The 144,179-nt window shown below is 38.5% G+C and overlaps 5 protein-coding genes across 8 annotated transcripts; 2 read left to right on the top strand and 3 right to left on the bottom strand.

Annotated features, from left to right (window-relative positions):
* Positions 1-14,865: 14,865 nt before the first annotated feature.
* Positions 14,866-30,812, bottom strand: zgc:136971 (S9 family peptidase). 2 transcript variants are annotated; one of them, XM_062998449.1, is made up of 21 exons: positions 30,656-30,812; positions 29,875-30,001; positions 29,261-29,336; positions 28,357-28,432; positions 28,121-28,245; positions 27,852-27,986; positions 26,416-26,507; positions 26,299-26,336; positions 26,052-26,173; positions 25,154-25,214; positions 24,844-24,938; positions 23,782-23,842; positions 19,960-20,048; positions 19,625-19,754; positions 19,454-19,537; positions 19,289-19,369; positions 19,109-19,197; positions 17,265-17,458; positions 16,267-16,369; positions 15,324-15,430; positions 14,866-15,207 (listed from the first exon to the last, which is right to left on the bottom strand). In XM_062998449.1, the coding sequence occupies exons 1-21, from the start codon at positions 30,810-30,812 to the stop codon at positions 15,099-15,101; spliced, it is 2,151 nt and encodes a 716-aa protein (XP_062854519.1). In that variant the 3' UTR covers positions 14,866-15,098. The 2 variants fall into 2 exon arrangements, with proteins under 2 accessions (XP_062854519.1, XP_062854518.1); XM_062998448.1 differs by lacking the exons at positions 29,875-30,001; positions 30,656-30,812 and having other exon boundaries at positions 28,121-28,240.
* Positions 30,813-39,275: 8,463 nt separating this feature from the next.
* On the bottom strand, positions 39,276-47,740 carry pym1 (PYM homolog 1, exon junction complex associated factor). The gene is made up of 3 exons (XM_062999061.1): positions 47,544-47,740; positions 42,946-43,039; positions 39,276-42,250 (listed from the first exon to the last, which is right to left on the bottom strand). The coding sequence occupies exons 1-3, from the start codon at positions 47,572-47,574 to the stop codon at positions 41,791-41,793; spliced, it is 585 nt and encodes a 194-aa protein (XP_062855131.1). The 5' UTR covers positions 47,575-47,740; the 3' UTR covers positions 39,276-41,790.
* A 6,053-nt stretch (positions 47,741-53,793) lies between these two features.
* spats2 (spermatogenesis associated serine rich 2) lies at positions 53,794-86,728 on the top strand. Of its 3 annotated transcripts, none has more exons than XM_062998445.1 (13): positions 53,794-53,869; positions 59,815-59,882; positions 66,020-66,099; positions 69,450-69,558; positions 71,232-71,281; positions 73,462-73,702; positions 74,685-74,876; positions 77,643-77,778; positions 79,388-79,446; positions 82,064-82,173; positions 83,155-83,257; positions 83,443-83,597; positions 85,807-86,728. In XM_062998445.1, the coding sequence occupies exons 2-13, from the start codon at positions 59,858-59,860 to the stop codon at positions 86,080-86,082; spliced, it is 1,536 nt and encodes a 511-aa protein (XP_062854515.1). In that variant the 5' UTR covers positions 53,794-53,869; positions 59,815-59,857; the 3' UTR covers positions 86,083-86,728. The 3 variants fall into 3 exon arrangements, with proteins under 3 accessions (XP_062854515.1, XP_062854517.1, XP_062854516.1); XM_062998447.1 differs by lacking the exon at positions 53,794-53,869 and adding an exon at positions 54,402-54,817; XM_062998446.1 differs by lacking the exon at positions 53,794-53,869 and having other exon boundaries at positions 59,291-59,882.
* Positions 86,729-95,697: 8,969 nt separating this feature from the next.
* On the top strand, positions 95,698-106,278 carry LOC134318235 (matrix metalloproteinase-19-like). Its single transcript, XM_062999059.1, has 9 exons — positions 95,698-95,787; positions 97,002-97,093; positions 97,381-97,511; positions 98,574-98,786; positions 100,228-100,473; positions 100,747-100,824; positions 103,374-103,538; positions 104,346-104,470; positions 105,741-106,278. Exons 1-9 carry the CDS (start codon positions 95,704-95,706, stop codon positions 105,975-105,977), a joined length of 1,371 nt encoding a protein of 456 aa, XP_062855129.1. The 5' UTR covers positions 95,698-95,703; the 3' UTR covers positions 105,978-106,278.
* Positions 106,279-106,434: 156 nt separating this feature from the next.
* Positions 106,435-125,547, bottom strand: LOC134318236 (transmembrane protein 198-like). The gene is made up of 5 exons (XM_062999060.1): positions 125,415-125,547; positions 118,878-119,208; positions 113,492-114,070; positions 110,751-110,884; positions 106,435-108,013 (listed from the first exon to the last, which is right to left on the bottom strand). Exons 2-5 carry the CDS (start codon positions 118,996-118,998, stop codon positions 107,861-107,863), a joined length of 987 nt encoding a protein of 328 aa, XP_062855130.1. The 5' UTR covers positions 118,999-119,208; positions 125,415-125,547; the 3' UTR covers positions 106,435-107,860.
* Between the last annotated feature and the right edge of the window lie 18,632 nt (positions 125,548-144,179).

Raw genomic sequence — 144,179 nt, 5'->3', positions numbered from 1 at the left:
ATACCTGCTCTGTGGTGGTCCTGTGGGGGTCCTGACTATTGAAGAACAGGGTGAATGCAGGCTAAAATGGTATGTAGAGAAATAGATGGACTACAGTCAGTAATTGTAGCACTACAAAGTGCTTCTATATGGTAAGTGGAGCTGATAAAATGGACAGTAAGTGTAGAAACAAGGAGGTGGTTTTAATGTTATGGCTGATAAGTGTAGCTGTTTTTATCCAGAACTTTGTATTCTCCTAAGTATGCATTGCCTCATATAGGACAAAAGGTAACAGATTAAAAACATTAGTATTTACCTCATTAGTTAGAACTTGGTTAAAAGGAACTTGATGCATGTTTTTCTTGATTCCTGAAGGATGGGTCAAGTCAAGCCATGCTTAGGTCTCCAAGGGTATAGAGCACAGAGTAGGATTTAAGCAGCGATATGTCAAAGTTGGTCAGTTTTTTGGTCTTGTAGGCAGGCATCAGATGTGGGAAGCTAAAGACAGCCAGTAAAGGCTACATAGCAGTGGGGGTGATGTGGGAGTACTCAAGTAGATTAAAAACCAAGCCTGCAACAGTGTCCTGAGCTGTCTGGGTAGACCTGTCAGGACAGGGTTGAGGTAATCCAGTGTCAAGATGATGAGAGTGAAAAAAGCACCTGAGTAGCTTCCATAGAGAGAAATGACTAAATCCTAAATCCTCATGATGTTGTAGATAAGCAAAACCTGGAACATATAAACAGCACCAGCTGTTTAAACTTGATTTCATTAGAACCTTTTAGCAGTTTTAGATAAAGTAATGCAAGACTTCTCTAGGGTGATTCAGTAACTTTTTAAGTTTTAGAAGACATAATCAAGTTGACCAAAAAACATTAAAAGTCAGTTATTTGTACTTTTATCAGTTAAGGTTAAACAGAATTAACAAATCACAGATTTTTGCTGTTATTGCATTGAAAAAAAAGTCCCAAACTACTCTGATGAGGCATAACATTATGACCACTTTTCTAATATTGTGTTGGTCCACCCTTTGCTGCCCCAGACACAACAAACTGTGATGCACTGTGTATTCTGACACCTTTCTATTAGAACCAGCATTAACTTCTTCAGCAATTTAAGTAGCTCATCTGTTGGATGGGACCACACCGGCCAGCCATTGCTCCCCACGTGCATAAATGAGCTTTGGCCGCCCATGACCCTGTCGCCGGTTTACCACTGTTCATTCCTTGGACCACTTTTGATAGATACTGACCACTGCAGACCAGAAACCCCCCACAAGAGCTGCAGTTTTGGAGATGCTCTGACCCAGTCGTCTAGCCATCACAAATTGGCAATTTCACACAAAATCGCTTGCTGCCTAATATATCCCACCCACTAGCAGGGGCCGTGATGAAGAGATAATCAGTGTCATTCACTTCACCTGGCAGTGGTCATAATGTTATGCCTGGTCGGTGTATACTCGTGCTGAGCCAGTGCATTTAAGGCAGAAGAGGATAAACCAGATTTGCGAAGGGCAATATGAAGTGGTGGATTCCTTAAGCTTCCCTATGTGGAAGATCACAATAAAAACGAAATTAGAACCAAAATGAAAGAAGAGCTAAAGATGTGCTAAATGTGACCTGGTTAGCAGTCACACAATTGGCTGGATTAGATGGTATCTCATACTTTTGTGCTTTTTACTGTCAATGGGTGATGAGCTACCCTGCCAGTAATCGACACTGATTGGTAGGCATGCAAAACATACTGTAAACACACTATTAATGTATGAAAATTAGTCTACATGAGCAACAGGTCAAATTTCCTTTTTAAGTTTATACAAACATAGCTTTTGGACATCCTGTTTCAAAACCGTGGGCAGTTACCTTTCCCTTTTGTAGCTATAACAGCCTCTATTTTTCTAAGATGGCTTTCCATACTATTTTAAAAAGGGTCTGTGAGCATTCGTTCTCATGTCTGTACCCAAACCTGTCTCACAACAGGCATTCCATTTTATTTTCAGTGTGTTTTATGGGGTTGAGGCCTTGGCTCTGTGCAGGCCACTGAAGTTCCTCCACACCAAACTTGTCAAACCTTGTCATCACAGATCTTGCTTTGGTGCACATAGACACAGTCAAGCTGGAACCAAAAGGAACCTGATTTTATACACCTGTTAGCAATGGGGTTAGGGTTAAACCACTGTTTAAGAAGAAAATCAGAGAAAGAAGGTGAAATAAACCCACTGCATAATACAGACATGATGGGGTGCCTTGCTTATAAAATGCCCCTTAACTTCGTATCAAGCATTACACAGCCTTTTCTAATGTTAAAACAATACTCTTGTCAAAATGTTTATTGATATTTAAATCTGGCATTTTGAATTACTTTATCCTGGTGCATTACCTTTTTTTGCAGTAGTAATAGTCATATTTTAATTCTGGTACTTGGTATGTTTGTTTGTTTATTAGGATTTTAACGTCATGTTTTACACTTTGGTTACACTTGAGTTACTCGTTGCACAAGGTTCATCAGTTCACAAGTTTAATGTCAAACACAGTCATGGACAATTTTCTATCTCCAATTCACCTCACTTGCACGTCTTTGGACTGTGGGAGTACCCTTCTGGTACTTGGTAACACTGTCAGAATAAAAAGGGTGTTAAATGCACCACAGGGTGAATCCGGTCTTGTAAATTACAAAAACATAAAACATACTTGCTGGCTGGTATATTTGTTTGTTTGTTTATTAGGATTTTAACGTCATGTTTCACACTTTGGTTACATTCATGACATGACAGTAATAACTGCTTATAGAAGATTCATCAGTTCACAGTTTAATGTCAAACACAGTCATGGACAATTTTGAATCTCCAATTCACCTCACTTGCACGTCTTTGGACTGTGGGAGGAAACCGGAGCTCCTGGAGGAAACTCACGCAGACACAGGAAGAACATGCAAACTCCACACAGAAAGGACCCGGACCGCTCTACCTGGGGATCGAACCCAGGACCTTTTTGCTGTGAGGCGACAGTGCTACCCACTTAGTCACCATGCCACCCTGCTGGCTGGTATAAGATACAAAGCAATAACCTGATGATTTTCATCAAATGGCTGTCCATACCCTTATGGATCCTCCACTGTAGGCATTTACATTTATGGCACCTAACAGATGATTTTTAACTTAAAATAATTACGATTATTTTAACTGATTACCAACTTTCAGCAGTTATAACACCCCATTAAAATATGAACAAATCACTTGTTGAGTTTCATATCAACATGTCACAAATGCTAAACTGATTAAAAACAGCTTAACAATTAACAGAACATAATTGAGAACAGTAGGATGAACACATACACTGTGAGCGTAACTATGAGGGATCTTCAAAAAGTTTCTGCACTTTTATATTTCCATTGGAAACGAAGGGCGGGAGGAGTAGTAATTGAGATTTAGCGCCATCTGATTTCCACCTTTTTGGACAGCTCAAAGAAGCTTTAAGGGGAAGAAGATTTTCATGTGATGGTGATGTGACAGCAGAGGTGCATCAGTGGCTACGCGCTCAACCAGAAATTTTTTTTGCTGATTCTAAAAAGTTGGTAGGTCATCACATGACCTTTATTATTGACAGCATTATTCAAACATTGACTTCTTTGTTTCCTCTTTTATTTATACATTTTCTTCCTTTTTTCTCTCAATTTATCATATAGTCAATTTGTCTTCCGCTGCTGGGGATCCCGATTGCATTCGAGGAGGGTACATTTGCCTGCTCACACCCCCTCTGACACGTGCGCAGTCCTTGCGGACACCTTCCTTTAAGGCCCATGCTTCGGTGGATTCGCACATGAGGCTCATCTACCTTCTGCACAGGTGCCTCGGTCTGCTAACCAGGGTCCTTGCACAGCGTTTGAAGACCCCACCCAATTAGTCCGGTCGTTTTCCCACCCAGCAGATACAGTGAGCATTTTTTGTCTGCTTCAGGCACTGCCAATTGTGCCTGCTGGATGGCACCCAGCCGACTGGTAGAACAGTGAGTTCTTTGTTGGTTATCCGTTAATGTGTTCATCATTAACATTACTAGTTGATTGACTACATATGGGGTAAAAAAGTGTGCAGTTTAATCTAGACTAAACAATTCCTTCAGTCCCTGTCTACTCTACCATTGCTATGTCAGTCATGTTGCATTTTTACTAAAGCTGCTTGTCTTCCACACATCATCCACACATCATCCATCACTTACTGCAATAGTCTTTTTTTTTATTATATTCTAGGCCTTCTCTCTTCCTTTATCTCTTCTACATCTCATTCATCATGTTCCTTCAAAATGACCTGTCTCTTTTAGTCTGCCTTACTCTGTATGATTTTCAGAAGGGAGATCTGTGGAATACAGCATTTCAGAGACAGGCTTTTTCGTCCAAGACAACACATTTAACACGTCTCTCAGTGCTTCCTAATGAAGCATTTAATAGTTCCTAAGTCCAAGTGCTGACACCATGTTACTCACAACACCAGCATCTCAGGACCACAGTAGTAAAAATAAATATTTTAGTAGAGATTTCACTCCCAAAAAAAGACCTGGAATGCTGATTCATCTGACCACAATACACGTTTCCACTGTGTAATGGTCCATCCTAGATGCCCCCGAGCCCGGAGAAGTCGACGTTGCTTCTGGACATGGTTAACATAAGGCTTCTTTTTGCACAGTAAAGTTGTAAGTGCCATGTGTGCATGTAACTCTGTATTGTAGTGCTTGACAGGTTTGCCAAAGTAACCCCTTGCCCATGTGGTTATATCAGTTATTGTTGAGTGGCGGTTCATGATGCAGTGCCGTCTGAGGGATTGATGATCACTGGCATTCAGCTTCAGCTTGCACCCTTGGCCTTTACGCACTGAAATCCCTCCTGATTCCTTGAATCGTTTAATGACATTATGCACTGTAGAGGGAGAAATATGCAAATTGCTTCCAATCTTTCTTTGAGGGACATTGTTTTTAAACATTTTAATAATTTTCTCACACATTTGTTGACAAACTGGAGATCCTCTGGTCATCTTTGCTCATCAAAGACTCAGCCTTTCCTGGATGCTGCTTTTGTACCAAACCATGATTAAAATCACCTGTTGACATCACCTGTTTGGAATCACATCATTATTTAATTTTTTCACCTCATTACTAGCCCTAAATTGCCCCTGTTCCTTTTTTTGGAATGTGTTGCAGGCCTGAAATGCAGGAATGGAGGTATATTAACAAATGAAATGAAGCTGAGCAGACAAAACATGAAATATATTGGGTTCAAACTGTCTGCAATCAAATAAAAGTCAAAGTAAATGTAAGGAACACTGCATTTTTATTTTATTTGCATTTTCCATACTGTCCCAATTTTTTCTGAGTTTGGGTTGTAAATAAGAGAAAAGAAACATTTTAAAGACACAACCTGCACACGCTCAACATTACAGTTCTTTCAACGGCAATATTAGAGTGTCTGTGTAGCACCGTTCATCCCATGTTAAAGCATGTTCAAACATTCCAGTACAATCACTCCCATTCTTACTACAATAATAATCAGTTTAGCTACTGCTAAGCCATTAGAAGAACCATTTAGCAGCTTTAACGTCTTTCCACTCCTCTTTATTACTCGGCTGTCAGTCGTAGAGAGTGATGGAGTCAGCTGAGTGCAACGCTGTGTAGTGTCTGGAATTTTTTTAATATAGCCTGAGTGTTACAACACCAAACTGGCATCGGTGCTTCTACTCCTACTTAGAGCATGGTTCAAACACAAGGTCAGTCATTTTTCTTACAGGAAAACTGAACTTTTGACTCAGTGAATGAAACAGGCTGTTTTTGGTTACTGTGTCAATTGGGTACTGGACTGTTCGAACAATGGTTAATTTTCAAATCACCAGGGACACATGTAAGTAACAATGGTTTAAAGCAAATGCTTAATGCATGAATTACTCTAATCAATTAGTAAGGGGCCAGTATTATATGGAGCTGCATGCTCTAATCATCTGTAATACAGTTGTCTAGAAGAGAGCTTTGTTGGCACCTACAAACCAAATACATTTATAATGTGTTTAACACACTGGCAAACTGTAATAGGCCTTTCAGTGAGAAAGCACTAATGGCTTAAGTAAAAGAAGAAGCCAGCAATTACACATGTTGAAAGGGGCAGGTGCTTATCTGTGTCTCTCCCTGGCCAGATTGTGGGTGGATCCACAATAAATTAAGGAAACTCTTTACATTTGTGAATTTCCATCAAAAAAAAGAACAGTAATCCAAAAAGATAGCTACAGTTACAGGACACACACCTTAACTCACACAGACCTTAACTTGTGTACTTTTTCTACATGAATGTAATAGGTGGAAGTAATTGTAAATACTCTTGAGAAAACCTTTTCAAACTTGCCTAAATATACACCGATCACGCATAACATTACCACCTTCCTAATCTTGTGTTGGTCCCCTTTTTGCTGCCAAAACAGCCCTGACCTGTCGAGGCATGGAGTCTGACACCTTTCTATCAGAACCAGCATTAACTTCTTTGAGCTACAGTAGCTCGTCTGTTGGATCGGACCACATGGGCCAGTAGTGTTAAAAAAAAAAAAGCTAAGCAAAAAAATAACAGTGCATATAAATTGACAGGTTTGGACACTCATATGACCCACGGTTCTGAAATGGGATATCCTGTTTGACACAAACACAATGAGTACAATAAATATTTGCTTAGATTTAGCTTACTATAATAAGTAAAGCCTGCTGAAACTATTTTTAAAGTAAACTCTTTGGTTTCTTGAGAGATTCAGGAGGACAAAATTTATAGCCATAAAGAAAAAATACATGAACTTAATAATTTATAAATAAATAATAATGAAATATTTAATAAAAATAAATAAATATAATAATTATTCCAAACCATTAAAAATAAATAATAATAAAAAACTCTTAAGATCCTATTTTAGGTAGGTGAATGCTTAAACTTCATAACTTTTTACATTAGAAACGTGTTGGTATTGTAACCCTGCACATCTTATTGAAGCTAAATTGAGATGTCAGCCAAACATCCAGCACTGTTTCATCCCACAATTGACAAACAAGAGCTATTGTACAAAAACATCTAAAAATAGATCTGTGTACCACAACAATATGCTGTATTTACTCTCTAGATTTGACATGACCCTTTAAATTGAAACCCTTAATAAAGTATGTAATGACCATTTATGGTCATAAACGAACGGCTACTGAAACTGAAACAACTACGTAGATGGTAGATGTTGTTGTAACCTTTAAAATGGTACCTAAAGTATCAATAAGTAATCTCATTCTTTAAATTTTCTCTTAATTAAAAAGGTAATATTTTTTTTTAATTGGTGCTTTAATGAATTTTAACTTGTTAACCAGAACACAGGATCAAACCCTGTACTTTGGAGCTATGAGGTATGAAGTCAGTGTATGGTTTCACTGTGTATATGGAACAATGGGTCATACTAATACACATCCTGTTTCATACTGTAGCCTAAATAATTTTGAAATGACTTCAGTCATTATTCAACATTTATTGTTTCTAAAGATGCAAAAGGATACTACGTACACACACCCCAGAATACATTCTCATACACATCATTTCATCACCTAATTTTACCAGAGTTCTAAACCTAAATAATATGCCAATGTCTTCTAAGATTGCATTTCTCAGAACTGGACTATGAAAAGTGCTTTGTAAAATAATGAAAGAAAATATATAAGATGTATAAAATGTTAAAAATGTTAAGTCCTCAATTTAAAAATTTTGGAATGTGGGGTGGTGAGGCCTCCTAGTTAAAGTGTGATGACAGACCAGCAGTGTTTCCACTGGTCTGACACTGAGCAGTGACCTTACCATCCAAAGACTCTCAATTGACTCATCCATTACTATCACACCTTCTATTCACCCATATGTGAAGACAGGGGACAGAGTGGTAAGACAAATTAACTGTTTTCAACACCTACTTCCTTTACTAATAGCCCAAAACATGAGGCTGCATTACTCTTACTGCCTGCTGGATCCAAACATCCATTAGTCCATACCTGAACACTAAACATAGATCTTTGTGTAGCAACAATATTCTGTATAATGTACGTATTTGATTTCCAGATTTGTTCCTACCTTATAACTTAATTTAAAGAGACATGTTTGCTTAAACGCCCTTAACTGATCCAACTTCAAACTTTGACATTAAATAGCTGTTTGTCATTTTTACAAATAGCTAAATGGCTATTAAGGTTAATATTAAATTTAAAAAATGTGCAATCATACTGAGCAGTGACTCTACCACTTCAAAGACTCTCAATTGACTCATCCATTACTATCACACCTTCTATTCACCCACATGTAAGGACAGGTGGCAGAGTGGTAAGACAAATTAACTGTTTTCAACAGCTACTTCCTTTACTAATAGCCCAAAACATGAGGCTGCATTACTCTTACTGCCTGCTGGATCCAAGACCCCTAACTGATCCAACATTAAGCTTTCATATTGAATAGCTGTTTGTGACATTTATAAATAGCTATTAAGTGTAGCAATAAACTGAAAAATTACCATCCAATTTATTTATTTATTAGAATTTTAACATCATGTTTTACACACTTACATTCATAACAGGACATCAGTTTGAGTCTTCAATGTCAAAACACAGCCATGGACAATTTTGTATCTCCAGTTAACCTGACTGCATGTCTTTGGACTGTGGAAAGAAACCAGAGCTCTGAGAGGAAACCCACACAGACACGAAGAGAACATGCAAACTCCACACAGAAAGTACATGGACTGCTCCACCTGGGAATCCAACCCTGGACCTTCTTGCTGTGAGGCAACAGTGCTACCCACTGAACCACCGTGACGTCCCACTTACCATCCATAGACTCTCAAATGACTCATCCATTACTATCACACCTTCTATTCACCCACATATGAGGACAGGGGACAGAGTGGTAAGACAAATTAACTGTTTTCAACAGATACTTCCTTTACTAATAGCCCAAAACACAAAGCTGCATTACTCTTACTGCCTGTTGGATCCAAACATCCATTAGTTCGTACCTGATCTTCACTGAACTACACCCTTCAGCCTGAGGACGTCTATTAGTGAAGGGTTCAACATTCGGACAATCTAATTGCTTTCCCTTAATTTCCACACAGCGTGACTCTCAGTATGTGGTACGGCTCTCTGTAAGATTCCACCTCTGGCAGGTGAAAAGAAGCAACCAGTAAGTGCAGACGTGTTGAAAGGAGGCATGTGATAGTTTATGGCTATGCTCGGTCAAAACAAAAGTGATGGGTGTGCCGGAGAAAAACAATAAAGAGCTAGAACAGAAAAATTTGTAGCACTTTTCACATACATGTTTAGGTGATCAATTACAATGAAATGATTTTAATGCAGGTTGCTTTGTTGATCTACAATTCAAAATGACATCTTGTGTTACCTTTTGTATAATAGCAATACAGTCAGGCTTTATAGCATAGACAAAACAACTTGGCTTCAGTAAGACAACATTCCTCCATTTACATCACACAGACTTTACCTGTTCTGCTACCTCTGCCCATCATTCCTCACCTCTCGTGTCTCATATTTTTGATTCCTTGCATAGTTTTTCCTTTCACCACCTATTTTGCTTCATCCAGTTTCCATTCCTTTAACATTTTCATGTTTCCACATCATACATAAGAGGTAAGAACTTTGGAGTAGAGCCAGAAGCCATACTGCAGATGAGCCAGATTAATAAGTTCCTGTGTAAATATGCTTGATTAAAAGTGACAACGAGACATTTTGGCTCCCTACACCAGACTTGGAGACCTACTGTCCTGCTCAAAAACACCTAAATAAAGTAGGATATGGCTTGATAATTAGCTAAAATGCTAAAATACAACTTTGTTAGTTGTTGGAAAGCCTTAATAATGAATAAACAAAAAAGACTGCATACAACCTGGTACCAACGTTTTACAGCAGCTTTTCGACTGTATCACACTAAAGATCTGGACTGCAGGCAGACCAGTCAAGCACACACACCCTGTGTCTTCAAAGCCACAATGTTGTAGTGCGTGTAGAATATGGCCTGGCATTGTTTTGATGAAATAATTATGGTGTTCCCAAGAAAAGTGCACCACCACGTCTCAGACATCAACAGTACCTTTACAATTATCCAAGTCATCGCTGCTGTAGGCACTGATACCCTATAACATGAGAGATGCTGGTGACATTCATGACAGACCATCCATAACAGTATAGCCGGTGTTTTATGTCTTTAGGCCACATTTCTTAAAACGGTGGTGGACTGAGCTAAATACCATGCTTTTTCATAGTTTAAACCCATGTGACTATATTTAATCACAGTAGCACGGTGGTTTCTCTTGCAGTGTCGCCTTAGGGCTTGAAGGTCAGGCACACTCAACAGTACCTTCCGGCCCTGCCCTACAGAGACTGAGATTTTTTGGATTCCCTGAATCCCCAAGAACTTGCATTGAAAAACAGCTAGTACATCCTACCCTGCTTGCATACATAGATCATCCCATCCAACATGCAGTGAGGTTCAAGCAAACTTCAACCATACACGAATTTAGATTTCAAGCCAGGAATGAAATAAACATAAAAGTACACTGAACACAAACCCACAGTGGTGCAGCAGAAGTAGCAGTAACAGTGAAATTCTCATGAGCTTTGCTGCATTTCCTGCTTTCCTTACTGATATATTTCTCACCAAGGCCCATATGTACTAAGAAATTCTGCAAAGGACAGAAACATCTACTCCACTAGTTATTTATTAATGACACAAACGCTGCCAGAATGAATTCCATTAGAATATACTGTATATGTTACATGGTGAAAACATGTATTTTTTTGCAATATTGCATTAATAAATGTTCTTTATTAATGACTGACAAAGTGGTAAGCTACAGCTTATTTTTGCTTGCAAAGACTGACCCTTTGCTGGATTCACCTTTCATACCCAGTCATGATATCCTCACCTGTTACCAATTCACCTGCTTGGAATGGAATGTCTTAAAACAGTATACCTTGAATATTGTTTCAACTTTTCACTCTTATTTTGCCCCATCCCAACGTTTTTATTGTGTTGCAGGGATCAGACTACAATTAAGTTGGTCAGTGAAAACATTGGACGTTTTTTTGCTCCTTGGTAAGTTGAATAAAGGTTCAAATAAAATTAACAAATCAGATTCTTCTTTATATTGTATTTTACAAAATGGCCCAACTTTACTGGAAATAGGGCTTGTGATACACTATCAGCTATGATATTTTACATTTATTTTCCCTTTTGATTTGGGGAGGCACCCAAGCAGCCATAACAGACAAAACATAACTGACTGGTAATGTAAATGGTAGAAACCAAAGTGAGATTCGGCATACCTTGACAGTCACATAGTAGCCAAACCAGCCTGAAAATACAATTTGTGCTATTTAACCCAAATGCATGACATTAAAACCACCTCCTTGTTTCTACACTCACTGTCCATTTTATCAGCTCCAATTACCATTTAGAAGCACTTTGTAGTTCTACAATTACTGACTGTAGTACATCTGTTTCTCTGCATGCTTTGTTAGCCCCCTTTCATGCTGTTCTTCAATGGTCAGGACTCTCCCAGGACCACTACGGAGCAGATAATATTTGGGTCGTGGATCATTCTCAGCACTGCAGTGACACTGACATGGTGGTGGTATGATTGGATAAGACACAGCAGTGCTGATGGAGTTTTTAAACACCTTAATGTCACTGCTGGACTGAGAATAGTTTATCAACCAAAAACAACCAACCAACAGCGCCCCGTGGGCAGCGTCCTGTGACCACTGATGAAGGTCTAGAAGATGACCAACTCAAACAGCAGCAATAGATGAGCGATCGTCTCTGACTTTACATCTAATAGAGAGGAAATTGAGTGGACACAGTATTTAAAAACTCCAGCAGTGCTGCTGTGTCTGATCCACTCTTACCAGCATAAAACACACTAACACACCACCACCATGTCAGTGTCACTGCAGTGCTGAGAATGATCCACCACCTAAATAATACCTGCTCTGTGGTGGTCCTGTGGGGGTCCTGACTATTGCAGAACAGGGTGAAAGCAGGCTAAAAAGGTATGTAGAGAAACAGATGGACTACAGTCAGTAATTGTAGAACTACAAAGTACTTCTATATGGTAAGTGGAGCTGATAAAATGGACAGTGAGTGTAGAAACAAGGAGGTGGTTTTAATGTTATGGCTGATCAGTATAGGTTTACATGATTTTAAATACATTATGCTTTCAGTTTTGAAGTTACAGCTCTTTCCATAATTAAACAGAGAAAGATATGGTTTGAAACACCTTGGCTCAAAGATGACTTCCAAACAGACTTCTTTGTACGCCATCGTCCATCAGATTCAGGTCATAATAACGGCATCATAAAAATTCTACACAGTCCAACTCACTTCACTAAACAGAGGCAAATGTTATGACCCTTCCCACTAATTAGCATAACCTTTTAATCTCAAAATGATACAATTTTGCTAAAACCTTTTACTGTTTATAATTTGATAAACTTATAAACAAAGAGTCACTATAAAATGTAGCTTAATCTCTCTCCAGAGGGGATTCCACTCTACATTAATCTAAAAGATTAATGCCTCTAATCATTTTACAAATATTTCTGCCTGTAACTAAAGCAACACATTTCAGCACACTAGAGTAACTAAAGTTTCTAGAAGACAGCATTTTGTGCATGAACCCAGGCAGGGCATTAAATAAAAGTATGTCTTTTCTTCTCAATCCTTTTACAGTGTAGCATCACAAATAAATTAACAGTAAAGCTCCTTTTAAAATAAATAATAAGTAAACTTACATGGAAGATTACCGCGTCAAGACCTAGAACAATTGCTGGCTAAATACTGTGATGGTTCATGAGTGAACAAACACTAATACCGTACCAGGTAGAAGAAATCAGTTTTTTAAAACATGTATTTGCTCTGCATCTGTACTGTAATGTTACTACGGGTTGCCTTTTAATGTGCACACACTGCCAAATGAGGCCAAAAATGTATATGACAGGTGGGCTGATATGGGCTCTAATGCAGAAACCCTGTATCCACTCTTTTGATCCAAATGGTGCTTCTTAAATGGCGTCAGTGATACAATAAGGGTAGACTCATGTTAGACCCATGTCCATGAATAAAAGAAACAAAGATGCTTTAACGTAATTATTCCAGATATGGGACACTCAGGTTATTAATGGGTAAAATATTTTAGCAATTCCAAACAACAAAGTTACTCTGGTAGTAATTAACACAATTCAATATGTGAAACTAATCCTAAACAGAATGCTGTACTGCAAATTCGAATGATTACAAATGAAAGCACTGTTTGTAGCCCAGTATGTCTGGAATCATTTGCAGGTTAGTCAATAGTTAATCACCTTGACTGTGTAAAGCAAAGTAAATAAATAACTGATATCAAACTAAAGCCATTCCAATGTAGGTATCACCAGATCCATAGTATGTGGAATTATTTCACCACATACCATGTAGCAATGTAAAATGTGCAAAAATGGCATGCAGCTGTATCATTAATAATCAGAAGGTCATTGTTTCAAGGCCCAAAATTGCCAGGTAGTCACTGTAACTTACTTGCTCTCATCTAGCAGTTGGATTCCCAAAAAAAGAAGAGATGTGTTGAGATGTTTTGTGTGTGTCTGTGAAGCAGTCTGGTGGTTTAAATTATTAACAGTGTCCTTTATAAGGTTGTACACAGATTTACATTCTGCATTAAGCATCATCTGTTGATCTGTCCTGCCTTCAGACCTATAGACAGAAGGTGCAAATATATTGCCCTCATAATATAAATACAGCAGAATATTAAACAGCTACATTTTTGTCAAGTTCAGAAACGACTTGGAGGCTAAACCTTATAAATGCTTTTACAAAACTACAGCTAGTTTGTAATTTAAAGTACAGTAGGAACTAAATACATGAACTAACAATCAAACAATAATAAACTATTGAAAGGCAACTACTTTTTTTGTAACATCTTATCCCACAAACGCTGTAAAGCTTTTTCTTGCCATAAAGGACATATTCATTCTGCCACCTAGTGGCTGTAATAAAAATTGTTTTTTAACCTGCTTTCACCCTGTTTTTCAATGGTCAGGACCCCCACAGGACCACCTCAGAGCTGGTATTATTTGGGTGGTGGATCATTCTCAGCACTGCAGTGACACTGACATGGTGGTGGTGTGTTAGTGTGTGTTGTGCTGGTATGAGCGGATCAAACACAGGGTCAAAATACAGACACTGCAACTTGGCATGGCCTCCAATTTCCTCATTAGTAACTACAATTAGCTATGGTGACTATGGTGACATGCATTTTTGCAAAGGATGTTTGTGTTTTATTGTTTTCTTTGGGTTATTTTGCTCTTAGCTGCTGGCTTCATTGTCACCTTCTTTATCCTTAGTCTAAGACAGCATCGTGACATCTTTTTCTGTCCACTGACAAATATTCCACAAATGCCCCATTCATCTAGATTTCATTTCATTTTCATGTTTTACCACCTTTTTATCCTGGTCAGAGTCGTGGTGGGTCCGGTTTATCCTGAATCACTGGGCACAATGCAATAACACACCCCAGAGATGAAAGCAATCCATTGCAGGACCCCAGCACCTGTCCGCCACTCCCTGTCTTTATCACCACCACAAACACCCCTCTGACATAGCCAATAATTTCTGTGTAGACATCCAGGCAACCAATAGCATCGCTGAGATTGCAACTGGTTGCCACCTTGAGCACTTGCCACACTTACATTACATCTCTAACTAAATACTTTTTCTCTATGAACTTTGGAACACATTTGTTCATGCTTGCAAATACATACTCATTTATGTAAACATGTGGTGTGAATTATTGTTTCCCTTTAATGTATTTTAGAATATATGCAAGTACCTATAAAATACATTCATGGTTAAGACAGACTTCCATTACTTGTTACCTAAATTACCCTGTAGCTTCAGTAAAGAATAAAGTAAAACAGGAATACACAGGAAACCAAATATGTTTTTGCTAATCAACTACATATGAGGAAATGTCATTGACAGGATCAGTGTTGTCCTTTAATTACATTTATGACAGCTTAGTTTAGTACATTTCTAAGTGCTGTTTGAACCACAGTGCTACATTCAGAAAACAGTCTGACTGTGTTTCCACTTTAGAAAGAGAATGCCCATCACCATCAAACCACAAAAGCCTGGGAGACAAAAAGATAGAGAGCCAAAGTGAGAGAAAGACAAGAATTCAGTAAAAGTGAGTATGAATTATGAATGTGTCTAAACTGTGTGTGTGTGTGTGTGTGTGTGTGTGTACCTGACAGGTGAGTTTCTGCTCTTAAGAGCTTTGTAAAGCTCCAGACCTTGGTAAGGTGGAACTCTTTTATCCTTCCCACCTAACATGAGCAACACTGGAGTGCGGATCTAAAATACCAAAACAAACGTATTGCACATGGACACAGCAAAAATCATTGATTTCAGCTTAGACAATAAGGTTATTCCAGATAAAATGGTCAGTTTATAAGAAAATAAGATGATTAACTATAGCTGATGAACTTTAGTACTAATAAAACGAATTCACCCCTGTTACAAAGTGCATGGAAGAGTAATTTTCTATGCCAAGATTGGCAAAAACCCAAAAGTTCTGCCATTGGTTTTATAAGTATCCACAGTCAAGCAGCTGGGCGCCCTCTAGAGGGCATAATTGGCAGTGCCTGCAGCAGAATTGGCTACAGTGTCTGCTAGGGCGGGATGACCAGAAAATGTGGGTGGGGTCTTCTAATGCTGTGCAAGGACCCCGATTAGCAGATAGAGGCACCTGTGCAGAATGCATGGGTGAAAAAGAAAGGATCCGTTAAGGACTGTGCACAGGTCGGAGGAAATATACCTTCCTCGAATGCAATCAGGGATCCCTAGCAGTGGAAGACAAATTGACTACGCTAAAATCGGGAGTATGTTTTAAAAAATGTTGCAGAAATGTTGCAGAAATCATTGAAATGTCAACCATGATATACAAAGAGTGCAAATAATGAGACCACTAGTAAAATGCTTCTACTTTTGCACTCCAATTACTGAGTGTGAACTTGCTGCCGCTAACTTAACACAATTCTCTAATCTGATCAAAGACAGCCGGGTCACCACACACCCCCTCCAGCATGTGTCCAGTTTGTGGTCACTCCTGATCACCTGCTAGTGTTGAGTTCCCACACATATTTTATTATGTATATACTATACTGTATATATGTACTATAATTTTGTACCTGTGCTGCATGCACTATAGGTGATTTCTCCAGCATGGTGGTCAGGGCTTGTGGAGTAGGTAACTGGTCAAACCAGTAATCCAGACCAACAGAGGAATATCTCCTGTAGATGAGAGTACAACACACATCAACTCTATTACTACAGCTACTGCCATTTGACCATCATCAATTAATAATAGTACACACATTTTCAGAGCAACGATATATGGTCAAAAGTATGTGATCACCTGAACGTGAGCGTTTCAAAACTACAGGTATCAAAATTAAGTCGCCACCCTCCAGTAGCTATATTGTTTGTTTGTTTATTAGGATTTTAACGTCATGTTTTACACTTTGGTTACATTCATGACAGGAAACGCTAGTTACTCAGTACACAAGATTCATCAGTTCACAAGGTTATATCAAACACAGTCTTGGACAATTTAGTGTCGCCAATTTACCTCACCTGCACGTCTTTGGACTGTGGGAGGAAACCGGAGCACCTCCGGGTAAACCCACGCAGACACGGGGAGAACATGCAAACTCCACACAGAAAGGACCCGGACCGCCCTACCTGGGGATCGAACTCAGGACCTTCTTGCTGTGAGGCGACAGTGCTACCCACTTAGCCTTCGTGGTGTTAGCCAATTGTTGGTGTGTGATGTTGGACTAGAAGGCCTAGCTCACAACCAAAGTTCCAATTCATAATGTTCAGTAGGGTTAAGGGCTGGGCTCTGAGCAGGCAGTGGAGTTTCTCTACACTAAACTTGTCAAATCATGTCATTACAGAGCTTGCTTTGTGCACAGGGACAGACTTCTGTTTAAACAGGTAATAGCCTTCCCCAAATAGTTGCTTCAATGTCATTTTATATATAAACTATTTATTTTATATAATTGGTTTATACATCTCGCTAAAGTAAATGAAGTAAATAAATAAGAGGTGTCAACATACTTTTGGCCATATTGTGTGTCATCAAACTTTAGATTTTACTGTGCAAGATTTACTTGTAAAAGGTTACCAGTCGATGATGTCACTGGTCCCAAGCAAAGTGGCTGCGTTGATGACAGGGTTTCGTGCTGCACATGCTTTGTAGAACTCTGGATACTGACCAATCAGGTGACAAGTGAGAAATCCTCCATGGGACCCACCCATCACAGCTATTCTATCAGGATCAAGGGACTTGTCATCCTGCAGGACATGCAGCACAGCCCTCTAAACAGAGACATTAGTAGAAAAGGAAGTGGTGAAAATAAACCCGTGACAAAATGTTTTTTTTTTTTCATCTCAGCCTTTTCTAAACATATTTGGTCATTTCCTAACAGATCTTTGTGCAGTAGCTTGGAAAATATGTTACAAATATTTTGAACATAATGTACAGCCAAACAATGGGAAAAAAATGCTCATTTTCAAACCTTTGACATGACTGTGGAAGGAAAACCTCATGCAACATGCTGTGGATTACAAAGAAAAAGGCGAAATGGACTTTTCCAACACAAAGCCCAACAAAAAAGTGTATCAATTTCTTTTACTACAAACTCAATTTCTGGAAACTTGTTTTGTAAAATGCAAAAAACAATCTGTGATTTGTTTATCATTAAAGAAATTACTTAGAAATGTTTTTGCTTATAGGTGTACTGTATATTGGGATCATCAAGTGCATGTGTTTAACTGGTCTGCCTGCAGTCCAGATCTGTCTCCCACTGAAAATGTATGACACATCATGAGGAGGCATTTGCATCAAATTGCAGTTGCAAGCATCAAAGTTGCAAGTATTAAATTCTAAATTTGTTATATTTACAAAAAAAAATCTACAGTAGAAAGATTTTAAATGTCTTTTTTTGGAAATAGGGTAAATGTACTTCATTTAACTTTTCTGTTTTATGACACTGCTTCTGCAGGTGCTTCTTTCTTGTGCACCAGACTTTAAGACCATGCTTTATTTATTTATTAGGATTTTAACGTCATGTTTTACACACTTTGGATACATTTGTGACAGAAATGGTAGTTAACACAAGATTCATCAGTTCACAAGTTTTATTGTCAAACACAGTCATGGACAATTTTGTATCTCCAATTGACCTCACTTGCATGTATTTGGACTGTGGGAGGAAACTGGAGCTCCCGGAGGAAACCCATGCAGACACGGGGAGAACATGCAAACTCCACACAGAAAGGACCCAGACTGCTCCAAATCGAATCCAGGACCATCTTGCTGTGAGACGACAGTGCTACCCACCGAGCCACTGTGCCACTCCTTAAATTAAAGATGGATTTATATACCATATATGTACCATATACATTTATAGGCAAAAAATTGCCAAACTTAAAGCTTTAATAATAAGAGATAAAATAAGATAAGACTTACAGCAGTACAAGAGACTTGTAGCGAACAGAAAAGAAAAAAAAAAACAGAATTACAGACTTTTTGCCAGACAAACTACACACAGTGTGTATTTATTTACACTAAAGGGTTTCCTTTTTTAAAACAAGTAATGTACCTTGTTTGTTATATATTATTATAAATATAATATATGCATATAGAACATATGTATAATATATTGCATTTTGTTAATACATATGTTATTGCACCTTTGTATTGCAATTATATAGGTGGTATGTTGGCTGGACCTTCTTGCTGTGAGGCGACAGTGCTACCCACTGAGCCACAGTGCCGCCCTTAAGACCATGCTTTAAACCTGTTTTTTTTGTGATTATTAATTACATCTGACCATCTTAACAAAGTTTCTCTAATCATAAGGTGACAGTTTGTATTTTCCATTTGATCTTGCCAAAAAGACCACTGACTTATGTATGTAGTTACCAAGTAAATAAAAAAAATTGTGAGTGCATTCATGTACAAACCTGAACATCTTTCACATCCTGACTGCCAATGTTTTCAAGGAGAGAATCAATACTGTCTTGACCGAATCCAGTGGAACCTCTATAGTTTACTACAAACACATGAAATAATTCCTTGATACATTTATTTTTGGATTTTACAGTACCAGTTGATGATAAAGACAAAACATACATTTTCCTTACCCAAAAGCACAACAAAACCCAGTTTGGTCAAAGCTGTGGCAGTAACATTCCATTCAGCAGCAAAATGAGAATGAGGCCCACCTTCAAACACCCAAAACAAAACTATCATTCATAGCACATCACTTTCTGGTTGCTTATAGAGTTTTGTAATATGCGTGAACCCACCATGTATGAAAACAACCAGAGGAAACTTCACACCCCTCAAAGAACTAGCAGGTTTTAACAGCACTGCCCCAAAATTCACAGCAGCTAATTTAGAAAAAGAAAGAGGAAGTTGAGTGCAGTGTTATTTTCTATTGGGAAGGTCATAATTCTATATGTTCAAATGTTACTTACAGAACTGGTGGTTTTCTTCTTCAGGCAGAGGTGTGATTATCATGGACTGCCAGTCAAAACTCTCACATGTATCAGCTCCACCCAGGTGAACCCACTGTGTATGCTTTCCATCAGGAACAAAGGCTACTTTCTATAAAAAGAGTGCATTTTAAATGTTAAATCTAATGTTACATGAGGTGTTGAGAGAGCAGCAGGGGGAGTAAGAGTACAGAAAAAGAACAATGAATAAATAAAAGGCTAATCTCTTTCGTTGTATGAGATTTATCAGTGCAGTGCGCACCTTCATCTACAGTCAAAACTGCATTCACTTATGTTTTGAAGGTGTGTGTGTATACCAGGCTAGGTGGATGATTTGGAGAAGAGCAGGACATCACCATCAGGTCCTTCTGTACTGTTAACAGCTTAACACTTCCAAACAGTTGCCCTAAGAACACAAACATCATCAAAAAAAGCATGCTAGCATCATCTCCAGTGCTTTACTAAGTAAGCTGGATTAGTTTCATCATTCTCCATTCATCTGTTACTTTAAGCTTAGTTTAGACATGGTGCCATCACAAATCCATAATTTTAGACCTTCTTCTGAGCGCCAAACAAGATTAGTTAGTGGATTTATGTGGACTGTATATGAAGTTTGTCCTAAGCATGGAAACACCATTTCTTTATGATCAACTCCCTGAAATAAAAGCAATTATTTCATGATACAAGTTGGTTTTTTCAAACCAAATCAAAATAGAAGTTGGCAGAGCTTATCCCACATCTTTTATTTAGGCTTACAGTGGGGGAAATAAGTATTTGATCCCCTGCTGATTTTGTAAGTTTACCCCCTTACAAAGACTTGAACAGTCTATAATTTTTATGGAAGGTTTATTTTAACAGAGAGAGACAGAATATCAACAAAAAATCCAGAAAAAAAACATTAAATAGAAGTTATAAATTCATTTGTATTTAATTAAGGGAAATAAGTATTTGATCCCCTACCAACCAGCAAGAATTCTGACCCCACAGACCGGTTATGTGCACAAAAGGCACACAAATTAGTCCTGTCCCTGTATAAAAGACTCCTGTAACAGAATCAGTTTCTTCCGTTCAAATTTCTCGACCACCATGGGCAAGACCAAAGAGCTATCAAAGGACGTCAGGGACAAGATTGTAGACCTGCACAAGGCTGGAATGGGCTACAAGACCATCAGCAAGACGCTTGGTGAGAAAGAGACCACTGTTGGCACGATAATTCGAAAATGGAAGAAATACAAGATCACAGTCAATCGCCCTCGCTCTGGAGCTCCATGCAAGATCTCACCTGGTGGGGTAAGAATGATTCTGAGAAAGGTGAGGTCAGTCCAGAATTACACGGGAGGAGCTTGTCAATGATCTCAAGGGAGCTGGGAGCACAGTCACCAAGAAAACCATTAGTAACACACTTCGCCGTAATGGATTGAGATCCTGCAGTGCCCGCAAAGTCCCTTTGCTCAAGAAGGCTCATGTACAGGCCCATCTGAAGTTTGCCAATGAACACCTGAATGATTCAGAGAAAGCTTGGGAGAATGTGATATGGTCAGATGAGACCAAAATTGAGCTCTTTGGCATCAACTCCACTCGCCGTGTTTGGAGGCAGAGAAATGCCCGGTGGGGATGGTGTTCTTGGGATCATATCCAGCATTTCTCTGCTCCCAGCTCCCTTGAGATCATTGACAAGCTCCTCCTGTGTAATTCTGGACTGACCTCACCTTTCTCAGAATCATTCTTACCCCACCAGGTGAGATCTTGCATGGAGCTCCAGAGTGAGGGTGATTGACTGTGATCTTGTATTTCTTCCATTTTCGAATTATCGCACCAACAGTGGTCTCTTTCTCACCAAGCTTCTTGCTGATGGTCTTGTAGCCCATTCCAGCCTTGTGCAGGTCTACAATCTTGTCCCTGACATCCTTTGATAGCTCTTTGGTCTTGCCCATGGTGGTCGAGAGGAGTCTTTTATACAGGGACAGGACTAATTTGTGTGCCTTTTGTGCACATAACCGGTCTCTGGGGGTCAGAATTCTTGCTGGTTGGTAGGGGATCAAATACTTATTTCCCTTAATTAAATACAAATAATTTATAACTTTTACTTAATGTTTTTTTTCTGGATTTTTTTGTTGATATTTTGTCTCTCTCTGTTAAAATAAACCTTCCATAAAAATTATAGACTGTTCAAGTCTTTGTAAGGCGGTAAACTTACAAAATCAGCAGGGGATCAAATACTTATTTTCCTCACTGTATATATATTATTTATTTGTCCCCAGATCCCCACAAACACACCAATTTTTTTTGGGAAAGTGTTGGTGTGTATGTGTGTGTGTGTGTGAGTGTGTGTGTGTGTGTGTGTGAGAGAGAGAGGGGGTGGGCAGTAAACAAATCAACTCCATATTGGGGTCGAGCCAATATTTTTTTTTTTTAACATTTACAAATGTACACTATATAGCCAAAAGTATATGGGCATTCCTTCTAATTGGTGAGTTCAAGTGGTTTAGCCACTTTCATTGCCAACAGCTGTATAAGATCAGTTCTCTTAAATAAAATATCATTTAGGGCAGCAGTCTGGGGAAGGCTCCTTTCTATTCCAGCATGAATGTGCCTCTGTGCACAAAGTGAGGTCTATTAAGACATGGTTTGACAAGTTTGGTGTTGAGAAACTCTATTTGGGATATATTGGAATGTTGAAATAAATATATTGGAATGACTTCTCCCAACAGACGTCTTTTGATGATTCTTAGATCTGAGAGTTCAGACAAATTTCCTCTCACCAAAGTAATTTTTTACAGTAATCTCAAACTTGGCAAAAAGACCACCGTCATATCTTTTATACAGATGATCTTGGACATGATGTTGCTTGGAATTCGCACCAATGGACATTTGTGACTTGTATAGAAAATGCACAGTATAATCAGTTATGTGAAATTCATAGAGAGGTTTAAACTATTGAATTGGCGATTTATCTACTGAGTGCAGTCAAATTAGCACTACATACACATTCCCATCCACCATCCACAATTATTGGCACCCCTGGTTAAGATTAGTAAAAGGGGTTACAAGAAATTCATCTTTTGGTCAAATAGATTAGCCTCTTACTGAAAAATGTAGAAAAATCAAACCTTTAATTAAGGCAAATGTATTATAGGGAAAAACTCTAGTCACGAAATAATTATATTTATCAAAACCACCTGAGCCACAGTTATGGACTCCACTTACATTTAATACTCTGTACAACCAACTTTGGCCAATAAAAGTCTTCTTCTATAACAACTTTTAAGGTTGGAGAATACAGAGCAGGAAATTTGAGATCATTCCTCTCAACAGAATCTCTCCCGATCGTCCAGTGTTCTAGGTCCTCTCTTGTGCACTTTCCTCTTTAACTTACCCCAGATGCTTTCTATGGGGTTTAGATCAGGAGACTGTAATGGTCATGAAACTTGAGTTTGGAGTTGTGTTAATCTGGACATGTGTTTTAAATCATATCCCTGCTGAAAGGTCCAATTGCGACCTAATTTTATTTTCATGGCTGACAGAATTTGATTTAGACTGCCCTGTATTTCATGGAGTCCATGATGCCATCAGAGCCTTTGGAGGAAAAAACAGCCCCACAACATTACAGACCCTCAACCATACTTTACAGTGGACATTGGGTTATTTTCAGTGAAGCCATTCTTTTTATTTCATCTAAGTATACAACAGAACACGGTTCCAGTCTCAGATTCCAGTAGTGTTTAGCAAACTCCAGGGGCTTACCTTTGTGGTGAAATTACAGGAAAAGCTTTGGCAACAGAAATATTTTGGACCAAGTACGATTTTAATGGGATGGCACTGTGTCACATGACAACACAACTCGGCAGAGTCATGCCTTCACTACAATGCAGTCAATATCAAGTTCTTTGAGATGTGCAATACATAATCAAATACTGGCTATTTAAATATCATCACCAATACACTAAATATCTAAATGCACATGGACAGCCCTTCTAATTTTTAAGATCAAGTATTCTACCCACACCTATTGTTTAAAGGTGTCAGCAAATCAATTTTATAAAATAACCATCATACTTCAAACTTGTGAGAAAGGTGTGTATACATACACTGAACCTTTAAAGAATGCAGTGACACACAAACATACACACACACCCTACCTGCACTGTCATCACACACAGCTGTTACTCTTCCTGTTCTTCTCTCCACAGAGAATACCATCTAGAAAATCAGAAAGCAAGAGTTTTATTTCATATCACACTTACATATACATATAATAAGTCTATGGTATATGGCCAAAAGTACATGGACACCCCTCTTTATTACTGTGTAAATGTTTGACCTCATAAATGCTCTTCTATATTAAATGGGCACATATTCTCACATACACTTTCTAAATTCTTGTGAACATCCTTGTTAAAGGTGTGTGTGTGGGTGTGTGTGTGTTTGGGTGATGCAGTATGGCTATTACTAGAGCATATTACTAGAGCTTACATGCAAATTCTGTAAGAATGATTGTTTCCCTAATAAAACAAAGTCATCCAGGTGTTGAAGCAGCAAAGCAGCTCCATTACAATTTCCTGATGGTTTAATGTTCTTACTTTAAAATGCTGGGTTTGCTTTTTACCAATCATATAATAACCAATAATTTTGTCTATAATTAAGTCCAATTTTGATTAGACTATTTACAAAAACAAAAAAAAGATTTTTGGAATCATTTAAGTGCAGTAATGTTAGCTGTTGGTTAATAAAGTAATCCACCCTGGATAGGACACCTATATATCGTAGGCCCTCAGCCACCGCCCCCCTCCTTAGTCTGTGTGTAGACGGAACACCAGCAGTAGTATGCTAGTGTAATATACTACTGTGCAGACCGAGCACCCATTAATGCAATTATATTTTACAAAATATGCTTTGTGTAATATTATGATTGGTTTGATGAGATGATATTATTTTGAATTCCAAATTATACTATGGCAGAACAATACTACGACTAAAGACTCCCAAACAACAATAGAACTACAAAATAAAGGGTGGCCAAAATAATAGAACACAGGACAGACAGACGGGTGCATTTGTGGAGTAACACACTCTCGACTAGAAAACAAAAGTGATGTGACTCAAGTGGACCACAGAGGAAAGCATTAAAAAATAACATAAGAACAAGGAATAAGAACTAGCTATTAGGTCCACTGGAAAACCTAAGTTAACACAGGAGTTACCTTGTTGTTTTCACAGGCACTGCTGAAGAAGATTTGTTCACTGTTTGTTGACCAGCAATGTTGAGCAAGCGATTCATACACGCCCGCAAACTGTCCTACAACCACACAAATGTTTAACATACAGGATTAATACTGATAATAAAAGATAAAACAGATTAACAGAAAAAAAAGAACAAAAGAACAATGTGCAACTACAAATGAACTTAAACTTTAAACGTACATGTAAGATAAAAATAGCAAAGTAAGTGTTTGTCATCTATTTAAAGAAAAAAATCTACCTTGACTTTAGCTGTACAGCAAGTGAATTTACCTTTTGCAGCTCTTCTCACTATATCCACCAATACTGAGGAAGTCTTGTTCTGCATGTCATACTAACAAAGATAAAAAAAAAAAGATATGCTTATTTCTTAAATTTCACAACCAACAAATGAGTAGAGGGTAAGGGTAGTAAGAATAAAGAGCTAATAATAAAGAGTAAAGAACAACTAGGCCACTGATTTGTCAGTCATCAGCATTGAGTCATTTATCAATAAGTACATATATTATATCAAACTAGATACACATACTGCAGCTTGGAATGTACTCTATGAAGCTACTTTCTACTGCACTACAAAGATGCATTGTATTTGGTGATTTATTTATTTATTTATTAGGATTTTAACGTCATGTTTTACACACCCTGGTCACAATCATGACAGGACGTAGTTAATAATAATAATAATAATACATCATATTTATATAGCGCTTTTCAACAACCCAAAGACACTTACAGAGAACACTTACAAGGAACAAATAAACGACAAACAAACAGGAAAACAATTAGACAAGTCAAAGTGACAACATATAAAAGAGACTTACAGAGTACAATTGGTAAAACAGGGAACAAGTAAACAATGATAAACAGGAAGACAATAATACAAAAGGCAAAATGTTAGTTACCTGTAACACAAAATTCAGTTACAAGTTTAATGTCAAACACAGACATGGACAATTTTGTATCTCCAATTCACATTACTTGCGTGTCCCTGGACTGTGGGAGGAAACCGGAGGTCCCGGAGGAAACCCACGCAGACACAGGGAGAACATGCAAACTCCACACAAAAAGGACCCAGACCGCCCCACTTTGGGATCGAACCCAGGACCTTCTTGCTGTGAGGCAACAGTGCTACCCACTAAGTTCCAGTGTGTATGTGAGTGTGTGTATTTACCAAAATTATTTGGAGGCATTGCTGGTGTGGCCCAAACACTTGTCCCTGCAGATAGACAAGCCAACGGCGGTCTGGACTCAGTCGTGGACTCAATACTGATCCTGAATCACTCGACATAAGCTCTACATTTAGAGAACACATTGAGGGCTCAACTGCAATTATGCCTTGTTGTAAACTTTAACACATGAAGAGTATTCATCTGTATCCTACTGCATAAAATAGATCCATATATTAAAGTTTATCTTACCACAGTTCTTTTTCAAGTCTGTGTAGAAAAGCGTTGATCTAAAACATAAAGGTTCTCAATAACAGTCATTTACAAAATCAAAAAAACTGAGTTTATCATTATGACCATACCGCTCACCTCCGATTGGAACAGAACTTGAGGCCTAGTCGGAACGGCTCATGCCACCAGCCCACGAAGATTACATTTCTGCTGTCCTCCGCCCACAGGGCCTAAGAGACAAATATTATATGTAAGATATAAAGTTAAATTAATGAACAATCAAGATCATAGGACTTTAAACTACAGTGCAGGGGATTAACTGTACTGTTTTATGGTTTTCCTGCTACCTTATTTTATCAAAATCCCCAGCTAATTAACAGCAAGAAACTCTCACTTTGTCAGGATGCCTCACAATCCAATCAAAAGTGTACTAGACCAAGCCCATCTGCTAGCCAATATCCTTGTCTGTCATTTAACATCTTAAATACCAAACATTTCTAATATAAACAGCCTGAAGGTTTTTGTGCTTTGCTTTACACAGCTGGTGTGAACAACTTCATAAGCAATCACAAAATAGATTGAGAATAAAACACTCAACATGAGTAAATGCAATCACTGCCACACCAATTACATGTTGCTTAAAAACGTAATGAATTTAATCTTAAACGTAAACACATTTGCAGATCAGTAGTCCATCATGTAGACCTGTCGTGAAGAAAAACAAATATAGGTCATTTTAAATCTTTCACCATCTACCATACATGATATTGTAAAAAGATTCAGGGAATCTGGAGAAATTTTAGTCCATGAAGGGCAAAGCTAGAGAGCACTATTAAATGTGCACGACCTTCAAACCCTCAGACAACATTACATAGGAATCGGTCATGTCACTGTGACAAATATAGCCAGAAGTACTTTAGAAAACTGTTGTTACTTAAAACAGTCCACCACAACTAGAAATGCAACCTGAAACACAGTCATACAACAAATCTATGCAGAAACTCCATGTTCTAAGAATCCTCAGTTCTAAAACTATTAAAAAGTGTAATTAATGGGGAAAGGTGATGTAACAAAGTGGTAAACATGTCTGTCCCACCTTTTTGAGCATTTTGCAGTCAAGTTCTAAGTTTGTTTGTACTTATAAATTACAATGAAGTTTGGTTGATTAAAGCACTGGAAATCTTTCCGTTGTACTTTTGTCAGTGAAATATTTATTTATTTATTAGGGTTTTAACGTCATGTTTTACACACTTTGGTTACATTCATGACAGGAAAGGTAGTTACTGGTTACACAACATTCATCCGTTCATAAGTTTCAATGTCAAACACAGTCATGGACAATTTTATATCTCCAATGCACCTCACTTGCATGTCTTTGGACTGTGGGAGGAAACCGGAGTTCCTGGAGAAAACCTATGCAGACATGGGGAGAACATACAAACTCCACACAGAAAGGACCCAGACCGCCCCACCTTGGAATCAAACCCAGGACCTTCTTGCTGTGAGGCGACAGTGCTACCCACAGAGCCATTGTGTCACCCCTTGTCTGAAAATGGGGTTTATATTTGGCTTACCTGTCCAGGTGATATGTGAGGTGGGACTACAGTGGACACAGTCACCTCTCCTTTAGTTAGATCAGCCACACACAGAACCGGAACACTTTTACCGACCAGACCCTCACCCCAGTCTTCCCTGTACACATTCTTATCCTGCAACACACACAAAAGGAGCTGAATACTTTTTCAACTGCTCCCGTATTTAGGGGTCACCACAGCAGATTAGTGTGATCTTTTATTTTTTTCTGGGCTTGGGGAGCGAACTGACAGTGACTAGGCTGTTTTACCTCCTCTGACACGTTGTCATTGGCTGATGAACATGACTGTTGCATAGATAAATCCGGTTTCTTCTTTTCTGCTATGTATAGTAACCTTTCTTCACATGGTGACCAGGCTAGACAAGCAAACTGTGCTACACACAACAAAGAAAAATTAAAACACCACCTTGTACGACCACCATGTTAATAACCTGAGTTAAACAGAATTAAGCTAAGATTTGGAAAGTAATAAAAAGTGTTCTTGCCATCGTCATAGACTTTTCCATGTTTGTTAAGGGCAGTGAGGTTTAAGCTTTTCTCCAGTCCATTGTTGCCCCACACCTATGCAATGAAAATTCATTATAAATGCAAAATATGACTTACTAGAAATGAATCACACAGCTACAATAAAGCCAAGTAACACAAATAAATCAAACTTTTATCTTGTTTTAGGTACGATCCATGAGCAACCTGTCCCACTATTGGGTCCCTGAGCAAGGCTCTTAACCTTTAATAAGAAAGTCTAAAATTAACTGAGTTTCCAATGTTTACATTTGTGTACAACATATGTAATACTAAGGTGCAACACAATGGCTTCTGCACTTTAAACAGTGCACTGAGGAGCCAGTGTGAAGTGATTACGTATGATACCGATAACCTGTAAAAACTGAAACTCTAAACTACTGTGCAACAGTAAGTCATGGTTAATATGAATACATCTTATCAAGTCTCAGCTCTGCCTGCCGGCTGGGCTGAGCGTCTACGTGAACAATGATTGGCCTGTTGTTCCTATAGGGGTGGGATATTAAGCCAGATAGGGACTCATAACTAGTCTCTCATAACTGCCCATGTGTCAGAGGGGGCGTGGTTTAGCTTCGTTGTCCTCAATCAGAGCCGGGGTCGGCATTAGTGGAGAGGAAGCATGACGTGATCGGGCAATTGGATGCTCTAGAGGTTGGGGAAAAAAATGGGAGAAAATGCATAAAAAAAGATATATTTTAAAAATATATATCTAAATGTGAAAAAATTATTAATTTGGCTTTTCAACCAGTTAAAAAGATTGGCTCTTTTTGTTGAATGCTGGGACTCTTTGTAACACAGCTACAATGTTTAACATTAGGCACTACCACTTAATATCCCAACAACTGACCACACATTGGCTATAATTACCTCAAGGTACTGATGAGAGCTGGTTTCCTGGATTACTGCTTTGCGAGCTCCAGAGGGAGAGTAACTAGAAAGCAGCCTAAAGTTGGAGAAATAAAGTAGTTAACCATAACAGTTAAAAGTTTGGACACCCCTGATCAAATTCCATGTAATTTTATTTTCTAGGTAAAATGGGATCATAGATATTGTTTTAGAATTTCTGCACCCTGTAATGCACAAGTGCTTGTAATTTTCTGAAAGTAAAGTAAAAACTGTAAAACAGGGTCACTTGAGTGGAACAGCAGTCTGATGAGTTACCCCAATTATTTGTCTGGGTGCTTTACAGAGGAAATACCAGATGAAGATTCACCTTCTGTCTGGTCTAGGTGGAGAAATACTGTACTGAGTGTGGTGTGCTAAAAATGTGGAATTTAAACAGTGATGTCCAAACACTGTATATAAAGTTATAACTAGGTGTGTATGTTAATGGTCACTCAAAGCTTATTAATTTCATAATATCAGAAAGTGTTTACATTATACACTTCATGCTTGGTGTGAGTGTAAGTCCATTAACTGTGAGTTGAGTGTGTAAGTCCTTTACTTTATGTCTGATGTGTATGCAGGTGCAGATGTCTTACTCTCCATGTGTGTTTATGCAGGGTCCCAGAGACACTATGTTTTCCACAGTCGTTTTATTGAGTTGCAGATTCCAGCGCTGACAGTAATGCAATCGAACCCCTCTCTCTACAGCACACTGACTCCACTCTACAAAACAGTAGAAACATTAGAAAACACTCTCAATGAAGACTCTACTCTAAACAATAAAATTACACTGTGTACTTGCAAATACATTAGTGTGTGGAGTCTCTTCATTCTTTTCACTAACCACTTAATTCTGGTCAGTCACATGGGTCTGGTGCCACTTTAAAACACTGGGCACAAGGCAGGAATACACCCTGAACAGGGCATATATTTATCACAGGGCTAGACACACTCACCGATTTACTAACTTAGTCATGGTTTTGTCAGTTATGCCAAGTCACCCAGGCCCTGAAGTAGCAAAGTACACACCATCGTTTGACTGCTGACCAAGAAGCACAGAAAGGGTCGACTGGAATACACCAGAAGAAATCTGGATAGGCATTCAAAGTTGGAACACAGCTCTACTGAATGACTAATTAAAACTGGAACTGTTATACTGGTGGGTAAGTGATGACTGGACTGTGTCACTGGCATCATTGATTAACAAAAATGTCAAGGTTTTAGGAAGTCATTAAGGTGTTTTTCACAAATGTTTAAGAAGTGTTTATGTTCCTTTTGGTTTGCAGGGGTTTTAACCTGCAGCTGAACTTGCAAGAGTGGTATCATAAGGCTGACTTTCTTTGAGGCTTCATTTAATCATGACATAACTAAACTTACCAGTGCTTACGATGAGGTTCTGGGTGCTTGACTCAACATCTAAGTCAGCCCTAACGCCTTTTGCAGAAACATTTTCAGTGACGGAGGCAAACACAGGAACAGGATAGTTGTTACAGTGTCTGAAAACATCTTTAATTACACCATTCTCCATCATCATTGTCTGGAAAAAAACACAACATCAGTGTTATCTATTTTAAATCTGGACACAGGAAATATCTAACTATACACTGATCAACCATAACATTAAAATCACCTCCTTGTTTCTACACTCACTGTCCATTTTATCAGCTCCACTTACCATATAGAAGCACTTTGTAGTTCTACAATTCCTGACTGTAGTCCATCTGTTTCTCTGCATACTTTTTTTAGCCTGCTTTCACCCTGTTCTTCAATAATCAGAACCCCCACAGGACCACCACAGAGCAGGTATTATTTAGGTGGTGGATCATTCTCAGTACTGCAGTGACACTGACATGGTAGTGGCATGTTAGTGTGTGTTGTGCTGGTATGAGTGGATCAGACACAGCAGCGCTGCTGGAGTTTTTAAATACCATGTCCACTCAATTTCCTCTCTATTAGACACTCCTATCTAGTTGGTCCACCTTGTAGATTTAATGTCAGAGACGATCGCCCATCTGGATACTTTTGGTTGGTGGACTATTCTCAGTCCAGCAGTGACAGTGATGTTTTTAAAAACTCCAGCAGCACTGCTGTGTCTTATCCACTCATACCAGCACAACACACACTAACACACCACCACTATGTCAGTGTCACTGCAGTGCTGAGAATGATCCACCACCCAAATAATACCTGCTCTGTAGTGGTCCTGTGGTGGTCCTTACCATTGAAGAACAGCATGAAAGGGGGCTAACAAAGCATGCAGAGAAACAGATGGACTACAGTCAGTAATTGTAGTGGGGCGGCACGGTGGCTTAGTGGGTAGCACTGTCGCCTCACAGCAAGAAGGTCCTGGGTTCGAACCCCAGGTGGGGCGGACCGGGTCCTTTCTGTGTGGAGTTTGCATGTTCTCCCCGTGTCTGCATGGGGTGCTCCAGTTTCCTCCCACAGTCCAAAGACATGCAAGTGAGGTGAATTGAAGATACTAAATTGTCAAACACTGTGCTTGATATACATTTACATTTTCGGCATTTAGCAGACGCTTTTATCCAAAGCGACTTACAGTTGTGACAGTATACAGTCTAAGCAATTGAGGGTTAAGGGCCTTGCTCAAGGGCCCAACAGTGGCAACCTGGTAGTGGTGAGGCTTGAACCGGCAACCTTCTGAATACTGGACCAGTACCTTAACCACTAGGCTACACTGCCGACTGATATAAAAACTTGTGAACTGATAAACCTTGTGTAATGAGTAACTACCGTTCCTGTCATGAACGTAACCAAAGTGTAAAACATGACGTTAAAATCCTAATAAACAAACAAACAAACAGTAATTGTAGAACTACAAAGTGCTTCTATATGGTAAGTGGAGCTGATAAAATTGACAGTGAGTGTATAAACAAGGAGCTGGTTTTAATGTTATGGCTGATCAGTGTAACTAACTATATGTTTACAAAAATACACACATATACACATTGCATTACAAATAGAGGAAAACACATTGAAGATATTATTGATTAATATTCTAATGAAAGAAAATGTTGTTGACAAATTTATTGAAAATATGCATTTTGCCTTTGTCTCCAGACTTTAGGGACACCCTGTAGAACCGTGGCAGTTGTCAAACTTTTAAATAATTAGTTTAAGTAGATTTACTAGTAGTGAAGTGTTACAGACAACTTCTTTCTTAGTATGTCGTGTAGAATTTAGGCATGTTTTACCCACTGCAAGCATAGCAATTTAGGACAAGAGTTGAGAGTGTTTGTGGACTCTTGTAAACATGCCAATAACATAAACAGAAGAAATGTAAACTAAACAGATTTACAACAGAAGAGTTACCAGCACTAATGTGAGAGTTTTTACTGATTGATGCAATGGCACCCTGTGCAGTGTTTCTGTGTAATATCTGAACCCACTACAACCCTTATTAGAATGAGGCAATTATTGATGAAAAATAAAAGATTAAAAGATAAAATAATCGATACAGGGTTGTGTGTGGACTGTATACAAAATAAACAGTACAAGGTGAGAATGTGTGGATTACTGTTAAACGCAACAGTGTTCCATACAGCAAGTCGGTCAGTGCATTGTGACTTTTACCTCAACAGCTCGAAACTTAGCGTTTGAGTTTGTGGCTTGCTATATTAAATATATAAAATTAATATATTAAAACAATACTTTCCTCACTAAAACTAACAAGTGGCACTAAAACTCTGCAAGTAAATTTAAAAAACGGTCAGTAATAAATGCCAGTCATGGTAAACGTAAACAGTACTCACATAGCATTTAAAATGCGCTGTTTATTTTCCTCAGAATGCCTTAATATTACTAAATCTGACTCCACATTTTGTGCACCCCCTTATTTCGTGTTTAAATTGAGGCGGTTAAAGTAAAAATAAGATGAATTACTACCATCTACTGGACTGGAGTTGGTATAGAAGCTAAACCTGACCAAAACAAATCATTTATTCTATTTAACTTACCTTGTTAGCCTGAGCGCCAGGCAATAAGCCAACACCCCAGCTAACAAAATTACGTTCTGAGAACGTTCCCCAAACGTTCCATTTTGGTTGTGGGAACGTTGCATTGGAATGTTCCCTCAACGTTATTTTGTCCAGTTTTCTTGACGTTCTCAGAACGTTTTTTAAAAGTTATCAAAACGTTCATAGAACGTTACCTAAACCTCATTTGCAACCATAATTTAACGTTCTGGGAACGTTATGTTGGAATGTTCTAAGAACGTTCCTTAAACGTTATTTTCTCATTTTTTTGTCAGTTTTCTTAATATTCTCAAGACATTTAATACAAGTTAAAGAACAAACTCAAAAACATTTTTAAATGTTTTAAATGTTACTTTAACATACTTTTAACATTACTACAGATAATGTTAATCCGAGACAATGTTAATCCCTCTGTCTCTGTGATATATTGGATGAAGGAGATTGCAGGCAGAGACTCTGCACATTTATTCTCAACATACACATACACACACATTCATGCTTCCAACCCGTTACATGTGCATTTGCTTAGCAATTCTACCATCATTATTTTATATAGTCATTAAGTATTTACTGCCACCATTATTACCTAACTTACAGTTATATATCACCAAATACAATTCTAATATACTAGTCTTGAACCCCCCCAACCCACTCAGACATTACCATTAATTAAAAAAAATATCTGAATCACTCTGATAAAATTTGCTATGATGGTCTAATTCAAACAATTCATGTGATAATACTGACATAAACTGAGGCAAAATCAATGCCAACATATTTATTTTAAAAATTTTTTTATCATCAATCAAATTCAATTGAATGAATGAAAAATGAAAAAAGAGTTGTAGTATGTAATGTGGGTTACACTTGATAAAATACAACTTGTTTTGGAGCAATTTGATGCATATTTTAAAAGCTATTGAAGTTATTGATATGCTGAATACTTTAAATGCTATTGAAGTTGTGAATAAAAATCTGTTTTTATTATGTAATAAAGGGTAAAAGTGTCAGTATAAGAGTTGTAGTATGTAATGTGGGTTATACTTGATGAAATACAACTTGTTTTGGAGCAATTTGATGCATATTTTAAAAGCTATTGAAGTTATTAATATGCTGAATACTTTAAATGTTACTGAAGTTATGAATAAAAATCTGTTTTTATTATGTAATAAAGGGTAAAAGTGTCAGTATAAGAGTTGTAGTATGTAATGTGGGTTACACTTGATAAAATACAACTTTTTTTGGAGCAATTTGATTAATATTTTAAAAGCTATTAAAGTTATTAATATGCTGAATACTTTAAATGCTTTTAAAGTTATGAATAAAAATCTTTTTTTTATTATGTAATAAAGGGTAAAAGTGTCAGTATAAGAGTTGTAGTATGTAATGTGGGTTACACTTGATAAAACACAACTTATTTTGGAGCCATTTGATAAATATTTTAAAAGCTATTTAAGTTATTAATATGCTGAATACTTTAAATGCTATTCAAGTTATGATTAAAAATATGTTTTTGCATTGATGAAGGACTAGAGGACGACTAACACAAACTGTGCAGCAACAGATCAGCTATTGGTTGCTTTCTCAATCTGTGCTCTTCTCTGTACTTGCATTCTTATGGACTTGAGAAACGTCATCATTCGCAGCCAAAGTACTGTTCCATTTAAATGTTCACATCTAGCAGAGTACAGTTCATATAATCAGATGTTGTTCTTGCTCACCCATATTATTAAGAATGTATCACCACTCTCACTTGTGCCATATTGCTTAAACATTCTAATGTGAGGCAGTATAAACTTACCTGTTATGGCTCTGATTGTGAGTCAGCAGCTGGTTTGACTGGTCAGATTAATTCTTTCACTTGGAAAGAGCACTTTTCTTACAGTTTCTTGGTACAACTCTCTTGGCTGCAATATGGTATTGAACTCTATGAATGTTTTTTTTAATAGTAGCAGCAACTGCTCATAACATTAGGAGAACTTTTACATTTACATTTTTGGCATTTAGCAGACGCTTTTTATCCAAAGCGACTTACAATTATGACTGAACACAATTTTTTTTTGAGCAATTGAGGGTTAAGGGCCTTGCTCAGGGGCCCAATAGTGGCAACTTGGTGGTGGTGAGGCTTGAACCGGCAACCTTTTGATTACTAGTCCAGTACCTTAACCACTGAGCTATCACTGCCCACTAACGTTTTACATAACGTTAGTGAAAGTTGTGGTAACGTTCCCTGTTAGCTGGGACACATCACCATTTCACAATTAAGAACAACTTATGTCCCTTTTCCACTGCACAGTGTCCTATTGTATGGTACATTTTAAATTCGTTATCCTTCATTACTGTATCTATGAGTACCCATGCTAAATTAAGTTACCCTTATCGACCAGGGACCGAGCATACCCAAGCGGACTATGCATAGAGACAGTGCAGACCATTAAAACAGTCATCACTGGAGCACATTAGGTCTGGCACAGATAGTTCTGGATTTGGATGTGTACCGTATTGTACTGTAGGGAACCGTGCAATGGAAATGAGGCATTAATACAACCAATGAAAAGAAACTCGGGTCATTAAGACTTTGCACCAGAACCTTGACAGATTTATGCCAGATGCCCTTCCAAACACAACCCTCTAATTTTTATCCAGACTTGGGAATAGCACTGTGTACCTCACAATGGCAGTTTATCCATCTTCCCTCTCAAACGTGCAGATGCCTGCCCAGACGATAGCACCTCTGAGATTGGAAAGCATGGAAAGCATTTTTACACTTGATTGAGTCACAATGTAGAACCTAATGAAAACAAATGAAATTGATATAATGCACACTATTTAAAATTACTAGGGAAAAACACCTTTTTCATCTGAACAGATGACCAGACTTCCATCTCCATTTGTCTTGCAACATAAAGATGGTAGGGTCAGATTTTGCCATAAACAGCAGAAAATTATGGACCCAACCTGTTTTGTGCCAACGGTTGGCTGTTGGTGGTGTTATGATGAAAGGAATGTTTTCTTGGTACACACTGGGCCCCCTAAATACTAACTGAGGATTGTTTTTTGGCCCAGCCTATAAGAGTTTGCTGATTGTGTATTCCTTTTTGCAGTTATTACGTTTCTCACTCCCTATCAAAACACCCAAGGGTTGGAGAAAGTAACAGACTTCTTGGGGCTGCTGTCACAACCCTTGTCCAGACTGAAAAGGTTAACAAAAAAGAAAAAACTGCTCAGTATCATTATTAAGTTAATTCTTATGAGGCAGCATGAACTCCATAGTACTTTTTACAGGCCTTTTTCACTCCTAATATCATATGTCAATCCTTGGCCAGATGGACTTAGCATCTCTGCATATACAAAGATGCTATGTCATGGTGTAGAAATAGTGTGTGATGATAAATACTAGCAATTAAAAGTATACTTTGGGAAACCCAATGTTGCAGAAGTGTGAAACTGACAGCTGCAACTAAACACAAAAGGTTTGACAAAAATAAGTTCTGAAATCAAAGTGCCTTATTAAATGCAAATATAACATTAAAAAGTGTAATATATGATGATACTTTTTTGAATTAGCTAATTAATTTAAGTTATTTAGCTACTGTGGTGTATTATTGTTGAAGCTTTGCATGTAATATACTTAATGTCATAAGTGTACTCATTTTTCTACCTTTTAAAATTCTGCAAACATAATAAAATAAACTCTTAATCGCAACCTAACTGCATTCTTGGTAAGACAGTAGGCAGGGTTCAATTTTTATGATCATTCACTGTCTTTAAAGAGTTCTCCCCATGTGGGTTTTCTCTGGGTACTTTGGTTTTCTTGTACCTTCCAAAAATGCAGAAAGTAAAATGATTTGCCCCTAGTTGCATATGACTAGGTAAATATATAAGTGACATATACAGTCATGGCCAAAAGTGTTGGCACCCCTGAATTTTTTCCAGAAAATGAAGTATTCCTCCTAGAAAATTATTGCAATTACACATGTTTTGTTATACACATGTTTATTTCCTTTGTGTGTATTGGAACAACACAAAAAAGCAGAGAAGAAAAGGCAAATTTGACATAATTTCACACAAAACTCCAAAAATGGGCCGGACAAAATTATTGGCACCCTTTCAAAATTGTGGGTAAATAACTTTGTTTCAAGCATGTGATGCTCGTTTAAACTCACCTGTGGCAAGTAACAGGTGTGGGCAATATAAAAATCACACCTAAAACCAGATAAAAATTAGAGAAGTTGACTCAGTCTTTGCATTGTGTGTCTGTGTGTGCCACACTAAGAATGGAGAACAGAAAGAGGAGAAGAGAACTGTCTGAGGACTTGAGAACCAAAATTGTGGAAAAATATCAACAATCTCAAGGTTACAAGTCCATCTCCAGAGATCTTGATGTTCCTTTGTCCACGGTGCGCAACATAATCAAGAAGTTTACAACCCATGGCACTGTAGCTAATCTCCCTGGACGTGGACGGAAGAGAAAAATTGATGAAAGGTTGCAACGCAGGATAGTCCGGATGGTGGATAAGCAGCCCCAATCAAGTTCCAAAGAAATTCAAGCTGTCCTGCAGGCTCAGGGTGCATCAGTGTCAGCGCGAACTATCCGTCGACATTTGAATGAAATGAAACGCTATGGCAGGAGACCCAGGAGGACCCCACTGCTGACACAGAGACATAAAAAAGCTAGACTGCAGTTTGCTAAATGTATATGAGTAAGCCAAAATCCTTCTTGGAAAACGTCTTGTGGACAGATGAGACCAAGATAGAGCTTTTTGGTAAAGCACATCATTTTACTGTTTACCGAAAACGGAATGAGGCCTACAAAGAAAAGAACACAGTACCTACAGTCAAATATGGTGGAGGTTCAAAGATGTTTTGGGGTTGTTTTGCTGCCTCTGGCCCTGGGTGCCTTGACTGTGTGCAAGGCATCATGAAATCTGAAGATTACCAAAGGATTTTGGGTCGCAATGTAGGGCGCAGTGTCAGAAAGCTGGGTTTGCATCCTAGGTCATGGGTCTTCCAGCAGGACAATGACCCCAAACATACTTCAAAAAGCACACAGAAATGGATGGAAACAAAGCGCTGGAGAGTTCTGAAGTTGCCAGCAATGAGTCCGGATCTAAATGCCATTGAACACCTGTGGAGAGATCTTAAAATTGCTGTTGGGAGAAGGCACCCTTCAAATATGAGAGACCTGGAGCAGTTTGCAAAAGAAGAGTGGTCCAGAATTCCAGTTGAGAGGTGTAAGAAGCTTGTTGATGGTTATAGGAAGCGATTGATTTCAGTTATTTTTTCCAAAGCGTGTGCAACCAAATATTAAGTTGAGGGTGCCAATAATTTTGTCCGGCCCATTTTTGGAGGTTTGTGTGAAATTATGTCAAATTTGCCTTTTCTTCTCTGCTTTTTTGTGTTGTTCCAATACACACAAAGGAAATAAACATGTGTATAACAAAACATGTGTAATTGCAATAATTTTCTGGGAGAAATACTTCATTTTCTGGAAAAATTTCAGGGGTGCCAACACTTTCGGCCATGACTGTAGGTGCTCTGACAAGGGTGGTTTCTACTAGCATTCAGTGTTTTCAGGTGGTGTTGGACCCACCACAATCCTTATCAGGATAATAGAACAGAATGCCTTTATTTGTCATATTTACATATACAGATGTACAGTACAACAAATGTTCGCATATCCCAGATTGTTTGGAAGCTAGGGTCAGACCGCAGGGTCAGCCATTGTACGCCACCCCTGGAGCAGAGAGGGTTAAGGGCCTTGTTTAAGCACCCAACAGTGGTTTCATGGAAGAGCTGGAATTCGACCTCTCAACCTTTCAGTTGATAGCCGAAAGCCCCGCCCACTAGGCTACCACTGTCCCCAAAATAAAGTGGTTACTAAAACAGTTTTAAAATCTTAGTACATCAGGGTACCAATGTAATACATTTCTATTATTTAATTCTTCATTCTTCAATTTTTCTTTATTCATTCAGGTTCATGGTGAAATCAGTGAGACCTGGAAACACTAAGTGTGAAATGGAAACACACCCTACACAGGGTGCCTAAAGAAAACTGCACAGACACTGTAACACATGTCAAACTCCCCACAGACAGTGACCAGATGTTAGGATTAAACCCACATCCTTAGAAACCATGTTGCTGTGCTGCATTAAACTCCACCAGCTCTGTCACCATGCCCTAGCTTTTATTCAGTATAATAGAAATCTTTAAGAAAAGGGGATGTATTTTATTACTTTAATGTAATACAACTACTAAAAAACACACACACATAAAAAAGACTTTTTAAAAAACCCAAAAAAAATGATGTGGCTAACAAATATTTTCATTCAGTCCAGTGACTGATCCATGCTGGTTTTACATTTTTAAACAATGTTTCATACAATATGAATATTATGGAAGTCACATGTTAAAAAAAGAGACTGCAAACAGAACAGAACAGTCTCTAGTAACTTCTGTCACTCAGTCTGCATTGTAAGGTAGTGTCACGTTGTATAACTAATAATCCCAGTCTGAAGTGTCCATCAACGGCAGGAGACAAAGGTTTATTTCCAAAAACAAAAAATCCTTCTTTATACTCTCTCAAGGAAACTTCCCAAAGATGTCCCCTAATATGGAAGTCCATGTTGATGGAGTGCACAAGTTGTAATTTAACTGCATACTCTTTCTATTAGGATTGCAAGAGATGCAGATAGGCTACAAAGGAACTCCTTTCTCTTACGTGAATGACATCCTATGTCAAATATAACATTTTGCTATTTCATATGATCATAAAAATGTGATCAGCCAGCAATGCAATTGACTGATTAACAACATCCATTTTAATCCTCAAATTAAGAAAATGTATTTATTAACATTCTTAGCAATCCAGAGGAAACCCGTCTTAATCGAATGGTAAAATAAGGTAAGCAGATTAGGCCCATGTAAACCCATAGTGTGGCACTCCTGCTTGTTGATCTTCTATGCATGAAACTAAATCCAGATTCGAAAAGGCTGATTTTTTTTTTTTTCAGATCTTCATGATCAAACTCCTAATGCCTAGTTCACACTACACCATTTTAGCCGATTTTCGCTCGCTGACAGGTCGCCACTAGATGTGGCAGCTCGGAGGCAAATCAGACTTCGCTCAGGGCTCGGAAATTGGCTCTCGATCTCTGTGTGTGAACTGTTTAACGACTCGATCCGAGCAGCTTGCTGATCGCTCACAGACTCAAGAAAAATATCTGGCATGCTAAATATCTGGACCTGTCAGCAACTCAAAATCATGTTTGTTCGTTTATTAGGATTTTAACGTCATGTTTTACACTTTGGTTACATTCATGACAGGAACTGTAGTTACTCATTACACAAGATTCATCAGTTCACAAGGTTATATCAAACACAGTCTTGGACAATTTAGTGTCTCCAATTCACCTCACTTGCATGTCTTTGGACTGTGGGAAGAAAACCCACGCAGACACGGGGAGAACATGCAAACTCCACACAGAAAGGACGCGGACCGCCCCACCTGGGGATCGAACTCAGCAAGATCGAATTCTTGCTGTGAGGCAACAGTGCTACCCTCTTAGCCACCGTGTCACCCACTCAAAATCATGTACTGTGAAAGGTGTTGTGATCAGGTTGTAATTGTTATGAACACAAGTACTGTAGTATCGTTAAACCTCTTGTTACTTCCCGCATTTGTTTTTGTGACAAATTGTAGTTTGGGAGACCAGATAGACTCATCTGAGATTACTCCTGGAGATAGATGGTGTAGTGTGAGACCCCCTATCGCTGATCAGATGCATAGTGTGAAAACCACAACGACTTAAAAGACTCCTGATTACAAGAGATCAAGTCGTGTAATGTGAACTTGGCATAAATCTGAATTAATCTTGTGGGAGTGCACAACTGAAATCAGACTAAATCAGAATGGGCTGGTTTTTGGTCTGACTACATTATGCCAGAGCTTTGGGAAAATGCATTACTTTTCTAGATGAAAAAAAGCTAGAGGATGAGTGAAGCAAATTATTGTGTGTGCACAAGGCAAAAAAAGAATGGACAAATATTTCCCAGACTTCCAATTCACTGGTATATTATAGACTTTCTAGTTAATGCCACCAGATTGATCCTTGAGAGCTGAATCAGAAACTGTTCTCGTCTTGCATGTTACAGACAAAAAATCTGGCATCAAACTGTCTTTTTAAATACTGAACACAGAAAAAGTGACTGTTTATAAAGTAAAAATATTTTGCACACTGTAAACAATGTAAAGCAGTTGATTCTTTTTTGTGATTGAGTACTCGAACCACAAAACGACTCAGAATGGCCATTACTAATAAGAGCATGGTTATATTAAAAATATCCTTGTTTATTATTGTATCACAAATGAAGAAAGTGAGTGGTGGCTTCACAGAACCAGAATTACACCGACTGGAATAAATGAATGTCTATGCTAAATCCATAAGTACAGATTTTAGTGCCATACCCACCAAAAACTTTACCCTACCCCTCCATGTACTGTACTATACTGTCTTGCTTTATGAAGCCTCAAGCTGCCTCAGCTCCTCTCGTATGGCCTGGGCCCGTTCCAATTTGTCCAACTGATCCTTAGTGGGGTTATGCAGCTCTCCCGAGTCCACTTTCTGCTGTAGGTCTTCCACCTGGCGCAGCTTCTTTCGCAGGTTCTTGATCTTCTTAGCTTTCTCTGATGTAGCTGTGGTTAGGTCTGCAGACTCCTCAGCTGCTACTGAAACCTTCTCCAATTCTTTTGTAACTTCCTCCACCTCCCCGCTGGCCTCCTGCTGGCCCTGCTGCTGCTTGCGTTTCTCTTTGCGCTTCATGTTGCGTTTGGCCGATTTGGACAGACCTGCTACCTCGCTCTCTTTTCCCTGCGCTGCCGCCTCCTGCTGCTGCTTGCCTGATGCTGCATACTCTGGATTCATGCCGGGAGGGAGATCCGGCTTACTCTTAAAAAACTTCACGTATTTATTCTCATAGCTGAAACAGACAGGAGGAGGGAAAAATAATGATAATATATCTAAAAGACAAAAGCAAATGTGTTCAGACCGGTTAGGTCAAAATGCAACATACAGTGCTGTAAAGAAGTAACTGCCCCCTTACTGATTGCTTTCGTTATTGCATATGTCACAATAAATTGCTGTATAAAAATTGCATACAATAATTAAAAATAAACAATTATCCAACATGCATAACACATTTGTGAAAAAGCAACTGGCTCCTGAACTAAATAACTAGTAACATGTAATAACTATACGTTTTGATCATTTAATATTCGTCTTTTACATTAATTTTAGCCAACTCATCTTTAATCAACTGCTTTAGTAAGACACACTACTAGATCATCAGGCAAGAACTGCAGGCATGAATTTTAGGTCTCACCTCACTTGCATGTCTTTGGACTGTTGGAGGAAACCAAAGCTCCCGGAGAAAACCCCATAGACAAACTTAACATAGAAAGGACTCGGCCGCCCCACCTGGGGATAGAGCCCAGGACCTTCTTGGAAACCCACGCAGACACAGGTAGAACATGCAAACTCCACACAGAAAAGACCCGGACCGCCCCACCTGGTGATCGAACCCAGGAACTTCTTGCTGTGAGGCAACAGTGCTACCCACTGAGCCACTATGCCGCCCCAGATGAATAAATAAATGCGGTGTTTATTTCAACTTACACGGGCACCTCTTCCTGTGGTACATATCCATCCTTTACTCGCCGAGGTTTCCTCCATGTCCCATCTGGTCGCTGTGTAGCAGCAATGTATTTTCCTGTAAAAACACAGCACACAAGTCTGTGAAAATGACTATGGAATACAGTTGGACCGCAGTAACAATTACTAATACTGTATTTATTGTTATTTATATGTATTTTAAGTACTTTGACTTTTTTAGCACATGTTCTGCGTACGGGTATTTTGACCAGGGAGGTAAAAAATAACTTGCATAAATTATTATAATATTTGATAAAGTTATATAAAGGATAAAGTGGGGAAAAATGACTGATTAGACATCGTCAGCTGATCAAGAGGAGCAAGCTCTGTCTTGAACTGTCCTCCCGAATCTGTAGAGGAGGTGGGAGAAAGGAGGATGACAGCCAAGCTTTCATCCATCCTGGACAACACCGCACATCCACTACACGAGTCTGTAGGGGTCCTAACAAGGTCCTTCAGTACCAGACTCCTACACCCCCTGTGTAAGAAGGAGCGCTACCTCAGGTCATTCATTCCTGCAGCCATCAGGGCTTACAATAATAATATGTAATATATATATTATACATATCTACACTTACATATCTACAGTACAATACAAAAAGTGTGATATGTAATATGTAATAATATTATTCATATTATAATGTATACACTGATCAGCCATAACATTAAAACCTCCTCCTTGTTTCTACACTCACTGTCCATTTTATCAGCTCCACTTACCATATAGAAGCACTTTGTATTTCTACAATTACTGACTGTAGTCCATCTTTTTCTCTACATACCTCTTTAGGCTGCTTTTACCCTGTTCTTCAATGGTCAGGACCCCCACAGAGCAGGTATTATTTAGGTGGTGGATCATTCTCAGCACTGCAGTAACACTGACATGGTGGTGGTGTGTTGTGCTGGTATGAGTGGATCAGACACAGCAGCGCTGCTGGAGTTTTTAAATACCGTGTCCACTCACTGTCCACTCTATTAGACACTCCTACCACCTAGTTGGTCCACCTTGTAGATGTAAAGTCAGAGACGAGCGCTCATCTATTGCTGCCGTCCGAGTTGCTCATCTTATAGACCTTCATCAGTGGTCACAGGACGCTGCCCACGGGGCAGTGTTGGCTGGATATTTTTTTGGTTGGTGGACTATTCTCAATCCAGCAGGGACAGTGAGGTGTTTAAAAACTCCATCAGCGCTGCTGTGTCTGATCCACTCATACCAGCACAACATGGACAGTGAGTGTAAAAACAAGAAGGTGGTTTGAATGTTATGGCTGATCGGTGTATATTATATTTCAGGATAATTTATGTACACCACTTTTCTAAAGGGAATATTGGGTTTCTTGGGTATGATGCCCATTCTTACCTGGTACAACCTTGCATTCAATAATTACGTGTACTATTACGCAAACGAATTATGTTAACATTATAGTACACGTAATTAATGAATACAAAGTTGTTAAAATTAATATAGTTAAAATAAAATAAGAAGCAGTCTCAGACATCCCAAGTCTCCCGGAAGTTCCGGGAGTCTCCCGCATATACAGTGTATCACAAAAGTGAGTACACCCCTCACATTTCTGCAGATATTTAAGTATATCTTTTCATGGGACAACACTGACAAAATGACACTTTGACACAATGAAAAGTAGTCTGTGTGCAGCTTATATAACAGTGTAAATTTATTCTTCCCTCAAAATAACTCAATATACAGCCATTAATGTCTAAACCACTGGCAACAAAAGTGAGTACACCCCTTAGTGAAAGTTCCTGAAGTGTCAATATTTTGTGTGGCCACCATTATTTCCCAGAACTGCCTTAACTCTCCTGGGCATGGAGTTTACCAGAGCTTCACAGGTTGCCACTGGAATGCTTTTCCACTCCTCCATGACGACATCACGGAGCTGGCGGATATTCGAGACTTTGCGCTCCTCCACCTTCCGCTTGAGGATGCCCCAAAGATGTTCTATTGGGTTTAGGTCTGGAGACATGCTTGGCCAGTCCATCACCTTTACCCTCAGCCTCTTCAATAAAGCAGTGGTCGTCTTAGAGGTGTGTTTGGGGTCATTATCATGCTGGAACACTGCCCTGCGACCCAGTTTCCGGAGGGAGGGGATCATGCTCTGCTCAGTATTTCACAGTACATATTGGAGTTCATGTGTCCTTCAATGAAATGTAACTCCCCAACACCTGCTGCACTCATGCAGCCCCAGACCATGGCATTCCCACCACCATGCTTGACTGTAGGCATGACACACTTATCTTTGTACTCCTCACCTGATTGCCGCCACACATGCTTGAGACCATCTGAACCAAACAAATTAATCTTGGTCTCATCAGACCATAGGACATGGTTCCAGTAATCCATGTCCTTTGTTGACATGTCTTCAGCAAACTGTTTGCGGGCTTTCTTGTGTAGAGACTTCAGAAGAGGCTTCCTTCTGGGGTGACAGCCATGCAGACCAATTTAATGTAGTGTGCGGCGTATGGTCTGAGCACTGACAGGCTGACCCCCCACCTTTTCAATCTCTGCAGCAATGCTGACAGCACTCCTGCGCCTATCTTTCAAAGACAGCAGTTGGATGTGACGCTGAGCACGTGCACTCAGCTTCTTTGGACGACCAACGCGAGGTCGTTTCTGAGTGGACCCTGCTCTTTTAAAACGCTGGATGATCTTGGCCACTGTGCTGCAGCTCAGTTTCAGGGTGTTGGCAATCTTCTTGTAGCCTTGGCCATCTTCATGTAGCGCAACAATTCGTCTTTTAAGATCCTCAGAGAGTTCTTTGCCATGAGGTGCCATGTTGGAACTTTCAGTGACCAGTATGAGAGAGTGTGAGCGCTGTACTACTAAATTGAACACACCTGCTCCCTATGCACACCTGAGACCTAGTAACACTAACAAATCACATGACATTTTGGAGGGAAAATGACAAGCAGTGCTCAATTTGGACATTTAGGGGTGTAGTCTCTTAGGGGTGTACTCACTTTTGTTGCCGGTGGTTTAGACATTAATGGCTGTATATTGAGTTATTTTGAGGGAAGAATAAATTTACACTGTTATATAAGCTGCACACAGACTACTTTTCATTGTGTCAAAGTGTCATTTTGTCAGTGTTGTCCCATGAAAAGATATACTTAAATATCTGCAGAAATGTGAGGGGTGTACTCACTTTTGTGATACACTGTACATAGCGGCTCGCTGATGCCCGCAAGTCAGATAAAATCTCCCGGAATCTAGAACGAGCGGCCAAGAGCGCACACACACGAGCACGCAGGCGACACAGACTTTTTTCCCGATCGCGTATTAAATCCGTTATCTCATATACAATCTAGCGCACTGTGTAGGGAACATAAATCAGTTGTCTAATATACTGTCTAGTGCACTATGTAGGGAACATAAATCTATGATCAAATATACAATCTAGTGCACTATGTAGGGAACATAATTATGTAATACACTATCTAGTGCACTATGTAAGGAACACAAATCATCATCTAGTTATACTTTCTAGTGCACTATGTAGTGAACATGAATGCGTTATCTAATACACTATCTAGTGCACTATGTAGGGAACATAAATCCGTCATCTGATATACAATCTAGTGCACTGTGTAAGGAACATAAACCAATTGTCTAATTCACTATCTAGTGCACTATGTAGGGAACATAAATTCATATCTAAAATACTATCTAGTGCACTATGTAGGGAACATAAATCCGTTATCTGATATACAATTTAGTGCACTATGTAGGGAACCTAAATCCGTTAACTAATACGCTACCTAAAGCATTATGTAAGAAACATAAGTCTATTATCTAGTACACTGTCTAGTGCACTAAGTAAGGAACATAAATTATTTTCTAATATACAAACTAGTGCACTATGTAGGGAACATAAATCTATTATCTTTCACACTATCTAGTGCACTATGTAGTACACATTAATGTGTTTGTGACGCGAACAGTTAGCTTAGTAGCTCAGTTAGCAGCTCCTTTTTTTTTTTTTTTTTTGGGCTTGGGGGTCGGGGTCGAGGTCCGGGGGTACCTCCCTGAAATGAGTTTTTGCAACTTGGGATGTCTGGTACTATTATGAAAACGAATTATGTTTACATCATAGTACACGTAATTAATGAATACAAAGTTGTTAAAATTATTATAATTAAATTAAAATAAAATAAGAAACCGTCTCATAGCCTTAGGATGCTCTCAATTCCACACTGTTGTTAGCTTATTAGCTTAACCGAATAGCGACCAATACTAACACAGTTAACCTCCAGCTCAAATGTATTTATGTATATTAACACAAAAATATGTATAATATAATAAATATAAAGTGGTATGTTTCGAGGCACATAATACGCGCAGTTGTAATGTTATGCGATAATATAACAAGGGTGCGGGAGACAATAAACATGCTATACTACTGCAGCCATTCCTCAACGCTGTGCAGCACCTCTACTAGCATACACTCGCAAGACATCCTCATTCTGCATGAATGTCATGCATTTAAATAACGTCTCATTCCACTGATCCGATAAATTAAATACAATAAAATCATTCAACTCACCAGAGTCATCTGTTACATAGGGAGTCGCCATCTTTACACATGTAACACTTCCGATCACATGGCGGAAAAGACTATATTATAAAAGGCTGGGTGCGTGGACTGCTATGGCAGGCTAACTGGGCTTAGAGAGACTTCAATCATTCATTCATTAGTTCGTTTTCATTAAACGCGTGATCCTGGTCAGGGTCGCGGAGAGCCTTGCGCCACCCGACATCAGCAACAACAAAATAAGCGCAAGGTGGTACAAAGTACACTTTGTGCAGAACAGGATTGCATATCCGGCCAGCACACTCACTCACTCACTCATCACACATTAAGGCATTATAGAGCAATTCTACTGACTTAGTGAGTTGTTGACACACAGCAAGAAGGTCCTGGGTTTGATTTCCAGGTCAAGTGGTCCAGGTCCTTTCTGTGTGGAGTTTGAATGTTCTCCTAGTGTCTGTGTGGGTTTCTTCTGGGAGGTCCGGTTTCCTCCCACAGGCCAAAGACATGCAGTCAGGGTAACTGGAGATACTAAAGTCCCTCTAGATATGAGTGTGTGTGTGTGTAAATGTGATTGACTGTGAGTGACAATGAATGAACGTATACACCGATCAGCCATAACATTAAAACTACCTCCTTGTTTCTACACTTACTGTCCATTTTATCAGCTCCACTTACCATATAGAAGCACCTTGTAGTTCTACAATTACTGACTGTAGCCCATCTGTTTCTCTGCTTGCTTTGTTAGCCCCCTTTCATGCTGTTCTTCAATGGTCAGGACCAAGGACGGATTAAGGATAGTCTGGGCCCCTGGGCAAACACCTCTAATGGTATGCCCTGCTCTTCTCTAGGGCACCCTGGTAGGGGCTCTCATAACCCTCTAAAAATATGCCCCCTCTTTCCTAGGACCCCTAAAAGCCAGAAGTCGAAGTCAGAGCAGTGCCACAACGCCTCATCCATTTTCATAAGGGGCCCAAAAGCATGGCTAGGGCCCTAAAAAGCATGGCTAGGGCCCAAAAGCATGGCTAGGGGCCCCAAAAGCATGGCTAGGGCCCCCAAGAGGCCCTGGGGTCAAAGTCCCTAATAGTCAGAGGATCCTTAAAATGGAGGGCCCTCGGAAATAAAAATATATCGTATCATAAATGTTGATAGGCATCGCAAAATGTTTTGGGCCAGGGCCCCCCCGGGGCCCCCTGACCTCAAGGGCCCCTGGGCGCTGGCCCCACTGGCCCGGTCAGTAATCCAGCCATGGTCAGGACCCCCACAGGACCACCACAGACCAGGTATTATTTAGGTGGTAAATCATTCTCAGCACTGCAGTGACACTGACATGGTGGTGGTGTGTTAATGTGTGTTGTGCTGGTATGAGTGGATCAGACACAGCAGCGCTGATGGAGTTTTTAAACACCTCACTGTCACTGCTGGACTGAGAATAGTCCACCAACCAAAAATATAACCAGTAAACAGCTCATACCAGCACAACACACACTAACACACCACCACCATGTCAGTGTCACAGCAGTGCTGAGAATGATCCACCACCTAAATAATACCTGCTCTGTGGTGGTCCTGACCATTGAAGAACAGGGTGAAACCAAGCTAAAAAGGTATGTAGAGAAACAGATGGACTACAGTTAGTAATTGCAGAACTACAAAGTGCTTTTATATGGTAAGTGGAGCTGATTAAATGAACAGTAAGTGAAGAAACAAGGAGGTGGTTTTAATGTTATGGCTGATCGGTGTAAATGTTAAAGGTGTGGGAAAAGAGTACTTTAGAGAACAGACAGTGACTGGAAGTGAGGTTCGAGCCCGAACCTCAAAGACCTTTTGAGGTCCTATAGGGTGTTCTGAATTTATTGTTCAGTGAATTTATTTATGTATTCTGTGTTAATATAGTGCAACAAAACTGACATATTTATATAGCGAGGTAGTTTGGATCAGTACATTCACTACTGGTATATTTTAAGAAAACAGGGGAGAACTTTTGGAACTAGTCTAATGAAGACTAACTGGAGAAGAGGAACCAACCCAGGACCCCACAACCCATGTCATTGTGTAGAACCCATTCTTATCAGCTGTGCCATCCTGCCAACCAATCTTAAGTGCAGATTAAGTGCAGGTAATAATAAATTTTTTAACAGTTGAATAGCTTATTGTTCATATACCTATAAACATTGACTATTTTAGCATGATTAGGGTCAAGCTGGGTCCAGAGCCTGCCTTGGAACCCTAGTCGCAAGACTTGGACAGAGTGCCAATCAACACAGCAAGCAACACAAACTAAAACATTCATTTTTACTTAGTTTTACCTAGGGGTATTTAAGACTAATTCACTTCTGACTTACTTCTGAACCCAAAGTAAACCCAGAAGGACACATGGGCTGATATGCCAATTGAGGTTAGGTTTAAACCAAGGAGCAGGAGGGCTGCACAATGGCTTGGTGTGTAGCACCGTTGCCTTACAGGTAAAGCAAGTCTGGATTATTCTGTGTGGAGTTTGCATGTCTTCCCTATGTCTGTGTGGGTTTTCTCCAGGAGCCTCAGTTTTCTCCCACGATCCAAAGACATGCAAGTGAGGTGATTTGGAGATACAAAATTGCCAGTAATGATGTTTAACATTGAACTTGAACTATGAATCGTGTGCAACTTGTCCTGTCATCCAGCTTTTAATGTCATGTTTTACACACTTTGGTTATATTCATGACAGAAACGGTAGTTACTGGTTACACAAGATTCACCAGTTTACAGGTTTAATGTCAAACACAGTCACGGACAATTTTGTATCTCCAATTCACCTCACTTGCATGTCTTTGGACTGTGGGAGGAAACCGGAGCTCCCGGGGAAAACCTACGCAGACACAGGGACAACATGCAAACTCCACATAGAAAGAACCCAGACTGCCCTACCTGGGAATTGAGCCCAGGACCTTCTTGCTGTGAGGCAATAGGGCTACCCACTGAGCCACCTGCCACCCAGTAGAAAATTTATGTTATGCTTCCAACTTTATGGCAACAGTTTGGTTAAGGCCCTTAAAAATGTAGTGCATGAATGACATTTGACCCCAGACAACTTTATTTTCTTAGCATTAAATGATTGGGTTTTCCATCTGACCTTGGAAAAGAAACCACTGTTCCATGCACTTTGTACATATCAACAATTATTTGTAGATAATCTTGGGACCTGAAGTTGTTTGAAACTGCTTTAAGTGACATTCCTGATTAAAAATGGTCAGCTTTCTAGACCTTTATATTGTAATGCTTAGTCTAATGGGTGCAGTGAAATGTTTAATACACTGGCTGCGTCCGGAATCGCATACTTAGAGAGTATGTACTAGATTGGAGGAAGTATGCACTACTCTGCAGGTAAAAAAGTACATACTTCCAGTACAGAAGTATGCAGTATGCACACAACACTGCTACGCACTACATCCGCCATCTTTCCAACGTCAAGTGATGACGTGGGACGTGATGACGTAATATCACCATGGTTACAGACTCATTACAAACCCCACTCGCCAAACTTTTGGATATTTATCGTGTTTTTGTTATTAATTCGTCTTTAAAATGTTTTATTTTATTTATCTTGCTCTCCCTTTTAGTTATGCTGTAATAATTAGGGCTGCCGGAGTCTAAAACTCTCTGTAAAACTGTTTGTCAACTAGCATTGTACATTATTAACTACATTCTCTGTTGTTTTACCCCGAGGGCATTCTGATGGAAACCTGTTTACCTGCCGAGGTTAAGGATTAAAGTCGAGACTGCCGGGACAACGATGCTGCTCCTGTCAGATGTGACGGGTCTGGAGTAATTGCAACGACAAGAAATCACTACAGACTTTATTGAAGACTAGTTTATTTATCTATTTATTACCAGTTATGACTTTTAGATCATTTAATTCTGTGTTTGTATGATTTGTGTAAATCGTGTATTTATTTAAAGTATCCTCCAGGCCACCCAAGAAGGATGGGCCCTGCTGAGTCTGGTTCCTCTCAAGGTTTCTTCCTGTAATTTTCAGGGAGTTTTTCCTTGCCACAGTCGCCCTCGGCTTGCTCAACAGGGGTTTTTGTATCTGTTGGTCCTGGATTTTGTAAAGTTGCTTTGAGACAATGTATATTGTAAAAAGCGCTATATAAATAAAGTTGACTTGACTTTAAAGTTGACCGCTATCTTTCTTGTTTCTTATTACGCTTCGAACGCCTACGCAGCTCCAGTTGCATTATGGGATACATTAACGGACCGCAAGTGTGCATCGCTTGCATACTCAAACATGGCTGCCCAATAAGTAGGTCATCCGGGTACTTCTCGCGTACCTCTTTGTATATAATATGTATTCGGACATACTAACCGCTCTCGCATACTCATTTCGCGTACTATTGAGTATGGAAGTATGCGATTCCGGACGCAGCCACTGTTTATATGCACATAGTTAGGAATTGTAGTCCATTATAATCAATTAAGAGAAGTTAAGAGTTATATGGCAATATAAAACTTTACACCACCAAATTCAGATTCCAAGTTGTTGTATAAAGGCTATGACACAGCATGTTTTCAGAAAGCCCACTGTAAATTCGTGCAGGTTTTAGTAAATAACGGAATTTCGGCCATGCATCGTGAGGGTAATGCTTTGGTCCACGAATTTCGGAAGTGACGCGTCACACTTTTGACTTGATTTAGCAGGCATTCGGTTCTTTACAGTGAGTCATATCAGTTGGTTCAGCTCACCACAATAAGAATCAACTCTTTCGGCTCCCAAACGGCTCTTCATTTAGTAGGACGGCCTGAGTTAGTGATATATAACTGTTATGATTATTATATAATTACTGTAATTGTTACTGTTTGACTGTCTATATCTTAAAACATCTTTATCTTTTTCAAAATACTATTATGTTGAATTCGGTTTGTTTTAATAAACAATTATTATATATTGTATATTAAATAAACTAAAATAAATATTTTATACATATATGTTACATTAAAATACAAATTAATCTATTTAATTTGATTTTGCTATCTTAAAACAAGAACTGCTGTTCAAAAACTACTTCTCATCATCTCAGGATTTACATGTGTGCTTAATAAACTTTTTTTTTTGCATCACACAGTCTGATTAAAATATTAATAGTAGCCATATGATGTGGCTATTTATTTATTAATTCATTCATTTATCGTATGTTTTACCACTGTTTTATCCTGGGTCAGGGTGGGTCTGATTCAATGGGCGAAAGGCTGGAAACAACCCCCAACAGATCACCAGTTTATCACAAGGCAGACACACACACATACATCTAGAGCAATTTTAGTAGCTCTAGTTGTCTTGACTACATGTCTAGATTTGTTGGAGAAAACTGGAGCTTTCGTAGTGAACCAACATGGACACAGGAGAAACATGCAAACTTCACACAGAAAGAACCCTGACCACCCGCCCAGGGAATCGAACCCAGGCCTTTCTTGCAGTAAGGCGACAGCATTACCAACCTTGCTATCATGCTGCTCGATGTGAATATTCAATTTGTCATTTTTACTAACCGCTACAATACAGTATGCGTCCAAAACAGTACTATCTGTACTGTACCTAATGTGTCTTTTCCTGTTTCCAACTGCACAATGAAAGTAAAAGGATCGCTGGGAAGGCTGTGATGACATTCTCCAGCAAAAGCTGAGAGAAAATTTGCCACACTTACTGTAAACAACAGCAGAAGCAATAACAGGACAATTTATGGCATGTCCCTCTGTGGTTGTTGTATTTTTTGTGGCCTGTTTTAATGTTTTTTGCAACAATGTTTTATTGCAGTTGGTTATTGTAGTTCTATTGCAGTTGGTTATATGACATTTGTAATGTCTGATTTCAGAGGAATTTTGTGAGGATTGCATTTGTCCAGTCGGCACTGTTTGTTGTGCCACCCATACTGCCCGCTTCGATATGTTTGGTCCCTGGTCAAGACAGGTAACCAAATTTAGCATGGGTACCTAGGTACAGTACAGGTCAATTGGCATTGAGAACAACCACTAAATGTTGTTTACAGATTTAAAACTACAATGTACAGTTTATTGAAAAGCAGCAGGAATATGCCCTGGACAAGGTGGCTAGACAACTCGAAACATCAGACACTTTACTTAGTAGACAATCCACCCTTTTTCTGTATGAACCAGTTATTTACACGCCAAGTCTACGTAGTGATTCATATCGAAAAAACGACTCTACCGAATCGGCTCGCAAGACTGCTTTAAAAGAGCCGACTCGTTCGTACCGACACATCACTAGTGAGTGAGGAAAAGCTTAAGTAATCCAGTAACGCACAGACGCTTTAAATTAACCTCCAGCTTCTTACTGATACTTCCAGGTAGGCTGCTTTACGATTCTAATTTTCAACAATATATGGTAAAATCAGACTTAAATGCGAATTGACTGAAATATCGCTTGCTAGTTTTAATTTGTAGAGAAAAATAGAATGATACATGCATGTAGCCGAGTTAACACTGTAACACTGTATGGGGAAAATACACAAAGCGAAAAATTAAGCATTTTCACTAGGTACGTTGTAAAAATACATTTAAAAAAAATATCCGGCCATTGTTTACATATCCATATAAAAATAACAAATAAATAAATAATGTTTGCTGAGCCTTTCGACTAGCCAGCTGCAAAAGCGTTGCTAAGATACTAAGCTTACCTGGGGTGCGTCCCAAATTGCGTGTTACTTTACTTCAAAGTATACAAAAATAGTAAGGATACCATTGATACTGTTACTAATATACGTGCTATTTAGTAATGTAGGATGCGGTTTGGGACAAAGCCCTTGTAAGAATTTGCTTGTTAGATATTGCTCTAAACTGGTGACTGGTAACAATAAAAAACCTAAACATACCACTGGCAGCCTATTTGGCACATAAATTATATAAGTTTGAATATAGCAATGTAACATACGACGGCTAAAGAAACGGTTTATGAAACACCAGACGGTCCGCTATTAGTCCTATTCTATTACTACGCATTGGTTAGCTTATTGGCTAACTAGCTAGCAGGTTTGCTAAAATGGCGAACCAGCCTATATTGCACAGCACTGCCGAGTAGTTAGCAGTTTAATAAAAAAACGACAGTTAAAAATAATACATTTACATTGAAGCGAGTAAGGTTATACTTTAGTAAAGGAAGCTGAGCAAAATATTGCAACCAACTAGCCGCCAAGCCATTTAGCCAGCTTCTACAACATAGCTTGCTTATGTATTGTGCCCTGACTGGCAAAGTGGACTTGCTTGATTTATCATTTTTCAGGGAAGACCACAAGCTGGTATGTATTTAAGTTTCATATTATTTGCACGTTTGCAATTCACACGAAAATATCATGTCTTTCGATAATATGTAAATTAGCCAGCGACTGGGGGGCAGAGGTCTCTCAGATGCTGAGTTGGCATAGTGAAGAAGCTCGAAATGCAGAAGTTCACCTTAAAGGTTTTAACCATTTGCTGACTAATTTATGGATTGAAATACATTAAAAGTATAGTTTGTTATCATATGTCTGTTAAGCAGGATTCATCTAAAATTACCTATTTATTTATTTATTTATTTTTAGGAATGGGGGGGGGGGGGGTTACATAAGCATTTTGGGGAACGAACAGATGCGCACACACACCATTTACTATTACTGTAACTTGGCAGTGGGGAAAGTTAATCATTAGTGAGTTAAAGTGTTGGACTGTGGTTTTCAGGCTGATACCTTTGGATATGATGTTAGAAAAAGGAGAGTTTGATCACTGATCTGAGTTACCTTTTTGTTTGAACACGTATTTGTTAAACACTTTAACGAAATTAACGAAATAATTTTTTTTTAATATGGCATTTGCTGGTTAAAGCACCTATGCATGGCAGCTTTATTAGAGAGGCCTTATAATGATGATGTTGATTCTGGGTCCTGGCTTTGATCCCCAGGTGGGGCAGTCCGGGTCCTTTCTGTGTGGACTTTGCATGTTCTCCCTGTGTCTGCATGGGTTTACTCCGGGTGCTCCGGTTTCCTCCCACAGTCCAAAGACATGCAAGTGAGGTGAATTGGAGACACTAAATTGTCCATGACTGTGTTCGATATAACCTTGTGAACTGATAAATCTTGTGTAATGAGTAACTACAGTTCCTGACATGAATGTAACCAAAGTGTAAAACATGACGTTAAAATCCTAATAAACAAACAAACAAGAGGATTTTTGTGTGATCAACTATCCACTCACATAACATACATGTTTGTGGTAGTTTTTGAGATAGCACTTTTCCCAGAATCCCTTGTGCTACTTGGTTTATCCTTTACCAGCCTTCATAGCCTTCTTAGCCTTCACACAATGGCAGAGCTGGTGCTGTAAGAAACAGCATATACAGCTTATGACCTTATCATTTACAATGATCTCTTTTCCTTTACCAAGAAAGTCTAATTCTACAGTGCTTGGTTTTTGTATTATTACCAGCAATTAGAATAATTCCCATGCTATACTGACCTGGGTCTTGATCATATAACTGAGATCTGATCAATACTACATTTAATACTGTCACAGTTAGTCCAAAGAAGATGTTTACTTTGCATCAAGTTGCACAGCTGATCTTTCATATAATACTCACTAGGTCATTATGTATTTTACAAATGCATTAATCACAAAAATGATGTGATTGGTCATTACTATGCTAAATGGCTTATTATTATGTTAGTTCTTACGCAAGTTTGCTGGTGTGCTTACTTCAAATGCACTTTTTAAAATTTCTGTATAACCCCCAGGTCTTTGTTTTACACTTTTTAATTTGACCTGTTTTGTAATTGTCACTTTAAGAGGCAACAGGTTACCTCGACCTAGTTAGGCCTTTTTGTAATCATTGTTTTTTCTTTATTATTTATTCAGAGTTCAATATTTATTTTTATTAAGACATTTTAGTTTTAAAATTGGCTATTAGTTAAAAACATTTGTTGGACATTTCTTAAATGTCTTTTTTCCTCATTTAATGTATTTAGTATTCAACTAATCAGTTAACTAAGGAAATAATGAAGCAATGATTATTACTAAAGTGATATTTAAGGCCTTTTTGGTTTACTTTACTATTATTATAGGTATTTGTATTTATCTGTAACTTGCCTGTTTTATAAAACTGTAGCACACATGAACATTGTTTCTCATCAGGCGCTCACATGTGCCACGTCACTTAGGACTTTATGTGCTTTTCATAAGCCTTCTAATAATGCAGTCCATAAATCTGCCACCCTTGCTTCAGGTTACAATTATCTAGTTTCAAAGTACCGGTAAATGATTTTTTCAATGCTAGTTGTTGCTTTTTCGCTGCACATTGCATTTTCCCCACTATATCCTATCCAGCTGAAGGCCCTTTATTAATTTAAATAGTTCTATTTTGTCAAGGTTGGTCTGTGCACCTTTTATTTGGTATGAACAATTTTGATTACGTGCAGAGGTTTTGATAAGGCGTGCTCCTCCTTTTTGTTAAACAGCCGGTTCATTTTCCTGTTAGTTTAAATTTAGGCTCCGTGTCTGACGTCACTTGTTCATCTCCGTGACGTGTGATAAGGTGTGGCGCTGTGTGCATGCGGGTGGCATGCTGGACCAGCACACTTGCATGCATTCGTGCAGAGCTGGACGACTGGGTGTTTGCTTAGTTTCATTTTCCTGAACTGGATAAAAGAAATGGAAAGTTAAGTCTGGCAATAAAAGCAGCTGTTTCCTTGTCTTTGGTTGGTGTTGACATGGGGAAGCACTGTAGTAAACACACTTAAAGGAGTTCCTGGCTTTTAAGACTGAGCACTAAAGCCAAGAAAGTCACTGACAGATTTTGCATAAGGTATGTTTTGTGTGTGTATCTTTTTATGTGTATATATCTCTTTAAATATTTGTATACGATTTCTTTTAAGTTTTAATTTAATAGATAAACGTAGGAAGAAAAGAGTTTACATTTTTTCACTATTCAAATTCATTGTATTTTGTAATTATAAACACTAGAATGTGATGCCTGCAACAGAGGCAGAATAGGAGTAAAAGTTTATAGAGTAAAAGTTACAGCGTTCCACAATAAGAATTGGTAACAGGTGAGGGAATCCTACTGGGTATGCAAGACAGATCCCCCAAAAGCTTAGTATTGACAAGCGGTGATGGTCATGGCTCATCAATTTGTCAAAAAGAACATTTCACAATACAAGCTTGCCAATAATGGAGCTTTTGCACCTTGTGAACAGTGGTAGGAGACCATCTGTCATGGTATGGGGATGCACCAGTACCTGTGATATGGGTGCCTTGCATGTGTGTACATGTACAGGTCCCATTAACATGAAGGGGTATTTTGGGATGTTAGAGAGACACCTGCTGCCATGAAGGTGATGTCCTTTCCCAGGAAGTCCGTGATTATTTCAGCATGACGATGTCTTACATGCCCCAAAAGTATAGCTTTGTAGATACAGAATGTGTGTGCCTAACTGGCCTGCCTGCAGTCCAGATTTGTCTTCTGTTAAAAATGCACAGTGTAGTATGAAGAGGAGAATCAGACAGCAGCGACCACGGACTGCTGAGCAGCTGAAGTCTGGTATCAAGCAGGCATGAAAAAACATTCCACAAAGATCACAAACAGCCTAAAGAGAAAAAAAATTTAAAGAGCAATTAAATGTTCTTTTAAAAACTCCATAAATTTAAGAAAGTGGCATTCAGGTCACAGAACCTAGAATTCACAGACTACATGTCTGTAGAGGCCCTGTTTAAAATATCAACATTTTTCCCCACTACCTTCCAAGTGCACACTTGTTGATCTTATTTATATGTGGAGTAGTGAAGTGCATTCATGTGTGTTGCTTTTTCCATATTTCTGGAAAAGTCAGCGCTTCACAGGACATGCTGTACTAAATGATACAAAAATAGTAACAACGCTGTTTATGTACCATTTTGGACAGCACGATGGGTAGCACCGTCACAGCAAGAAGGTCTTAGGTTTGATCCCCAGATGGGGCGGTCTGGGTCCTTTCTGTGTGGAGTTTGCATGTTTTCTCTATGTCTGTGTGGGTTTACTCCGGGAACTCCAATGTCCTCCAACAGTCCAATGGCATGCAAGTGAGGTGAATTGGAGATACAAAGTTGTCCATAACTGTGTTTGACTATAAACTTGTGAACTGATGAACCGTGTAACATGTAACTACCTGTTCTGTCATGAATGTAACCAAAGTGTGTAAAAACATGATGTTAAAATCCTAATAAATAAATAAATGTATCATTTTATGCATTTAGTACAGGAATGATGTGGTCACAGCCCTAGATGCTTGTAAGCTACTGACTTTCCTGTAAAATGAGTGAGAAATATAACATATTTAAGTTAGTAAAATGTGCTATATGTATTAAAACTACAACTTTTATTATATACAATAATAAAACTCTTGGTTTGTACTGTAACCAGTTATTCTTTTTTTGGTCTTTGTGCTGGGAAAAATCTAATTTTAGATGCTGGCAATTTTGTGTTGGAGCTCATGGTTAATTTTGTTTTTTCTCTTTTCTTCACTGACCTGAATAATGTACTCCATCTCTGATTAGTTGATGCATAATTATGCTGAGGTGTGTTTTATTAAAAGTTTTAATTTTCAGTCGGCACAATATTCTCATATCATTTAGTGGCATTTAGTGTTATTCTGATGGCTGCCAAGAATGTCAGTGCGAATGCAGACTTCCAATTGTAACGCATGCATTAATACAAACTGGGCAAAGTTTCTGAAACCCATTTGTAGCTTTTCCTTTAAACCAGCCCATATAGCTATAATATTTTTACATCTGTTCTCCACATTGATCTGCTCAGGTCATTCTGATCTGCAGTTAAAGCACTGAGGAGCTTAACCATGGCTTTCGTGTTCACTTGAAATATAATCCTTTTGGCACTGTAAAACAGAAGGAACTGGACGTTTATTCCTTTCCCAGAGTATTTTGGAAGTAAGGGATGAGGAGCAAGGCAGAGTGAGAGAGTTTTTAGGAAATAGCCATGTCCAACTGTGGATGTGGAAGTTTGGCCTTAATGTCCTAAAATGACCTTATGTTGACAGAGGCCTCATTTTTACACTCATTTGCTGAAGGGGGAAAGTGAAGGAGAGGGAAAGGGGAAATTTTGGGAAAGTTGAAAAGGGAGGTTTGGAAGAGCAGACTGGTTTTAAAAAAAAAAAAAAAAAAAAAAAGATAAGGAAGCGAGGATACTTTCCTGTAAATCGAAACAGTAAAACCAGAGTTTCATAATCTCTAAAGTTGTTCAGTAAACTGACCTTGTTTTTTGTTTTGTTTACAGAATAACTGGCTGAAGTGCACTTGAGCTCTTGTTGAAGTGGATTATGTCCAAGAAGAACAGTCACAAGGGTAAGCTGAGTCATTCTGTACTTGTACCTTATCCACATTTCCCTGATCCCTAACCTTTGCTGCAGCTAGTTTTCTGTATGTGTGTGTTTACCTTTCCTTTTACTGTGTTACGTATGAGGGTACTCTGTCTGACACAGGCTGTTATTAATGTTGCACGGTTGGCCTGGGATGTAATGTGTACATCTAATAGAATTGATGCTGATAATGAACAAGGGCATTTACATTCCTTTTGCACAAACAGCTTTGATAAGTTGGCTTCTTAATGCATTGCCCTGCATTTCTTGATAAGTGATTCTTGCCATCTTAACAAAAATGATAAGGTTTACTTCCTTTAAGCTGTGATCTAGTCCATGCCAGTGATTCTATTATAGTTCTTACATCCTTACAATGATTTTGTTCCCCATTGGCTTGCCCTATCATAATGTATTTACTGTTAAATTCCTGGTGAAATATATAGCCAATTGCACTGTTTGTGCATACACAGCTGCCTAGGAAGGGATGCCTATCTTGATAAGTGTGATGAGTGTGCAACCACCAGTTCCTTTTTTTACCCCGAACAGTAGCAAACACCTGCAGAAAGCTTTACCATACACAGAGGGTAGTGTTTTGCTGGCCAGTCTGGCTGCGGGTTTTTATATCTATTAGCTCAATCTGTACCTGATCCCATTTGTTTAATTATTCCTTGTTTTCAGATGAAAACCTGCATCCTTATCGCCACTTAGAGTATGAATTTTGTGGTGCTTGGTTAGCCCATCACAGAGATCCAGGTGCTATTGTCTAGCCAACTGCACAGACATGGTTAGCACAAAGTGGGTAGCACTCAGAAGGTCCTGGGTTCGATCCCCAGGTGGGGCGGTCCGGGTCCTTCCTGTGTGGAGTTTGCATGTTCTTCCCAAGTCTGTTTGGGTTTACTCCGGGTGCTCCGGTTTCCTCCCACAGTCCAAAGACATGCAAGTGAGATGAATTGGAGACACCAAATTGTCCATGACTCTGCTTGATATAACTTTGTGTACTGATGAACCTTGTGTGATGAGTAACTACCGTTCCTGTCATGAATGTAACCAAAGTGTAAAACATGACATTAAAATCCTAATAAACAAACAAACACAGACATGTTTGGCTATGTCGGGGGAATTGGGGATGGGTTAACCAAAGCCCTGGTATGGATTGGTGCTCTGTCCAGTGTATTCTTGCCTTCTGACCAGTGTTTTCTGGTCAAACCAGACCTGCCGTGACCCTGACAGAAATTAAGTGGTTTTTGTTCACTGTTGTGGCCTGATAAGAGTTGAGAACCACTGTTCCATTGAGAAACTGATTGTTTTTCCTCCTATTCCCCGGTTCAGCTCTTTAAAAGCTTTAGATGACAAATTCTTTGTGGATAAGAATACACACACCCTGCTAAACGTCACGTTGCTGTTCATGACCTTTAGCAGCTTGCTTTTATTATGGCTTATGCATGCTTTTTAACTGATTGGTTTTCTTAAAGCTAGTGCTGGTAGTGCTTAAAGGCGGGATACTAAACTTGAAAATACCACTGCTGATAAAACTGAGAGCAGCACATATGCACAGCACCCCGAGTGCCCAGATTTCTTCCACATCTAAAGCATTTTTGAGTTTATGTGCACTGTGAAAGAAATAATCAATTCATAGTTTTGTGTCAATACTGTAAAGTGTTAGTTCGGCCTGGTCGACTGACAGAATAATGCGGAGAGGGAAATTCAACAGTTACAAGGACATGAACTGTCTGTGGCTTGTTAAATTGCGAGTTACCAGACAACGCATTTGCTGTGTCCGTGTGCATCGTGACCTACCTGTGTGTGCAATGATTAAAGCCCCCAGCTTTCCAATGTTTGGTTTGGTTTGCTCTTTTGACCTTCGACAGAGTATATATACAGAAACTTTTTAGTGGAGAAGTGAATCACAGCTTATTTACCAGAGATTATAGCATCTGCAATTCACCAACTGGCTTAACCATTGCTAGTTTTGTTTAGCAAATAGCATTTAAATGCCTTTGCAAATGCTTTCATGTGTCGGAATGTGTGGCCACCAAGCTCATGTTATTACTCCCTTCGTGATGGGATGCATTATCTTCCTGTGTGTGACAGGGAAAGTGGTGGTTAGAAGACTGCACACTCTAACCTCATGTACCTGAATAAGTTTCATTTTCCTAAAAGCTGTGGTTTATTTGTAAATGCTCTTTGACCGACTGAATGCTGACGTGGGTTGCTATGACAGCCTAGTTACTTATGACAGTAACTAGGTGTGCTGGTGCATTCTTATCACTAGCTGTTATATAGTCAGTGTTATGTCAGTGTTGTAAAAAAGGTTTTCCATGAGTCTGTACAACAATGGCTTAGATTTGTTTAGTAGTCTGTCTGTACATGTATAAACAGATGGGGCCTCAACACACTTCAATAGATTAACACTACATACATATACAATACATATGTGTTTTATGTATATACATAAAAAGTTAAAGACCTACACACGCAGGTTTCCCCTGCTTTTTAAAGGTTTACGTTTCACCACTTTGCTTTTACAAAAGTCATTATTACCTGTTTTTTTATAATGACGAAGGTGAGACAGCTTTAAGACCAATGAAATGCGTGTTTAATGTTAAATACAGAACACAGCAGGGATGCGTGTCTTTTCTCTATTAAAAAAAGGTTTAAATTAAGCTTCTAGGCTAGGCTAGATATACACTGTAAAACTAAAAAGTGTTTAGGCTAAATATTTTAAATGCACATCTAATCAAAATATGGTAAAGAAAATAGAATAAAGTCTAAGAGTTTAAACCTGCGTTATCATGCGTGCTAGAAGAACCAACATGTTCACCTGATGGGGTTTGAGAGGATCTGAGTGGGGTAGCGATGTTCCCCTCAGCACTAAAACACTCTCTGATGGTGTGCTCGTTACACTAATACACACGTGTACTGTACTTACATGCAACTTTACACAGCAGAGGAAATCTAGCCCGGTTATCGCGCCACTATTAACCATCTATTTAGTAGGTGTAATTATCATAACAATATATACTACATTTTAAGTTATTATTCGTTTCAATACATTTTTATTCAATGAAAAAATACATTTAAATCATTCCAGCAAGCGAGCAAGAGAATATTTGCAGGCTGCAATGCCATATTAACCATCAATAAGTGTTTTAGTACGCCAAGGCTGTTTGAATATAGTCTAAATTACAAGTATTTTATTGAGTGTGAACTCGATTTGATCATTAATAAACTTGCCTATAATTAATGTTGCGATTATTTACATTTTAAAACACAAAGCCTGACACTCAGCAGCAAACAGTTGTTGGGAAAATGTCGCTCTTAGCTCATTTTCATTATGAATTTATTTAACATTTATTACGCCCGAATGTAAGAGTATAAAACAAGATGGACCCTGCACCAATAAAAAACATAAATAAAAAAAAAATAAAAAAGAGAAGGAAGAAAGAAAAAACGTGAATATCGCGGTGATGCAGTTGCTTGGCATGCCCTGCGGTTGGCTGGTCTATACCGCGATATTTCAAAATTGCGGTTAGCGCGACAGCCCTAGTGGGTAGTACTGTCGCCTCACAGCAAGAAGGTCCTGGGTTCAATCCTCAGGTGGAACAGTCTATGTCCTTTCTGTGTGGAGTTTGCATGTTCTCCCCGTGTATGTGTGGGTTTCCTTCAGTCAGGTTAATTGGAGGTACAAAATTGTCCATGACTGTGTTTGTCATTAAACTTGTGAAATGATGAATCTTGTGTAATGAGTAACTACGTGTTCTGTCATGAATGTTACCAAAGTGTGTAAAAAGTTATGTTAAATAATTGAGCTACAACTACCAAACAGATAAACTTTGTGGGTACACAATTACTGTCTGTAGTCCATCAGTTGCTCTTGCCACCCCCCACTGACCAGATGTTATTTAAATAATGGACCGTTCTCTGCACAGCAATGACACTAGATCTCCAACTAAGAGTGCTTACAGGATCTGTTTTTTTTTTTATAAAGATGTCCAAGTTTAAACAGTATTTACAATTCCCAACAACACTGCTGCACCTGATGCACACATAACAGGACACATCTAACCATCTCATTAACTTGTTAATGTCCTTTAAGTGCTGTGAATAGTCCATCTCCCAAACATCACACTGGAAGTCACAGGATACACAACGGTGATGGTGTCGGAGCAACAGATGGCCTACAGTCGAGGCCAAAAGGTTTGAGACTGACACAATTTGGTTTTCACAAAGTTTACTGCTTTAGTTTTTATTGTGGCAATTTGCATTGACAATAGATTGTTATGAAAAAAATAAACTCGATTACAAAAACCCTATTTCCCCTGTATTTCAACCCCGCCACAAAATGACCTGCTAACATCATGGTCTTCTCATTAGTTCAGGAGAAAGCGTTACTAAGGACAAGTCAGTTGATATCACTCTGTCATGCTGACTGAATTAGAAGAGCAGACTGGTTGGTTACCTCCAAAGAAACACGTGTAGTCATTATTGCTTAGCATCAAAAGGGCTTCACAGGCAAGGACATCGCTGCTTGTACGATTGCATCTAAATTAACCATTTATCGGATCAAGAACTTCAAGGGGTTCAATTGCTGTGAAAAAGGCTTTAAAGTGCCCAAGAACAGTCCAGCAAATGCCAGGACTGTCTTCTAAATTCAGCTAAGGGATTGGGTCACCACCAGTGCAGAGCTTGCTCAGAAATGGCAGCAGGCAGGTGTGGCAAAGGCTTTTGTAGGATGGCCTGGTGTCAAGAAGGGCAGCAAAGAAGCTACTTCTCTCCAAAAAAAAAAGCACACACACACACAAAAAAACACTAATGTGCTTCAGGAACCCCTTTTAGACTGTTTGGGACATCTGGCAAAATGATTGTCTGGTGAAGGAAAGGTGAGCACTGCCATGAGTCCTAGTAAAGCATCCTGAGACCCTTCATGTGTGGGGTTGTTACTCATCTAAGCGAGTGGGCTCACTCGCAATTTTGCCTAGGAACATTGACATTAATAAAGAGTATCAAAACATCCTCCAAGAGTAACTACTCCCAACGATCCAGAAGTAATTTGGTGATGAACAATGCTTTTTCCTGCATGATGGAGCACCATGTCACAAGGCAAATGTGCCAAGTGGCTCAGTAAACAAAACATTGAAATTTTTGGTTCCTGGCTAGGAAACTTACCAGATCTCAATCTCATCGAGAACCTGTGATCAATCTTTAAAAAGCGGGTGGACAAACAAATGCACAGAAATTGTGATCAATTCCAAGTGCTGCTTAGGCAAGAATTGGTTGCCAACCGTCAGGATTTGGCCCAGAAGCTGATATCCAGCATGCCTGGCGAATAGCAGAAGTCTTGAAAACAAAGGGTCAACACAGTAAATATTAAGTCTTCGCATAAACTTGATGTATTTGTCAATAAAGGTTAAAAAAAATAACGTATAAAAGGCTTATAATTGTACTTTAGCATACCGTAAAGACATCTTACAAGAAGATATAAAAACACTGAAGCAGCAAAAAGTTCTTCAGTATGACTGTTTAAGGTTTATCTACTTCTGTATGAGGATTTTGATACGGCTCTAACTGAGTGTGTAAGGAATGGAGAAATTGAGACGGAACCAAAGTTTGGGAAGGAGGGGATAGAAGGGACAGAAGGAGGTTAGGGCTGGGATGGGACTGGGTGTTGTAGATTCTGCATTATGTTTCTCAGGATGATTGTGTGTAACTGTAGGTTATGCATTGCTGTTCATACTGGGAAGGAAACTAATGCTTTATGGAAGTGTTTGTTCAAATGTATATAAAAAATAAAGTATAATTATGTAACTTTTTCTATTGATCTCGTTTGCAGATTGCAATTTGTACTTTTACAGTATGGTTGTGTTTTGCAATAGCAGAATAGTACAGTTTATCTAAAATTTTTGTTAAGTTGAGTCATTTTGTGAAGTAACTCTAACATTCAAGTCTTTTCTCAGTTCTTAACTTCCCTCCCTTTTTCTCTGTCTGGGCTCCTCTCTTGACCTACATATTTTGAGGAAAGCCCACCTCTTTCTGCCAAGTCGTGCAGGATCTTCAAGCTGCAAACTCTACAGCTCAAACAGAACTCTCGATCTTTATTTTCCTCTTTGTTTTGTCTTTTAACAGGTACATCCGGAGTGGAGTTTGATACACACTCCAAAATGGTTATCTCCCAAGGAGGAACGTTCGAGAAAATGAAAGAAAAGGTAATTCAATTTTATGTTCCTATCTTCTTTTGGAATGCAAGGCCCAGACGCTTCGTCTCTGTAATTGAGCAGCTGTGGTGTACCGGTCGGTCCCTGCTGAATTTTTTTTTTTTTCCCTTGTGCAGCATATTTTTCAAGCTGATGATTTTATTTTATTGTCTAGGCCAGAGGTTCTTTCGCTTTTATACTACAGGTCTTTTTTTTTTTTTTTTTTTTTTACACAATAATGCATTCCTTTGAAAATAACAATACTATACATTCCGTTAATGAACAGCCTGCCTGACTGGTATTTGGACATCATTGTGGCGCACAGCTGCTGAAAAGGTTGAAAACCGTTGGTGTAGGCACGCCCCTCTTTGCATAAAAGTCCATTTAAATTATTCAGGTTTACCACGACAATAATGCATACAACACTGTCATCTGATTCTAATTTTGCCCATTTTTGTGGTGTTGCCTAAGATTTTGTGTAGTTGTGAAGAGAAGTCTAATCTTGCTTTTGTTATCCGTACAGCTTAGCACGGCTAGAACTGCTTACTTTTTTAAATCCAGGCGAGATGACAAACCCTGCAAACGATCAGCTTAAGACTGTTATTTGTGTGTCATTGGTGCTGCAAATCGCGAGTCCAGGGGACCCGAACTCAACCTTTTCTTTGCCATCTATTTAGCACACTAGGAATTGTTCAGAATAAATTGTGAAGCCTATAAACTTATTAAATTCAACAGATAAATTGAATGCAGTGAATATCCTCTCAACCAGCACCATCCCACATAACCTTTACCTAAGACTAACATTGCTGTGACAACACCAAGAGCAAGACCAAAAGCAAATTAAGAGATTATATTGACTAAGATGTGTTTAAGCATCAATGGGCAGCAACTGTGAGTTTGGTGTTGTATGGCTGCGTTACTATTTATGATGTCTTTAAACATTTACTTTTCCCCACCCTTTTAATCTTGTTAATCATCAGAGTGTATTAAGTAGACACCTCAGTGAAGCACACATCAGCCTCAACGTTAAACAAAAGGACAAATATTGATTTAGCATGCAAGTTTGATCAAGTGGTACTTAAGGTCACTGATAGAGATCCATGTAATGTAATGCAGGACATGTTTTAAGGTGAGTGTAGTGTTGGATTATCAAAGGTGCAACAAAAAAATGTAATTCTCTGTAATGTAGCATGTAGTACTGAGCATGTATTCCCCACCCCCACACACACGCACACTTTCTTCATACCAGGTACTTAAGAGTTCAAATCCCTTTACTGCTCGACTGCTATTCTTTAACAAGGCACTTAGCCCTTAATTGCTTATGGCACTTGTCAAGACAAATGAATTAATTCCTATTTACATACTTTGAACTGTAAAATAGATTTTTTTTTTAACCAGGTGCATGTCAAGTCAATAGCCATAGGTGCTAACATGATGTAAAATCAAACAAAACCCATGACCATATGGAATTAATTTAGCTAGAAATGTTATAAAACTTGGTTAAATTATATTATTCCTATTTTTATTAGAGATGCATTGGTCATTAGGGACAGTGGTGGCCTAGTGGGTAGAGCTTTGGGCTATCAACCGGAACTATGCAGCCACTGTTGGGTCCTTGAGCAAGGCCCTTAACCCTGTCTGCTCCAGGGGCACCGTACGATGGCTGACCCTGCGCTCTGACCCCAACTTCCAAACAAGCTGGGATATGCGAAGAGAGAATTTCATTGTACTGTACAACTGTATATGTATATATGACAAATAAAGTATATCTTCTTATTATTAGTTAATGTCATTAGTCAATGGTAAACTAACAATGCCCCTAACACTTTGGTGAGCCATGTTGTTTGGACATTTGCTGGCTGGGGAGGTTCATAACATGTAACAGTCAATTGAATCAGAATTTGTTTTGTTGAGAAATGACTACACAAATCTGGATGACAACTACAACAACTTCTGGGTTTATGGATTTAATGGTTTAAGTGAATCACATTTGTCCCTGTTTATTGTATTGCATAACACATTTTGTCATTTTTGACTAAAAAGGATATAAATGCTTAAGTTTTTTTGTTTCACTTGAAAGTGCAGAGTGCTCTTCTGAGAGTGGGTGCATCTCTTGGCAGAATTGCGGTAAACACATTTAAAAAACTGTGGTGCATGCACACAGAGGGTGTTGTCAGATTTTTTAACTGACAGTCTTTATTGAACAGTGACCTATTTGTGGATTATTGGTTAATCAATTAACTTTGCCATTAATAATTCAAATGTAATTAAATAGAAAAACTTACATGAAATGGATCTGTGTATGAAGTAAAAAAAAAAAAAAAAAAAAAAAAAAAAAAAAATTAAAATGCTCGATGATGAGCCAAAACATTAAAACCACTCAACGTATATGCTGTCAAATGACTCTTATCTGCTGAGATATGGATTCCATATCTGACAGAGACTCATGGTATCTCATATCAGGACATGGTCTTTGGTCCAAGTTCATTGTTAGGTGCACTGCAGGACAGTGTATATTTTTGAAGGTAAATAATACACACCTGCCCAGCTGTCCGTATCATCTTAGAGAAAATGAGGTTTGACAACTAAGTTAGGATGGCCAATCTGGAGTTCTGTGCGTGGGTTTCCTCCGGGAGCTCCGGTTTCCTCCCACAGTCCAAAATTATGCAAGTGAGGTGAAGTGGAGATACAAAATTGTCTTTGACTGTGTTTGACATTAAACCTGTGAACTGATGAGTCTTGTGTAATGAGGAACTACAGTTTCTGTCATGAATGTAACCAGAGTGTAAAACATGATGTTAAATGTCCTAATGAATAAATACTATTATCCACAATTTGAATCACAGTAGCCGTTCAGTTGGTATGTACCAGATGCCACAGCCTTCCTGTCCTCTGATAGCAAGGAGTCTTGACTGCCCAACTTCTTGTCAGTGGGTGTGTCCTGTTCCTTTTTGGACCACTTTTGGTGTGTGTGTGTGTAAGTGTGTGTGTGTGTGTGTAAGTGTGTGTGTAAGTGTGTGTGTGTGTGTGTGTGTGTAAGTGTGTGTGTAAGTGTGTGTGTAAGTGTGTGTGTGTAAGTGTGTGTGTGTAAGTGTGTGTGTGTAAGTGTGTGTGTGTAAGTGTGTGTGTGTAAGTGTGTGTGTGTAAGTGTGTGTGTGTAAGTGTGTGTGTGTAAGTGTAAAAAAACACTTGAACATTAGATCTCAAACATTCCTGTTGTTGTGTCTACAGTGATCTTTGTGTTTTGACTATCTTGTGCACTTACCCTCAACCCCTCCGGTAATCTCCTAGGTAAAACTGCATGTGTGAATGGGGTTAGACAAACACTGCCATTCATTACATGTCTGTTGTTTTCATTACAGATCAATGCAGTGAGAGCAGTGGTTCCTAATAAGAGCAATAATGAGATCGCCTTGGTCCTGCAGCACTTTGAGAACTGCGTGGATCGGGCCGTGCAGGCCTTTGTGGAAGGTAAAGTTCATACATGACATCTAACGTAGATTAGAGAGCCTGTATGTGGATCAGTTTGAGACAATGTGAATGTGAGCATTGTATGACTGACTAAAAAACAGGCTAATCCCATATCTAGTCTGATTGGCATCTTGGTGTATGTTAGCTTGCCTGTGTTTTCACATAGTGTTTCACATGTTTTTGTAACCTTAATCCACACACCCATAAGCAGGCATGATGGAATGAAGTTCAGAAGTTTCTATGAATGAGTTGTTAATAACTGGATGAGACAGTTTTAATAATTTATTACTCCCAACACCTTTAAATCTCAACCTTTAAATAGTTTATTAATGACCTAAGGGAAATTTATAAGCAGTGAAATGCAAGCCTGACTCTGCTTTTTAGTTTATTAAAATGCTATGTTTTTAAATTGAGTTTATTTATTTATTGTTTTACACTTTTAGTAGTAACACTTAAGTAGGCTTTGGTTAATAGCACATTGCAGATTTAAAACGATTTCATTTTGAAAGCATATCTAACTTATTTTCAATAATCAAATGTTGTAGAATGCTTTTCACTACATTTTTGAGCATAACTGCAAGGATTTGAGGTCATGACTCACGTGGTATTTTTATTACTATAAAATGTTTCCCCTGTTTTAGAGTCTAATATTGTCATGCTTTATACCACTCAAGCCAGTATTTGTCATTGTGCTCTGCGGTGTCAGGCTGTTCCGTCATAATAAGCTAGTTTATATTTTGTAAACCTCATCAGTTCCTGTGCTGGGTGGCACTGTCGTCTCACAGCAAGAAGGTCCTGTGTTCAATCCCCAGGTGGGGAGATCCGGGTCCTTTCTGTGTGGAGTTTGCATGTTCTCCGTGTGTCTGCATGGGTTTCCTCCGGGAGCTCCGGTTTCCTCCCACAGTCCAAAGACATGCAAGTGAGGTGAATTGGAGACACTGAATTGTCCATGACTGTGTTTGATATAACCTTGTGAACTGATGAACCTTGTGTGTAATTAGTAACTACCGTTCCTGGCATGAATGTAACCAAAACGTCAAACATAACGTTAAAATCCTAATAAACAAACAAACATCAGTTCCTGTGCTGATGTTGCTTCCACTGCATTTAAAACTGCATCAGATTGCCTAGATTGCATGGTTTTTTTGTTAGGCACCATTTCCAATGGGATGAGCTATAACAGCCAAATAAACTTATGATAATTTGGCCAAAAAGATCAGGACATCCGACCATGAGCTTGTATGTATTTGGAGCTGGTCCATCTTTGTGTCTATTTCTGTCTAATGGAATTTGTTCCTATTCTGCAAAAATAGCATTTGTAAGGTTGGGCATTGATGTTAGATAAAAAGGCCTGGCTCACAATCAACATTCCACGAAAGGACATTGCTCAAATAATAAGCGTATCATTTGTGTTACTAATTTGTATGCATCTATTAGCAATGGGTGTGACTCAAACACCAGAACTCAATTATGAAGAGGACTAGCCACATACTTTTGCCCATATCAAGTAGATCATTTAAAAATTTCTTTAAAAGCCTGATTTTTATAGTGGAATACAGTCAAACCTACTTACATGACCACTGATATACGTGTAAAGTAGTTTGGGTGTGTGTTCGTGTTCCTGTTCGTACTTAAAATATTTAAGAAAGGTATGTTTTTTTTCCTTCCCTCAGGCAGTGCAGTAGAGATCCTGAAGGAGTGGAATGTCACCGGTAAAAAGAAGGTATGTGTCTAGAATGACGCAGAGTGCAAGCTTGCGTCACAAGCCTTATGACTGTAATGCTAAGTTTAGTTAAATAATTTTACTTAGAAAAGATTGTCAGTTGCACACAAACTTTACATGAACATGTGTGTTGCTGTTTGGCAGTAGGCATATTAAGATGTGTTCCATTATTATCGATTTTATGTCAGCTGATGTCCAGTATTTAACAAAATCTATTCCCAGTGGCATTGTGGTTTAGAGATTGCCTTCTACAGGGACTATTAATGATAAAATTATTTTCAGTATCAGTAGTTTTCAGGGCCAGTCCTAATCTCTAATGACGTAAGGTATCTGAGCAATTGAAAAATCTAGGCCTCTACCTGATCGTAATTACTTCTCTACTCCTGTTGACCTCCATACACAAGGTGGATTCACATGGAGAGCCGAATTTCACTCGGAGGCATCTGGCCTGCCGGTCGCAGAGCTGAGATTTAAACTGGCGAGCTCAAAATGTCAGTCTCTGGTGTGCTTGCGTGTTTTACCGCTGCACCACAAACGTTACAGATTTGGGCTTAAAGGTGGTTGGGACCTTCAGTCAGAATAATACGAAAACAGTTCTTAAATTTCTTACTAATTAAAGACTGAATACACAAATATAAGACAGACTTTAGTATAATATAAAACACTGTTCATGCCATGAAGATCACAACAATATGCGAACATTGCCTCCTGAATGCAGAACTCAGTTACTAGGGGGTTATGAACCAAACTGTACACTACCATTAATAGTTCACTAATTTGACCTACTATTTAGTACAGTATTGTTACTCCCAGTATACCACGTAGTATGCAGCCAGGAAACAAACACAGACAGTACTGTTTACAGAACATATACAAAGGATTTCCTGGTTGTCAATACTGTCTGTGGCATTCTCAGTTTCCAAAATGAAATGTGTTGGTGGGATTAAAAGAAAGCAAATGCAATATCTAAATTTCAGCACTTTCAGATCAATGTGTTATTCAGAAGAAATGCTTGAACACATTTTCGGAAAGACTCCGCTAGAGCTGTGCGATATGACTAAAGTCATATCTTGATATGCTTTTGAGAAGTGGCGAGATACAACTGCCCGTATTTTAGCTTATTTTGTTTATAAGTTATCTTAAAAACACAAAACATTGTAGTTCTAATAAATTCTGATTAATTAGTGTTTATATTTTGTATTATTACAAGGCTGTATTTGTATTCATATTGACAATATTAAACAAACCAGCAGAATCTCACAATTATGTTTATGCTGTCCATTTTACTTTAAATAAATGAGCATCACAAAAATCCCGAAAACGTTTAATATTTGATAATGATTTGCTATCATTGCAAAATGAAAGTGCACAATAAACAGCAAAACCGTGACCCAAATCAACCACATAGCAGCTGAGCTTCTCTTCTTCAAACTGAGACCAGATCTATATTTGTGTGTTCCATTAAGGATAAAATCCACTTGTTTTTCTTCTTGGAGGCTATCTTGTATGTTTCCAGAATATTTCCAGAATATATAAACCAATATCCAACTGTGTTTGTCCACCTAACTAACGAAAACCGTTTAAGATAATTTATTCTCCAATAAAGAGAGCGATTGAAATTCCGCCCAAAATCTGAATTCAGACGCTCTGATTGGTTTATCCATCTGAATCTCTTTAACAAATGAACTGATTCATGGAGTTCTTTACACAAAACGAATGAATCTTTACTGTAGAAAAGAGCACAGCTCCCTGATTCGATTCCAAAGAATAATTTGTTTGAAAAGAGTCGTTTCTGACTCGTTGACTCAGTGATTCAGTTTAACATGTATGTGCGTGCACGCGCTCACCCGTTCCTCAAATGATAACCTAGGCATATTCGGTATATCGAATATGGTTGTTTTCATCATGTAAAAAGTAACCAGTATACCGCCCCCGCCCTAGACTCCGCCAGAAGTCACTTGGTGGTGTCATGGTGTTAAATCCTACATAGCTGATATGGCAATAAAACCAAACAAATAACCTTTTCAGTTTTGCATTCAACTGAATGTAATTCTTTCCTTTAAAAGTGTTTAGTAACAATGTTTAAATTCTTCATAAGAATTCCTTTAATATTGACGTTACATGTGTTACACGTTATTTGTAATAGTTATTTGTTAATCGATCTGTATTTTAACCAACAGCCTAAGAAGAAAAAGAAGCCCAAACCCCAACCTGAAGCTCCTCCAGTGGATCCAGCTCCTTCTGAAACAGTATTGTCCCCAGACACTGGGTGTTCAGGTGCTGTAAACGGTTTCCATGCCAATGGTTCAGCCGGTGCAGATGGTGAATCACTGGACTCCTTGAGTGAACATCTGGACTCCGTGTCATTGGATGCAGCTGAGCTTGAACTTGAACCTGCTACACCTAAGCTGTCAATCACAGGTGAGCATAGTTTACACCAATATTAATTGCTTTTCCCCATTGCATGTTTGCATTAAGTAGTCAAGCTTTCTGACCAATGGCTGCTTATAGTTAAGGGTTTGAGTGCATTTTGTGTTCATCACAGTGCAGAAGTAACTTTTTCAGAGATGCCCCAGTTTAAAAGTTGAGACTGACCGACATCAGACTTACTTCTTAAAAGTGAAGTCACTATACAAGGTCCACAATTATTAAACCAGTTACATTCAATATTCGTATTATTAGTTTTCTATAGCCATCCATACCTTATTTTTTTTACTTAATTTTAAACCATGGTCCTCAGTATGCTTTCTAATTATAATAGTGTTGTCTCTTATAGGATTGCATTCCACAAGGATTTGTGAAGGGAAACTACACTAAACATCAACAGAATTGATAAGGTTCTTCCTCAAAGTGTTGGCACAAAGGGGAAACCATGTGATTTATACAGGACAGTTGTAGCCTAGTGGTTAAGTTACTGAAAAAAGTGCTTAAAAAAAAGTTGGGTGCTCCTTTTATACTTGATCTTGATGATTTGGAAATGGGGTTTGTATAATTTTTGAAATGCTGTTTGCAATGGGTTGTTTGAAACACCTACACTAAACAAAAAGCAGTATCTACATACTTTTGCCCATATAGTGTATTGTATGATCAATATTAATGATTAGTTAGATCCGGAGCTGGAGCATTAGTTGCCCTGCTAGGTAACTGGCATGTGATGTGCCTATGTTAGACATATAAACAATGTTGGCTAGGTTGATGTCACTTGTTTAATGTGAGCTAATGTTGCCTGCATGAAATCATGGAGAGTATATTGTTGACCCTGAGCTTGAGTTTGCTGGAGATATACTGTAAATATATAAATAAATCAGAACATTACTGCTAACATCTAGTTTCTACCTAGTATCTGATAACTACTTAAAACTAACCTTATTAATTCACTCTTTTTTTATTTTTAATTTCACAGGGGAGGCAGAATCTCTAAAAAGCTTAACCCCAAGTCCAGCCCCCCAGCAAAGCATCAATAACGGAGCTCGACAGAATCGAACCAATTACAGAGGCAACAAGCCTCGGCCAAAGCCCACTTCCAGCGCCCAGAATGTCACTACGGCACCTTCTGGTCTATTGGATGATGGGCAACACACAGCCAAAAAGATTGGTAAGAGGCTAGATTTAAGAGTATTTCAAAAGGAGCCTTTACATTTTCAATAGTACATTACCTGGAGTGAATCCGGGAGTCTGTGTCATTTATGGTCGGAATAAGTAGCTCTAAACACTGAATCCTTTAAACACTGAGATTGTTCTGCTAAGTTAGCTTGAAAGCTATGCAAGCCTTGGATATAATACAAAATATTTCTTTGCATTTCCATCAACCACTTTATCCTGTTCAGGGTCCCATTAGGAAACACTGGGCACAAAGCTGGAATACACTAGACAGTGCACCAATTAATTGCAGGGCTTCAATCCCTCCCCAGACATAGCCATTTTATCATGTCTGCATAGACGCCCGACTGGCAGGTATGGTAGTAGGTATGCAGACTAGCATAATAGATTGCTGCACCACCCAAGTGTCCAAATTAACACCGAAATAATGTAATATTAAACACTAAATCAATGAATGGCATCGTGGTTAGAAAAGTATGTTCTTTTTTACAAACGGTTGTGCTTTAATTACCTGGGTGCTCCGTCCCAAACCACTTAGTATGTACCAAATAGTAACCAGAACAACTATAGTGTACTAACTTGTATAACTATTTAATACAAGATTTTGCAGTTTGTCCCAAATATACCGTAAACACCACCCACCAACTTCTGTGCAGTGTCCATCGGTGTCTACTGACCATCTTAAGTTCTAATCTGAATATTGGAAGATTTTATAGTTATCTTTAAAATAGGTAGGGAATAAAAAGAGAATAATGTTATTAATAATAAACATTTGCTGTATTCAAGTCAATGCTAAATTGTTTTATCACTTTTTTTTTCTCTGTCACTTTGCTGACTCCACATTACACAAGCACATTATGTTAGTCATCCACTACACATAGGGCTTATGTCTTCAGATACAACTACACTGAAATGTGACTAAAAAAAGAACATGAAAACAACAGTACAAACTCCTCTTATTTTTGACTTTGCACTTACAGAAGCACAAATTCCTCATTCCATATTTGTCTGCCCTTTGTGCTGGCACGTTGCAGTGGCATGTTGATTATATCCTATTTAACCTTCTCTCTGAGACATGGTTGTTGGTGTCACAGATCAGGCTGGTGGGTTAGTGTTAGTGTATTAGACTGCTGCTTATCATTGTGTAATAATGACTCTAATGTTGTCAGGATTAGTGTTAATATATTGACTGCATCTGTCTTTAATGAAGTGTTGGCGACTGGCTCTGTATAAAATCTACATTCTGATACATGCTGAACTGGTTCTGCTCATCTTACTGTTCCACACTGCCACATGTGCCAAATATTTTTTTAACTTAATAAAGCATGACTTGTTGATGCGTAGCTTAGTGATGTGTCTTATATTTTGATGGGATGCTATTTTTTCTTGGTTATTGGTGAAGAGAAATTGGCAAAATTTGCATCCCTAATCATAAGCAAATATTTTAAAGCAAATTGTAATAAGAGAATACAGCTTTTGAAAACACAGACACAACCCTATGCACTTAACCATCTGCTAGCTTATGCTAAGTCAGCCTTGTCAAGTTTAAACAAATTTCTCCATGGTAATAATGAATCACTTTTTTCACTTTTGGAACCTGACTGATGAGCTGTATGGGAAGGAAACTGATGGAAGTTTCTGTTCCTCTAGAAACTTATGCTAACTATAGATCAGTTGTCACTGTCTAGTGTTTTAATGAAACCCAGCTTTTCTTGTCTTTATACTTGTGTCTCTGTGGACCCTGCTCGTGCAAATGGCTCAACATTGTGTATCAAAGTAGAAATCTCCAGGTGTAAAGCTACTCTGAGGCAGGGCTTCTATACTTGATACGAAGCAATAAATGTGCCCAGTGCTAAAATAGACTGGATTAGCTGTTTAGGTCTTTAAAATGTATATTTAGCATCGAGTTAAATGTTTGGAAGCGAGCAGGTGTTGTATGCTTCTATTATTCACCACACTCTTCAGCCAAGAGACTGTATGCTCTCATAGGTATTAAAGAAGGTGTTTCGTATCTACTGAACTCTCACAGGCCTCAGAGCACTGGGGTGGAGACAGACTAAGACATTTTGTTAGTATGAGCCATATTGTTTATCAACACAAAACCCCAGTGGCTTATTGCACACTGGAGCTGTACGTCACAACAGGGACTTAAAGGTCTCTGGCTGGAGCTAACTCTTTGTTGACTGAGCTGTGTTTTATTTGGCGTCTTTGTATGGGACTGTGTGTCACTGCCTAGTGCACTCAACAGGTTTGGTTTTCATCAGGCCTTGGTGTCCTTACAATGCCATCACATTGTATATTCTCTGTATTTTACTGAGCAGAATAAAGGGATGGTCACAGACTGTAAAGCTTTAAAATGCAACTAGTTACCACTGTTGATATATGTGTAAATGTGTGGTGTAGCAAAAATGTCACCTTAACTTATGTTTGTTAAATAATCAGCCTTCTTGACTATCTGGACTGGTATTAAGTAGTGTTCCGTATTTGGAATGTGTAAATGTTCTTCTCCCCATAAGCAGAGCTAAAATCGTACTTTTAAGAGGTTTACCCTGTTATGTCAAATAGAATTTGTGTCTGAAGCATTAATATCAGTCCTACTCTGTACTGAAAGTATGTTTAAAACGTTTGAGGATGTAACTCTGGTCCTTTTAGCTGTAAATAATTTAGTCCTAGATCATTTTTTGTCATTGTAAATCTGTAGTGCTCACTGAATCTGAGCACTGATGTGTGTGCTTTTGGTTCTTTTTTCTCTTCTTTTCAGCACCGAACATCGATCGCTCATTGAAGGATCTGCAGCGTTGTACAGCATCTCTGACCCGATATAGAGTGGTAGTGAAGGATGAAATGGACTCCTCCATCAAGAGAATGAAACAGACCTTTGCTGAGCTTCAGAGCTGGTAACTATTTGGGTTGCCCTTACACATTCACACACATCCATTCTGCAAATAAGCACTCGAGGGTGTGTTTACGATCCTGTTTCTGACAGGAATGATGTAAAAAAGCGAATTTTTAAGTACTTCCTAATAAATCTTATGCATTATATTTTTCTATTTAATTTTGGCTGCTCCTGTATGTACGGGTTACCACTACGGATAGTTCTAGTCCGTACATTTGATTGGCACTTTTTTTTTTTTTTTTTTCCCCTTTTTCCTCCCCCTTTAGCGCATCCAATTGTTCAATTTGCATCGTGCTTCCTCTCTGTCTATGCCGAACCCTGCCCTGACCGAGGAGATCGAAGCTAAACCATATCCCCTCCAAAAACATGAGCAGCAGCCAGATGCATTTTTGCCACCCACACATTGATGAGTTTATCGCCACCTAGCGTTGCATGCGGAGAGACACACCCTAAGGGCACTCTTCCTCATCTCTTGTGCAGGCGCCTCTAATCAGCCGGCAGAGGTCGTAATAGCATTCTGACAGAGAGAGACCCACATCCGGTTCTTTGTCCCACCCCCCCAACTGAGCAACCGGCCAATCGTTGCCCATACAGCCACTCGGCTTCGAACCGGTGAAGCAGAGCTGGATTCGATACCACGTACTCAGAATCCAGCCCTGGTTGCAGCGTGTCTTTTTTACCGCTGCGCCACCTGAGCGGCCGATTGGCACAGTTTTTATGCCGGATGCTCTTCCTGATGCAACCCTCCTTATATTTATTCAAACTTGGGCCCAGCACTGAGAGATGACAAGTGCACTCCTGAATGTCTGGGCTTCAGCACCCCACCACGAAATATACGAAATATGTCTGTAGACAGGCTGCCAGCACTGTTTAAGATTCGAACCCCAATTTCAGTGCTGTGCCACTCAATCACTCGGTTTATTATTATTTTTTTTAATCGATAACACACCAGCATTTCTTCCAACTTAAGAATTTTTTAATCAAAAGACACAATTACCTTTAATGATTATATGTGGTTGTATTTCAAAAACTGACGTCTCTTTATTTTTAGTTCTTTATTTATTTTCATACCTCAGATAATTTAACCAAGCAATATAAGGTGATTTCTCTCAGCAATTGAGATCTGGGGACTATGCTTACTTTGTGCATGGTGGCTGAAAAAGACTTTTTTTAAATAATTTTTTTTTAGTTAAATTAACTGATTAAGGCATGATTGTAAGGTTAACATGAAGTGCCACTCGATATGAAGAAAGTATTTTTTTTATATGAAGTTTACTACAACACTAGTGGCAGAGCTACGGGACTCTATGTACCAATATGTTCTGTGTGTTTTAAGTTTCAAAAGAAGCACTTCACCTCAGTAAGCTAATAGACTGTCACCATCACATAATTTTATCGGCCAGACGACCCCATTTTTATTTATAGTTTACTCTGCATTATTTATTCTATATATTTAACCTCATTCCATGTGACCCTTTCATTTTTCATGTTCTGTTTTGAATTATTAAATGTGATATAAAAATCAGGAATTGGACATCCTTAAACTCGTGTTTTCTTTTTTCCATTGGAAATAAAGAGTAATGATTGCAACACTTTTCTGTCTTTCACAGTCTTATGGATCGGGAGGTGGCTCTATTGGCCGAGATGGATAAAGTGAAAGCAGAGGCCAGTAAGTATATGTGTATTTCCCCCTTTTTTGCTTTTTTTTATTTTATTTTTTATAAATGATGCATTGAAAGAAAGGTTTTAAAAGCAAGCTAGAATTAAGCTTAGACCGAAAACCAAGTGCTGGAATTGGAGCATGAAGCAATAAGTTACCTGAGTGGTGCAAGAGTAACCTAGAAATTCAAAGTTTAATTTCTCTAAAGCCATCTGGAATTGTGTAGCGACTTGCGATGTTGTGGTTGGTGGCAGTGATCAAAGTAAGGGAAAAATTATGCAACTTGCTATAAGAAGGGGGTGGCTTTTCTGCATTGCAAAAGTGTCAATACTGCATTGCAAAAACACATAGTGTCTGAGCACAAGCTGTAGTGGCAATAGTATATAAATGCACTGCACAGTGGGCATTGCTGGGGTTTTGGTTTGGAATTTGAACCCTATCTGAAGTAAAGAGATGCAGGCTTGCTGTGGATCCCTCATAGTACAACTTGTTCTAACCAATTTTGTAGTTGTACTTGGACCAATAAGAATCGGGATTTTTCCGAATTTGGAATCTTTGATGGTGTTGACGTTTGGTGGGCCAGAAAGGCAAATAGGAAAGTTTTTTTTTTTTGCACTGGCTTTGGTAGTTTAACACTGATTCTCTCTCCTGAAGTTCTGTGGTGGAGACCTGAGCCTAACAGGCTATGCTCCAAAATGTGTTTTTTGCCTACACTGTTTGCCACTGTATTACTGAGTCTTACTCACTTGTGTGCTGTTGTAGTCCCACAATCAGGACTGTGCTGTGTACAGTATCATAATCCAAACCAGAATTAACATAAACTACTCTGACATAAAAACAGAACAAGGTATATGCAGAACTTTTTAAAATACCCCTCACTTATGAAAATTACAGTATACATGTCTGGGTTGTGTGGTGATTCAGAGGAAAGTGTTACTGTGCAGGAATGCATACCTCACAAGGAGTCCTTTCTCTTGGACTTTGCCCTGTGGATACCTATCAGGTGTCATGTCTACTCAATAGCGCTTTTGTGAGTACTTGCAGTTAGGAAACGACAACCTACAATAATCCTGCTTTCAGCTTCTGTGCTCTAGTTTCTTCTTTCCTTTTCTTTACTCTTATGTCAGTGGTTTAGTTACTAAGAATTAAAAGAGAAATTCTTACTGTTTTTGTGGAGTTAATGGTCTTTTGTGGATGCATTGCTCAAGACCAGATCTATAGGCTTTGATATGATGTTTGCTTGCTTATTTGCAATTATAAGCTTGGCTGTACACAGTTTCACAGTCTTTACTTTTATTTTCTCACTTGCTGAAAATTGTCGGTCTTATTAGATCAACAGCTGACTGAACCAATTCTAAAATCCTACCATTTTAAATAATATGCAAGTTAACTTAATTAGACCTGTATCCACTATGACTGTGCAGTTGCATTTTAAGGTGTTACAATAGCAAAAAAGGAACCACTTGCTCCTATCTCTAAAAATTTCATTTTTTTTCCAAAAAATGTTTGAGGTTGAGGTCAGTGCTGTTGCAAGAGTTCAGTTAAGACCTGTTTTGCATTACAATACACAAAGTGCAGTCCATGAACATAGTTAGAATTAATGCTGCAGCACTGACAGTTTAATTCACTGAAACTTAGTGACCCAGCTTGAACCATTTACCATCAGTTCCAGGCTGTTATTCCATTCCCACCAACCTTAGTTTGCACTGTAGCAGGGTTTTTTTTAACCCTGGATTGAGGGGCAAAGAAAAATAGGTTGCAGAGAAGAAAAATAAAAACTAAATACTAAAGGCACATAAACACAAAATTCACTTTTATACAAACTCTCCTTGTATATGCTTACATTACATTTTGTAAACCACAGTGGGGCCAGATTGCCACCATTTTTTTTTAAATTAAGTATATTTCGTTTTGATGCATTGTTTGTGTTGCCTGGTTCGCGGTAAAAATCATGGACAAAATGTGGGTTGCTTGAAAAAAAAAAAAAATGCACTATTGTGTAAGTGTTGCAGTCTCCTGGATTCAAGGGTCCAGAGGTTCAAGTGTGATTTACTCAAGACTTAACTGGTGTTTGGCATTGTATTTGGTAATAAATAAGCTCATTTGCCCTGATTGGTGCTAAAATCTACTTAACTACTTAACTAATACTTGATATTGACTATCTAAAATGTCTAGACTACAAAGACAAACATGCTACAAAAACTAGCCTGATAATATTAGAATGAGGTATTATTACCTGTAATTTACTCGTTGTCGGAAATACCTTTCGTATTATTTTGTACTAACGATTTAGCTTATTAGTTGCAATAAAGAAATATTGTTCCTTCTGTGGTGAAATTGAACCTTGGTGATAATTGGACTTTTCAGCAGACAGTGATCTCAAGCTTGGTGAACAAATCAGTCCTAGAATATCCTGAAGTGTCTTCATCGGTTCTCAGCTTTAAATACAGCTCTAAATATATTGTTTATATAGTTCAATACTAAGATCCCACTGATTATTATTATTAATACTAATTCAAAAGTGGAAATTCCCTGTGCATGTTTTACAGGACACTTAAGGGCAAGCTAAGCTGCCCATTAGCATTGTATAATAATGCTAAATGCTGTTTGTGTGCTTCTGTTGTAGTGGCTATCCTAGACAAGCGGCAGAAGCGAGCAGAAGAGTTGAGGAGACTCACTGACAAGTCTGCTTCAATGTCTGAAGAGCAGTTAACAGAACTACGTGCAGACATTAAGGTATGGAAACGTACATGTGTACCTATACCGTTTAAAGTAACTTCCAACTTCTATTGTAGCAAATCTGCCACCAAGATATTTTTAGACATTATGCCTAATTTTCAGTATCAACATGTTTGTGGTTACATGTTTAGATTGCCATAGACCTTGTGTAATCATAACTTGGATATGAGAACATGAGTATACAGAACACACTACCACCCCTCCCTCACCACACACACAATGCCAAAATAAAGTGTTAGTTCAGAAAGGGACTAAAAACTTAACTACAATGCTGCATACAGTGGTACCTTGAAACTCAACGTCAATTGGTTCTGGGTTAAGCGTTGAGTTTTAAGGTATTTTTTTCCTTTAAGGATGTATGGGAAACTTGTTAATGCGTTCTGTGGTCCCATGGAACTGCATATATTTTAGGCTAATGTAAAATAATGGGGTTGTTTTTAAAACTTATAACACAAATATAATATAAAAAAAACATTTGAAATACAAGATACAAAAAAAATCAATGCAAAAAATACAATAACCTGTGCTTTACCTTTACTTCTTTACTGAAGTGGACGCTTTTAGAGTGGATTTGACTGTTATTCCACACAAATGCAGAATTATCTCATATGCACACTTTGGTGACGTTTTACTGCACCACTCAAGCCAAGCACGGAACAAAGCGGCTGGTTATTGTTTGTTTGAAATGAAATACTTTTTTTTAAAGAAACTGAACATGTTGAGTTTAGAGAAACGTTTTAAGGTTTAGGGTACAAATTTCTCGACAAAGGGTGTTAAGTTTCAAAGATTTTGAGTTGAGTTACAAGGTACCACTGTATAGAAGCTGTATTTTGCTGACAAAATTCAAATGTTTTTATTTGTGGTTTTTTTATATATATGTTTAAATGTAGCTGAATTGATACATTATATTGTATTTCAAATTAGGTGAATAATTTAATATTGCAAGTGTAGTTACGTTTATTTCTACTTATTTTACAGCATTTTGTAAGTGAGAGGAAGTATGACGAGGATTTGGGAAAAGCGGTTAAATTCACTTACGAGCTTGATTCACTTAAAGCCAGCATCATGGCATTCGGAGCAGGTAAGCTTGTGCTACATCTACACATCTAAAAGTGTACTATTTTATTGGTTTTGATAATCACAGCCCACCTGATCTCTCTCTCTCTCTCTCTCTCTCTCTCTCTCTCTCTCTCTCTCTCTCTCTCTCTCTCTGTGTCTCTCTCTCTGTCTCTGTCTCTGTCTCTCTCTCTGTCTCTGTCTCTGTAGTGTATCATCCTCAGACCGGCTACTCCAATCGCTCTCGCTGCAGCTCAACTTCTTCTTCCGTTACTAGCTCTGCCCCAGTGGAAGCCCCGCCTCCCGCTCAGTCTCAACCTCAGGCCTCTGGCTACACAAGCCGTCCCAACGTCCCTCACAAACAGGTATGGCATACAAATGCATTCGAAGGCTGCTGCAGTGACCCTTACTAATAGGTATTAAAAAGAATGTACTGGAATATACTCGGTAATTGCTCGAGCTTAGGGGGCTATTAAATACATGGTTACGTTCACTCACAGCTAACTACAGGGGTTGGACAAAATAACTGAAACACCTGTCATTTTAGCGTTGGAGGTTTCATGGCTAAATTGGACCAGTCTGGTGGCCAATCTTCATTAATTGCACATTGCACCAGTAAGAGCAGAGTGTGAAGGTTCAATTAGCAGGGTAAGAGCACAGTTTTGCTCAAAATATTGCAATGCACACAACATTATGGGTGACATACCAGAGTTCAAAAGAGGACAAATTGTTGGTGCACGTCTTGCTGGCGCATCTGTGACCAAGACAGCAAGTCTTTGTGATGTATCAAGAGCCACGGTATCCAAGGTAATGTCAGCATACCACCAAGAAGGACAAACCACATCCAACAGGATTAACTGTGGACGCAAGAGGAAGCTGTCTGAAAGGGATGTTCGGGTGCTAACCCGGATTGTATCCAAAAAACATAAAACCACGGCTGCCCAAATCACGGCAGAATTAAATGTGCACCTCAACTCTCCTGTTTCCACCAGAACTGTCCGTCGGGAGCTCCACAGGGTCAATATACACGGCCGGGCTGCTATAGCCAAACCTTTGGTCACTCGTGCCAATGCCAAACGTCGGTTTCAATGGTGCAAGGAGCGCAAATCTTGGGTTGTGGACAATGTGAAACATGTATTGTTCTCTGATGAGTCCACCTTTACTGTTTTCCCCACATCCGGGAGAGTTACGGTGTGGAGAAGCCCCAAAGAAGCGTACCACCCAGACTGTTGCATGCCCAGAGTGAAGCATGGGGGTGGATCAGTGATGGTTTGGGCTGCCATATCATGGCATTCCCTTGGCCCAATACTTGTGCTAGATGGGCGCGTCACTGCCAAGGACTACCAAACCATTCTGGAGAACCATGTGCATCCAATGGCGGTGCCGTGTATCAGGATGACAATGCACCAATACACACAGCAAGACTGGTGAAAGATTGGTTTGATGAACATGAAAGTGAAGTTGAACATCTCCCATGGCCTGCACAGTCACCAGATCTAAATATTATTGAGCCACTTTGGGGTGTTTTGGAGAAGTGAGTCAGGAAACGTTTTCCTCCACCAGCATCACGTAGTGACCTGGCCACTATCCTGCAAGAAGAATGGCTTAAAATCCCTCTGACCACTGTGCAGGACTTGTATATGTCATTTCCAAGACGAATTGACGCTGTATTGGCCGCAAAAGGAGGCCCTACACCATACTAATAAATTATTGTGGTCTAAAACCAGGTGTTTCAGTTATTTTGTCCAACCCCTGTATGTTCTGGATGTTCACATATTGAACAGAATGAGCTAAACTAATTAAAACCGATAAAGAACAAAGATTAAAAAGTAATAATAGTAAATATATAAGTAACCACATTAGGTAGACTGGAAAAAAAGGCTAGCACTTGAAAATGTAACTCTTTAGGGCTTTGTTTACATGATACGTAACCAAACAGCTTTTGCACTGGCAGTGCCACTGTTTCTTATGGAGCGAGGCGGAGCCTTTTACCTTCCCTACTTGGTTTTTACTGCTTGTCGTTGTGCTTTTAATTCATCTGATCAAACTTTGACCCCATTTGCTGCATAAAGTCAAAATCAGGGTGGCACAGTGTCTCGGTGGGTAACACTGTCGCCTCACATCAAGAAGGTCTTGGATTCGGGTCCCAGGTGGAAAGGTGCGGGTCCTTTCTTTGTGCCGTTTGCATGTTCTCCCTGTGTCTGTGTTGGTTTCCTCTGGGGGCTCCGGTTTCCTCCCACAGTTCAAAGACATGCAAGTGAGGTGAATTGGAGATACAAAATTGTCCATGACTGTTTGACATTAAAGACTTAAACCAATGAATCCTGTGTAACCATTAATTACCTAATATAATATATAAAGGAAAAAGAAATGAATCTGTGGCCAATATGTTTGCTAATATATGATGGTCAGGGGTTTGTGGTCATGCAAATCTCAGTCTAACTAAGTGAATGTGAAAAAGATCATTGTGATTCTGTGGAACAACCTTCATTTCTTGAAAAATTCTGCTGTTGCTGAGTAAACATCAGTTTGCAGCACCAGTTAATGACCATATTTCTCTCTTACTCTCTGCAGGTGTTCCAAGGTAACAGGCGTATATTTCAGGGCTATCCGGGTCAGCGCCATAATAGTGGTTCCTACCACGACCGCAATCCCAACCGCACCAACTACCGCTACTCCGGAGACCAGCGTCACCAGGTTGAACGTGGCCAAGGTGACACTTCCAACTCGCAGTTCTCCAATAGCATGAGGGGCCCCACTCACCCGTCTGTGTCAACCCATCGGCAGGATCGCCCTGCCCAAAACGGGTTACCTCAGAGGCAACCCAGGACACCTCCAAAAGCCCCCTGACACGCCCAAAATGTCCTTCTGTTTTCCTAAGCTCTAACCTTTATCCCTCTATCAGTCTTTGCCCACATAATTCCTAATTCCTATTCCCTGCACCCTGATTACCTGGCCGGTACGTACAGTTGAAGAATAGAACTTAAGTTTACAATTCCTATTTGTCAATCGTAGTGCCACCTTCCTTCTCATCATTCATTTCTTATATTTACTCTTTCACTTTTTTTTTTTTAACTTTTCAGTGTCTTTCAAACCTTCTTTCTCACCAATGTTGTATTTGACTTTCTGTTTTTTTGGGGTTTTTTTGCTTAGCACCACTTGCTCTGTACAATTATTTATCTCATAGTTGTTGTGCTTGTATTGGAGAGGCCTGATAGTTTCAGCAAAAGTGGCCAAGACTTTTTCAATTAAATTTATTCCATCTTGATCTGAACTCTTGGTGCACTTTTGATATGTTTTTAAGCTTTAAGCGTCATATCTATTTGTGTTCCTGTTTCATTTCTTTATGTCTTTTTTTATGTAGTGCACTGTTCTTCCCCCTTTTGAGATTTAATTTCTTTTTAAACTTGCTTTTTTGTGTGTTTTTATTTTGTTAAATTTGTGTTCATTTTGAGAATGATCAGCTGTCGGGCCATTAAATAACAATGATTCTGAAGTCATTTGTAAATCACAGTGTTAAATGGTACGTATGGATGTATATTAAAAAACAAACAAAAAACAAACAAAAAAAAGCTTTTTTTCCCCCACATACAGACAGAAAAAATAGAATAAAAGGTTCGGCAATGTTAGGTCTTTTAAGAAGTGCTGCTGACCTTATACAATCTGTAAACACTGTATTTGAACCTTTTTATAACAACTTTTGTCGTATGTCAAACGCCGTCATAACACTGTTATAATTTCTAACATGATTTATAACCAAACTTTTATAACCACTTATACTACCAGTAATTGTAACTACATATCCATGTGCATGATATGCAATGTGACAACTTCTTAGACAAAAGAAAGAAAGAATCACAATTTTTTCATTTATTAAAGCTCGAATATGTACCAGTTTTGGTAATATGATACTGTTATAGTACCTGCCGGCAACTGTTATGACCAACCATTACAGCACATGAAATCTTGCATGTTAGACTTATAACATTCTTATGTCAGTGTAATGACTGAGGGTTCATGTAAAGTGTTACAAAATTCTTAGACCACCCTGAAGTAGATCATTTGAGTGTGTTTACATGCACAGTAACATGATTATCAGATTTTGGCAGTTTTCTGATTATTCAATAGGCAATTTAAAGCTATATCTAAAGTTGTAAAAGGGCCATTATGGGACGTGCACTTCACATTTGTAAAATTAGTAAATCTTGGATGATGACCACTATGTTGACATATCACTGGGAACACTACTGTGGCATTTATGATGCTGTCTTAATTGCACAGCTTCATGCAGGACAGTGTTCATGTGCTGTTGTCCACCATAAAAACTAAACATTACACTTTTAACCAACAAACTTTATTCACTGTTGATTTTAGCCTAGTAAATAGGTTATTTATTTCTGTTGGATTCCTACAGTTGCACAGGTGTGAAAAAGCTGTTTGCTCTGGGTTGCCATTTGACCAATACAATGGGCATTTAACTGCCTAATAATATGTAAATTGACGGTGGTAGTACTCAGCTTACACACTGCTTAGTACACCACCATGTAATTTGGAACTCTGCCTTATTCAGTTCGCTCAATGCAGGTTACTGCACCTCTACTATTTGGTTTTTAAAATAGACAAATGCCATGCATTTTTAAATTGCAAGTAATAACACAATTTTCATAATGCATGCTTCTGCAGATTTATGTGCTGAATTTAGCATAAAAATAGTCATTATCTTGGTTTCAATGGTTATTCAGCAAATGAAATATATAACGAAATTGGCAGAAAATACAATCTATAAGTCTAAACTAGACTGTTTAAGACTGTATAACACCCCACCCCCAAAACTAAGCAGTTGTATTGGTTGTCTTTGAAACCTGATTATTGTCTAACTCAAGTAAATATTAAAGGGGTGCTCGGGTGGTGGCCATAATACTACCGCTATTCTGAAGACCAGCGTCACCAGGTTGATTGAGGCCAATGTGACACTTCCAACTCGCAGTTCTCCAATAGCATGAGGGACCCCACCCGTCTGTGTCAGCCCATCGGCAGGATCGCACCGCCTAAAACGGGTTGCCATAAGAGGCAACCCAGGACACCTTTAAAAGTCCCCTGATATGCCCAAAATGCTGTGGTGAAGTGATAAAACATGATAGCCCACCAGTGCTGAGATTTTAAGCTCGTAGGTTATAATCTTAGCTCTGCTATCAGCCGGCCGGGCACCTAATCGCAGACACGATTGGCTAATGTCTGCTGGGTGGAAGGATCGAAGGGATTCCTCTTCACAACTGCGATTACGGTCTATGCTGACTGAACGATGGTGCCTTCACACATGAAAAAAGCATTTGGCAACTGCACACGTCTGATAGGGCACATGTTAGGTACAGGCTCAGGTCAGGGTAGGGGTCTGCAGCAGTGGAGGAGAAATATAACCAGGGTAATTGAATACGACTAGATTGGGAGAAAAAGAGAAAAAAGCATACACAGAATAGAAAAGTAGACTTAAAAGGTTTTCTATTTGGATTAAGTGGATGTAAATTAATCAGATTATTGTCAAAGGCTGGTCATGTCAACATGCTCAGTGAAATACATGAAACAGCATTGTGTTGCCTTACGATCTGGTGATTACTTTTTATTTGTTAGTACGTCACCTTGATTGCTTTGGCTTTTGTTCCAGCCAGGCTCTTTATCAGGATTGATAGGAGGCTAAGCTGTGATTGGCTCTTGCTGTGCAGTGCTGCTTGTACTTGAGCTTACTGCTTAAAGCCTTGTTTATTTTTCCTGGGTCCTGTAGCTAGGTGTATGTGTGCTCTTATTATTCCTCCTCAGTATGCATGCAGTGCAAAATATACTTACCTATAATTGCAGTTTAACCTCCTCTTTGATTTGATTTTTTTTTTGGTTCTTTTATTAGCATAAATACGCTATTCGTGTTCGTCTTGCTTCTGGACTTATTCCTGTCAACTGACGTGCATGTCACATGAACCTTTCTGAAGGTGCTAAAGAAAAATTTAAGATTTCGTTTGTTTATGTATTTCTTCTGATATGTAATTCTACAATGACTGAACCAGAATCCAGTTATATACCTCAGCTGCTCCAACTCCAGACAGACCGTCCAGGCCTCTGCTTGCTTGATTTGGCTTAAGAAGTGCAGTTGAAAGTATTCTGCGGTATCGGCCGTGCTGCCAGCTCTCACTGAAGTGTGATATAACAAATAAGCTGCTTAACCTCACTGCCCGGGTAGCAACTCCCATTCCACTGCCTTAACAGCTCTGCATACAACATCTGTGGCCATTTTTTAAAGAAGGATGTTTGATTTACTTTTTCAAATTTTAGTATATGAAGGGTTGATGAAATGATCATTTTTTAATCTAAATGATCCCTGTCCACAGTTTCTGTTTCATTACCACTAGCAGTACTTTTGATTCTCTTCCCTGTACTGAGGAAAAAACTCAAAGCTTGGTGACTAAAATATTTATGTATAACAAACCCTAAAAGTAAAATACATGTGATTTGAAATGGAAATGTAAAACTACACCTGCTACACTCTATAGCTGTGGTTTCATTCATTTCCTCCCAATTTTGGTATCCAATTGCACTTCCTCTGTACTTATACTACCCTCCACTGTTGACTGAGCAGCATCGCAACTGACACACGCCCCCTCCGACACCTGTGCAGTACCGACTGCCTCTTTTCACCTGCACAAGGTGAGTTCATATGCGGACCAGCTTTGTATACGAAGAGCCACGCCCTGGTCAATGCAATTTTCCCCGACTTTATCAGCAGAGGTCGAAGCTGCATCAGTTATGAGGAACCCTGGTCCGGCTCATCCCACCCTGTGTGAACAACAGCCAATGGCAGAACTGAGATTCAAAACGATGTGTTCGAAATCTCAGCTCTGGTGTGCTAGCGTGTTTAACCTCTGCGCCACCTGAGCGGCCAAAAGTCATTCTTATCCGACTTTTCATGTAGAATCAGACCCGCCGGATGTGTATGCTGCTGATGCACAAACAAGTAATTCTCTCTGACAACATATTTCCATCTCTGAAAGGATAAATTCTACATGTTTAGAAATTAATGAGCAAGTCAGTGATTTTAAAGTTCTTTTCATGTATTTAGAGCTAATAAAATATAATTTGGCCTCTATGGTGCCAAAGACTCTAAATATTATATATATATATAAAATAAAAAAAAAACACATCTGTTTGTTTTTAACCAATGAGCACAATAAGGTCTTCTGTTTGTCAATTATGTGCATGTCATGAGTGGTGAATTTGACTTCTGTAGGTCTTGACGCAACACAGGCAAATCATGAGTTTCCCTTTTTAATCAGTACAGGGAATGTCTGTGGTGATCACATCTACGTTACAGATGCTGTAGATTGAAATGCTGGCCTAGTCCCATGTAGATCTGTTTTCACTGGCTGCAGTCTTTAAACCTTGGTGCTGTCCCTGCATGCTTAAACAGCTGTGGCTCAACACAGCTACAATAATGTGTTAGCATCTGGTTGGGTGATTTTCTCAGTAGCAAAACCAGTAGGCACATCTGCTTCTTCTGTTTCTTCTGCTGTACCCTCCACCACTTGCAGTCTGTAAAGCTTAAAGAATTCTCACCTGACTTTTATGAAGATCTTACCTGGAATTTAAGTGCTTGTCAGATGCTGAAATTTGATTTGGTGACTAAGATTGTAGTCTGGATCGTTGTATTTAACCATTAATTACACATTCATATGACCGTTACTGTTGTGTGGAAATTTTTCACCAAAGAGACACGTCACGTTCATGATTTTTTTTTAACAGCTTGTATTTGCCGGTTCACTTTCGTATACAGTTCAGTCTGTACATATGTATTTATGTATTTGTTTTTTAGGCCCTGCACAGGACCATCTGTATGTAGTTGTATTATTAGCTGTATGGATTACCTGCACTTGTAAATTGTAGTTAAATTCTTCCCGATGTATAAAGATGTCCCGTTCCATTTGTTTCGGTTTGTTCGGTTCCCATTATGAAACGACTGTAAACTCAAGTGCCTTCTGTAGTTCCTTGCTTACATTCTCATTTCCCATTATCAACTATGGACCAAAGACATCTAGTCCTCTCCAGACTTTTCTTCTACTTTACGAGACTCCTTCCCTATCTTGCTCTAGTACAAGCAGCACTTAGACAAATCTTTCCTCTTTTTCACTTGTTAGCACACTTCTCATTGTCTATAAATAAAACAAGAATTGTTAGCAATTACTGAATGCTGTTGTTTTCTTTTTAAACAATGAATGCTAATTATATTGTTATCTATTAGAACTTCCCCTTAATCGGGGCAGTCAGTCAACTGTGCCTGTTGGACACAAAGCTCCATCAATAGCACAGCTGGGATTCGAACTCGAGAGCTCAAGTTCTTGGTGGTGGTGAGCTAGTGTATTAAACTTCAGCACCAACTGATTGGGGCAGCATTGCGGCTCAGTGGGTAGCACTGTCTCCTCATAGCAAGAAGGTCCTGGGTTTGATGTCCAGGTGGAGCGGTCCGGGTCCTTTCTATGTTCTCCGGGAGCTTCGGTTTCCTCCCAAAGACATGTGACTGTGTTTGACATTAAAGACTTGAACTGATGGATCTTGTGTAACCAGTTCTGTCATGAATGTAACCAAGGTGTATACAACGTGACGTTAAAATCTCAATAAATAAATATGCCTATTATTGGCACACAAGGGATATTTATAGCCAAGGTTTGCAATAGAATGTCCAACAAGCTTATGCTATGGTGTCTATTCTAAAAAATGATTATAACAATTTTGTTAGAGGAATATCAGCTTCTCAAGGGGTCAAAATGTCCATGGTCACAAACTTCACCTAGATGAAGTTACCTAGATGCAACAAGAAGCAAAGACATCACTGCTGTTTACCAAATGTAACACAGTAAAAAAAAGAGGCATAAGATACATTTTTACAGATACTGAAGCTGAAGTGTGTGGCATAATGGTGCAGTGGCTAGTGCTGTCACTTTAAGAACTCCCACATATCCAAAGACATACAGTGAGGCCAATTGGAGCTACTTAAAATTGCCCTACAAGTAAGTGTGTGTTTACTTTGTAATGGACTGACGACCTGCCTGAGGTGTTTCTTAACTTTTGCCCAATGAATCGGACCCTGAGCAACCCTGACCAGGATGAAGTTGTGGTAAAAGTGTCAATGAATGAGTGAAGCTGAAGTGTCTACAACAGCAACACACTGTCATGTGAAGCCAAATGGTGTTGATTTTGTCATCTGACTTGAACAGTAAATTTTAAGTTCCATAAGAAACATGCAAAAATATATAACCTCAAATCAGAAAAAGTTGGGACGGCATGGAAAAAGCAAATAATAAAAAAACCCAGTTTCTTACATTTACTTGGAAGAACCTAAGATATTTCATGTTTTATCTGCTCAACTTAATTTCATTTATTAATAAACATCCATTCCTGCATTTCAGGCCTGCAACACATTCCAAAAAAAGTTGGGACAGTAAAGCATTTACCACACTTAAATGACGTTTTGGCACTGAGGATACCAAGTGATTTAATGTTTCAGCTTTTATTTTATGATTGTTTTACTAGTCTGAATAATACAGGTCTATAAACTAGAGAACAAAAGGCGAGACACTGCATCACAAAAAAAAAATAATAATAAGTGGGTGTACAGATGACAGATTTGTGAAATTTGTGTTTTGGTGTGTTTTTTAAATTAAATATTTTCATTTATTTAGCAAAGCATTAAAATCATGAAGCATTACAGTCTGCCACCTGGAAACCTCTGTATTGTAACTATTTAATTGTAATATTTTTAGACTGTAATTACATAAGATGTGTAATAGATTATTAAACTCTTCTCCATCTGTCTCCACACCCACAAGGGAGGTACCACTAATAGTTACTTTTAGAACATAACGTTTTCTGGACAGTGTTTTTTATGGGGAATACCTTATTTCATCAAGACAATACAAAGCAAAATCAAACACTTACAATAGACAGAGTTGTTTTTTTTAATAGCATATTTTATTTTCTTGAAATACTTTAAAAATATACACAGACTAGACATAACATTATGACCACTGACAGGTGAAGTGAATGATTATGATGATTATCTCTTCATCACGGCACCTGTTAGTGGGTGGGATATATTAGGCAGCAAGTGAACATTTCATCCTCAAAGTTGATGTGTTAGAAGCAGGAAAAATGGGCGAGCGTAAGGATTTGAGCGTGTTTGACAAGGGCCAAGTTGTGATGGCTAGACGACTGGGTCAGAGCATCTCCAAAACCGCAGTTCTTGTGGGGTGTTTCCGGTCTGCAGTGGTCAGTATCTGTCAAAAGTGGTCCAAGGAAGGAACAGTGATAAACCGCCGTCAGGGTCATGGGCGGCCAAGGCTCATTGATGCACGTGGGGAGTGAAGGCAGGCCCGTGTGGACCAATCCAACAGACGAGCTACTGTAGCTCAAATTGCTGAAGAAGTTAATGCTGGTTCTGATAGAAAGGTGTCAGAATACACAGCGCATTGCAGTTTGTTGCGTATGGGGCTGCAAAAGAGGGACCAACACAATATTGGGAAAGTGGTCATAATGTTATGCCTCATCGGTGTACTTTAATTTCATAACCATGTACATTTAAAATAAAATAAAGAAGGCCATATATGAATGCGAGGGGTAAAAGGTTCTCTGCTTTAATAAACTAAGGGCTCACAATATTTGTTTTGTTTTCCATGCCACAACTGTACTCCCCACCTCATTTATCACAGCACTATATACAAGTACATGCTGCACAGTAAGTTGAAGGAAGAGAAGGCAGGATGAGGAATCATTTTTTTTGCTGGTGCAAGACAAGTGATAGAGAAATAAAGAAGAGTAGAGTGGTCCTCTGTGCATGCTAAGATGTTTTGTAAGAATCAGCCACTGATCGGTGTAAAACCTGTCCTGAGGCTTTACAAATGGCGGAGGAAGTGTGTGATAGACCAGCAAGCAAAATAGGCTGCCTAAGTGTACAAATTTCCTGCAACCCTATTTGCATTTTAAAGCAAGGTCAGGCAGCTCATCTCAGAGTTGAAAACCACTGATCCAGAAATTGCAGAGTTTATCAGCACAAAAGCAGTGTGGGAAATATAGGAGACAATAACAATGTAGCATTAGTAAAATTGGCATTGGGTGATCAGCGGTTAAGGACTGGACTAGTTATAGGAAGGTCACTCGATCAAGCCAAACATCTGCCAGGTTGCCACTGATTGGCCTTTGAGTAATGCCCCTAACCCTCAATTTCTTGGATTGTAGTATATGGTCACAGTTATAAGCTGCTTTGCATAAAAGTGTCTGCTAAATGTAATAAGGTGTTGTCCACGTACTTTTGGCTGTAAATGCAAAAGGCGTGTTGTTTTTTTGCAGGCATGGTTGGTTTTCATACCAGAGACTTCTCCCATCAAGTTAGAAGTATTCCAAGATATTGCTCAGGTAATCCTTTAAAAAAGGATTTTCTTTTGTTTCAAAAGGACAAGTGGAACCAAACCCTGCCTGCAAAAACCCACTACACCATTTCATTTACAGCCAAAAGAATGTGGACAACACCTTATTACATTTAGGACATTTAGCAGTCAGGGATATGCTGAAAGTAACACATGGTCACTCAATCACTCACTTTCTTAACCGTTTATCCAATTAGGGTCGCGCGGGGGTGGGGGTTGGGATGGTGTACGGGGTGCTGGAGCCTATCCCAACTTTTTAATGGGCGCAAGGCACACAGTAACACCCTGAACGGGACACCAGTCCATCGCAGGGCAGACACACATACACACACCCATTCACCTATAGGCAATTCAGTGTCTTCAATTAGCCTGACTACATGTTTTTGGACTGTGAGGGAAACCCACACAGACGGGGAGAACATGCAAACTCCGCACAGAAAGGACCCGGACCGCCCCGCCTGGGGATCAAACCCAGGACCTTCTTGCTTTGAGGTGACAGTGCTACCAACCGAGCCACCGTGCTGCCCGAAACAGTCCAAAACTGACACAAAATGTAATGTCATTAGACTTTGGGCTCTGTGATAATACAGTATAATCCTGTGTTATGAAGTGTAATGTGTAATCTAAAAAACAAACATAATTGGCCAGACAATTTTAACTTTAATTGAGTATTTTTAGAATCTTAAGAACCAGGCTGTGGTTGCCCACATCCTGCTCCTGAGAACATAGTGGGCACAACCAAACCCATTTCTTGGTAAAAGCTATAAATTAATTGCAAACACACTCCTTGGATTTCAGCACTTTGATGAAAAGGGACAAGCTGTTCAGCAGAAACTGTCGCAATCAGAAACAGTGTTTCATTCAAAACTATTTGACTGCAGCTCAGTAGCAAGGTTTTTTTCCTTCAGCTTATTTGCAGAGTTGGACATTGTGGACATCAGTACAGAGTTGTGAACAGTGTGACAGTGACTGTGGGGTTTTCTCTGAACTGTGGATGTGCTGCTAGCTGAAGATGCATTACGTGGCATTACAGGTGCTGTTATTGTTGCCTCTATTTGCTGCATTAAAGCATGAAAAGGAGGTGGAACAAGCTACAGTAAGTTCAGAAATGATCCATTGTTTTTATATTATATAAAGTAAATACAGGTAGTCAGGAGTTTACATATAATTGTGAGGGACATGTATGTTATGGTAGTATTGAGATTTTAATGCATTCTGCAACCATTTGTAATCTTTTTCTGAATTATTAAAACCTTTTAAGACTAAGTTCTTAAATGTTTAAAGTTTATTATGAGTTTACTGACAAATACATACAGTAACTTACACTGATCAGCCATAACATTAAAATCACCTCCTTGTTTCTAAACTCATTGTCCATTTTATCAGCTCCACTTACCATATAGAAGCAATTTGTAGTTCTACAATTACTGACTGTAGTCCATCTGTTTCTCTGCATGCTTTGTTAGCCCAATTTACATTTACATTTTCGGCATTTAGCAGACGCTTTTATCCACAGCGACTTACAGTATACAATCTAAGCAACTGAGGGTTAAGGGCCTTGCTTAAGGGCCCGAGAGTGGCAACCTGGCTGTGGTGGGATTTGAACCGGCAACCTTCTGCTTACTAGTCCAGTACCTTAACCGCTAGGCTACAAATGCCCCATTTCATGCTGTTCTTTAATGGTCAGGACCACCACAGAGCAGATATTATTTAGGTGGTGGATGATTCTCAGCACTGCAGTGACACTGACAAGGTGGTGGAGTGCTAGTGTGTGTTGTGCTGGTATGAGTGGATCAGACACAGCGGCGCTGCTGGAGTTTTTAAATACCATGTCCACTCACTGTCCACTCTATTAGACACCCCTACCTAGTTGGTCCACCTTGTAGATGTAAAGTCAGAGACGATCTCTCATCTATTGCTGCTGTTTGAGTTGGTCATCTTCTAGACCTGTGGACGCTGCCCACAGGGCGCTGTTGGCTGGATATTTTTGGTTGGTGGACTATTCTCAGTCCAGCAGTGAGGCGTTTAAAAACTCCAGCAGCGCTGCTGTGTCTTATCCACTCATACCAGCACAACACACACTAACACACCACCACCATGTCAGTGTCACTGCAGTGCTGAGAATGATCCACCACCTAAATAACACACAGAGGTCAATGTATGCCAAATGGGATGCCAAACTAGCTCATGGTAAGGTGTCCAGATACTTTGTGGACACTGCATTGTGGTTCAATAAAATAAGAAAGAAACATTTAAGGAAACTTGTATGCTAATATTCAAAAATCTTTTTCTTTAATTCTCATTTTTTAGAGCTATCTGAAGCAATTTGGTTACCTCCCTACCTCACTACTTCATTCTCAAGATCAAGAAGGAAAGATGAATCAATTCTCTGAAGCACTTAGGTAACATACACACATATACTTAATTTTTTTTTATAAACTCCTTAATTATTCTCATTCTACCTCATAAACATCCAAATGAAACAATAACAAAAGGTGGAAGCCACCCTCAAAGCTCCGGTCTGTTTTAAGCTGTCACATGATCACTAGTCATACCAATACTGTTAAAGAGTGTGATCTGCACTTCAGTTATCTCATTTATTTTCTGTTTGATTCAAAAATCTTGCAAAAAGTGTACAGAGGATGGCACGTCTGTTTGTTTCTAATATTTTTTCTTCTCCCTTTTTCAGACTATTCCAGAACGTGACAGACCTCCCAGTAACAGGTAGATTGGACAACGCCACTTTAGAGATAATGAAAATGCCACGTTGTGGCCTTAAGGACTCATTTAACCTAAAGTTCCTCAAATTCTGTGTAGTGGGTGAGTTGAAGCATCCGTAACGCTTTTATTTCTTAATTGGATATAACACAATCTGCAAATATTTTTACACTCTATGGCCAAAAGTATGCGAACACCTCTCATAAAAACAACTAACAAGTGTATAAAATCAATGTTATTTTTCCAACTTTGAAGAAATAATTTAGTTGGAGTCTCATTTCTGTCCCATCATAAAAAGTAATGTTGCCGCTCAGGTGGCACAGTGGTAAAATACACTAGCACACCAGAGCTGTGGTTTCTAATACATTGTATCAAATCCCAGCTCTGCCATCCATCTGGGCTGGGCGGCTATATGAACAACGTTTGGCTGTTGTTCATCCGAGGAGGGAAATGCCGAATAGGGACCTCATAACTGATGCAATTATGACCTCTGCTGGCTGATTGATGGTGTCTGCACAGAGTAGTGAAATAATGCTGGTCAGGGTGTGTCTCTCCATGCACAGGGCTGATTCGCATGTGAACTCGCCTCCTGCAGGTGAAAATATGCAGTCGGCTACTGCACACGTGTCGGAGGGTGCGTTTGTCAGTTCGCTCTCCTCAGTCAGGGGCGGGGGTCAGCACCAGTAGGGAGGAAGCATAATGCAATTGGGTAAAAATGGGACGCACTAAAAAGGGAGAAAATGCATTAAAAAATGTTTAGACAAGTTTAACCCCACTGAACAACTTTTGGATTTAATAAATGATCAATTGTGAGCCATGCCTTCCTGTCCAACATCAGTGGCAAACCTCACAATGTTCTTTTGACTGAATAGGCAAACAGATTTGGAATAGGATGTCCAACAAGCTAATGGTCAGGTGTACACTTAAAACAATATTGGCCATATAGTGCATTTAAAAAGGATATTTTATTCCCCACTTTAAATGTGTTTTTTCCCACAATAATTTTCTTGTGAATGGTCCACCAGTGCAGTTTTCCCATTTTATTATGTATTTTATTATTTTTATGATGATGATGATTATTTATTTTTTAACATGGAATAAAGCAAACACTAAGATGGTAGGATAGAATGTGTTTACATGGTAGATTGATCTGTGTTGTGGCAGGTATCTGGCATAAAAAGAAGCTGAGTTACTATATCCATAACTATGATCCTAATCTGGGAATGGCTAAAACACAACAGGCTATACGAGCTGCATTCAAATACTGGAGTGACGTTACACCTCTCCAGTTCTATGAGGTCACCAGCCAAGACGCTGACATTGAATTAGCCTTTCATGGGAAAGATACATTCTGCTCAATGCCATTTGATGGACCAGGTGAGTGATGAAGAAAATTAGTATTGTATTGTTTCTTTAGACAATATGTTTTCATAATATTTGGGAGTGTGTCTGTGGCAATTTTTACCAATTCAGTTAAAACAGGGCACAGAAAACTTAATTTCAGGGCACTGATTTTGGCCTGCTACCAGTGTTTCAATTCATCCCAATGGTGTTCAGTAGGTTTGCGGTCAGGGCTTTAAGCAGTCCACTGGACTCCATACAAAACATGTCTTTATGGCCCTTGCTCTGTAAACAGGGACACAGTCAGGTCACGACATTATGACAATAAGCTGAACATCCTATTCTAAAACCATGGACAATATAGATCTTTATCCTCCTTTGCACCTGTAATATCCTCTACTCTTCAGGGAGGGCTTTCCGCAAAATTTCGTCTGTGAGAATTTGTGCTGATTCTGTTAGGCTAAAACAGGAAAGAGCCCTCCCAAATCTGTTGCCACAAAATTGGAAGCATGTAATTTACTGTCTATAATTGATTTCATACACCCGTTTACAATGGGTGTGACATAAACACGTGTCTTCGTTCAAAACTAATGTCAGAAAGCACTGCAAAGTAGCACCAAATACTCACCCCAAAGGTTATATTACAAAAATTAATAACTAAATAAAAAGAACATGCAGTAATGAAAAAACAATAATAAAAAAAGTAGAAAGGCACAACCTCCTCTCAACTGTAAAGCATGGTGAAGTAAGCAGTAATGGTTTCTGGCTACTTTTAACAATGTCAAAGTAGAGGAAGCTAGATGAGAAAAAAAGGCAACAGAATGATTTCAGAAAAGGAAAAATTGTGATTTGAAATGCCCCAGTTATGAATTATAAACCAATCGAGGTGCTGTTGCATGACCCTGAGAAAGGCAGCATGTGTAAAAAAAAAATCAAGGATTAAGTAAAAGTTCTGATCAGTAGCAATAGGACACTTTGTCATGACTAAATCAGTTTTTCAACCTTGGGGTAAGCAACAAATTAGCAACAATCTTTAGTCCAGTTTTTAAGGCTTTTAAGTTTCGATTTTGGAACAAAGCCTTCTTTCTTACTTAAGAGGCTCTAAGCACATGGCAATGCAATGCTTGCTTCACTGTGGTTTTCTTTCCAGCTGTATATTATGCAGGGTTTTTACACAAGCACAAGTAAATATAGTTTCAGAATGCTAGTAACATCAAGTGTGTTCTGACTTTTATACAGGAAGGGTTTGTAATTTTTGTGTCATTTTATTTCACTTGGTTAATACAAAGAAATTATACTGCTTTTTTGTTATGTTGGGTTTATTGTGTGTTTATTGGGGGGCACTAAACATGGACACTGAATAATAGTTTAATATTGAATTTTTTTTTATATCACTTACATTACATTTTAAATTCACTATAAAGATCTTGTAGCTTGTTGGTGTAGTACAATGCATATTTACTGTGCTCCTCTGCAGGAAAAACCCTGGCTCATGCTCAAGGCCCAGAATATGGCATAGTGCATTTTGATTCAGATGAGCTGTGGACGGACCGGAAACAATATGGAGCAAACCTGAGAATTGTAGCAGCACATGAGATAGGTCACGCCCTGGGTTTAGGTCACTCCAGGTATCACAGTGCTCTCATGGCCCCTATATATCATAGTAACTATGATAACTTTCAACTTCATCCGGATGACATTCAGGGGATTCAAGCACTATATGGTAAGAACAAATGAGTGCCCTAATCTCTAGCTTGTCATTAATGCCACTATTGTTGAACTATCTGAAATTATTTGTAGCCTTAGAAATGTCTTCATGTGCCTCTTATGTACAGTGAGGGAACACACATATTTAACTTTGTTTTCTTTGTAATTTAATATATAAAACATGGCCAAAACATGTTCCCTTCTTGCAAATTCGCTATGATTCTGATAAAGTTTAAATAACTGATGATTGAATGATGATGATTGAATGAATTCATTTGTTTTGCTTTAGGTAAACCTGATGAAAAGCCAGAAACATATTCTCCTCCTCCTGATCCATGCACTGCCTTACTAGATGCTATAATTCTAGGTAAACACAGTGCTTAGTGTAATCAATCTCTACTTGGTTTTCAACCTTACTCTGCCTGCTATGATCACATGGATTTTATTGTTATATGTAAATGCATTGGTTTGTTTTGAATGCCAAGTGGTGCAGAAAATTGTAACATGACTCATCTGTTGAAGTAGTTTGGCACTGAGCCAGGTTAACAGTCATGTCCTTCAGTGTTGCCATTTTGGCTGGCAGAGGGGGCACAGAGACACAGATGACTGATTGGTCAGTTCCTTTTGATTCACAGACCCTGCCTATAAATCCATGTTTTGCAGGAGCAGCACCAGTTTTTTGGGTTGGGGTTCCACTGTTGCATTGGATGTCCTGGCCCGATTCCTTATCTTTCCTCTTTTCTGAGAGCTGGGCTGTCACAGACGGCCGGAGCAGTCTGTCATATGACATGTGACAACCTGTTCTCAGTTCTACGCTATACCTGTTATGTTCTGGATGTTCTTGTGTCTTTAATTTGTTACTTTGTTTCCTTTATACAGTGGTACCTTAAAACTTGACGTTAATTGGTTCTGGAAGTGGCGTTGAGTTTAAAAGACGTTGAGTTTCAAGGTATTTTTTCCCATAAGGATGTATGGGAAACCTGTTAATGCGTTCCATGGTCTCGTGGAACTGCATATATTTTAGGCTAATGTAAAATAATGGGGTTGTCTTTGACACTTATGCACCAAAAATAACACAAATGTGATACAAAAACACTGAAATATAATTAAAAACAGTTAAAAAATCAGTTAAAAATGAATATAAAACATACAATACAATAAAACCTGCTCTTTATGTTTACTTTTTTGCTTTCTCACCGTATACCGTGTTCTATGCAGTAAAAGCGCATTCACATGAGTAGTGATAAAATAGCATTTGCACTTTTTTCACCGTTTGTGCACCGTTTGTGAATGCGCCTTTACTAAACGGAATACGGTATTCCAAGACATGCTTCTCCTCATTAAGAAGGGTAAAGAAAACGATAAAGAAGTAAAGAGCAGGTTATATTGTATATTTATATTGATTTTCAAATTGTATTTCAGTGTTTTTTATAAAAACTTATTGTACTAAAACAACGAGCGAGGAATTTCATTAGTGGAGAGAACTTATGAGCAGTAATAATTACGTTTGGTGTTTCTGTGTCGTTCTTTTAGTACATTAATCCACGTTAAGCTTTATTTTTTTTTTACAATAAACGTTTTAAACTCGGAAAAGGTGATTCTCACAATTTCTCAGAACCCCCAACTATAATGCAGATTCGTCTCATATTTGCACTCTGATGATGTTTCCCCGGACCGCTCAAGCCGAGCGCTGAACAAAGCGGCGATTAATTGTTCATTTGAAATTAAATAAATATATTTTTTAGGTTGAACACGTCGAATTTAAGGAAAATGTGGGGTGTCGAGTTTCAAATACAGTAGACCCTTGACTTATGAATTTAATTGGTTCCAAAGGGCTGTTCTTAAGTCAAAATGTTCGTTAGTTAAACCTATTTTTCCCATAAGAAATAATGTAAATAGAATTAATCCGTGCCAGACTTCCCAAACCACCCCCTTACCTAACCTTTCTAATGTCTTAAATGCTCTTTTTATTATAAATACAACTATATTTTCCCTTAAATCTTAAATGATAGAATAGACATTACTGTAATAAACAATAATAAACAACAATACACAGTAGTACTGTACTGTACATAAAAAGAACATCACGTTTCAGTACAGTACGTGTGCTGTACCATACATCATAATAAATTTCCTTCTTTTTATAGAAAATGTATCTACCAGAAACAACAATAACAATAACATATTTCTCTATTATTTCCTTTTTTATTTCAACAGTATTGTATTTTGTAGGTGTAATTGCACGAAAGAAAGAGTACTTTACTGAGCGTACTTCCTTCTTCTCTCTCACTCACTGTCCCCTCTGTCTGATACACAGTGACAGCTACTGGCAGGTGTAATTATACAACAACAAATAGTAACAGATTTTTTCATTTTCTCATCACTGCGCTTCCTCTGCACCTTATTTGGGGACATTTTAATATTGAATTTTACAAAATATAAAAAAAACCCTCAAAAAACAGCTGCTGTCCGAATGTTCACTCACTGTGTATATATAGAGAGAGAGAGTGAGAGAGAGAGAGAGAGATGGTTGGAGTCAACTTGTTCGTGACGTCACGTGTTTCGCGATTTTCTGTTCGTAATCCGAAATTTGTTCGTACGCTAAGTTGAAAAAGATCGTTCGTAACCCAAAATGTTCTTATGGTAAACCGTTCGTAACTCAAGGGTCTACTGTATTTCGAGATAGGGAAAGTCGAGTTACAAGGTACCACTGTATTGGCCATTATATGTATTTGTATTTATCTTCGTTTTGTTAGTTGCTTTTTAGCCACAACATTGTTTTACCTTGGTTAAAATACTTTTCTGATTATTTCCATTCCTGCAGTTGTGTATTAAAAAGGTGTATTTAATTAAAACGAGCATATTCTGATGGGGACATAAAACTTGATTAATTAATTTGGAGTATTTTCTGTTCAGGACCATTCCATAAGACATTTGCTTTCAGTGGAGATTATGTTTGGACGATATCAGATTCTGGCTATAACACACCAGTACGAATCAACTACCTGTGGAAAGAACTTCCTGGTCACTTAAATGCTGCAGTGCACTCTCTGAGGACCAAAAAGTCTTACTTTATTAAAGGTAGAACGTTTTACCCACAACATAACGCATTTAATTTAAATTAAAATCAGATATTCACTGGTTATATTTGTAAAACTATTTGATTTTGTCTTTCTGGCAGAACTGATATAAACCAAATCAGCTAATACAACTGATTCAGAAGTTTTAGTATGAGGACATCTTGAGCTTTTGCACACTTTATTATGTTGTGGGTTGAATTGTGAATAGAGATCATTGCCATTTTACCCACCATTCCACATGTAATCACCCATTTTTTAATTAGTATTATTTTTTTTAATATTTAAAAACCAAAAAGAAAAAGGAAAATAGTTTCTGTGGGTTGAACATGATGGTGAACAGGCTGAGACTCTCCTGTAAATCATCTTACACTTGTGAGTAAATGGTTTCCTCCATTGAAGTGTTAACATAACTTTGACTCACCCTGTATTAATGCAGCCAAATTCAGAAACATCTTTAAATAAAACCTCCGATAGTAAAGGTAGGCAAAGTCAGACTGGGGTGACAACGCAACACATGAAGCCAAAACAATACTGGAGGGGCTTTGGAGTTTCTAAATGTCCTTGAATGGCCCAGCCAAAGCCCAGACTAACAATGGTAGCCCAAACTGTTGCTACAAAGTTTAAAGCATATACTTTATTTGTTGGCAATGGGTGTGACTAAAACACCCAAACTTAATTAGAAATGGTGTCCACACACTTGTTTTTGGCAATGTTACAAAACAAACTTAAAGCAACAGGAAAATAACTACAGAGCATGTGCAGATTATGTTATTCTTTGTTCACTCCACATGCTCCTTTTCTTTCCCAGGTAATAAAGTGTGGAGATATACTTACTTCAGGTTGGACCGCGATTTTCCAAAAATACTAATCCTCCCTGCAAACATTGATGCTGCCTTTTACTCGCACAGCAATAGAACACTAATTTTCATTAAGGTAAGCAGTTTAAAGCACTTAGTCCTGCACTACACATGGATATATGCATTTCTTATTGTTATTTATTATCCTGTTTTCTTATTGTCTTAAAGTTTTTTCTTTTTACTTTTGTCAGTTAAATAAATGTTCAAAAGAATCACAGATTTTTTTTTCAAGGCCTACTTAGGGGCCTATCTGTGGCAACTTAGCAATATTGGGGCTTGACCATTTCATTACTAGTCCAATACCTTAACCACTGAGCTATCCCTGCCCTACATTATAAACCATTTTTAGTATATCATAATCATTATATCTGTTTAAAAAAGTCTTATTCTTGGGCTGCCTTATGGTTTGCTTTTTCATTGTTTTACCTTTTCTCTTTAGCCACAGTTTTGTTTTACCTATTCATTATTAAATATTCTGCAATTAGTTTAATTACAAGGGATCTTTAAAAAGTTTCTGCACTTTTATATTTTGGTTGGAAATGGTGAGGGCAGGGGCAGTAGTAACTGGTCGTGTCTGAGAGACTAAGAGAGAGCTTATAGTCCGGATTTAGCACCATCTGATTTCCACCTGTTTGGACCCCTCAAAGAAGCTTTAAGGGGAAGAAGATTTTCATGTGATGATGATGTACAAGCAGCAATGCATTGGTGGCTATGTGCTCAAAAACATATTTTGCTGATGGTATTAAAAAGTTGGTACGATGCTGGGAAAAATGCATCAGAAGGTGACTATGTAGAAAAGTGATGTAATTTGTTTTTTAAATTCTTAATAAATAGAGTTTTAAAAAAGTGTGGAATCCTTTTGAAGAACGTTCGTATCTATAATATCACAGGTGCAGGGCTTCTCTTGGTGCCTCTGTGGCGAGGTGCTAAACTCACTATTAGAATATATATTTAACATGAGAGCATACATTATTCACATTGTTCTTTAAACTTATTTAATTACAGCTTTCATCCACTGTTGTTACCCATTGCAGCTATTAAAGCTGATAATCACCATGTCACATGGTTCCTCTAAATAAGTATGCACAGTATGTTGGCACTGTGGTTAGTCTTGATGTTGAGTTCTGAGTGGAATTTGACATGTCTAGAATCCCTAGTCCAATCATCAACTCTGTTTACTGTCTGTGTGTAATTTGGAATGTTTTCCATTTGCTCCTGTGGGTTTCTTGCAGGGTAAACTGGTTTCTGACAACTTGCCCTACACTCCCTAACACTTCTAAAAATAATTTTTGGTATGTAATTAAATAATGCATTGAATTAATTCTCTCTCCGTTTCTGTCTCTAAGGGTTCGGAGTACTGGGAATGGGATGAACTGGGATCTGGTGAGAAGCTGAGAAATTATCCTAAACCCCTCTCGGATCTTGTTACTGGATTTCCCTCCAGCCCTGATGCGGCGTTCACCTGGATTAATAGTTATGTCTACGTTTTTAAAGGAGATCTGTACTGGCGTGTGAACCCTGGGCGCTTTATTGAGAAAGGTTATCCATTCAGCATAAGAGAACGCTGGATGAAGTGTGGTTAACCTTCACAGAGCTGAATGCATATAGTTGCAATCAGAAATATTAACCCTACAAAGAAAATAAGGATTTATAACTACTTACAGAGCTAGATTTTGCTTTAAATTAAGGTAGTTGTTGGTTAGATTCAGCAAATAATCAAAGAAAATTAATATGTAGCATTTTAGAAGACATGGTATTTCAATAATACTTCCATGTCACAACTATATAGGGCAGTGGTTAAGGTACTGGACCAGTAATCAGATGGTTACCACTTCAAGCCCCACCACTGTTGGGTCTAATTACAAATAAATAAATGAAATAATTGCTTTGTTTCATGTTCTATTGGCAGTATGTAACACAAACATTAACAAAACTTTGGCAGTTTAGTGACGCAGCAGGTGATTTTGCACAACTCCAGAGACACAGGATAAATCAGTCAGTACTGACAAATGAACAAACAGCAAAACTGGATAAAGTTGATACAGCATTGGTTTAATGTGCCATGCAAAATGAGCCAGAGTGAAATACTGTATATCCATGAAGCCTCAAGTAAATGCAGTTTGTAACTTTTACTAAATTCCAAGAAGGCACAAACAGTGGTGCAAAATGAGTCATTGTTTAAGACTGAATATTGACCAAATGAAGCTGGGCATACACTACATGACATAAAATCCGAAAACACTTCGAAAAGAGAATTGCTGTGTTTAAATTAACATTCTTGATTTCACTGGCTTACACATACTACATATGCAATAGAAATAAAATGGAAACAACACTAATGGTTGTGAACTAATTTGTATAGAAGAGTACGATGTAGTTTGAGACAATAGTGAATATACTATAGTGAACTATAACATTGTTATGTCATTTAAATGTGCATAATTGTATCTTAAACATCATGTAGTACTTTGGCCTATTATATGTTGTAGTCCTGTTTAAGTTTTGAATAACCTTTACTGAATAAACCACAGTGTCCGATTTGGCTGATGCGCAATCATGTACTTCAAATGTTTTGTCAAATGTTTACCCCTGGTCACCTTCTTTAAAAGTATTATGAATGACGGCATTCCTCTATTTACCGTTTGATCAATGTGACACGAGCCAGTCTACGGCATGTGGAGGATCTGCAGTAACAAGCTGTAGTGACTGCCTTGTCTAAGAAAAAGCTTTGATTAGGGCTGATTTGGGATTGTGTGAAAGCCAGTGTCACAGAAAAATACATGGGTAGATGCAAAAAAGAAAGAGAAGACAGCTAAAATGTTTTTGCAGTCTGTAAAATCTGGCATGTTACCAAGTACTGATTTAGTAGCGTGTCTGAAAAACAAATTGGACATGCCACAATTACTACTTACTTAAGTAAACAGTAAAAGTGACTGTGCATTATAATTAGCAGTTTGCAAAGTATTGTTTCCTTCTTTTCACTTAAATTAAAAAAAAATTTCTGAATAATAATTTAACACGAGTTGTTATACACATGCACACTTAAAAGTCAACAAATATTCACTTACACCCCCTATTATACTTCTGGTAAATTATTTGAATGGCAAACTTATCAGGAATCAGACTACAGTCTCGTAGTGTAGGCTCAGCTTTGTTCACCTTTACATCTGACATTTTTTGAGGCTGAATACAAGTTGTCTATCTGCTTTATGTTAAAATGTTTTGTAACAATAATGGTTAGAGTATACAAGACTTATATTTGTAGTTTATGCTGTTAGAAAAGTCATGAATACTTTATTTATTCAGCTTTAGCTTTAATCTAAAATGCCATGAGTGCCATAGAGTTTTAAGACTTGCATGCTGGCCTTTAGCTCTCTTGGAATGTTTCCTATTATCGTTAAGAATCCACAGTACATAAGGATAAATGTCCACTAGTCTGAGACGTGAATTTGTGTTCTGTGTTAACTCAAACCCTGAGTGATGCAGGTGATGAGGGTGTAAGAGGCACCATGGATCCTGTCTCATAATCAAAGTCTATCATGGTGTGGTAGACGGTGCTCAGACTGCTCATAGAAGATCCAGTGCTCATCTGCCGTTCACGTAGGCTCGCCAGATAACTCTGTCAGAAAAATGGGGAAAAATGAATTAGAGATTTTAAATATGCTTCCCATATTAATGCCTGCTGTTTAGAAATTGGATGTCTAGCAAGACAATATTCAGGTGTCCATATAATTGTAGCCATTCACTGTGTGAGTAGCAGAGATTTTCTTATTGTATGTAATATACTCAAAATATAGTTCACATACACTTGTAAGAAATGTTTATGTCATGGTATTTGAAATGTTGTCCATTTGGAACTGTTTCATGACTTTTTTTCAATTCGTTTTTTTTATTACTGTATTGTTTGGGTTTTATAACAACTTAGCAAGAATTTAACAACTATTATGTCACTTAGCCTTTTTGTGCAATGCACAAAATTTCCCAATTTGGGGAAAACTGCAGGTAAACGTGTAAACAAAACAAAGAAACGCTATGTTGTATTTAAAATGCTATCAAATCCGCTAGATGCAACATCACAATTGATCCACCAGATGGCAGTAGTTAAACACTGTACAGAACAGGGATTCAAACCGTTCAAACGTACTGGAAAATGCAGCCGGTAAGCAAAACAACAGAAACCAAATGTAAATTGGGCCTTGAAGTGCCTAAATCACAATAACACACGTAATTTAATAGTTAATTTACTAATTCAATAAGTAATTAATTTGTTCAACAAATTCAATAAAATAATTAAATAGTTAAGTAAGTTCAGGCTACTAACACAGTTACAAAATGGCCAAATATGGTATTTTATAGAGTTAGGAGGAACAGAGGTCACAAGTAGGGTTGCCAACCGTCCCGTAAAATACGGAATCGTTCCGTATTTGGAAACTAAACGTCGCGTTCCGTATTGAACAGATACGGGACGCGCTTTGTTCCGTATTTTTATCAATGGGAAAGAAACGCTGCAGATTAGATTGTTCAATACTAGAGCTGGGCGGTTCCTGAATCACCCGGGTTAATGATTCGAATCTTTGTACTGAATCAGGAATCACGAGTCCGAAATCTCAATTAACCCGGATCCTACGAGTCCTCTGACTGGCTGCTGCCAAGTATACAAGGCGAGTGAGCCGACTCACTGGAAAGACCTCTGACTCAGATGATTTGGCTGAACCGACTTCACTCCAGTCAGTGAATCTAAGTAATAAGTTAAATATTCCAATAAACAAGCGGCTAAACACACTGTATTATCAGTAGTAGTGGAAGAGATTAGTAATGCAGCATATTTTCTTGTAAGCAAAAGAACAAAATTAGAAAAAAATTATTATTAAAATGCAAATGCTTACAGGCTACTTTAGTACTGTACCACTTAAGGAGTATCATAGCCACCATGGTAATTTTAAACCCTTGACCCATTAACATACCCATCTGATTGGTAGGTGATTCAACCCCCCCTCCCACATAGTCAAGATTTCACTTAAAAAAAGTGTCAACTTGTCACTGATAAGAGAAGTGTGAGGTGCCAAGAGAATTAAGAGAGAAGGATTTATTTACAGAAGATGAGTGCATGGAAGACGTAATATTTGGATGCATTTTAATGCAATAAATCAGTCGCAATCAGAATGTCAGTACAAGTGACTCAACTGACTCAAGTGACCCAAGTAAACCGGATCACATTACTGAGTGACTCAGATTAACCCGAGTCCATAAAATCAACCGAATTTACCACCACTATAAATACTCCGCTGTTTGAGTAGTGCAGTGGGCAGCGCGCATCGCGCACGCTCTTCTGCCTTAGGTTCCGGCTTAGGGCGAAACTAAAGTAACACAAGCAGGGCCGGTGCAACCTTAACCCCCCCCCAGCTCAGGTAAACACCTGGCATCTCACCCCACCCTCCACCCTATGCCTTCCGCCAACCCGCCCGCCCAGGGTGTTCCTTATTTCCAGTTCTGAAAGTTGGCAACCCTAGTCTCAAGTCAAAACTTACTAATGGGGATAGACAGGCACAGGAACACCATGCTTCCTTAACACCCTCCAAAATGACAACAACCACAAAAATAACCACCTAGTTAGATTTAAAAAATGATATTTTTATTTAGGTGCTGGACTGCCTGGCAAAAATGAAAATAAAAAAACACAATGTGGTGTAAACAGTACAATACTCTGATCCAAACCATGAATAAGAAATACGGTCTAATGGGTCACATTTCACCTACCTATATTCTACATTTGGATAGATTTATGTTTAAATTAAGCCTTCAACCCACAATGCTCACTGACAACTGTTAATAAAAGGGCAAGTCGTAGCCTACTGGTTAAGGTACTGGACTAGTAATCAGAAGGTTGCTGGTTCAAGCCCCACCACTGCCAGCTTGCTACTGTTGGGCCCTTGAGCAAGGCCCTTAACCCTCAATTGCTCAGACTGTATACTGTCACAGTACTGTAAGTCACTTTGGATAAAGGCATATACTGTATATAATTTGTAGCAGTATGGTCAATTTATGGTCTGGTGTCTGGTATAATGAATGTTGCATGGTTTTAACAGCTAGCAAATAGTAGGTTTTACAGGACCACATGCACCAAGAGTGCAAACACCTTCAATTCCCCATACTGTTAAACTACCACTTCTATTTCTTAAACATGCATATGTGCTTACAGGTTTCTGTGATTATGTTTATCTACTGTAATATTTAGCTGAGCATTTGAATATTCTGCCTAAAATATTTTATGCTGCGGTTAGATTACTTCAGACTGGTTTATTAATAAAAAAATGTGCTAAATATGGATTTCATATGTCGAGTGCGATGGTGGTTACCGGTGCGAGTACATCTCCTGCGTAACGCTTGAGAGGTGGAGGTCTGCGCTGATGTTTTCCATCAGGTCGCCGTCGTGCATCTGTCTGTCTGATTCGAATTAACTGGACTTGCTTCTGTTTACCACTCACTAGCACTGCAACATAAAAAGTGAAATACGTGGTTGAGAGATTTGTGTGCAGTCATGTGTATAAGAACACTGACAGTAAGTAAAAACAAACCCTATTCATTTTGTGAAAATATTCATGGAATCTGGAGACATCTCAGTTCATGAAGGGCAAAGCTGAAAAGCTCTCTCATGAGAAACTGCCATGCCACTGTGATACATATAGCCAAATGGGCTCGGGAGGACTTCAGAAAAGCATTGCCACTTAACACAGTCTGCTGCTACACCAAGAAATGCAACGTGAAACTCGCTTGGAGCCAGATACCAATTCTATCAATTTCAGCAAGACTATGCCAGGCCACATTTTGCGTATGCTACAACTGTACAGTAGATATAAAAAACATGTGCTTGACTGGCCTGCTTGCATATCTGATTTCTCTTCTATTGAAAATGTATGGTGCAGCATGGAGACTGTTGAGCAGCTAAAGTCTTGTATCAAGCAACAATGGACAAAAATTGCAACCATCAGTGTCCTCAGTTCCCAAACCATTGCAAAGTCTCATTAATAGGAAATGTGATGGAACACAGGGGTATACAGTGTATCACAAAAGTGAGTACACCCCTCACATTTCTGCAGATATTTAAGTATATCTTTTCATGGGAAAACACTGACAAAATGACACTTTGACACAATGAAAAGTAGTCTGTGTGCAGCTTATATAACAGTGTAAATTTATTCTTCCCTCAAAATAACTCAATATACAGCCATTAATGTCTAAACCACCGGCAACAAAAGTGAGTACACCCCTAAGAGACTACACCCCTAAATGTCCAAATTGAGCACTGCTTGTCATTTTCCCTCCAAAATGTCATGTGATTTGTTAGTGTTACTAGGTCTCAGGTGTGCATAGGGAGCAGGTGTGTTCAATTTAGTAGTACAGCTCTCACACTCTCTCATACTGGTCACTGAAAGTTCCAACATGGCACCTCATGGCAAAGAACTCTCTGAGGATCTTAGAAGACGAATTGTTGCGCTACATGAAGATGGCCAAGGCTACAAGAAGATTGCCAACACCCTGAAACTGAGCTGCAGCACAGTGGCCAAGATCATCCAGCGTTTTAAAAGAGCAGGGTCCACTCAGAACAGACCTCGCGTTGGTCGTCCAAAGAAGCTGAGTGCACGTGCTCAGCGTCACATCCAACTGCTGTCTTTGAAAGATAGGCGCAGGAGTGCTGTCAGCATTGCTGCAGAGATTGAAAAGGTGGGGGGTCAGCCTGTCAGTGCTCAGACCATACGCCGCACACTACATCAAATTGGTCTGCATGGCTGTCACCCCAGAAGGAAGCCTCTTCTGAAGTCTCTACACAAGAAAGCCCGCAAACAGTTTGCTGAAGACATGTCAACAAAGGACATGGATTACTGGAACCATGTCCTATGGTCTGATGAGACCAAGATTAATTTGTTTGGTTCAGATGGTCTCGAGCATGTGTGGCGGCAATCAGGTGAGGAGTACAAAGATAAGTGTGTCATGCCTACAGTCAAGCATGGTGGTGGGAATGCCATGGTCTGGGGCTGCATGAGTGCAGCAGGTGTTGGGGAGTTACATTTCATTGAGGGACACATGAACTCCAATATGTACTGTGAAATACTGAAGCAGAGCATGATCCCCTCCCTCCGGAAACTGGGTCGCAGGGCAGTGTTCCAGCATGATAATGACCCCAAACACACCTCTAAGACGACCACTGCTTTATTGAAGAGGCTGAGGGTAAAAGTGATGGACTGGCCAAGCATGTCTCCAGACCTAAACCCAATAGAACATCTCTGGGGCATCCTCAAGCGGAAGGTGGAGGAGCGCAAAGTCTCGAAAATCCGCCAGCTCCGTGATGTCGTCATGGAGGAGTGGAAAAGCATTCCAGTGGCAACCTGTGAAGCTCTGGTAAACTCCATGCCCAGGAGAGTTAAGGCAGTTCTGGGAAATAATGGTGGCCACACAAAATATTGACACTTCAGGAACTTTCACTAAGGGGTGTACTCACTTTTGTTGCCGGTGGTTTAGACATTAATGGCTGTATATTGAGTTATTTGAAGGGAAGAATAAATTTACACTGTTATATAAGCTGCACACAGACTACTTTTCATTGTGTCAAAGTGTCATTTTGTCAGTGTTGTCCCATGAAAAGATATACTTAAATATCTGCAGAAATGTGAGGGGTGTACTCACTTTTGTGATACACTGTACATAACTTTTTTTTTTGGAATGTGTTGCAGGCATCAAATTCTAAATGTGTTTATATTTACAAAATACAATGAAGTTGATCATTAAAATCATTGGAAATCTTTTCTACTGTTTTTTTTTTTTTTTTTTTTTTTACTTATTATTAATAAAGATTAGTTATCATTAATATCGATTTAAGACAATTAACAAATCACAGATTATTTTTTTATGGCATTTTACAAAACATTCCAACTTTTCTGGAAATGGTGCTTTTACATAAATGGCCTCTATAGATTAAATGAAAAGAAACACGTGGCTTCCTTATTATAATTCCTTATTACTATTTTTTCTGCCCCATGCACCACAACCCTGCAGGCTGAGAAAGGTCATGAAAAAGCATATGCACCCTCCTAACTCTTACCTTCAGTCTGTGAAAAACCTCTGGCTGTGTATTTGCACTGTATCATAATTCCCAGAACTGCTATTACAGGCCAGATGCTTGCGATTACCCAGCTGTACCAGCACAGCGACTTCTCCTGGTCCCTCCACAGCGCGATATATGCCCACCATACCAGCATTGGCATCTCTGTACAGTAATCCACACATGCAGCCACAATAGCAGCTCCCATTGTGGCCGTAGCTGTTATAGTCATACGTTTCTGCCAGCAGAGTGTCAGCACAGCAAAGAAAATGCTAGTTCCCAAGACTGTGCCCACAGGCAGCCACACAGGAGTGAAGATTGGATAGTAAAGTCCTGCTGCCACCAGGGCAGTGATGGAGAGCAGAAGTCCCAGATGGAGGCCAGTAAGAAAGAGACCCACACAGCGTACAAGTACGCTCACCAGTCCTCCAAGTAAGCCGATGCCCAGAGAGATGCCTGCTCTTGTCTCTGGATCCAGTGGTGAGTCCAGCAGCTGCTCCCGGAGACACAGCAGGTAGCCTATGCCAGTTCCAAATGCCAGCCCTGACAGGAACATCACCATCTTAAAACAGCGATACCCTGTAAATATCAAACTGATTAGTGACTCCAGACTAGTCAAAGTTTACTGCTGGATTGGTTGTGAATAATACACTGCATTATCAAAAGTAGTAATCATTATTTTGATTGATATTATTTCATTTGAATCCATTAGTTTACTTTTGTGTGTACTTATATGTCAGCAATGTTTGCATGGGTTTGTTAAAAACAATATGTTTGATGATACCCTGTAAATATCAAACTGATTAGTGACTCCAGACTAGTCAAAGTTTACTACTGGATTGGTTGTAAACAATACACTGCATTATCAAAAGTATGAGGACACTTGACCAGTGATGACATAGTTACCTTTAAAAAGTAACTTAGTTACTTTATTGATTACTTGATTTTAAAAGTAACTTAGTTAGATTACAAGTTACTTTATTAGTTACATTCAGCAGCTGCCATAATGCAACTGGAGCTGCGTAGGCGATTGAAGCGGAATAAGAAACAAGAAAGACGCGGAAAACGGAGTCCTCTGTTCACAAGTGTAAGTAAGATAAATAAAAGAAAATTTTTTGAGACAATAAATAACAAAAAGACGATAAATATCCAAAATTTTGGTGAGTGGGGTTTGTAAAGAGTCTGTAACTATGGTGATATTATGTCATCACGTCCCCACGTGTAGTACGTAGCGGTGTTGTGTGCATACTGCATACTTCTGTACTGAAAGTATGTACTTCTTTACCGGCCGAGTAGTGCATACTTCCTCCAATCTAGTGCATACTCTGTAAGTATGCGATTCCGGACGCAGCTCGTGACTTAATTGTCGCATAGGCCAGACGTCACTCTCCGACACGCAAAAATAGTAACGCACAGTAACTTGGATAAGTAACTTTAATCTGATTACTGGATTGGAAATAGTAACGCGTTAGATTACTTGTTACTGAAAAATGTGGTCAGATTAGAGTAACTGAGTTACTGACATCAGTGCACCTGACATTCAAACCCAATTGAAAATCATGTTTTTTTTTCTACTTCATTTTTGCATTTTCTCCCCAATTTCGCGTAGTCAATTTGTGCTGGGGGATCCCTGATCGCAGTTGAGGTGTGTATACTGCTGTTCATGCTTCCTCCGACCCGCGCGCAGCCCTTTGCGGAACCCCTTTTCACCCATGCACTCTGCACAGGCGCCTCTCTATCTGCTAATCAGGGTCCCTACACAGTGTTTGAAGACCCCACCCACATAGTCTGGTCATCCCGCCATAGCAGAGACTTGTCTGCTGCAGGCACTGCCAATTATGCTTGCTAGATGGCACCCAGCCGTCTGTTGGCAACGCCGAGTTTCAAACCAAGGAATTCAGAATCTCTGTGCTGGTGTGCTAGTGGAATATCCCGCTGCGCCACCTGGGAATCATGTAAAGTATGAAAGCTTGGACACTGAACACCTTTGAGATGCAATGGAACATCAGTTGTGAGGCATGCCATCCTGTCCAACATTAGTGCCTGACCTCACAAACTAGATACTTTACTAAATGAGAAAAGACACACTTCAAAATCTTGAGATATGCCTTACCAGAAGGATGAAGGCTAATATAGCAGCAAAAGGGAGGGTCGACTAATCAGCTCTGGTGTTCACAGTGCATATTTGTTTCTGTAGCATTCACTTAGTAATCATTATTAGTGTGATTGCAGTAAGACAATCACACTATTGTTATTCGATAGTCATATTATTATTATTATTATTATTATTATTTGTATTATTCCGCCCATTTTTTTTTTATTGATATTATTTAATTTGAATCCATTAGTTTACTTATGTGTGTACTTACAGTGTACCACAAAAGTGAGTACACCCCTCACATTTCTGCAAATATTTTATTATATCTTTTCATGGGACAACACTATAGAAATAAAACTTGGATATAACTTAGAGTAGTCAGTGTACAACTTGTATAGCAGTGTAGATGTTCACTGTGGGGTGTACTCACTTATGTTGCCAGCTATTTAGACATTAATGGCTGTGTGTTGAGTTATTTTCAGAAGACAGTAAATCTACACTGCTATACAAGCTGTACACTGACTACTCTAAGTTATATCCAAGTTTCATGTCTATAGTGTTGTCCCATGAAAAGATATAATGAAATATTTGCAGAAATGTGAGGGGTGTACTCACTTTTGTGATACACTGTACATGTCAGCAATGTTCAGATGGGTTTGTTAAAAACAATATGTTTGATGTGGGTTATTAATTCTTCACTTTTCTCAGCTGTTCTTAATGTGAGATTGAGCTAATTCACCACAAAGAAGCTTATGTTAGAGAATGAATAGGCAGATTTAATCAAAATCCTTTGGTACTATATAAGCCCTGAGCACAAGCCCTGAAAACAGGAAGTATGGTTTATAAAAAGACAAGGTCTACAATAGACGGTAGTCAGCAGTGATCACGTAAGGAAACTGAACATGGCTTCCAACTGGGTCTGAAGAATGAGTGTGTTTTTAGTTCAGTACATTTTGGGGGAGCTCTTTCCTGAGCACATCTTTGTTGAGTGTATTAATATAAAAATGATTTCTAAAACGAGCAGGTAAAATAAATCAGGTTCTATTGATCACTGTTTTAGACAATACAGTGCATGTTTCTGGCAGCTGTTACAGTCAAAAGTATTTTTGAATGATGGAAGTTCCCTCAGGTTAGTTGAGAAGTGGTGTGCAGTGCTGGTGTGTATTGGGATATTTGATAGGGTTTTAAATAAATGTCTGACTGGGCCATTTAAAAACATTTTTGGCAGTGTGCTTTTAATTCATATTCTGCTAAAAGATTTATATTAATCATATTAGTTTAAGCTTTCTGGCTAAGAAATGGCAGGTGTTCATTCCAGATCTCTGTGCTATTCATTTTTCCATTAACCATGACAAAAAATTTATCTACAATGGATCTGAATAACATGAGGCTTCCACCACCATATTTTACAGTGCACATGGTAATAGCTGGCTGACGTGTCACTACATTGTAAAGGCTTTTAAGTAGGGCTGTCAAACGATTAAAATTTTTAATCGCGATTAATCTCAGAATTTCATATAGTTAATCGCGATTAATCGCATTAAATAAAATCTGTGTAAATGTTATAGAAAACAAGGTTTTTTAAGTGAAATGTGAAAAGTGGACGTTTCTACACGAAGTGAGTGTGTTTTGACCCTTTTGGGGCTTCCATAGTTCATGGACTAGCGTGCTTGACTCAGTATTCAGTGCCGTAACAGATTAAGTTAATAAAGTGTTTTGCTCCCGACAACTTGTGAATATAGCGTGTATTTATTTCTTTATTATGCAAGTGCATCCCTACGACGCTCAGTTATATTATTTTAACAAACCGCAAATGAACAACGGTGGCAAGTCCGACATTAAAACGTTTGTTCTACCAGTCAAGTCTCAACATGAACTAGAATCTGCGTTAACGGCACTATTTTTTTTAATCGCGTTAAATTGAGATTGCGTTAATGCGTTATTATCGCGTTAACTTCGACAGCCCTACTTTTAAGTGCTTGTGGTTTATTAAATGTCACACATATATACAGTTACACATTAAAGAAATATACAGGAATATCAAGAGAAAACTGCTGGGACATTTGTTATTGTTTATGAGATCAGTGTATGGTTTTGTCCATAAGTTTTTTCCTTAAAAATGGAAGTATATACTACGCTAAAACCAAATAGAGACATGCCTACAGACTGTAAAACCCAAGCCATCTTTAATATCAGATGTATTGTATACATAATGTAGCAAAACATCGCATTCAACTTTACAAATTCACTCTAAACTGACATGTTATCAGGTAACTACACATTTTTGGAATTTAGCAGATGCTTTTACCCAAAGCGACTTACAGTACTGTGACAGTATATTGGCTAAGCAATTGAGGGTTGCTTTAAGGTCCCAACAGTGACTGGTAGTGGTGGGGCTTGAGCCAGTGACCTTTTGATTACTAGTCCAGTACCCTAACCGATAGGCTACAACTGCCCTACATGAGAGCATGAATCCACAGGTAAACAGCATTTATGCAGCACTGGAGAAATTTCCCCGCTGCATCCCAAACTGCTTCCAGTGGCTTCATAGTGTGTAACTATACTACTATTAACAAACTAATCAGACTATTTAGTAAGCTAGAGTGTTGTTTGGAATACAGCTTGTTTTTCTAATGTTTCTCTGACCTCTTCCTTTAGTAGTCAAAGTTTAGCTTATGAAATTCAAACTGTGGTTTGTTCTGTACTAGTAAAAGTTCAAACATGAATATCCAGACTCATCTAGTTAAAGATGAAGCCTGGCACAACAAGACAAAACAACTTCAAGCATTATATAACAGCTCATACGAGGGATCTTCAGTAGTTTCTGCACTTGTACATTTTCATTAGAAACAGTGAAGGTGGGAGGAGTAGTAATTGGTCATGTCTGAAAGACAGATTTCCACCTTTATGGACGCTCAAAGAAGCTTTAAGGGGGAAAAGATTTTCATGTGATGATGATGTGAAAGCAGCGGTGCATCAGTGGCTACACTCTTAACCAAAAACATTTTTTGCTGATGCATTAAAAGGTTGGTAGGATGCTGGGAAAAATGGATCAGAAGGTGACTATGTAGAAAAAGATGTAACTTGTTTTTAAAATTCTTAATAAATAGTTTAAAAAAAGTGTGGAAACCTTTTGAAGAACCCTCGTATAAAAGCCTGAAACTGGGATCCTGAAGATGCAGATCCCCAAAACTACCTACCTGTTATTCCCCCATCTCTTTTTTTTTATTATTATTTTTTCTTCTTAATTCCCACACAATTACCAGCATAATCACAGCAAATACTCACCCCAGAAGCAGAAGACAATTCCCAGAGCGAAGAAAATGGCGCATGCAACTGAAGGAATGACCTCATACTTGTTTCTGACCTCCAGAACACAGCCGTGTGATGGTGACTGTGTGGGCATCATCCCCTCTGCAACAAACTTAGAAGGGTCTGCCAGTGTGGCTCAGAAGTTCAATATGACATGAAACAGAGGGATAGTCTCTTATTGGAAACATGTACATGCCATCCTTGTTTCATGGTTAAGGGAAATCCATGTTTTCTTTTATAGAAAGTTTAGAACAAGAGAAGTGAAATCCTGAAGTTAAGTCCAAACTTTTATCTGGAGCCAAATCACCTAAAAACAAACAAGAAATTTATTATTTATGAACATCATGTTTCTAAATGTGCATCATAATTAAAGATTATTAAAAATTGTCCAGGGTGTTTCTGCGTTGTGCCCAGTGTTTTCTGGTGGAAAAGTTTTATTAGTCAGACATGAAGCATATATTTCAATGATGGGGCAACAGCTGTAAAACAACATGGAAGCCTGTTAGTGAATAAGAAAGCAAACACTTCCTTCTTCATCAGCTAGACAAATCACTCAGAGCTCCATGTCAGGACCCTTACACCCTAGGGCACGGGGGATAGACACTAACTAAACATTAAAACATGGCAAGGAAAAGTACAAAACGAGAAATATCAACTGTATTTACAACAGTAAAAAATGTTTGATTTAATTTGTCATTAAACTTAAAAGTGTCAACTTTTAAAATACAAATTCCAGTTTCTGTGTAAATATAAGTAATAAAATTACCCATGACCTGTTCAGCTGTGTCTGCGATGTACTGATTTACAAAAGCCCAAATTTAAGATATTAAAGTACAGTACTTTACTAAGAGCACTTTATAAGGAACTAATATTTGGTACTTAGATTTACAAACTGTATTATGTGTGACACCTACTATACAATTACTGACTATAGCCTATCTGTTGCTTTATATACGTGGTTATTTCTCTGTACCCCATTAAGCATTCAAAAGCGACCCCTGTTGTACTCCAACTGACTGTAAGAGATGAACCATTCACATAACTACAATGACATTAACAGGGTATTGACATGATAGTGTGTGTTGTTCTTGTATAAGTGTATCAGATCCAGCAGTGTTGTGGGATTTTCTACTGTTTAGACTTAATGGCCTCTTTATTAGGAACACAGACCCTGTAAGCAATCATTGTAGGTGTACAGTTAGAGACCAGAGCTTTTTGCTGTTTTCTATGCTGCACCTGATACACTCATACCAGTACAACACACACTACCATATCATGTTAGTGTCATTGCATTGCTGGGAACGCTCCACCACCCAAACATCATCAGGTCAGTTGGGTACATAGTGGGGTCCTGTTCGATTAAAGTGTACATAGCAGATGAATGGGCTATAGTCAGTAATTGTGTACAGACAATGTTCATCTGTATGGTAGTTGACTCTATAAAATTATCAATGAATGTATACATCAGATAGGTGTGCCTAAATTATTGTAGTTTTACTTTTTTGATTATGCCATATTTTGGTCAAATACAGATAAAGCAAAACCACCAAACCTTCTGTACCACTGCATCACAATTATGTGAAATAAATAGAAAAAACTTTATTTCACCAAACCAGAATAAGAGATTGATAGTAATATTTAGTCACACCATCAACTAAATCTTTAAACTGCTGCTTACCACATCCACATTTGATGTTTTTGCATTCATGATGAACTTATTAGTTTTGTATTGGGTGTCCCCATCATTTCAAGACGATTCAATGTGGGGTTGGCTGAAATTTTGACTCTAAATTGTGAAAAAATAGACACCTGGTATCACAAGTTTCTACAAATTAACCAACAATGCATTAAAATTTGATTTTTAAATAAACTTAATTCATTTTTAAGTTTATTTCACATTTTAAACATTTTAAATGATTTTAAGGGTTTCTCTATAAAATAGCATTAAGATCTAATTCTAAATACTTTTTTTTACAATCAGGTGAGGATTTCTAGGTATTTAACCATAATTATTTATGGACAAATCTAACACAACTGTGAGATCTGGAAACACCTGTAAACCTTCTGTCCTCTCCCAGTTTTCCTCTTTGGCCCAGCTGAAGGAAGCAGGATTCCTGTCCCTCCTATCATCTCTCAGTACTGGCACCCACTAGCTTACTTCATCCAAACACAGGATGCATGTTTAGGAAGTGAACTCTGTAAATGTCTCATTGTTCTGCACACATGGCAAACTGCTTCCCTTTTTACAGTCCTGACTAAAGTCAAAACAATGACTGTGTGACTGTGCTCGCTAAAAAGCATCCATGTATATTCATTTTAAACCATATTGGTTTTATTAGGGGTATTACCTAGATGTGTAATGATGAACACATTTTATAATATCAGTTGTCATATCTGCCCCTAGATACAAAAACTCAGCAGCATGCATACATACATACACTGGATGGCCAAAATTGTGATGTTTCTTTTTATTACTGAGTTCAGATTTTCCAGCCTAAGCCACACCCATTGTCACCAGTCAAGCCAATTTTACATAACCCATTAGCGATGCTGATTATAGAGCAGGGCCTTATATTCTCTACACAAGGAAAAATTATGTTTTCTGAGCTCTAATGGAAAGTGAAGCACTGTCCTTTAAAGCCTGCAGGTCAGTTTAAGAAAGTCGCCTGTTCACATCAGCTATAGGTCACATTAATAAACGTAACGTGAACAACCTAACAAACAATTCAAAAACAGAAAAGAAAATTCAAACAGACCACCTAGTCTTAGACATTTTAAAGTAAGTTTTGACTTAGTATCAAGGGCAGTGCTTTTTAATCATTTAAACAATCTGTGCTGTTAGCTGTTTCTAAGCAACAGGTAAACGATGTCTGTACTTTAAAAAAAAAAAACACAGAGGAAGCATTAGTCATATTACTAACCACTTCAGGGAATAACATTCACTCCTCCGTAATTAAGATATCATCCCGACAACTACAAGTTCATGAAATATTCTGTCACTTCGCCCCTTTTCGGAGTTTGGAAATACATTCCTGGCAGGAATTCTATTTCTGTGGTAGGATTAAAATAGCTTGTTAAAACAATATCACAAGTTAATAACATTTTGATTACTTTCAAAGAAGGGGAATGTTTTAAGATAGATTAAGTTACAAGTTACTTTACAGGAAACAATATATAGTAAAGCTTATCCACTACAAACTAGACAACAGGTCAATTAGAAATAATTATAACTTTAAGCTCTTATAATAGTTCTTGAATATTGTTTGTTTGTTTATTAGGATTTTAACGTCATGTTTTACACTTTGGTTACATTCATGACAGGAACGGTAGTTACTCATTACACAAGACTCATCAGTTCACAAGGTTATATCAAACACAGTCATGGACAATTTAGTGTCTCCAATTTACCTCACCTGCATGTTTTGGACTGTGGGAAGAAACCGGAGCTCCCGGAGGAAACCCACACGGACACGCAAACTCCACACAGAAAGGACCCGGATCGGCCCGCCTGGGGATCGACCCCAGGACCTTCTTGCTGTGAGGCGACAGTGCTACCCACTTAGCCACCGTGCCGCCCCTAGTTCTTGAATATCACTACTACTACTACTATTAGATAGATAGATAGATAGATAGATAGAGAGATAGATAGATAGATAGAGAGATAGATAGATAGATAGATAGATAGATAGATAGATAGATAGATAGATAGATAGATAGATAGATAGTCTATTTATCCCGAGGGAAATTATTGACATTAATTATTAACAGTAATACTACTAATAATACTACTATTAGTACTATTAATTATACTACAACTAATACTAATACTATTACTATTAACAGTAATACTACTACTGTCATTACTTCTACTACTTCTATTAATAATAATTATTATAATTATACTGCTACTACTAAACATACTATTACTAATAATATTTATAATAGTAACACCACTGCCAGTTATTTAACCTCCATTACAAATTAGGTTCATTAGCAAAATGTCCAAACTTTCAGCACTTTGCAATAAACCAATCAATCAATCAAAAAAAAATGTAAATAGCTCAGCACAGTCTCAGGATTATTCAACCCCCTGAAATAAATCCCTTATAAAAGCACACATTTGCAAATCAGCTGTTGTCTCAAGCACATCTGATGCAGCTAATCAAAAGCTTAATAAGTTGCATAAGGTGTGCTTGAGATACCACCAGATTCCTGAAGAGGCAGGTGGTCAGAAACCCTCAAAGGACTGCAAAAGAGCTGCAGGAAGATTTGGTGGCAAGTTGGCAACAGGCACTAAGGTTTCACTTATAAATAAGCCACAAAAGTCTTGTGATTCTGTTCTGTGGAGTGATAAAACAAAACTGAATTTTTTCAAGCCTATGGATCAGCAGTATGCCTGGAGGAAGAAGAATGAAGCACACAATAAAAAAACACCCTGTCTACAGTAAAGCATGGCGGTGGCTTGGTGATACACTGGGGCTGCTTTGCTTCCTCTGTTACTGGAAACCTGCAGCATGTAAAGGGCAAAAGTGATTCAATCAAGTGTCAGGAAATCCTAGTAGAAAACGTCATGCCTTTTGCGAGAAAGCTGATGCTTGGGCATCACTGGACTTTCCAACAGGACAGTGATCAAACAGCTGAAAGTCTGTACATTTAGCTAATAAACCAACTTTGCAATGGGGGTTAAGTAATTTTGATTGCAATTATACTACTATGGCTAGTAATAATAATCATTAACACAATACAATGTCATGATATGAGAATATCATTAAGTGCTTATATCAACCACTGTTTTTGAAACCTAAACTAAATGTACATAATTATAGCAAACAGCCTTCTGTGTTGGGCATAAACATTTATTTAACCATGCATTTTAATTATTTGTAGCTTAATAAATAAAATAACTTATTTAATAAATCATTCTTGCACAAGCTGATACTGGTTAAAGAATTTTGTCACATGGGACATGCAAGAAAATAGTAGCACATCATGTAGTAGTAGCAGCATCATGCTATGGGGATGCTTCTCAGTGGCACTGACAAGGAGACATTTACATTACATTTTCTGCATTTAGCAGACGCTTTTATCCAAAGCGACTTACAATTATGACTGAACACAATTTTGAGCAGTTGAGGGTTAAGGGCCTTGCTCAGGGGCCCAACAGTGGCAACTTGGCAGTGGTGGGGCTTGAACCGACAACCTTCTGATTACTAGTCCAATACTTTAACCACTGAGCTATCACTGCCCGGGTAAGAAGACCTCACACAAAATCAGATTAGAGTGACAGTTCACCTTTTAACATGAAAATGACATGGGTCAGGTCTATGAATGTCCTTAAATGGCCTGGCCAAACCCCAAAGTTTAACTTCTTTAAACATCTGTGGATGCTCACCATCCAATCTGATAAAGCTTGGGACGATCTGCGATAGGATAACTGCTCAAATCCATGTGTACAAAGCTTAGAGATGTATTTGCTTGTAATTGCTGCCAAAAGGACTTCTACAATGTATAGAATAAAGGGTCTGAATACTTGTCAATAAGTAATTTTTGATTTTTGATTTACCCTTCTAAAAATGTTCTCACTTTGTCATAACCGACACAGACAGTGTACTCCAGCATTTCTGGAAATGAGGTTTGTAATAGTACTATTTGTGTCAATGTTACTGCTTATTATCTGAGTATTGAAATAAACAGAAAAGTGAAAAGAACAGATGCCAACAACAGTGAACACAATATTATTATATCACAGCTCAGTGATCCCACAACAAATATTATAAGCATTTCCCACAGTTGTCAGGGCATTTTCTCCCATGGATACTGCTTATAGGAATTGTTTGTTTAGGAATTTCCCTTCACAAAAGCAGAAGAGGCCAGCAGAGCAAGTGTGTATGCATGCTGATGTCTTTTCCTATAACCTCTTGAAATACATTTAAAACAAACTTAAACTAACTTACATTTGTCAAGGGTTTTTGACAAATAAGTTATGTAATCAAATCATTCAGTCACATCAAAACTTACAAGACAGCAAATGTACCAACTATAATCTGCAAAATCAACAACAAAAAAACTGTTTATTGCAACTATATGTATTAAATGTGTTTTTTAAAAATCTATTTGGCATATTGATTTGGGATGTCCTAATGAATTCCTTGCTACTGTAAGTTTGTACCACTAAGCCTTAATACATTTAAAAAATAGCAAATAAAACACAGACCTTCACGTGTAAATATACAAATATTTAATAATATGTATATTAGCTTTTTCAGTAAACAAATTTTACTAAAATTATTGCATAAATAATTGCATTATATATATATTGATATATATATATATATAATCCACAATACACTACAGTACAACTGTGCCAACCAACTCCTGTATTAGTTGCTAATGTTTCTTACTAACTTTATCCTGTGCTCCCTAAATACATTTCTACAGCACTTCTATTACAACTTACATTAAGTTTTGCCTAAGTTAAAACATAACCGCTTTAAAAAAAGTAACCAAACTTACGTAGAAATGCCGCTTTTAGAGAAAACACCGGTAAACTGTTGTCTACAACTTGACTAACATCGTTTACACACGTTCACATTTAAATCCTCGTTTTAAACCCTCAGCACCACCTGCACTCAGTACATCACCGCGTCCCCATCTGCTCACACATTAACGGACTCAAACCGGGTTGCCAGATTCCTCTGAAAAACGCCCATGTCGGAGATAGAGCTGAACTATACGTAGAAACCGTTAAGAGTTTTGTGGGAAATGTTGCACTTTTGTAATCTCTCATTTTAAGTATGTGGAATTGTTGCCGGGATAAATCAGCATTCCATCAATATTTTTAATATATAAAATAAAAGTGCACCAACATGCTATCAGAATTGTATTCTTGTTAAATTTGTTTTGTTTGACTCTTATTTAGTAAAATCTCAAATGAAGGATCAGGCTAAACTTGGCAACATTTACTGGCGCTTGGAAGCCGTTATTTTCTACGCAGGCTATTTCCATATAAATAGCCATATTCACCAAACGAAGTTGTTTATTTTTGAATTTTACTAGTTTCTTAAAGATACACTGTATACAACGCTTTATTATTTTGTTTATTCGACGAATTCAGAGTTTCCCGTATGCCATTGTGTTCTAAAATTGATTTTAGCATCAACTTATAAGCAAATATATTCAAATAATTTAACCAAATACTGTTTTACATGCATTGTTACCTTAAAAGACATAGTTTAGGAGGAAACAAACTTTCATTACTTGGACCTAGTTACCATTATGTTTAATAAACAAAATACATGTTTGTAGATAGCAATTTATATAGTAAATTAAATTCAATAATTACTTATGACATCATTCACACAAAAAGTCACGTTTAAACTCATTCATTTTTCGTTACATTTTGCACTTGGTAGTTGGTGCATTTATTTATTAGTATTTATGTCACCACCAGGTGTCCATCTACTTCCACACAAACCTTCAAGAGGTCCTGCTACTACTTTTACACATCATTTAAAACATTTTATGTAGTCAACAGGGTTTATATGACAGATCTTTTTACATCCCTACTTGTACAGTTATATTTAAATACTTATTAATAAGATGCAGCTATTAAGCATGTATCATCACTGAGCTTTTTTTTAAGTACAACTATGTATGTGCCCTTTGTAGACAAAATCCCATTTACCCATCCATCTGTGAAAAATAATTCTGTTCTAGGCTTAGCTTGGTATAGCTTGTAGGTGTTTATTTGAATAATATCGGCAATACTTTTCATTACATTTCATTACAATTTCTACTTCAGAGTACTTGGCTTGATTGAGGAGAGCGAGACTGACACACGCCCCCCTCCAACATGTGTGCAGTAGCCGACTGCATCTTTTCACCTGCACGAGGCGAGTTCATATGCGGATCAGCTTTGCGCACGGATAGCCACATTCTGATGTTGATCTGTATCTCTTTTCCAACTCTCTTCAAACTTCTTTTTTTAATTTTCATGAACTTTTCCCCCTTCTAATGTCCTGGTCTAATTCTAGAATGAAATAATTTCAAGTACATTTAATTTTCATGCCCCTCTTAAAACAAAACTGATCCCTGCTTTACATACCTCGCCAAGATTCATCCCTGAGCTTAGAACCATGAATGGAAATGATCGGCATCTTGAGTGCCTTTACAGAAAGATAGGACTATCCATCACTCACTTTTCAGATGCCCTAAACAATGCCTGCTCTGCCTACTAATCAACCATTAGAAAAGGTGGCAGCTCTTGGCTTAAAACTCCATTCAGGACGAAATAAACAAACGTCTTCAACAACACAGAGTTTCTACTCCCAGCTCCCCATTCAGTGTCAGGCATTAAACACATCCATCAACATTTCCATGATGAAACTTTGCCTCCAACCGCCCATGTTGTACATACTTAAAATGTTAACAAACTCTCTATTTTCAACCTTGTATTCCTCCTCCTGTCCCCTTGGCCCTCTCCTTTTTTGCTAAGGTAATGGAAACAGTTGTGGCCTCACAACTTCAGGACTTCATTAGCAAAAACTATTTGTATAAACCCTTTCAGTCTGGCTTCCATAACCTGCACAATACTAAGACTGCTCTATTAAAGATTGTTGACAACCTCCTTCTTCTATCTAATGATAAATAGCCTAACATCCGTACATTTCTAGACCTTACCGCAATTAAATCAAAACATACTTATTTCCAGACGCTCATTGATTTGTATTTCAAATGTAGCCTTTGATTGATTTTGGTCCTATTTCATAAACAAGCAACAGTTTATTTATATTGGTGATCATAAGTCATCCACAGCCACAAGGGACCATCTAACTTATATTATATATCACACCATTAGGCCAGATTACTTGCAATAATCGACTGAAGATTCACTGCTATGCACATGATATACAGCTCTACATTACCACCACATCTAATATTGCATCAGCTCAGTCCTTTAGTACATACATTGCTGATCTAAAGCACTGGTTAAATAACAACTGCTTGCAACTTAATTCAGATAAAACTGAAGTTCAAGTAATTAAAACCCTTAACATCATCTTTAATTCATCACTTTTATTTGAGCTGCACATCAAGTTTATCACTGAGACTGCTTTCCACCGCTTGCACAATATTGCATGCATTCACCATGCTCAGCAATAACATGTTCAGCAATAACAACACTAAAATGTTGGTAAATGCTTTCATTTTTTTATGCCTGGATTAACGCAACCCTCTTTTAATGGTCTCCCTTGCTAAGCTGATACATTGGCTTCAGCTCATTAAGAATTCAGCAGCTAGAGTAGGCAGTTGTAGCCTAGTGGTTAAGGTACTGGTAATCAAAAGGTAGCTGGTTCAAGCCCCTTCACTGCCAGGTTGCCACTGTTGGGCCCTTGGGCAAGGCCCTTAACCCTCAGTTGCTTAGACAATATATACTGTCACAGTACTGTAAGTCGCTTCGAATAAAAGCATCAGCTAAATGTCGAAAATGTAAGTGTAGTGTTCTCAAAATTACCAAGCCAACATTCTGCCCACATTATTCCCATCCTTAATCAGCTTAACTGGTTACCAAAATCTTACCATATCAAATATAAAATTATCTTGCTTTCTTCAAAGCCCTTCATGACCTTTGTCCTATCTACCTCAGTGAGATTCTTCAGCCTTACTGTCCTAAACATTCTCTCAGATCCTCTGGCTCTGGACTTCTGGCTGTCCAATGTACTAGACTTGCATGTGTGGGCAGCAGATTCTTCAGTTCCACTGCCCCCAAACTTTGGAACTCTTTCCCACAATCTCCTCATGACTGCTCTTTCAGTTAATTTGCATAATACAAATGTGGTTTCAAAATTACCCTAAGCAACCCTGAAAGCATCATACCGATGGCCCCAAACGTTGGTTCATAGGCTATGGCAAAAAATATTGTGTAACAGCAGTGCTAGATGGCGCTATAACATGCAAGATAATGTTATGTGAACAAAGACTGTTTAATTGACGTGAAATTTGGCATAATGCTTCTGTATCCTATTCTACATTAGGAATAGTCCCATACTCACGTATTGGACCACATTGGGCTAATTTGTGCCTAGACCTTGGAAATTGTAACTTGTGGCTATATTTATTATTGTTTTCAAAATACAATAAAATTGGTCAGCCAAAAAGTAAAAGTCATACCTTTGTACTGTTGTCAGTTAAATAAAGGTTCAAGAGAATTAACATATCCCAGATTATTGTTTTCATTGCATTATACAAAATATCCCAACTTTTCTGGAAATAGGATTGTAATTTACTATTATTAAGTTAATATGGTACAAGCTGTCCTGTGTAAACAAGTTGCCACTACCTTTTTTTTTCAGAGTAATGACACTGCAAAAAATCTTTGAAATAAAAAATTATTGAAATACAGAATAGTCCATTGTTTGGGTAATTAGTTGATTGTTATAAATAGATGTAACGGTCAACCCACTTTAATGAGTTGACCCACAAACATCCGGTTTGTCACTAACAGTGGCATGAGCTCATACTAATGAACTTCCTGAAGTTAATACAATAATACAATAACCTCACCCCATAATACACGCTCCAGTAGGAATTACTGAAGCATCTTACATACCTAGTTAACTGTTCTTAAACTAGCTCACAACTTTTTGGCTGCAACTGGAAAAAGAACAGAACAGCACAGGACAGCATTAGAGCATTAGAGTCTAAGATGACCGCTTTTGCCAAATATTGGCCTATACCTGCTTTAATTTGGACAGAGATGTTTTTGTGTTCAAAACACAACAGTTGTGAGTATGTGACCACAAAAGCATCAAACAAAGCAGGAAAAACATAATTGTGTTCCAAATGTAAGAACCAATTGTTGGCTGTAAGTTGAAAAAATACTTCTGTGGTTACTGGAGCCTCCATATATATAAATGGTAAGTGCTTTAGAACAATAGCTACCCAGCATGAAACAGCACTGCCTTGTTTAAAACAGCAACTAGATTAACCTTACCAGCAGAAACCACTTTAAAATTGCAACCAGATGATACCAGTGTGTGGAGTTATTTTACAGTGGGGTGTAATTCAACTGGAAAATTTTACTTAAAGAAGCATTTTTTGTTCCAAGAACAGAACAGTATAATATATCAGAGAAAGTAAATGAGTAGTAATAAATTCATGCTTGAGAGTGATGCTAAGATGCAGACATTGAAGTGTCATTAAAATTATTGAAATGTAAGAGGCTGGAACACACAAAAAAACAGAAATGGTAAACCAAGCTGCACAGATGCAACCAAAGCGATTGAATTAGTCTTCATTTCAGGCTAAAGGTTGCATAAGCATAATGGAGGATGCGAGGACATGGATATAACCATGTCAAAGCAAAACCATTAAGATCTATTCTTTCTGTCTCGCTCTTTTTTAGTTTCAGTAAAAGATTTGGGAGGCTAATGTCATCTCCACAGAGGCTGTTTTGTGTTCTAAGAAAGCTTTCTGTGATCTCCAAAGTAAAAGAGATGAAATACAATGAAACCTTAACATGTCCTTATTATTATAGCTGCTTTTGAATATTTGGGATGGAAAGCTGAATAGATATGAAAAAGTACAATGATAATGAAGTTAATGGGAGCTAGAAATGATCAGTTCATCTAATGACTGAAAGCAGGCTCGGCTAAAAACGCAACAGTCTGTATTAATGTTGCTACTTCTACTATTATGATTATTAAACCTGTTTATACACATACATCTCATTACAGGTTATTTACTACAATGTAAGACTCTTAAACAGCTGAGCTGATTATTCATAGACACTATCACACTTGCACACAATACTTGCACTATACCACATATGACTGTTTACAGGTCTACATACAGCTGCACATGTATGTTTACACTACTGTCTTTACATTTTGCACATGTAACTATATTGTCTGATTGCAATATATCTGCTCTTTTCTTGCACAATGTACATAACTTATACTCAGCGTGTTTTTTTTTACTATATCTAACTTTTATTTCTTAATTTTATTTTATTTTATTATTATCTTTGTACTTTGTTACATCATGTGTGGACAGCAAAATAAGAATTTCATTGTACAGGGAAACACGTTTCCTACTGTACATATGACAATAAAGCTTTGAAATCTTGAAATCTTGAAATGTATGGAATTCACCTGTGGTCAGAGATTTTCCGTCAAGATTTTCCTTCCTGACTGATTCTTCTCTAGTTTTGTGCTTTGCTAGTGTTCTTGTCACTACTGGTACCATGAGGCAGCACATAAAAGCCATTCAGGTTGCACAGATTCAGCTCCGCCAGGACAGCACATCCATATGTGCTATCGCAGGAAGGTTTCTGAGCCCAACAAAATGACCTACAACGGGCTACTGGTGTGCATGTTTCTGAGCAAACTGTCAGACTCCATGAGGGTACCATAATGAAATCTTTAGAACCATTGTCAGACCTTACGTTGGTGCAGTGGGTCCTGGGTTGCAAGGCAATACCCTGCCTTATGTGGCTTGAGCATGCATCAACAGACTGTCACAGTTTGGCTCTTGAACAAAGCCTTTAACCTTTATAGGTAACCTTGGAAAAAAGCATCTGCCAGATGCCTAAATATAAGTTAGAACTTTATCTCCAAGTGAAACAGTGGTAGATCTATGTGTGTTGGAAGCGGCTTTCAAAAGAAGAGAACTCAAAAAAAGGAATGAATTTGATTTGTTGGTTTTTAGCTAAACAACAATAGGAACAACAATAATCGCAAATTAACTACTGTCTCAGGACTCATTTCACATGAAATATTCTACAAATGGTAGGTTTAACTATTTCCAGCACACTTTTTTCTACAGCAACAGACACTAGATGTAAAAATTAGCGGCATTTAGCAGACACCTTTATCCAAAGCAACTTACAGTATACAGTCTAAGCAATTGAGGGTTAAGGGTCTTGCTCAAGGACCCAACAGCAGCAACCTGGCAGTGGTGGGGTTTGAACCAGCGACCTTCTATGTACTAGTCTAGTACCTTAACCGCTAGGATACAACTGCTAGAACAGGTTAGTCAAATGTAAGTTCCTTAAAAGATAACACAAGCTCAGACAGCAGGACTGCCAAGTCCTAAATTACATGGGAAGCAATACCCTTAACACTGTAATCCTTTGGAAAATGTTTTCTACAATTGTATGTTGGAAACTTTATGGATTGAGTTTCTATGGGTGAGCTGTTTGTTTACATGCCCATAATCAAAATGCACAATGCCAAGCATCAGTGCTTTAAAGCATACAACCATTAGACTCTAAAGTGGAAAATAAGCATTTGCTGAAGTGACTAGTCATGGTTTATCACTTGCAGTCAATTACAAGAGCACGGTGCCTTTGAAAGAACACAATGCCAGCTCTAAAATCTGGTGGAGGAGGAATAATGGTGCTTGTTTGATCAACAAGCCTTTATTTCTAGTTAAAGAAAATCTTAATACTACAACATTCAAAGTTATTAAGGTAAGATTAAGCCTAAAAATGTGACGACAAGTTGTTTGTGGAAGTTGTTTCCTAAACCCCCAAATATGGTTTTCTAGATTTGTGGTGGACTTGTAAGACTCACTTATCCAACCTCATCCAACACAATGAATCAAAATACCAAGTAAAAGCAAACCTTACTGCTCATTCTAACTGTTGCTGTTGTTGCTGACCACCCAGCTACGTGGCTCACTATCTGTAGGGAGTTTCAGGTGTTCTTCTTGCATCCTTATCGGTTTACTCTGGGTAATCTAGTTTTCTTCTGGCTTCATGATTTCTGGCTTGCACTTAATGGTTTAGATGGCACTGGGACCACCCCCGCACTGGCCAAGATGAGTCAGTTATTCAAAATGAAAAAAACAAACACATTATTGTAGTGATATTAGAAAACTCAGCTGGAGTTTTTAATAATTGTGCCGTATTTTCTTACAGAAGTAAGTGACGCTATGTGCCTATGTGCCTTTGATGGACTGGTGCCCCATCTAGGGTGTTACTGTGTGCCTTGCGCCCATTGAAAAGCTGGAATAGGCTCCAGCACACACCCCCTCCCCCACGACCCGAATTGAATAAGTGGTTAAGAAAGTGAATGAGTGTTTTGTTGTGAACATACTCATGAACGAGACATTGTAACCAGAGTGACAGAAGATAAAATTTCACACTGAAGATGAAAGGGACATTTAATAATAGATAATATGATAGTAAACATCAGCTGGTAAAGTGGATGCCACCCAGCTACGTGGCTCACTATCTGTAGGGAGTTTCAGGTGTTCTTCTTGCATCCTTATCGGTTTACTCTGGGTAATCTAGTTTTCTTCTGGCTTCATGATTTCTGGCTTGCACTTAATAGTTTAGGTGGCACTGGGACCACCCCCGCACTGGCCAAGATGAGTCAGTTATTCAAAATGAAAAAAACAAACACATTATTGTAGTGATATTAAAAAACTCAGCTGGAGTTTTTAATAATTGTGGCGTATTTTCTTACAGAAGTAAGTGACGCTATGTGCCTTTGTTGTTGAATATTTCCCTCAGAAGCAGCAGACTTGTATGATTCATTGTGAAATTACTGTTAATTAGGCTTTCTGCACAGAGATAGCAAACACCTGACAATGTACCCTACTATACCTCAGCATTCATCCATCATTGTTTAAGTCACACCATTGGTAGCCAGATGATTCATCAGACAGAAATCCAGAGACCTGTTCCAGTGTAATTGTGTGTGGTGTTGATATGCAGAGTAACACATAGAAATGTGCATGTTTTTCCTCCATCTGTATAAGAGTGCTGTCCAAGTGTCAACACTACACTATACAAAGGTATATATCATTTGTCATTTTCCAAAGCCTAAAGGGAAAGGATTCAGAAACAAGGATGACAAAACAGGTTTCCACCACAGAAAACAGAAGCCACACAGTTTCTTTCACGAGCACTAGTTCCAAACATCAATCTGCCTGTTTTTGCAGGTTCAAATTGAAAATCCAAAATTGTAAATGAAAGTGGGAATACGGAAAACACTTAGGTCAAAGAAACTTTTCAACTCAAAGTTTCAAAGTTGGGCCGGTTGAGAAATAACAGAGATCAGGAAGGCAGAGTAGATTGCCTGTGATGGTTGATGGATTTCTTACCAGTATTATCATTGAGCTTCTGTTGTGTGAAACTCGCTGTCCAAAATTCCATCCAAACCACCATACAAATCCAAATGTGGCATTAAGTCTGCACTGGAGTGTTGAATCTTAATTTCTCTTTTATTTACTCTCTTTTGTCTTACTACTCTGTCTCTTTAAGGATTAATAAATGAACAATTGGTAAAAATGAATAAATTCTTTAAACATTAGGTGAGCACAAATGCTTTAGAGGTACTCTGATACATTTACCTAAAGAGAAATGGTCATGTTTGGCTATTTGTTAAATGTAGGAAGGGAATTGTCATGCCACAGTTTTATAAGGTTATACATTGTCTTTCCTCAAAACAATGCTAAATAAAACTTTATTCATAGTGATTTCAGTCCTCTAACCCAGGATTTTTCAGATTTTTTTTCAAGCCACCCTCATTTTGTACTTGATTTTCTTGGGCTTAAGACCCACCTAATGCTAAGCTCACACTACATGACTATCAAGGTCTACAGATCGCTGTACATTTCACACTACACAACTTGATCTTGAGTAATCAGGAGTCTTTTAAGTCGTTGTGGTTTTCACACTACACAACAGATCGGCGATAGGGGGTCACACACTACATCATCTATCTCCAGAAGTAATCTCAGACGAGTCTGTTTTGTCACGAAAACACACACGAAAAGTGACAAGGGGTTTAATGACACCACGTACTACAATGCATGTCAGCAAGAAGCGAGTGAAGTTGTTTGTGCACTGATGTGCAGCGTAAAAGTAAATAGGAAAACAAATGAATCTGGGTGAAGGAGTGGATTTGGCTACATGGCCAGCAGGGATTGTCTGTTCTGCAGAGAGAATTGGAAGTCAAATATATATTTATTGCAATGTTTGTTTGTTTGTTTGTTGGGATTTTAACGTCATGTTTTACACTTCGGTTACATTCATGACAGGAACGGTAGTTACTCATTACACAAGATACATTAGTTCACAAGGTTACAGTCATCGAACACAGTCATGGACAATTTTGTATCTTCAATTTACCTCACTTGCATGTCTTTGGACTGTGGGAGGAAACCGGAGCACCCGGAGTAAACCCATGCAGACACGGGGAGAACATGCAAACTCCACACAGAAAGGACCCGGACCGCCCCACCTGGGGATCGAACCCAGGACCTTCTTGCTGTGAGGCGACAGTGCTACCCACTTAGCCACCGTGCCGCCCTTTATTGCAATGCAACATTGGTATTATGGTTTGACATGGACGACAAGTCACAAATACTGTAAAGTTGGTTTGTGTGTAGACGTATTCTGATACAAACTATATTATGCACCTGTTCCACACATTTATAACTCCTCCCCCAGGGATTCCCTTCTGTATCTTGCGTTCACAACAATTACAACCTGATCGCAACACCTTTCACGCTATATGATTTTGAGTTGCCGACAGGTCCAGATATTTAGCATTCTAGATATTCAAGATATTTTTCTAGAGTCTTTGAGCGATCAGCGAGCCACTCGGTTTAAGTCCTAAAACAGTTCACACAGCGATCAAGAGCCCATTTTCAAGCCCCAAGCCAATGCCTAGTAGTGAGCAAAAAACAGGGCAAAAATCGTGGTGTGAACTAGGCATTAGGGTCGCGACCCAGGGCGCTAACCCAAACCAAGTGAAGTAAGCTAAAGAACTTTCAAAAATTGTATTTGTAAGTAGAGACAGAGAGAAACATTTTGTATGAGAATATAAAATGAATGAAATAATTAAGGAGCATGAAATGCTCATAATATATCAGCATCAAACACTATATACACCGATTAGCCATAACATTAAAACCACCTCCTTGTTTCTACACTCACTGTCAACTCTCCATTTGATCAGCTCCACTTACCATATAGAAGCACTTTGTAGTTCTACAATTACTGACTGTAGTCCATCTGTTTCTCTGCATGCTTTGTTAGCCCCCTTTCATCCTGTACTTCAATGGTCAGGACTCTCCCAGGACCACTACAGAGCAGGTATTATTTAGGTGGTGGATCATTCTCAGCACTGCAGTGACAATAACATGGTGGTGGCGTGTTAGTGTGTGTTGTGCTGGTATGAGTGTGGATCAGACACAGCAGCGCTGATGGAGTTTTTAAATACTGTGTCCACTTACTGTCCACTCTATTAGACACTCCTACCTAGTTGGTTCACCTTGTAGATGTAAAGTCAGAGACGATCTATTGCTGCTGTTGTTGAGTTGGTCATCTTCTAGACCATCATCAGTGCTCACAGGACGCTGCCCACGGGGCACTGTTGGCTGGATATTTTTAGTCCAGCAGTGACAGTGAGGTGTTTAAAAACTCCATCAGCATTGCTGTGTCTGATCCACTCATACCAGCACAACACACACTAACACACCACCACCATGTCAGTGTCACTGCAGTGCTGAGAATGATCCACCACCTAAATAATACCTGCTCTGTGGCAGGGGCCCTGAGCACTGAAGAAAAGCATGCGGAGAAACAGATGGACTATAGTGAGTAACTGTAGAACTACAAAGTGCTTCTATATTGTAAGTGGAGCTGATAACATGGACAGTGAGTGTAGAAACAAGGAGGTGGTTTTAATGTTATGGCTGATCCGTGTATAAATTGTGTGCTAAATAAAAAAATTTACTAGAACAAAAGGGGTTAAATATTTTCCCAACTCCTCCAAATGAAAATATGAAACTTATAACATGATGTTTTTAACATAACAGTGACCACATTACCCCTGTCCTGGCATCTCTCCATTGGCTTCCTGTAAGCTACAGGATTCAATTTAAAGTTCTTCTATTTGTTTTTAAGTCCCTATATGGATTGGCGCCATCTTACATAAGAGACTTGCTCGAATTCTATCCTTCTCCTAGATCACTTAGGTCATCTGATCAATTGCTCTTGGCTGTGCCACGGTCACAGCTGAAGCTCAAAGGTGATCGAGCCTTTGCAGTTGCTGCTCCTAGATTGTGGAACAGTCTACCTTTGGACATCAGGGCCGCTTCCTCCATTTCTGTTTTTAAATCTAGATTAAAAACGCACTTCTACCGACTAGCGTTTCCTGGATGAGTGTCATGGTCAGCGTTTTAAACTTTAAACTGCTTTAAACTTTGTGATGCTTTTTATATATGTGTTTTATGTTTCAACATGTACAGCACTTTGGATGTAAATGTGCTTTATAAATAAATTACTTACTTACTAAATTACTTACTTACTATAACAGGACATTTTCAAAAAGCAAAAGAAAGGCAGGATTAAAAAAAGGCAAGGCTTGCAGCTAAACATGAGATACACAGCTTTAGGTGGGTGCTGCAGGGCACAGATCTATGATATTGATTTTTTAACAGTACATTTATTTCTGTCACTCCTGCATATATGTGACCCTACTGTCTTTGTCAATAAGATTTAAATCCAAAGGTCACAGTGGCTCTGCTAAAGGTAGTCCAGTCCTTCAACCCTTAGCCCTCTGTCCATAATCTTTCAATATCCAATTAGTAATGGTCTCCTGTGTGCAGTCATTTATGTGTGGCTATATTCCTGCAGTACAGAGATGGGTTGCTTCACCAACAACAAAGAAAGAAATCTCCTCTGGAAATATTGGCGCTGTAATGATTGATTAGATTGTGGATCTCAAATCTGCTGGCTAAGAAGAAACGTTCCCCTCATCAACAGAAGTGACACAGAGAGATCATATTTTACTTCTTCCATTTTTCCTTATATCAGCAAAGAGATCTAGTGGATGATCAGTGTTTGCTGTTGGACTCTGATCTGAGGTCAGTTTTTAACCCTTTTATCTAAAGTGCACTGGCAAAAGGAGTTGCATCAGCACTTGGTAGAAGCTCATATATTTTTTCTAGGGATGTATGCATTCACCAAATCAAAAAGTTGATTAAGGACCAAGTGTTACCAACCAACAAAGTTTCCTGTATTAGATAAACTAAGTTTGAGGCAGAGGTGAAGAAAACCACACAGTATAATGTTCTCAAATCTTGCTTAAACCATGGCCAGTTTATTTTTTATATACTTTATCATAACTGCATAATGTAAAAAAAAAAACATATAAAAGGGAAACTTTTAGTTCCTTTTGCTCAGCTGGCTTGTACATGGTGGTCAGTATTGTTATGCATCAACAGCATTGTTTAGCTTGCTTTGCATTTCCATACACCTGTGCCTGTACATGATTTGTATTTGTGTAATTTTTTAAAAAGTTTGATTTATGCTCATCTATTTTTCCCCAGTCTAGTCATATTCATTTACCCTGGTTAGATCTCCCTACCCTGGCTGAGGAGGGCCATACCTACCAAACACCCCTTCTGACACAGTTGCTAACCGTTTTTTTTACACCTGCACAAGGCAGGTTCACACAGAGATCAGTATCGCTTACGGAGAGTCATGCACTGCTCTCCATTATCCCACGTCTCTGTTCAGGCACCATCGATTAACCAGCCAATCATGTATGCAGGTAGGTGCCTTGCCAGCCAGTAGCAGAACTGAGATTCGAACTCGCAAGCTCGAGATCTTAACACTGGTGGGCTAGTGTGTTTTATCTCTGAGCCACCCTTTTTAAATAATTTGTGTCACTAGTTTAACTGTGTCATTATTTTGAATAAAGCACAAAATGTGAAGACATAGCTAAAAAATGAACAATAAACCTGCCATTGGCAAAATCACCACTGAGTTTATTTATTTTGAGCACTGTTAGGTACATTCATTGATTCATTGAATTATAAAGATACTATAAGCTTCAAACTTGTATGTAATGTACGTAGTATACTTTCTTATGCAAAGAGGGGGGCCTGCCCTATTTTTTGAATGCGATGTCTAACAAGTATATAGTCAATTGTCCTCATACTTTTGGCCATATAGTATGTGGGGAAACCCGTGCCAAATTAAAATGCAAACACTATAGTGGAAAAATATGAAATTTAATACACAATTATTGCTTTACCATAATAACATGTAGAATATGTGTCTAAATGTAGAATATGTGTCCATTGCATTGGTTTAACATTGCTCGACCTTTTAACAGAAAAACAATACATTTAAATTTGCATTTAAAGGAATAAAAGCTGTACTACATTTTACTGTGTGGAACATTGAATGTGCCAAAACAAAACGCAATAGAATCATTGTATTTTGCCCAAGCAGTGCAGGATCCGTGCCACAGTGAAAAGTTATCTGTCCATTAGCATTGCTCTAATGAATTTAGGGTCTGGTTAATTGGCTGTACAGACACAACTGATCCTAAACTAATGATCGAACTAAAACACATGGTGCAAGCAGTTCAGCTGCAATGTAATGGCCATTATTTAGCTATTTTACTGCAAGGACCTGTCCCATGTTTTCCAAAAGCTGCTCAACTTTGAACTTCTGCAGAAAAGGATCACACTGGCCAAGTCTTGTCATGTAGAAACTTTCGTGTGTCCTTGGACAGAGATTTCTTAGAAACTGGTCTAAAACAGCTAGAATTGGGTTTTGGAGGTCATAAAATGCAACTGACACACTTCTTGTCACATACGTCACTTTCTAGTAACATTCTACTGTAGCAGCTATCATGCCCTAAGCATATCCTCACATTTTAAGTAGTAATTGATTATGTAGTGTAAATGACCATTTTCTCCCTCATGTTCTGCTACACCCCAAATTCAGTATATGATTTTGATTGGACAGTGATTACTTTTCACTGTGGCACAAATACTGCACTGCTTGGGCTGAAATACAATGCTACAAATACTGCATTTTGTTTTGGCAACTAGTTGATTGTATTTCAAGCTGTTTTGCTTTCAATTCTGACATTTAGCATTGTATTATTTTAAATAAATGTGGTGTTGGAGGTAAGAGGAGAGGAAGGATACTTACTTTCCCAACCCCAAACTAATCCGACAACGCCACCCCACTTTTTTATAAAGGGTTGGGGGTCCCTGCGAGGTTTCTCAAATAAATGAGAGATAAGGCAGTTTAACATGAAAATGTACTTTATTTAGTCAATACTCGCAACAATCATGGAAGTTATAAATAGACTACTAAAGTGCAACAGTGGTTTATAAAGGTTATGACCCAAAAGCAAAAGAATGAGACAGCAGAGCACATAAAACACCTCTATAATTAAACCCAAAATAAGCAAACAAATCAAAAGAAAACACAATGTCTTCAATCAAAATTACAAACCAAGAAAATAAAAATAACCACTCCTCAAAAGCAACCCTAAAGCAAGCAAAGGTGATAAGTGCTCACTCAAGCAAAAGAAAAATACAGCAAGGACAAGCCCTGGGTCAGTACACTAACATTGCACAAAATTAGTTAAGGCAGATAAGGCCAATTAAGTAATATTACAATAGGAATAGAATTAAACGTGTGCAAACTACAGATAGGGTGGTCAATTATACAATCATTTAAAAACATACAGTTAGCATTGGTGGCTCAGTAAGTTTACACATCACTTAATAAAACTAAGTTTACGAGGGAAAAACAGTCTGGGAAAAAGTGGGAAACACAGTAAGAAAAACTGTGGGAAAAACAGTGGCCTACAGGCAACCAGGCCCGGCTCCACTGCAACAGATAAAACAGCACAAAACACACTTTAATTTTCACAATACACTCTTGTCACTTAAAACGTAACCATTAACAAGCCTCCATTAAAGAAAGCATAGCATTTATAAACCCTACTATAAGCTTATTTAATACTCAACATAGACTAACTCAAATATACATAGAAACTTATACACATAACCAAATATACATATATAAATATCTACCTACCTAAATACCTACATTCAAGCAATGGTTACTCACAAGAAATATTAAAACAAATATAAAACACCCACCTAATTGCTGCACTCAACCACGCACGGACAATGACGTCAGGGGAAACTGCGGTCATTCTGGAGGCTGGAGACCTGCTTATATCTCCTGAAGAGATTAACTTCGGGTTTACTCATAAAAACACCAAACTCGGCTCCCACAGCCATGAAAGCGAAACCGGTTAGTCAGTGGCATCCAAAGACCAACACATCAGCAAGGCTGGAGACCTGCTTATATCTCCTGAAGAGATTAACTTCGGGTTTACTCATAAAAACACCAAACTCGGCTCCCACAGCCATGAAAGCGAAACCGGTTAGTCAGTGGCATCCAAAGACCAACACATCAGCAAGGCTGGAAACCTGCTTATATCTCCTGAAGAGATTAACTTCGGGTTTACTCGTAAAATGCCAAACTCTGCTCCCACAACCATGGAAGCAAAACTGGTTAGTCAGTGGCATCCAAAGACCAACACATAAGCGAGGCTGGAGACCTGCTTATATCTCCTGAAGAGATTCACTTCGGGTTTACTCATAAAAAACCCCAAACTCGGTCACGCACGCCAAACAACCCGGCTCCCCCTTTGTTTGCCGAAAGCGGAAGTCGATGGTACAGGTGACCCCGGGGCTTTTATCATCCCAATCAACGTCCAGCATTAATTATCACCACAAAAACTCCACAAAACACAAACAAACCATACAAGACCAGGAGGACTGATAAAAAACATAACTTTGCACCCTGATTTCCAACAAGTCAGCTCAGTCCCACTAAATGACTCACTTTTTCCAGCGTCCCATGTCAGCCATACCACATAAAAAACCTACATGTATTGTTTTTCTGTTAAGAGGTCGAGCAACGTTTACTTTTCATTTTCGCGCATATTTTGCAATTTACTATGGGAAAGCAATGATATGTACTGTATATTACATTTCACATTTTTCCACTTTAGTGATTGCATTTCAATTTGGCATTAATTCTTCTCCATAATAGTGTACATGTCTTTTTTAAGTGTATGTACTTTTGTGAACAGCTACAGCACTATTTCAGTGAGCTGAAATATACAATCATCATATTTTATGCTACGTAGAGGTAAATGTAGTCATTCAGAACTCTGCACAGCCAGATTGTTTTCAGAGCTTCATTAGCATGCAAAGTATGTAAGAGGAGACAAGATTGTTCATCAGTTTTAGGGAGCTTTGCCACCAGTTCTGATTCCACAGCAATTTGTCTTACAGTTTTTTTTTTTAAGGATGATGGATTTCTGCTGTAGTTTGCCTTTCAATAATCAATAAATTCTTGGTGTATTGACAGAAGCAAACAACACTTCAGTATGTGCACATAGTACTTTTATTAAAAGCGACTTGATGTAAGCGAATATGCTCTCCTGAAACTGTTGAACTCTTGTTTCCTATTACATACTGTGCATGCTAATAAAGCTCTGAAAACAATCAGGCTCTGTAATACCTGAACTTAATAATTGGGAGGGTAGTCCATATATTTAAGTCTTATGGATTTTATTTATAATCTATTATCTTCTAATTTATTGATAGGATCAAATTATTTTTAAATAAAACTAAACAAAAACCCTTTTACCAAAACTTATTCTTCCTTGTTAGTGATTATGGTTGTCTACAGTTTGTGTCTATTGCATTAAGTGCAACTAAGAAGCCTCTGCTTCTGCTTATTCTTTGACTATGTGATCAACACAACACTTCAGTCAAGCTTTTAGGTGCTTATAGCAATTTTTGAGCACAGGCTTCTTTATTAAACGGCAGTGTGTAAGTCTATTAAGATGCAAAGCTCACCTGACTGTGTTCCAGCAGCTTATAATTAATATCTTCATGGTGGTTCTGAGCATCTGGACAATTTATTTTCCAGTAGGTATTGTTTGGGTGCTGGGTCATTCTCAGCACTGCAGTGACACTGACATAGTGGTGGTGTGTTAGAGTGTGTTGTGCTGGTATGAGTGGATAAGACACAGCAATGCTGATGAAGTTTTTAAACACCTCACTGTCCATGCTGAACTGAGAATAGTCCACCAACCAAAAACATCCAGCCAACAGTACCCTGTGGGCAGCGTCCTGTAACCACTGATGAAGGTCTAGAAGATGACCGACTCAAGCAACATCAATAGATGATCGATCGTCTCTGACTTTACATCTACAAGGTGGACCAACTAGGTAGGAGTGGACAGTAGGAGTAGACATAGTATTTAAAAACTCCAGAAGCGCTGCTGTGTCTGATCCACTCATACCAGCACAACACACACTAACACACCACCACCATGTCATTGTCACTGCAGTGCTGAGAATGATCCACCACCTAAATAATACCTGATACTACAAAGTGCTTCTATATGGTAAGTGGAGCTGATAAAATGGACAGTGAGTGTAGAAACAAGGAGGTGGTTTTAATGTTATGGCTGATCAGTGTATGATTGCTATATAAAAGATTATGGTTTCAAACATAACCTCCAGTCAATGTCTGTGAGGTGTTTGGCATATTTGTTTTGTCTCCTTTCCATTTCCTTTTACTTTTTTACTCTAAATTGCCCTTTGGTATAAGTGAGTAAGTGATAAAGTGGCTACATAAAAAAGAAAGATGCATCATTCTTTTTAAACCTCATGGTACAGCCACAACAAACAGAGAAGATATTAGCATTTATGAAAAGAGTAAAACAATCACAAAAAAGTGCTTATCACTTCAAAAAACACTGAGCTCCAGCTTTCAGGAACCATATTACTTCTGCCATGCTCTAGCACTGAATATAACGTTTAAAAGCAAGTATTCATGACCATGGACATTTTTAATGTCTCTGCACACTTCATGTGATTTATACAGAACATTTTTAGAATGGCATTCTCTATGAAATACTTTACTACCATCGGTCTGATGTCACTAAAAGAGCTTCAAAGAGCTTAAAAGTCCTGTGCAGAGATGGGAGAACTTGAAGGACAGACAACCATCTCTGTAGCGCTTTATAGACCAGGCCTTTATGATTGAGTGGCAAGACAAAAGCCACTGTTGAGCAAAAAGCACTTGACAAAATGTTAAGTGCAACATAAAATAGTCTACTGTTTGGGCAGAACCGCATGTACAATGCCTGGATTAAAAAATAGGCACTGCATGTTATCTGGCTATACCATCCCTATAGTGGAACAGGGTGGTTGTAGCGTCATGCTGTGGAAATGCTTCCAGAAGCAGGGATAGGCAGACTTGTAAGAATTGAGGGTGAATGAATTCAGCCAAACACAGAAACCTCCTCCAGTGTGCACAAAACTTAGACTGGGGTGACATTTTACCTTTAGCATGGCAATGGACCAATGCATACAGCCAAAACAACATTGAAGCTGCTTAGGGCAACTCAC

This window comes from Trichomycterus rosablanca, chromosome 7 (genome assembly GCF_030014385.1).
Source record: "Trichomycterus rosablanca isolate fTriRos1 chromosome 7, fTriRos1.hap1, whole genome shotgun sequence".
Taxonomy (NCBI): Eukaryota; Metazoa; Chordata; class Actinopteri; order Siluriformes; family Trichomycteridae; genus Trichomycterus; species Trichomycterus rosablanca.
Note: the sequence above shows the minus strand (reverse complement) of the source record. Positions and strands in the feature narration are given on the sequence as shown.

Bases quoted from the DNA above. Each gene is read 5' to 3' on its own strand.
- zgc:136971 (XM_062998449.1), bottom strand. From the start codon at position 30,812: ATGATGATGGAGAATGGTGTAATTAAAGATGTTTTCAGACACTGTAAC. The intron at 19,538-19,624 runs GTAAGTAACATT...TTTCTAAATTAG, and splicing joins AGAAGAAAACCACCAGTTCT to CTGCTGTGAATTTTGGGGCA. The intron at 19,198-19,288 runs GTAAGGAAAATG...ATGTGTTTGTAG, and splicing joins GGGTTTTGTTGTGCTTTTGG to TAAACTATAGAGGTTCCACT.
- pym1 (XM_062999061.1), bottom strand. From the start codon at position 47,574: ATGGCGACTCCCTATGTAACAGATGACTCTG. The intron at 43,040-47,543 runs GTGAGTTGAATG...GTGTTTTTACAG, and splicing joins CTATGTAACAGATGACTCTG to GAAAATACATTGCTGCTACA. The intron at 42,251-42,945 runs GTAAGTTGAAAT...TGTCTGTTTCAG, and splicing joins CCACAGGAAGAGGTGCCCGT to CTATGAGAATAAATACGTGA.
- spats2 (XM_062998445.1), top strand. From the start codon at position 59,858: ATGTCCAAGAAGAACAGTCACAAGG. The intron at 71,282-73,461 runs GTATGTGTCTAG...TTTAACCAACAG, and splicing joins ATGTCACCGGTAAAAAGAAG to CCTAAGAAGAAAAAGAAGCC. The intron at 82,174-83,154 runs GTATGGAAACGT...CTTATTTTACAG, and splicing joins AACTACGTGCAGACATTAAG to CATTTTGTAAGTGAGAGGAA.
- LOC134318235 (XM_062999059.1), top strand. From the start codon at position 95,704: ATGCATTACGTGGCATTACAGGTGCTGTTATTGTTGCCTCTATTTGCT. The intron at 97,512-98,573 runs GTGAGTTGAAGC...GTGTTGTGGCAG, and splicing joins CCTCAAATTCTGTGTAGTGG to GTATCTGGCATAAAAAGAAG. The intron at 98,787-100,227 runs GTGAGTGATGAA...GCTCCTCTGCAG, and splicing joins AATGCCATTTGATGGACCAG to GAAAAACCCTGGCTCATGCT.
- LOC134318236 (XM_062999060.1), bottom strand. From the start codon at position 118,998: ATGATGCCCACACAGTCACCATCACACGGCTGTGTTCTGGAGGTCAGA. The intron at 114,071-118,877 runs GTGAGTATTTGC...TGATATTTACAG, and splicing joins AATTGTCTTCTGCTTCTGGG to GGTATCGCTGTTTTAAGATG. The intron at 110,885-113,491 runs GTAAGAGTTAGG...TTTATGTTGCAG, and splicing joins AGGTTTTTCACAGACTGAAG to TGCTAGTGAGTGGTAAACAG.